The sequence below is a fragment of the Meles meles genome, chromosome 20 (assembly GCF_922984935.1).
Source record: "Meles meles chromosome 20, mMelMel3.1 paternal haplotype, whole genome shotgun sequence".
Classification (NCBI taxonomy): domain Eukaryota; kingdom Metazoa; phylum Chordata; class Mammalia; order Carnivora; family Mustelidae; genus Meles; species Meles meles.
Window position 1 is genome coordinate 7,986,562 of NC_060085.1, and position 109,806 is coordinate 8,096,367.

Below are 109,806 nucleotides of genomic sequence, written 5' to 3' on the forward strand. Positions count from 1 at the left end.
CAAGGCTCTGCCCCTCACTGCTTTCACCTTTTGATTCAAATATCTTCCCATGACACCGTCTCTGGCGGCCCCATTTAAAATTCCCACAACTGTCCATGTTTCCATCTCAACACAATATATTCTACTTATTTCTTCTGCCTCTTGCTTGTTTTCCTAGCAGAGCTCGACAACGGTTAACATGGTTGCTTCGTCTATGCGATGCCACAAGACTTACGTCTTGGGGCTTAGCAGCAAATCAAAAAAATATTTAGCAAACGAACAGCGCTGGGTAAGTGCTAACGAAAAGGCAGCCACGATCGAGGTCCACCTGGCCTTGTTCAACAGACCCCGCCATCCCCCGACCAGAAATGAATAAAAGCTCCCAGACCGGCCTAGTCTCAGCCCCAGTCCAGGCTGCCTGCCCTGCCTGCCTCCCGCCCTAACGCACGGCCTCGGGTCTTCACTTCCGAGTCTCAAGGACCCTCGGCCAACTCTTCCCCGCAGACCCCGCCGCCATTCCGTCCCCTCCCCCAACCTCCCGTCACAGCCGCAAGAAGCACCACCACCACCAACAGCACCATCGCCGCCGCAGTGGCGCCTGCTCTGCGCATGCTCCGCGGCGTGGGGACGCAGCGTGAGGACGAAGACCCCGGTGCGCATGAGCGAGACCTTCCCGGACTGAGTTGGGTGGTACATCAGGAGCGCCAGCTCTTTCTCGTCCCGCCCACCTCCCCGAAGGCCCGAGCGGACGCGCACGCGCACTGGGAGCGGAAGGGCGGACAGGCGCGCGCATGAGGCCGGGCGGGCGGCGGAAGCGAGAGAAGCCGATTGTCGGGGGGGAGGGGAGTTGGCGGGTGCGCGCGCAGCGGGTGCGCGGGCGGCGTGGGGGGGGCGGCCGAGACGGGCGGGCGCGCGCGCGAGACTTACCCTTGCTCGGCGGCGGCGGCGGCGGCTTCTTTGTTTCCTGAGGAGAGGCGAGACGCCCACTCTGCCCCCGGCCCCGCGCGGAGGGGCGGGGGCGGCGCCGGGAAGGCGACGGCGCCGGCGGCTCTCGGTAAGGAACGCGGGCCGCGGGGGGAGCGCGGCGCGGGGCTTGGGAGGACGGTTTGAATGGAGCCGGGGCGCCGAGGGGGGAGGGGGCCGCGGGCGCCCTGAGCGGGGCTGGGGTACGGCGGCGCCGGAGGGTCAAGAAGCCTGTCCGGCACCGCGCGCGCGGGGAAGGCCACAGCGTAGCGAGGCCGCGGCGGCTACAGCATCCGCGGGCCGTGGGGTGGGGGCCCGGGCCGCGTGGAGGCCGCGCGCGCGCTCTCGCCGGGGTCGCCGGACAAAGCTCCCCGCCTCCTCTGCGGGCCGGGGTCCTGGCCCCGGGTCGCTGTGTCGGTCGCTGCAGCAACAATAGCAAGGCGTCGGAGCTTTTCTGGTTACGTTGTAGCGGGTCCGACCCGAATGTTGTCTTTTTGGGGAGGCTGCGGTCGGGGCTCAGTAGGAAAACCCCGCAGATGAGTTCAGTGTCGCCTGGAAACGAGCCTTAGCATTCCCTTTGGGTTAACCTACCTAACATTTTATTTAAAAAAAAACAAAAAATCACGTATTCTAGATTTTTCAAAGAAAAGTAAATAACTCCCCAGTTCTTTCCAAGTGGTGACTTCAAAATGTTTGCCCTGAAGTGGAGAGTCTAGAGCAAGTGGGGGAGGACGGGTAGAACTGTTCGCTGTTGAAAGCATTGTTTTTGTTTTGCATCCTTTCGCCTTCAATTGATTTTCCAGATGAAGGTTTTTATTTAAAACGTGGGCCTTTAGGAGAGTGTTTTGTGCTGGTCTCACGAAGACACCAGTCTTGGTTCCCCCCTACCCCCAGTGAATCCTTGGGGAACCTAGGGAATAAGTGCAAGAGGCAGTTCCTAGGAATTTGAAACAAGTTTTCAGTTGACAGACCGGATGGAGTTTGATTCCCTGGGCTGTCACTCACTTAGCTGTGTGACCTTGGATAAATAGCCTAATCTCTCTGAACTGCTTCGTTTCCTCCTTTGTGAAATGGGGATAATGCCACAAATGGAGTTGGTGAAGACCTGTAAAATGGTTCCTGGCAAATGGGAAGTACTACTGTTACCATCGGGCCCACTCTCCTCCTTTACTGTTGAGCAAATATTTGTTGAGTCCCTACTGGGTGTTAGATGGTCTGGTGGTTGAATGCCCTAGGAGCCTCTCTAGTCTTGTAGGGGAACAGATGGTAAATGTGGGAACAACTCCCGGTGGCCTATCATGTAATCCTCATTACCCTTCCTGTGAGAGGAGCACAGTGGATGCACAGGGGAGCGATGGGATCAGGGAGGCTGATGGAAGAGGGGCCCTTTTCTCAGAATCAGGAAGGATGTCCAGGCTTGCATGTGACCACCTGGACCAGGCATTGCTCTCCACTGCTACACTCACATATCGCCTTGATCCTTTCCGTGCCCAGTGTGTAATTACACATCCATCCTTCTCTGAGGGCCAGCACGGCAGGATCATGTCTGCTTGGTGTCCTGGAGCGTACTCTGGGTCTGGCCCATACTAGGTCCTTAGGGAGCATTTGTGGAATGAATGAAGGAGAGTCCTTGTGGGGGATGGAGTAAGTACATGCATGAAATGCTTGGCACAGGACCGGGCTTGGGTTGTAAGCAATAAATGTTAGTTGCTCGTGTTGGTTTTTTAACTTTCCAGGCCCACGTCCCTGGGAACGAGGGTGTGGGGTGGTGATTAGTATGGGTGGTGGCAAGGACTGCTAATTCTGGAATTAGACCCCCTGAATTCACACCCAGCCTTCGAAATCCTAGCTTGACCTCCAGCAAGGCATTCCCCAGTAGGTCCCCCCACTTGTGAAACAGGTATGGCAGCAATGCTTGCCACAGTTGTCAGGGTTGAAAACACAACATGGGAAGTTGTTTAACACACTGCAGTGCCCGGCGTATAGTGAGCGCTCGATTTATTGCAGTAGTTAATGTTGTTCTCTCTGTGTTTGTCTGTGTCAATTATTTAAAGAATGCAAAACAAAATTTGGAGTCATCCTGTATCCCAGGAAGTTCAGATTTGATGTGCTCGTTATATATATTCTAATTTCTTTAAAATCAGTTCCTATATGATGATGACAATAATAAATGCTCCTTCATGTGCCACATACCCTTATCATTCCTTTTGGACCCTCAGAACACTGGGAGGTAGTAGCCCTAGACCTGCTCCTTGTCTTAGCTGTTTAAGGGATGTGGGAGGGATTAGGTGTGTTGGGTGAGAACAACATTCTGCTGATGAAGAAACTGACATTCAGGGATATTTCTTCACCAAGGGCTCTCTTCAGCCTTCTGGGTTTGAATCCTGGCTTTACCACTTTCCCTCTTGGTGCCTTAGAGAAATGGGCATGACAGTTCCTGGCATTTAGTGAGTCTTCAGATGTGTCAGCCGGTTTTGGCCTCCATCATTAAGGCTGCCATGGCACCGAGGGACCCGTTCTCACCCACCGTAGACAGAACACTACATGAGTGGCGCCCCCCACCGTTGTGCAAGAAATGGCCCAGCCTCACATTCCTCGTTTGAACAAGTGGGCATTGAGCACCTACCATGAGCCAGGCCCTGATGGGGGCTGGGGATTCAGCGGGGAACAGGCCCTGTTCTCATTCGATCATAGCCATCTCCTTAGTTGCAAAGGGGGACAGTTCAGTAATGGTACCCAACTATGAGGATTGCTGCAAGGTCTAAACAACAGTGACAACTGTAAAGTGCTTAGAACGGTGCCTGGCACACAGCACTGAATGTTGGTAGCTGGTGTCATTTGTTAGGATTCCTACAACGTCCTGGCCGGTTGAGATACAGAATATATTTTTGCTCTGCTGTGATAATAGTTCTGTATGTTTTCAAAGTTGTAGCAAAGGAATCAACTCTTATGTTTTGTTTCTCCTAATTTAAAAATTGTAAACTTGCACTTTGACCATAATACACTGGAAAGAAAGAAGTGTTTGGTGGCATGGGTTTTGGAAAACATCAAATGTTTGTTTTCCATCTCACGTATTTCCTTGTAACTTGTAACATTGATTGGAATACTTAAGAGGGAATTGGAGTTTAAAAAAGACTACAGGCGCCTGGGTGGCTTAGTCGGTTATGTCTCCCCTTGGTTTTAGCTCAGGTCATGATCCCAGGGTTGTAATATCGAGCTTGGGGCTCTGTGCTCGGCAAGGGGTTGGCCTGAGATCCTCTCTCTCTCCCAACCCTCCTGCCCCCTCCCCCAAACAAACAAAAACCTTTACGAGTAAATAAAAAATTAGGGGGATATGCAAAATTACTTCCCTACTGTAAAACGGGAAGTGACAGCTGCTAGGATATTGGGGGGGAAATGTCTGAGAGGAACACATCAGAGTCAAGTCTGAGGCTAAATGGACCTGCCATTGCTGTCAGCCTTAAGGAGATCAAACATTAAGGCTCCTTGAGAGATGCATTGGGAGTTTTCTGTTAACTGCATGCTAATGATACTGCCTTTTCAGGACGCGGATTTGATGGGCTCGAGAAATTTGGCCGCAGATCACCTTCATGTAAGGGAAAGGCTCTTGAGGGTAGTGTCAGATGTAGCTGCGTTTGCTGGGCGGTTGGATTTCGTAGGGCAGAGAGAAAGGAGGGGAGGCATCGATTTCCCTCTCAATTCCCTTAGAGAAGGGGCTTTCTTTAGAACACAGGTTAACTGTTTGAGGGGCATAAACTAGCCCGGGCCCCTTGGAAGCCTTCGGAACTAGACTGGTCCCCAGTGTTTCCCTCTGGGACTGTTAACTTTGTTATAAAGGGGGCATGTCTTTATTTTGGCACATGGATACTTGTTCCTGGGGATAGTCTGGGCTTTGATCAGCTGTGTGTGAGATGGAAGGAGGCCGGACCCCAGATTTAGTAGCAGTGGGCTTTCAAATGGCTCCTTGGGATGGTTCAAGTTCTCTTTTCTGCTGGTAGGTCATGCCCCGCTGGCTCAGGAAGCAGGTGGCTGTGCGGCAGTTGCAGCCTCACCTGTTACAGGAGGGGATGGGGTTTGATGTGGGTCACCCTGACTTGCACCAAAAGTCCCAGTGAAGCAGAACGGTGGGTGCTCTTGTTGCCTGAATGATGATGCTGAAGCCCGGGAGTCCACTTGCTGTGCGCAGCCAAGCCCGCCTCCTGGGAATGCAGCCGGGATACCCCTGCCTGTCAGAGTGCTCTGCTCTGCCCGCACTTGGCACCCTTTCAGGCTTTCCTCTGCCTTTTGATCCTCAGCCTAAATCAGTTCCTCAAGCCTGGAGTCAGGCAGACTCGAGGCAGGACTCTTACTTCCTCAGTGATGTTGGACGAGTGACTTAACCTTCCTGAGCAGAAAACCCCGTTCCCCTCTGTTCCTCCCTCCAACCCCCTCTTACCCCATAGTTTCCCCGGTTGGCACCTCCAGTCACCAATACTGAACCAAGGGATGCAAGTTGGAGCTGAAATCCAGCCTTGCTGGGCTTTGCCAAATCTGGCTCCAAGGTCAGTCAGCCCCGAGGAAGGACCACCTTTCATATTTCAAAGGGCATGTGCTTGCTGAAGCCCTGTTGGTTACCTTGGTCACCACTGACCCTTGTCTTTTTCTTTCTTTCTTTCTTTTTTTTTTTTTTTTCCAAGATGTTATTTATTTATTTGACAGAGAGACAGAGAGAGAGGGAATACAAGCAGGGGGAGTGAGAGAGGGAGAAGCAGGCTTCCTGCCAAGCAGGGAGCCCGATGCGGGGCTCTGGGATCATGACCTGAGTGCAGGTGTGCCTGACTCCTTTCTTCCTTTAAACCTTTCATCTATTCATCAGCATCTCCAGAGAAATCTTCTAAAACCATCATCAGACCATGTCACCGCCCTGTCCAGAACATTCCAGCGGTTTCCCCTTGTACCTAGAGTAGACTCCTGCCCTCCAGGCTTGTGATCTGCCCTCCCCAGCCATCTCTGAGTTCACCTGCTGCCACATCCCCCTTTCCTGCTCCAGTCCAGCACAGTCCCACTTCGAGCCCTTGTACTTGCTGCTCCGCCCGTGCCATGGCTCCCATGGCTCCCGTTCCACGTCAGGTCTCTGCTCAGGTGTATCCCCTCCCTGAGACCATCCCTGGCCACCATGGTTGGTCCTGTCAGCTTGTTACCCCTGCTGACTTTTTCATGGTACAAGTTCGTGGCATCTCTCCCCTCCCCGCACGAGGAATACCATGTCATCTTTATTTGTGTGCTTGCCTCTGTCACTCAGTTGTCAGTTCCACGAGACAGGGCTTTTATTAGCTGCTGCATTCCTGATACCTGGTACTCTGCTCAGCACGGAGCTGGTTTTCAGTCCATATTTGAGGTGGCTGGGAGGGCCTGTCACAAGTGACAGTGGGCGGTATAGGCACCACCCACCCTGTCCGCAGGTTAGGTGTCGTTCTCAGTGTTGAACAGGTGGCAGGTACTTCAGCAGACCCCGCAGTCGTAGACCTGATATCCATCCGGTGGGGCTTCCCCAGCCTTAAAAAGAAGAGAGCCTCTCTGTATTAAACGGGGGGCGTGGTCAGTATAGATTTGTAAAGCCGGTTGGATTTACTTGATGTGTGTTTGCTGCGTCACATCGGGACTCCTGGTCATGGTCAGAAGAGTTTGGAAAACGCCCATGTAGTGGACAGGTGGGTCAGTGTTTGAATTCTCTCAGTGGAGACCCTGTCCCCTTCTGGGTTAGAGCTTGAACTCCCCAAGGGCAGAAAACAAGCTTGGTCGTTGTGATGGGTCCACATCTTGTGGTGTGTTGTAGATGAGGAGGTCCTCTTCAGTAGGTTTCAAGTGAAAGAAAAAAATTTTTTAAGCGGGCAGGAGGTATGGATTCCAGTGAATATAATGATATGTAATTCCCTGGGCTAAAAATAATATAGTAAGACCCCCTTATCTGTGGGAGATACATTCCAGGACCCCCCAGGGGATGCCTGAAACCATGAATAGTACCGAAGCCTATCTCTACTGTTTTTCCTATACAGACATAGCTGTGGTAAGATTTAATTTATACACGAGGCACAGTAAGAGATGAACAATGTGAAAATTAATCGTAGGCAACCTCATTTAAATGGAATCAGGAGGACAGAAAGAGGAGCTCTCGAGCCCTACCAGTCCTTAGTTCCAGACCGGACAGGAACAGACCTACTTGGAAGTCACCTTGCAGGTCACAGTACTTTACTACCCCCGCTGAGAAAGGTTTTTTCTTCTGCCCCAGCAACCGCACAGCCAGTGAGACGCTACTACAACTTGAACTCCCTGTTTACTCCAGCCGACTTCTTGTTTATAACAGCCCTCCTAATTTCCCCCTTTCCTTCCATAAAGGAGCATTCTTTGTTCTCTGGACTTGCCTTTGGTTTTGCCATAGTTTGCTTATCCCAGATTATAGTTCTCTGTTACTCCTGAATGCATACATTTTTGTAGGTGAATTAACTGACAGGTTTTGTTTTTTTTAAAGATTTTATTTATTGATTTGACAGAGAGAGACACAGCGAGAGAGGGAATACAAGTGGGGGGAGTGTAGGAGAGGGAGAAGCAGGCTTCTTGCCAAGCAGGACTCCTGCCTGATGTGGGAGTGGATGTGGGACTTGATCCCAGGACACTGGGATCATGCCCTGAGCCAAAGACAGATCCTTAACGACTGAGCCACCCAGGCGCCCCAGTGTTTTTGCTTTTGGTTTTTTTGAAGATTTTATTTATTGATTTGATAGAAAGTGCATGCACACACACATGGGCCAGGGAAGGAGCAGAGGGAGAAGCGGACTCCTTGCTCAGGACCGTGAGATCATGACCTGAGCCAAAGGCAGATGCTTAACTGACTCGAGCCACACAGCTGCCCCTGAAATTTTATTGTATTTTTTATTTTTTAAAGATTTTATTTATGTCTTGGAGAGAACAGAGTGACCATGAGAGACCCAGAACACAAGCAGGGGGAGAGGCAGAGGGAGAGGGAGAAGCAGGCTCCCACTGAGCAGGGAACCCAATGCGGGGCTTGATCCGAGAACCCTGGGATTATGACCTGAGCTGAGCCAGTCGACTGGCCACCCAGGTGCCCCCTGACAATTTTATTTTTAAGGTTAACAACGACTGATAATAAATGGAACATTTATGACAATAGCAGTGTAATACAAGTTGCATGGATGTTCTCTTTCTCTCTGAGAATACCTTATTGTACTGTACTTGCCCTTCTTGTGAGGATGTGAGATGATAAAATGCCAGTGAGATGAGATGAGATGAAGTGAGTGATGTAGGTGTTGTGACGTAGAGTTAAGCTACTATTGATTTTCTGGCGAAATTCAGCAGGAGGATCGTCTGCTCGAGGACCAGGGCTGCGTAACTGAAACTGGAAAGCGAAACCTGCATGGGCGGGCTGGTGGGAGGAGGAACTACTGTACTTGGTAACGGACAGACTTGGCATGTCTGCATTTTAGGTAGAACCGATAAGACGTTGTAATTAATTATCGTGACATGAGTTTTTTGTTTCTGAAGGGTATTCCTTTTTTAAATGTAGGGCAAGCTTTTGCCGCTTAATTATATCGCAAGGAAAATGCTTGGCAGCCGGCTTGAGCAGCCAGTGTTGGGGAAACACTGTGTCAGGAATAAGCTATTTCCGTATGTTCCCTAAGACGGCAGGTGCCTCATCTCATACGTCCTTCCGGGTTCACGGGCCAATGTGCCAGGTCTGGTCAGGTATGGACAGTTTTCCTAGTAGAGTATTGGGGGGAAACCTCGTTTTGTAGTTTTCGTGTAACAAATAAGACTGGTTTTGCTGAAGGCATCCCTGGCCAGCTCCTTGACCGATGTGAGTACCCTGGCGGGGCAGGACCACAGTGTGTCTGCTGATGAAACTTGGAGGGGAACAAATTCCTCCATGCCCAAAGAGCGAAGTTGCAGCTTTCCTGGGGCCAAGCTCAAGTATAATGCTGGTTTTCAGGCAAGACAAGAAAAAAACCCAAAATCAAAAACATAGTCTTAGCAAGCACATTTTAGAAGGTCCCGATTTCCTATTAGCTGTCTGTCCTGCTTCAGTGGCTGGCCACCACCGTTCGTTTTATTTTAACTTTACTTATTTTGTTTTGTTTTGTTTTTAATTTTAATTCTGGTATAGTTAACAAGCAGTGTTGTATTAGTTTCAGGTGTCCAGTATAGTAATATAACAGTTACTCCTCCCTTACCTCTGTGCTCAGCATGGTAAGTGCGGGCCGGGATCCCCAGCTCCTATCTCCCGCCCCACTGATTGTTCCCCATAGTTAATGAGTCTGGGTTTTTTTGGTTTGTCCCTTTTTTTTCTTTGTTCATTTGTTTTGTTTCTTAAATTCTCTTTTTTCCCCCTTGGCTCATTTGTTTCTTAAATTCCTCATTATGAGTGAGATCATATGGTTTTTGTCTTTCTCTGACTGACTTATTTCACTCAGCATAATACTCTAGATCCATCCATCTTGTTGTGACCGCTGTTCTTTTTTATAAGCGAAAAGCAAGGGGTGGTGTGAAAGAAGAAACTAGACCTACTCCTCAAGCAGTCTGGTTCCGCATTTGAACGTCAGTAGATGTTTCTATTTTAAATGATAATTTTGATGAAGTTGAAAGCAGAAAATAATGCAGTCCTCACATCCTTTCATCTTTTTAATTTCCATAAAGGTACTTCTAGACATCTTTTCTGGGTATTTTATTTCCCAGGTATTTTTCTGATCTAGGTTGGTTGGTTGGTTTTAGCATTTTTAAAAAAAATTTATTTATTTATTTGACAGACAGAGATCACAGATAGGCAGAGAGGCGGGTAGAGAGAGAGAAGAGGAAGCAGGCTCTCCGAAGAGTCTGATGTGGGGCTTGATCCCAAGACCCTGGGATCATGACCTGAGCTGAAGGCAGAGGCTTAACCAACTGAGCCACTCAGGAGCCCCGATTTTAGCATTTTTTAAAAAAAAGATTTGATTTTATTTATTTGACAGAGAGATCACAAGTAGGCAGAGAGGCAGGCAGAGGGAGAGGGGGATGCAGGCTCCCTGCTGAGCAGAGTCCAGTGTGGGACTTGATCCCAGGACCCTGAAGCCATGACCTGAGCCGAAGGCAGAGGCTTAACCCACCGAGCCACCCACGCACCCCTATTTTAGCATTTTTAAAAAATATGATTACAAAAGTAATAGAAGATTATCATAAAAAAATAAATACACACAGAAAACACCAGAGCTCCGTGATGTGGAAAGTGTCAGTTCCCCCTCATACACCTCCTGAGAGAGCTGCTGGCCGCTGCCAACCACGGTTCGGCGAGCTTTCTTTGAGCTGGCTTCTACGATCGGATGAACTTGCACCTGTTCTTACGGTTAGCATAGTGGGGCTTGGGTCAGGCACACCTTGCATCGATGCTCCCTTCTTTCCTCTGCTGCTTCTTGGACCTTCCTCCACATCCGTGTGCATGAAGCTGCCTCACGGGGCATGGATTGTGTGGGGGTTCTGATTGTTCAGCGATTGGGGTGCTTCTCAGAGAAGTCAAGGTGATGTGGCCACGTCACCTCCAGACCCCTTGGCCCTGGGAACCGGTTCTCATCTTGCAGCTTACTGAATGTCTTAGATCTCAGGTTTTTGATTCTCGCCCCAGAGTAGTTTTACTTCCCATCACAGTCCTTTAGGCTGTCTACCTGCATTCCCAGGCTCCATTCCTTCCTTGTGGAGCCCCCAAACACCCCCGACGCGCAGGCTCCACACTCCTCAATCAGGCTCCCACATACACGTGCTAGTGGTTTCACTATTTTGTCTCCTCTGTCCCCTCGTCCTTCACTTTTCTCATCTGCTTAGGTGTGGCTCTCTGGTCTGGGATGGATTTCAGTTTTGTGTTCAATGACCTTCTTTCTCCCAGCCCAGACACCAAGTGACTTGTCATAGGGGGACTTGTTGTCAAGTCTGGTCTGAACAATGGAAGCCTCTGAAGCCCTCAAGACCAGAGGATGACCTTGGGGACCCTAGGAATTTGCCAACAATGCCAGATCCTTAGTTTACTGTGTAGGAAAGGTAGAAGTGTTCCGTGATGAGTGAAGAAGGGGGTAGGGAGAGGGCCGTCATTTGCCCTCAGATCCCACCTCACTTCTGAAATTTCTGTCCAAGCTTGGCAGGCTCTCCTGAGTAGGCATGTTGCTGGAGCACCATAGTGCCCTGTTCCAGACCCTCCCCACCTCTCAAGAGGGGCAGGCCCACCCCTGCCCTATAAGAAGGTTGTCTGGCCGGGGCACCCGGGTGGCTCAGTGGGTTAAAGCCTCTGCCTTTGGCTCAGGTCATGATCCCAGGGCCCTGGGATCGAGCCCCGCATCGGGCTCTCTGCTCAGCGGGGAACCTGCTTCCTCCTCTCTCTCTCTCTGCCTGCCTCTGCCTACTTGTGATCTCTGTCTGTCAAATAAATAAATAAAATCTTTAAAAAAAAAAAAAAAAGGTTGACTGGCCAAAAGGAGCTTGATGATGGATACGAACACCGCGTTTGTGGCAGTGGGATCCAAGAGGGCAAAGGATAGTTTGTAGCTCAGATCCTGCCCGCTGATCGCCAGGGTGGATCTCATCACTTGTGACAGCTGGTCTTTGCAGTGGGCCTTTGTGGCCTTCAGGCAACCTCTGTTCCTTCCCCAGTCTGGGAAAGCCGCCTTGTGCAGCCTTTACTTCCCGAGTTTGTTCTGAATGCTTTGGGACAGGAGCATCACTTGAGGTTTGTCCTGTGGGGTAGGCTAAGTTAGGAAGCAAAATCTCCCAACTGGCTTATTTACTACTGTGTCTCTTTAAGAGAAGAGGGGCGCCTGGGGGGCTCAGTCAGTTAAGCGTCTGCCTTTGATTCAGGTTGTGATCCCAGGGTCCTAGGATCGAGTCCCGCATTGGGTTCCCCGCTCCTCAGGGAGCCTGCTTCTCCCTCTGCTTCTGCCTGCCACTGTCTCTCTCAAATAAGTAAATAAATAAATCTTAAAAAAAAAAAAAGAGGAGGGTGGAAGGACTTAATCTGCATATTGCTTCTGGGTCAGTAGTGACAAGCAGTAAGCAACTGCTCAGTCAATGTGGGGGCCCTTGGCTTTGCCAGCAGGGTGGTGTTACTTCCTGCCTGTACATGCCTTGCCTGCGTTAGCTCAGGTGATGCTGGTGACCAAGGGAGGGATTGGTCTCATCTCCAGCCTACAGAGGAGGGGACAGGCTGGGGAAGGTTAAGTCACTCATCTAGTATCATGCGGTTGGCCAGTAGGAGAGTCCGAACTCGGTCCAGGCTATACTTCCATGAGTTGCACGGTGGCTTTGGCCTTGTGACTCTAGCAACTTCCCTGAGGTGCTGGGGGGCCTGTGAGCCTTAGGGACCCCTCTGTCAGCAGGACCCATGATAGTCCTCCTGGGAGGTGTGGGGGTGGGGGCTCAGTGAGTAAATCTCAGTCCTTGCCCCCAAATAGGCCCTGCTTCCCTTCTGGCTGGGTCATCTTCCCTGTTATTTCTATCACTGATTGTATCCTCAGCAGTTGTAAATCTCTAGGAGGAGGGAGCAAGTCACACTCCCTCTGGATTTTAAAATATCTCTTTCCTTCCTCTTATCTCATGACCCTGAGATAGTAAAGGAAAACTGGTTTCCTCCGCTGACACCAAATGTGTGGGTTTTCCACAGGGAGCAAGTTTCTGCAGATACCTGCTGGGTGTCCTACACGTCATTTCTGATGCTAATTACCTAGAGTTAGTGCAGACCCCAGAGGCTCAGTCCCACAAGACTGCTCCCCCCTTAAGATGCCAGTCCCAAGTAGTGGGCTCCCATGTTACCCACACTTCTGTCCAGCTTGGTTACAGATGGGGTTCTCATGAACTGCTCGTCAGGTTTATTTGATATCACAGCTCACGAAACTCAAGGAGTTACATATGTTTACCTGTTTATTATAGAGGATACAGATGAACAGCCATATGAAGAGGTAAAGAAAGTGAGGTCTAGAAGGATCCTGTGCCTGGGAGCTTTTGTCCCCCATGGAGTTGGGGTACACCACCCTCCTAGCATGTGGATGTGTTCCCCACCCCAGAAGCTCTCCTGGCCTCTTAGCTGAGAGATTTTATGGGTGCTTCATCTTGTGGGCGTGATTTTCAATTCCTCTCCCCTCCTTTGGAGGATGGGGCCAAACGTTCCAAGCCTCTAATCATAGCTTGGTCTTTCTGGCAGCTGGCCCCTGATCCTGAAGCTGTCCCGGAGCCTACCACGAGTCACTTCATTGGAACAAAAGACACCCCTACCACTTAGGAAATTCTAGGGGTTTTAGCCTAAAACTGAAGCAGAGACCAAATACCAAATCTCGGCCAGCAAGAGAGAACCTGCTATGGACAATGTCACTTGGCCGACATGGGCACCCATTTTCCTTGGGTATCCAGGAGAGGAATCATTTGTCATAGGAAGGCATAAATTTAGCTTTGGCATTATCTCAGGTAGACAAGATTTTCTTTCTTTCTTTTTTTTAAGATTTGATTTATTGTGGGGAGGGGGAGAGAGAGAAAGTGTACACATGAGTGCGGGGAGGGGCAGAGGGAGAGGGAGAAGCAACCCCCCACTGAGCAGGACTGAGGTAGGGCTCGATCCCAGGACCCCAAGATCACGACCTGAGATGAAGACAGAGGCTTAACTGACGGAGCCACCCAGGTGCCCTGATAGACAACGTGTTCTTAAACAGGATTCTAAAACCATTAACCATGTGAGAACAAACTTGATAGATCCGATGCCATGAAAATAACTTCTCTGCATCCAGACACCATTAGGAGACTACAAAGGTGAGCCCCAACCTGGGAGAGGAGCCACATATCCCCAAGTCAAACTCTAGTGAAAGCAAGGCCTTGCGGAAGTGGGCATGTCAGTGGCCAGCGTGCAGAAAGATGCGCAGCACCATTAGTCGCAAGGGAAATACAAATTAAAATGTACGGTTGTACACTCACCGGAATGGTTCCAAGTTAGACAGACAGCACCACGTGTCAGTGTTGATGTAGAGGAACTGGAATGCTCTCCTCTCTGCTGTGGGGTGGCGGTCATGTGGGACTGTAGTCCTAATTCGGAAAGCTTGCAATATTTGCCAAAGCTAAATTTATGCCTTCCTATGACAAATGATTCCTCTCCTGGATACCCAAGGAAAATGGGTGCCCATGTCGGCCAAGTGACATTGTCCATAGCAGGTTCTCTCTCGCTGGCCGAAACCCGGCAGCACAGAGCACGCTAACAGGAGAGCGGACCCGAAACGAAGAATGAATGCCCCTCGTCCCTCCAACAGGGATGCCGCTCACGGAGGAGCAGAAGGACACTACTGTATGTTTCTTTTCTTCAGATGCAGTTCAGTAACAAATGAACCCACCAAAGAGTGACAGAGTCAAAGCAGTGTTTGCCCCTGGGAGGGTGGCCCCCGTGGGAAGGGGCAGGGGTGCCCTGCAGGAGTGTTGCTCATCCAGCCGTACCCCTACAATCAGGGCACTTGAGATAGGATAAAACCTAGTACAAGTAAATAAAACGTTCCCCCTTCCGTGCCATGCTGAGGACCAGAGTGCTGCTTCCGGTTCCATCCCCCCTGCCCACCCCCCACCCCCACCCCAACTGGACACCACTGTGCTGCTCAGGATGGTTTTGCATGGTGCCTGTACTGTTTGGGTCCCTTTACTGTCACGTGTCTTTCACGTGCCTTTCAGTCCAGAAATGAGTCTGCTCCTGCTGGTGGACCTGTCCACTTACCTGCTTCCTCGCAGCCTGACGCTGCAGAGGTGACTGCTTCTGAAACATGTGCCTTTTTTAAAAGCCTCCTGGGGGCCTGGGGGGCTCAGTTGTTAAGCATCTGTCTTTGGCTCAGGTCATGATCCCAGGGTCCTGGGATCAAGCCCTACATCAGGCTCCCTGCTCAGCAGGGAGTCTGCTTCTCCCTCTCCCACTTCCCCTGCTTGTGTTTCCTCTCTCACTGTCTTTCTTTCTATGTCAAATAAATAAAATCTTTATAAATAAATAAGTAAATAAATAAATGTTTTCTTGTGAAACTCCATGCTTCTCAAAGGTAGATGTTGCCATGTTTTGGCCTAAGAGTATTTTTTTAAAATTAATTAACATATAGTGTGTTACTAGTTTCAGGGGTAGAGTTCAGTGATTGATCATCACGTATAACCCCCAGTGCTCATCACATCGTGTGCCCTCCTTAATGCCAATCACCCAGTTATTCCCCCTCCCCTCCTCCCCTCTAGCAACCCTCAGTTTGTGTCCTATCATCAGAAATCTCTCTTTTTTTTTTAAATATTTTATTTATTTATTTCACAGACAGAGATCACAAGTAGGCAAAGAGGCGGGCAGAGAGAGAGGACGGAAGTAGGCTCCCTGTTGAGCAGAAAGTCTGATGTGGGGCTTGATCCCAGGATGCTGGGATCATGACCTGAACCGAAGGCAGAGGCTTTAACCCACTGAGCCACCCAGGTGCCCCTGGTCAGGAATCTCTTATGGTTAGTCTCCCTCTCTGATTTCGTCTTGTTTTCTTTTTCCCTCCCTTCCCCTCTGCTCTTTTTTTTTTTTTTTTTTAATTTGGCAGAGATCACAAGTAGGCAGAGAAGCAGGCAAAGAGAGAGGAGGAAGCAGGGTCCCTGCTGAGTAGAGAGCCCGATGCAGGGCTTGATCCCAGGACCCTGGGATCATGGCCTGAGCCGTAGGCAGAGGCCTTAATCCACTGAGCCACCAAGGCGCCCCTGCTCCTCTGTTTTGTTTCTTAAATTCCACATAGGAGTGAAGTCCTATGATAGTTCTCTTTCTCTGATTGACTTATTTTGGTTAGCGTAATGCCCTCTGGTTGCATCCACATCATTGCAGATGGCAAGATTCCATTTTCTGATGGCTGAGTGATAATACACTGTTGCATATACACACTCCACATCTTCATCCATGCATCTGTCCACAGACATCTGGGCTCTTTCCACAGTTTGGCTATTGTGGTCATTGCTGCTGTAAACATTGGGGTGCAGGTGCCCCTTTGGATCACTGCATTTGTATCTTTGGGGTAAATATCTAGGAGGGCGGTTGCTGGGTCATAGGGTAGCTCTGTTTGCCACTGAAGTGTTTCTTGATGTTATCCAGGATCTTCAGTGAGCTCTGTGTGTCATTGATGAAGTTAGTCCTGCTGTGAGTGGAGGGAGTATATTTCTAGAGGTACCATGCATTTTCTTTAAAGGTTTTATTTATTTATTTAATAGATGGAGAAAGAGATAGCAACAGAGAGCAGGAGCGGGAGGAGGGAGAGAAGCAGGCTCCCCTCTGAGCAGAGCGCCTGATGCAGGACTGAGTCCCAGGACCCTGGGATCATACCTGAGCCGAAGGCAGATGCTTAACCAACTGAGCCCCCCAGGTGCCCCGGTACCACGCGTTTTGATGGGAACATCTGATACGAAGTATAAATTACCTTAAGAGCCATGATTCCAAAGACACTTCCAATGCTTGCTTTTTGGCATGTCTGCCTTCAGATAAGGAGAAGGTGTTCCCCGGGTGGGGATTTTATTTTGCTGTCAGTTTCAGTTGGTATGACTTTGAATGGAGACCTTCAGATGAGAAAGCACCCACGAGCTCCTGGATGCCACAGGATTCCTTGAGTATCTTCTGGGCCATTTTCCCTCTTACCACGTCACTGTAGTCTCTCTGGGCCTCTGTGAGAGGGTCTGTGGACGTGAAGAGCCCCGAGGGCGCCCTGAGGAGCCATCTTCCTTGACCCAGCCATGGCTGTGTTCCTGTCACTCAGCTCTCCACCCGTGAAGTAGGACTGTAGGTGCGTCTGCCCTAGACAAACACTGGGCTACGGGTTTCAGACTCCACCTTCTGCATTTTAGAGAAGGAGATTGGGACACAGATCACTGTCACATGGCAGAAACGGGAGTGGCATCTGAGGTCACAGGATCCTTTTCTCTAGCAGGTGTGACCATTCACGTGTATCTGAATCAGGTCTGATTTTGTTTCTAAATGAATTGGTCTCAAAGTTATTTTTTAAAAGTTTGATTCCTCTACCCACCTCGGGCTTACTGGGTTTTGCATTTATGGGGAAGACATGGTGAGTAGACACGAAATCCTCCGGCACTCCTGTCAGTTTTTTTAAGGTGCAGCATTGAGGCTTCTTGCACTTCGGAGGAAATCCAGGAGGCCCAGAGGACATGGAGCGCTTTCTTGCACAGTTGGGTCTGTTCCTAGTCAGGCCGATGCGTCTGTCACTGGTCCGTGCTCTGCCGAGGGGTCTGGTTGTCTCTGCTCTATCACTTAGCCAAGAAACCAGAACAGAGAAGTTTGGGCTTTTGATCTATTGTCCAGGAAAATATGCCAGCCTTCCAAATTAAAACTTTTGTTCTGATTTTTTTTAAAGATTTTATTTATTTATTTGCCAGAGAGAGAAATCACAAACAGGCAGAGAGGCAGGCAGTGGCGGGGCAGGGGGAGCAGGCTCCTTGCTGACCAGAGAGCCCGACGCAGGGCTCGATCCCAGGACCCTGAGACCCATAACCTGAGCCAAAGGCAGAGGCTTAACCACTGAGCCACACAGGAGCCCCAAACTTTTGTTCTGATTAGGAGATTTTAAAATGTTCTTATACTTCTTAACAGAATTTATTCTTAGAACCAGAAGTGCCCAGTAAAGTTTAGGGACAGAACGAGTCACTCCAAATCCAAAAAAATCCACAGAACAAAACCCACATTTGTGCCAACAAGAGAGGGTTGTTTTTTTTTTTTTATAAGATTTTTATTTATTTATTTGACAGAGAAAAGATCACAAGTAGGCAGAGAGGCAGGCAGAGAGAGAGGAGGAAGCAGGTTCCCCGCTGAGCAGAGAGCCCCATGCAGGGCTCGATCCCAGGACCCTGAGATCATGACCTGAGCTGAAGGCAGAGGCTTTAACCCACTGAGCCACCCAGGCACCCCAAGAGAGGGGCTTTTAAATAACGCATATGTGGCAGGGCGAGGGAACTCAGTGGAGCCACCGGAATCCACCTTTTGAGGACTACTGCGTGATAAAAATGATAAAAAAGATAAAAACAGTCCTGCGTATAATTCTGTGGAGGAAAGCTTGCCTATAGTGTGCAATGACTAATGAATAATGAGTAATACTGTTTAATGTGTGTGTGTGCCTGTGGGTGGAACAATCTAGAAGGGAGGCAGGGAGATGTGATGGGGTCCCAGCAGCAACATGAGGGCCGCTCTCCCCACCCTGAGTGGTTCCACCCTGCATGCCTCAGCTCCATCCTTGTGGTTCTGGTGGTGTCCCACGTCTCTGAGGAAACCCCCAGCCCCTTCTTTGTACTCCTCACCTCCCCCTGCCCTGCTGGGAAGGGGTAAGGAGGGCAGGGTGGCTTGTTGCTCTCTGCGGGACTGGTAAGAGCTTCTCTATGTCTGGTGGGATGCCAGGTGACTTTAAGTTTCTGTGTTCTTTCCGTGTTTTCCGCATTTCAGCGCTGCAGATATATTAATTACTCTGTCCTCACGAAAGAAATTAGGAGATTGAAGGGAATCATATTTAAGGCAATGTATACATAAGTACACAACTGATAAAGGGTTACCTGAACATTGAGCTCTTATTATAAAAAGCATATATAAAATTTATCAGCTCATGGCCCTGTGGTGGCAAGGAGAATTTACCATCATCATTAGATAGATTGATTTATTTATTTATTTATTTATTTATTTATTTATTTTTTGTAGCATAGTTTTGGATCTCGTAGAGGCTTTGGGTTATGGTTCCTGAGTATCAGTTTTTAGTTTTCGGCAGCATTCGGCAACATTCATTTAACCTCAGACACTTGAATATTGCTGTAGAACTGCTTCAGATAATCAGAGTGCTATTACTTATGTAATACTTCTCTCTAAATGAACCTGCATTTCAGACTTCCATTCGTTTATTTTAAAGGAAACTTGGTCTCACTGCCCCAAGTGGAAAGCCAGCATCGCTTGCCGGGAATATTTGTATTTGCTGAACTTCCGGAGGCCCAGTTGGATACTGTTGCTGGCAATGACTTTGAACCTTAGTCTTGCTATCCCTTGTTGTTAGGAAGGTGGCAGGTATTAGGTGTGAGGGGTGTATGCCCTGAGGCCTTGTCTTGGTTGTGAGCAGAATAGCAAGGGCAGTGAGACCCCAGGTGGGGCCGTGGCTGTGGACCTCCACCTCCTGAGTCCTATCCGTCTCTTGGGGGATTTTGGTCTGAGTTTATATGCCTGATGTGTTCTCATTTGTGAGAAGAATGGAGGAGAAAGGTCTGGGTGTCGGGGGTTGCATGTCAAAGGTGCCTGCTACTTGTCAAATGGTTGCTTCTCATAATACTGCCTGGGGTCCCCCCTTGCCAGCTCTGAGGCCCTGGTGATAGCCATGACCCCCAGACTGACCAGGACTTCTCTCCATCAGGAGACCACTGTCTGCAGCTCCTGTGAAGATGTCCACTCCAGACCCACCCCTGGGTGGAACTCCTCGGCCAGGCCCTTCCCCGGGTCCCGGCCCCTCCCCTGGAGCCATGTTGGGCCCTAGCCCGGGTCCCTCACCGGGCTCTGCGCACAGCATGATGGGGCCCAGTCCGGGACCTCCCTCGGCAGGACACCCCATCCCGACCCAGGGACCTGGAGGGTACCCTCAGGACAACATGCACCAGATGCACAAGGTAGGGAGCCTGTGCCCACTGCCCTGATTGACTGGGTCCCCGTGATCGGAGGTGGGAGGATGGACAGTGCATCCGGCCTTCTGCTCCGAGCCAGCAGCCTTGTGTCTCCCGTTACCCATCATCCCACACGGGAGTTGTGGTCCCACTGCTCCACAGTTGCCTTTTGTTAACAAATAAAAATGTCCAAATCCCTAAAAGGTGGCTTATGTCACATGGTTTCCTGCACTCAGGCGGCTCTGCTCACCTGTGCTCTGTGTCCTCACTCTGTCCTGCACTTGGGTGCCATGCACTCACTGTCCTGACGACGTTTGAAATTGATCAGATGCTTTTGCCAGTGAGGTGAGGAAAACAAACCTCTTAACACAAATAGTGTTCCTTTCTCACTGTGTTCCTGGATGATGGTTGGGGAAAACAAGGAAACATCCTCCTATCTGTGTCTGCGTCTAAAGGAAAAAGTGCCATGTTCAAGCCTCAGAGACCACAAGAGATCCTCGTGGAAGATGGACATGGTGCGGCCTAGAGGTGAGGGGTCTCTGCTGACCCCTCTAGTCTCGCTCCCGGGGCTGTCCATGTGTTCATATCCATTCCGCTTAGCTCTCCCCTTGCCCAGCAGGTGTAGGCTATTGTGCCCATTTTACAGATGAGGAAGTAGGGTCTCAAGAGATGATCAGTTACCGGGTCAGTGGTGGAGCCATCTCATCCCTCTTGCCCTCCTTGCCTTCCCCATCCCCGCACATTTCTGTCAACAGTATCTTGTCGCTTCCTTTTTGGGAAGCTGTTGGTGACCTGACCACCTCCCCACGCCCCCCCCCCCCCCCACCCCGGCCAACTGATTGAGTCTGGCTTCTCCAGCACAGCCTCTTTCCCTCTCTGCCCATTTTGTTTCTTCCTCTTGGAATCGCTTGCACATACTCCACATGTCTGCCAGACACCTGGCGTTTGTCCTGCACCGTGTTAGGAGCCCAGGGGCCAGAGGCCGTGGCAGTGGGACACCCCTCACCTGCAGAGGCGTCAGCTTCCTGAGGACCCCCCCTTCCTGCATTTGAAGCTGCTCCTGTGGTCCCCGCCAAGCGCCCTCTCCTCCTCCTCTCTTGCTTCTCTCATGGCACACACTGAGCTGTAGCTGACTTTCCTGGGCCCCCCATTAGACTGAGTTCCCAGAGACCAGGATACTCGTGCCTACCAGGGCCTACCAGAGTGCCCTGGAAGGGTCCCGGAAAATGGCCCCTTTACCAGCCATTCCAGTCTGGGAAGTACTTAGTGCTGAGCCTTTGGAAGGAAATTAGGTGTCATTGTTGTGCAGAGGTCCAATGTGCCTCTTAGGAGGAACAGAGCTATGCCACGGACACCTTTCCTCCCATCTAATAGGCTAGAGGCGGATCTCAGATCAGTGAGGACACTGAACGTAGTGTAATCATACCTACAGGCAGAAATTTCTGTCTGTTCCTCTCATTTACAGTCTCCCAAGGAAGAGGGTTTCTGATCCAAAGATCGGTGGTGACCAGGTCTCCTTGTGACGATTAATCGGGAGCTTGGTGTCCCAACCAAAACAGCTCCTCTCCAGGAGCTCATGTCTTTTCTGTGCGGTATTTTGGCCATCTGAAACTGTCTTCTGGCGCCCTGATCCGTCTGTCCCTTCCAGACCTCCAGGCTCCTAGGTGGTCACCCCACTGTCGAGTGACATTGTTTCCTGCATCTCCTTGACACTTCAGTCAGTACCAGGGCCACGGCTTGGACCTAAGCTGCTTGGTCACATCGGTGATTGCGTACATACCGGGGCGACCTTGGGTGGACATTTCCACTTGCCGTGAACTCTCAGGCGGCACTTTGCATGCTATTCCTGTTCCCCCTTGTTGAGCTTGCCTTGTCCTTGTCCCCTCTTGTAGCCAATGGAGTCCATGCATGAGAAGGGCATGTCGGATGACCCCCGCTATAACCAGATGAAGGGAATGGGGATGCGGTCGGGGGCCCACGCAGGGATGGGGCCGCCGCCAAGCCCCATGGATCAGCACTCTCAAGGTACTGCTTCATTACTCTTCTTTCCTTGTGTCCGTTGCCTGCTCCCTCCCGCCCCAACCCTACCCCAGGTGTCCTGAGGTCATTTTCCTAGCTGAGTCTCCCGGTTTCCCACAGGCAGATTCAGGGTAAACCTAGGTGGTTCGGCCCTGTGGGAGACTCTGCCACGGGGGGCTGGGGAGCTTGGGCTTGCCCGGGGCCTGTTTTGGGCTGGCTTGTCTTAGAGCCGCCTCCGAAGAGGGAACCCTGGCGGGATGTGTCTGTATGCAGCCCTGGAGTTTGGACAGGGGCCGAGCAGGGTGGGCTTCTCGGGCCAGCAGCTCCCATGCCATCCAGAAATGTACTAGCAATGTGGATTCCTGGGCCCCACTTCAGACGGCTGGGAGAGAATCTTGGGGTCGGGGCTCTTCTTTAACAAGCCTTCCCTGTAGTTTTTCTGAACCGGGGCAGCTGGAGAAGGGGTGGAGTAGATGACTCCAGTCATTGGGGTGGGGAGCTCCTTGCCTCCAAGGGGCTCCACATTGAGTGGACGTAGGGGTGTGGTCTGTCCAAGTTGAGGGGCAGGAGGGCAGGCCTGAGGGAGGCCTGGATCTGTGTAACAGCTCAACATGGACCGTCGGCAGGCAGCTTGCTGAAAGCTGAGCCAAACCAAACCGGTCATGCCGGCCACTGTGTCTCCTCTCTCTGGGTGCTGCTCCTTTGAATCATGGGATTAACGTCATTTGGCCGCCCCCTGTCTCGGGATAGGAGCCGGTCTAAGCACAGTTGGAATGTTACCATCTCTGCCTTAGAAATCAGAGGATGTGTGTTGCCGAGTGACCACCTGGATCCACGTTGCTTCACAGGTTACCCCTCCCCCCTGGGCGGCTCCGAGCACGCCTCCAGTCCGGTTCCAGCCAGCGGCCCGTCCTCAGGCCCTCAGATGTCCTCTGGGCCAGGAGGGACCCCCCTGGATGGTGCCGATCCCCAGGCTTTGGGACAGCAGAACCGGGGCCCGACTCCGTTTAACCAGAACCAGCTGCATCAGCTCCGAGCCCAGATCATGGCGTACAAGATGCTGGCCAGGGGGCAGCCCCTCCCCGACCACCTGCAAATGGCGGTGCAGGGGAAGCGGCCGATGCCCGGGATGCAGCAACAGATGCCAACACTACCTCCGCCCTCTGTGTCCGCCACGGGACCCGGCCCCGGGCCTGGCCCTGGCCCTGGCCCGGGTCCGGGACCAGCACCTCCAAATTACAGCCGGCCTCACGGTAGGACCCACGCTCCCCTGTGCTCGGGGTTGGGAGGGGGACGCAGAACGAACTGACCAGGATGTGGGCGGCGATGTCCGCAGACCCGGGCCTCCTGCCCGCGGCATGCCACCCGGAGCCCGCATGGCGTCGGCAGCGCTCAGGGTGCTCGGGCGGCAGGGCTGTCTTCGTGCTCCGTGTTGCCTCTCCCGCTGCCTCCCTGGCCCCCACCCCCACCATCTTACCCACGCCGAGGGGCTTGCTGCCGGCTGTGTCCCCTGGAGCCAGGCCTGCCTGTGGGGGTGGGTGCAGGCGTAAACACGGGATGCTTTCGATCGTCTTATTTGTTTCTCCCGATGTGTAGGTATGGGAGGGCCCAACATGCCCCCCCCAGGACCCTCAGGCGTGCCCCCTGGGATGCCAGGTCAGCCCCCCGGAGGGCCTCCCAAGCCTTGGCCTGAAGGTAAGTCCCCTCTGTCTTGGTGACATGGTCTCTTCCCTGGCTCCCATCATGGGCTTGTGCCATGGAGCCCCTGAGAGGAGCCTGCTGAGAGAGAGGTGGCCAAGAACAAGTCCTCCCTTCTTTGGGTCTTTTTTTTTTTTTTTCTTTAAGATTTTATTTATTTGACAGAGAGACATACAGTGAGAGAGGGAACACACGGGAGTGGCAGAGGGAGAAGCAGCTTCCCCGGTGAGCAGGGAGCCCAGGGCGGGGCTCGATCCCAGGACCCTGCGATCATGACCTGAGCTGAAGGCAGATGCTTAACGACTAAGCCACCCAGGCGCCCCTGCCTTCTTTGGGTCTTATGTGTCCCTGGTCAGTTCCCAGAGGCTTAGGTTTGGTTCCACTACATGATTCCTGCCCCACCTTGTCCTATGGGTCGTGGTGATCCTGGGGTCTCCCCACCAAGGAGAGGAGGAGCCTAGTGACCGAGTCCACCGGACGCCTCCAGTGAGAGGCTGTGGGGAGGTGCTGCTGCAGCCACAGACCCCGTCCTTCAGGGCCCAGAGGCCATGTTGACCCCCTTCCCTCCTGAGAACGCCCCCCCCACCCCCCACCCCCATGCTGTGAGAGGCAGGGGGAGTGACACGGTGGCCCAGCGTTCCATTTCTGCTGACTGGGTGCAGCCTCTGTGTTCTGTGTAAGATGTGGTCATCGGAGGTGTTGGAGGGTGACCTCCGTGGGGAGGAAGTATGGACAAATGGCCTCATTCCTTGTCCGCTTGGAGCCTGAGGTTTAGTGATGGGCGCCGCGTAGCTCATGGCTTAAGTAGGACTCCTTGGGCACCGGATGAAAGTCCGGAAACTGCTGCTCCCACGAGGCCTCCCACAGCAGGACCGAACCTGGGAGCGGTGCTTAAGCGGGCGGGGCTTCGGGAAGGGGAACGTCAGCTGAGATCCGGAGGGGGCAGGAGGGAGGAGGACCCCCGAGGGACCCCTGAGTGAGACGCTGCTTGGGCCTCGTCAGCCTTGGGGATGAGTTTGTCCCCGGGGCCATAAGCGCCCAGAGGGCTTTTCGTTTACCTCCGGAATCACGCCAGAATTCAAAGCTGTGCCTCTCCCGCCTGACTCCTCTCCCCCTACCCCTGCCAGGACCCATGGCGAATGCTGCTGCCCCCACGAGCACACCTCAGAAGCTGATCCCCCCACAGCCAACGGGCCGCCCCTCACCTGCGCCCCCAGCCGTCCCTCCCGCTGCCTCCCCGGTGATGCCGCCCCAGACGCAGTCGCCGGGGCAGCCTGCCCAGCCCGCCCCCATGGTGCCATTGCACCAGAAGCAGAGCCGCATCACCCCCATCCAGAAGCCGCGGGGCCTGGACCCTGTGGAGATCCTGCAGGAGCGCGAGTACAGGTAAGGGCGCTGCTCCCCGGGGGCACTTGGGGTTGCTGCCCCCGCCTCGGTCAGTCCCGGCACGGGTCGGTTTGACTCTCAGTTCCGAAGGCCGGTGGGGTATGGGATCGGAAATCTGTCACCAGTTGCCTAGTTCTCTCTTGCTGTGTATCCTTCCAGAGAAATCCTGTGCGTGTATAGGCAGACAGGGGCCGGTGTTTCCGGAGGGACACGCGGTTCCTCCCACGGCAACAGACTTAGATCTTGCCCTGTCTGTGCCAGACGAGCTTTTCTCCTTGTTGGACGCACAGTATTCTGTCCGGTGGCTTTACCATAATTGATTTAGCCCGGACCCTGTGACGGAAGGGATGGCAGGTTGTTTCAGTTTTTTTTTTCCCTGATCTTTTGTTAAAACAACGTTGTATTCAACACACTTACGTCTCTCTCTCTTCCCATGTGTGCACACGTGTCTGAGTAACTCCCTGAAAGTGCCACGGCTTGGCTACAGGGGACCTAGGCAGGGAATGTTCCCAGATTCTGCAAAACTGCCCTCCTGAGAGGTCGTACAAAGAGATGTTGAACGCAAGTGCTTTATTCTCCTCGCTCACTTTCGGCTCACGAGCACTCAGCGACCTGGCCGAGCCTTGTGGCGGGCCGTCACAAACGTCACTAGTTGCTGGCTGCTTTGCCAAGGCCTTCTGGGTGCCCGGCGTGGGGGTAGACAGCGGGCACACAGGGCGCCTGTGTCACACCGTGCCGTGCGGCTGGGACACCTCAGGTTCGCCCCCGAACACCTTGCCCTCCCCCGTTTCCCCATTGCATTGACCGCTTGTTTAGGACTGGCCTCCCTTGGTAAACGTAAACCGCCTGCGGGAGGGGCTGTGCTTGTTGACCATAATCCCCAGAAGTACCAGTAAATCTTTGTCTAAGGAGGGGCTCCAGAGGGCTTCACAAGAGGTGCTCTGGAGCTCCAGCCCTTGCACCCAGGTGCCTCCTCTCCAGTTCCATGTAGGTAGCTTAAACGTGACCTTTCCAGATACGTCCTTGCGTCCCCCACGTTTCCCTCCTGTTTCTGTCCCCATGCACCTGACTGCAGCTCATTGGGCCAGACGCTGCCTCCCCTTCGCTGTTGCTCCCCCTCCCCCATCCCGTGTCCTCATCTCAGCTCCCCCCCCCATCCCGGGAACTGGTGGCCTTTTCCACGCTGTGGACCCCACCACCCGGTCTACATCTCCTTGCTGGCTTCCCTGTTCTTCCCCTTGCTTGTGCAGTTTGTTTTCCACATAGCAGTTTGACGTTTCTTTTTATAATTTACTCCATTAGACCTGTTCCCCAGGTTCAAACCTGCCACTGGTGTCCCTGGGCCCGTCCAATAAGCACCTTTTTGTTTAGCCCCTGCCCAAGGCTCTGTCCGTGCCTACACCACTGTCCCTATTCCTCTTTTTCTGTGGAACAAGTGAGACTCATTTCTACCCCTGGCCCTTTGCATAAGCTGCACACGATTCCTTGGCTAATTGAGGCCTATTTGCTGAGGTCACCTGATCATAGAGGCCTTGCCTAACCCCCTCACTTCTAGCCCCTTTCTCAGAGTATTTGGTACTCTCTGCAATTAGCGTAGATATTTAATTTTTTAATTCCTTTACGGCCTGTCTGGCTGGTAAGCCTGAGAGCTCTACGAGAACAGCACATTAGTCTTGTTTAGTCTTATTTAGTGCTAAGGCCTAATGTCTGGATCAGTCCTTGGCACATAGCAGGCGTTTCATAAATATGGGTGAAACAATGAGAAGGGGGATTACCTCATTTGAACTGTAGACCAAGCCTGGAGGGTTGCTCTGCGGGGTGGTCCCTGCACTGGGGTGGAGACGCTGGTCCGCCTGGCCCCCTAGCTGGCTCTCGCTGCTGGAATGTCATAAAGCAGCTGTGCCCTGTCAGGTTCGGGTTTGCTGGGCCTGCCCCCCTCTTTCCGTTGTTCTGTGTTTCGGCTGGCTTCCTTTTCTGAGCCACTGCCCATCTTGTGACCAGGACATGCCTTCCTCGAGGGGTGGAGTCTCCTGAGGTCCCACCTTTAAATGGAGCAAACAGGTGGGCTCCCGTGAAGACACAAGAGCTCCCCTCACCTCTCCTTCCTTCTGTCTTTGCCACCCAGGCTGCAGGCTCGAATCGCACACCGAATTCAGGAACTTGAAAACCTTCCCGGGTCCCTGGCCGGGGATTTGCGAACCAAAGCGACCATTGAGCTCAAGGCCCTCAGGCTGCTGAACTTCCAGAGGCAGGTGGGCACAGGCGCAGGCCCGTTGCTTGAGGGAAAAGAGCCTCTTCTGCCTGCATTGATGCTTCGATTCAAAGAGCTACTTTCAGGCAGTTCTTAAATGTGCTTTGATCGTTAAGAGCAGCAGTGGCCTTGCACCCCCTTTGGCTGGCTGTCCCCCTCTCCTGTCCACGTCCTGCTCGGTGGTGGGACGTTAGCCGCTCTCGGGATGCAGAGCTGTGGGTCCTTCCTAAAGCAATAGTTGCCGGCGGGAAGCAGGAGACTTAAGTGGGTCTGTTTCTGGGGGCGCTCTACCTTTGAATGACCCATAAGGAATATCTTGCATGTGGTTGACGGGAGGCAGCGCTGGAGACCTGAAGGTTTGAGAGAACCTTCTGCTGGATGTCCTGAAGCAGTCATCTTCTGAGCTTTGCTTGCACTGTCTATGGGCACCCACCAGAAGGCATTTAGAACGGATCCCTCTGGAAAGAGCCGCAGTGTATCTAGCTTGAGATAATGTAATTATGTGTGGATTTGACAACGTTGTGCGCATCGTTTCTTCCTTCCTCAAGCTACGACAGGAAGTGGTGGTGTGCATGAGGAGGGACACGGCCCTCGAGACGGCCCTCAACGCCAAGGCCTATAAGCGCAGCAAGCGGCAGTCCCTGCGTGAGGCCCGCATCACCGAGAAGCTGGAGAAGCAACAGAAGATCGAGCAGGAGCGCAAGCGCCGGCAGAAGCACCAGGTGCGTCTCTGCCCTGCCGCGAGGCTTGGCCTCGGCCTCGGCCGGGGCTCCCGTGCTGCCGAGTCTTGTTTGGTTTGTGTTGAGCATGCTGTCTGTCTGTCTTTTCTGCTCATCACAACCATATTCTAGCCGCCGAGAATATGTTAGTGGGTAAAACCACATGGCAGCGGGTGGACAGGCCATAGTCACATATGCCGTGTTTGGGAGGCGATGAGGGTATGAAGAGATGTAAAGCAGGGGTGGGGAGGGACGGAGGGGCTGCTGACACAGCACGGTTGGGGGAGTTCTCTGAGAAGGCAGGACCTGAGGGAGGGAACCACAAACACATGTGGGCCAGGAGCTTTGCAGATTGAGGGGAAGGTGCAAAGGCCCTGGGGCTGGAATGTGCCATGTGTTCTGTGACCAGCAGGGATCCCAGTGTGGCTAGAATGGAGTGAGCAAGGGAGAGAGTGAGGGGAGGACAGAGAGGTGGAGGGGACAGAGAGGGGAGGCAGAGCGTCTGGGCTGAGGAGACCACTTGGGCCTTTACTCTAAGTGAGGTAGGAGCCATGGAGGGTCCCGAGCAGACGAGGGCGTGATCTGACTTAGCTTCTATGCAATCTGTCGGGAAGACCCCATCTCTGCCAGAGTAGGACGTGGGATGATTTGGTTTGTTGGCTCACTGACTTTTTCTAAAGCTCTACTGTGGTCGCTGTCTGGTACAGGTGTAGTTTAGAATTTTAAAAGTCAATACTCAGCATTAACTACTGTTAACGTTTTGGTGTATCCTTCAGGTAGGTTTTCTGTCGGCGCAGAGTATTCAGAAGTTAAATAGCCTCCTTTAAACAAACATATACACACGTGGACTTGTTTTTAAGTATTGTGGAAGCATTTTTAATGTCTACATCACATTCCTTCTCTGCTTTGGTATCTGCTAATTTATGTGACCATTTCTCTGTTGGGGCACATGTAGCCTGTTCTCAACCTTGCAGTGTTAGAAATAATACTAGAAGAGGCCTGCTTGACCTTGAATTTTTTTGGCCAATGTCTGCTGTTTTCCTCCAAGGGACTTCCAGGCAGTGGAATGACTTGTTTGGAGGGTGAGGGTGTTTTGAAGTGCTTAGTGTTCAATGCCAGTTCGGGCAAGGTGGATGGCCCTGCCTGTTACCTACGAGGGAGGGCGCCTCTCCCCACAGTCCCCCGCGCGAGGCCTTCCTTACACAGGGAACTCCGAACCTCAGAGGCCGACGCTCATTGTACCGTTTCGATTACGTCCTCTGGGTTTTAAACAAGCTGCCTTTAAAGTTTTGTCTCCTTTTCAGCAACATTACAGCGGCTCTGGGGAGTAGCCAGTCCTCTCTTCTGTGTCTGTCCCTGCAGGAGTACCTCAACAGCATTCTGCAGCATGCCAAGGATTTCAAAGAATATCACAGATCGGTCACAGGCAAAATCCAGAAGCTCACAAAGGCGGTGGCCACCTACCACGCCAACACGGAGAGGGAACAGAAGAAGGAAAACGAAAGAATTGAGAAAGAGAGAATGCGGAGACTCATGGTAAAATTCTGCCTTCGTGACATCGTGTCCCTTCATGTCCCTTCGTGGCTGCTTTGGGTGTGGCAGGTACCAGGGATCGATTGCCTGGTGTTACGCCAAGGGCGACTGCTGCTCAGAGTTAGAGGTGGGACAGAGAGAAAGAAAGGGTGCGGGTTTGGGAGTCCAGACCTGGCCTGTTCATTCTGTCAGTGTTTGCAAGACCTTAGGCTGGTTAGCTGGCTGCTCTGTGATCTCTCCAGAAAGGGGAGGGGCACGCACTGTAGGTTGGGAGAGTGACCGATGATGTGATCGCTGGCCTGTTCCTCCACCCTTTGTGTTTGGCTGTTTGGGGTGATTCAGGCGGATGCTGACAGGCACTGCTGTGTGCATGCGGCCCTAGCAGTAAGGAAAAGCATGCAGGCCCTACCCTCCTGGCCGCTCCTGCTGGCCCTAGAGAGAAGGAGGCCCAGGTCGAACAAATGAGCGTTTGGGGCGGTGTGAAGTAGCCCGAAGAGAAGGAAGCCAGATGAGGGAGTAGGGGTTGGTGGGGTGTTATGGGAAGGGTGGGCGTGACTCCCTTAATGAAGTGCCTCCCAGGGATAAAGGAACCAAGGGCAGGCCCCTGAGGTGGCAGAAAGCCAGGTGCGAGGCACAGCAGAAGGCCCCTAGAAGAGCATGCTGAGGGCACGAGCGAGAGTCCCTAAGGCAGTCATGGGGGGCTTTGTAGACCATAAGAAAGGCTTTAGATTGAATTCTGTGTATGATGGGAGCCACAGGAGGCTCTAAGCTGGGGTGATGTCTGTCTCATTGATTATTAGAAAGCCAGGAGGGGCTTGCTGCACGGGTCCGTGAGCGTATCGGGCCTGGACTGGAGAGAAGTGTTTGTATTTGGGGGGCGTTTGTGGACAGAGGGGCTAGGACTTGCTGTTGGCCTTTTCAGGTGGCTTCTGGCAAAAGCATATCTGTCCAGCAGGCTCCCTCGGGGTCTTCCCTGGGTATGGGTAGGAGATGCTGAAGACGGGGTCGATAGCCCCGTGAAGGTGTACGTACAGCACGGGTCTGGTGTCCGCTGAGCATTCCTTTGGGGAGGGTCTGGTTGCTGGTTAACAACAACCCTCAGTGGGCTTCTTGGCTTTGGATTACCTGCCCTGGGCCCTAATGGACGAGTGCGTGTTCTTGCCAACACGACCATAACCTCACCCTTCCGCAGGCGGAAGATGAGGAGGGCTACCGCAAGCTCATCGACCAGAAGAAGGACAAGCGCTTGGCCTACCTCTTGCAGCAGACAGACGAGTACGTGGCTAACCTCACGGAGCTGGTGCGGCAGCACAAGGCTGCCCAGGTCGCCAAGGAGAAAAAGAAGAAAAAGAAAAAGAAGGTGCGCTGGGCCTGGCCGTGCGCCTGCCCCTGGGTGGGACTGGAGCAGCCATCTGGGCACATGTGCCTCGGCCTCCCTGGTGACCATGTCTCTCTTCACTTGCAGAAGGCAGAAAATGCAGAAGGACAGACGCCTGCTATCGGACCTGATGGCGAGGTAAGGGATCAGGAGCTTTTTGTCATGGAAACGCCAGCCCAGTCCTGGGAGCTTAGCTCTGTCGCATCCTTTAAATTTCTTTTTTCTTTTAAAATCACCAGAGCTATCTACGGTGAATGGAAGAATCCACATGGGTCCCCTGCCACATCGCACCCCCTCCTCATTCCCACTCCCCAGGAAGTACAGTCAGCTCCCGGGGTGTTTCCTTCCGGACTTCTTTTGTTGTCCGTCCTGTTATTTTGTTAGTTTCGCTCTGACATGATTAAAGGACAGAATTCCAGCATCTTCCTCACGTGGGTTCTCCGTTTTCCCAAACATTTTTTCCTAAACCATCGGAGAGTCAGGTGTAGACATGAAGACCCCTTACCTCTGTATACTTCAGTGCGTTTCCTAGAAAAAAGCTCCTTCTTTTCCGTGACTGTACAGTGATCAACAAGCAGAAACAAGCCTGCCTGCAGTGACACCATGATGTTGTCCGTGGCGCTTGTTAAGGCTTAGTCAGCTGTCACAGCTGTTCTCTGGTGGCCTTCATAGCAAGTCTGTGGCCACGCGTTGCCTTCAGTGGCGATCCTTCTAGTCCTTTGATCCTGAACAGCTCCTCACTTCGTCTAAGCCTTTTCTGACCTTGGCATTTCTGAAGAACACAAGCCAAGTATTTCCCACAGGGGCCTTTCACTTGGGTTTGACTTGCCCTTTCCTTGTGGTTAGATTCCAGTTATGTGTTCTTGGCAGGAAGACGCCAGAGTGACACTGTGTTCTTCTCCGTGCGTCACAGCAGGTGTCATGGTGTGGATGGCTTTGGTCACTGGCGATGTTGACCAGGATCCCTTGGTGTCTGCCGAGGCATCTGTGATGAAAAGTTACTATTTTTTCCTTTTGTAATTATTAAGTACCTTGTACTTGATGGTTACAGAATGGTGATGCCCCCTCTCTTCACCCTGACCTTCCTCTCCCCTCCCCCATGATTTCTTCTGCATTTTTTAGATGACTTTCTACAGGAAGGAAGAGTTTTTCTCTTCTTTCCTCTTTGGCCCATGGTACACAATTTGCCAGCCCCGGTACCAACTTACAGGATTCTCATTGAGTTTAATCCTTTACGGTCATTATTTTGATATTCAAAGTATTCCAGTCTGGGCCAGTAAGAGCCCCTTCCAGTTGGCCCATGTGTCCCTTGAGAGCTGTCTTACTTCCTTGCACACCGTAATGGCCCAAGCTCATCTTCTGCTTTCACAGCCAATATTTAGAAACCAAGATCTCTCTCTCTCTCTTTTTCTTTATCTCTAAAGACGTTACGTAAGTAAGTAAGTAAGCCAAGTTCTATACCCAGAGTGGGGCTTGAACTCATGACCCCAAGATCAAGAGTCGCATGCTCTACTCACTGAGCCAGCCAAATGGCCAAGATACCTCGTTAGATGTGATTGTTGATGTGGGCGTCATTGCTTCTAGGCCCTCCTGGCAGTCAGATCTAGGGAACAGGAATACGGCCACATGCATCTGTGCATTGCTGGTCTGTATGTTCCAAACCTTACATTCATATGGGTATGTCTGCATCGAATCTAATACCGTAGGGCTATTTCGGTTTTCTCTTTCCTTAAAACAGCCCAGAGCTTGGCTCCCATTAGCCATGGTATATTTCTTTATTTGCCTAATCCTGGAAAATACATTCTGGGAAATACATTCAGAGTTGTTAACTTATACTCCTGTGCAAAAGAGGCCTCCTAGCTGGAAATTAGTTGGTGTTTGGAGTTACTCAGCCTGAAATTAATGTGCTCCAAATACTACATTTAAACGTTACTTGGATTAGTTCTCTCCTGTGCCCTGATAGGTGCGGCTTCCCCTTTCCTTGTTGGTTTTATTTATTTACTCATTATTTATGTATGTATTTTAATACATTTTTTAAAAAGGTTTTATTTATGTATTTGACAGAGATCACAAGGAGGCAGAAAAGAAGGCAGGGGGGTGAGCAGAAAACAGGCTCCCTACTGAGCGAGAGCCTAGTATAGGGCTATGTCCCAGGACCCTGAGAGCATGACCTGAGCTGAAGGCAGAGGCTTAACCCACTGAGCCACCCAGGCGCCTTATTTTAGTACATTTTTTAAAAGATTTTATTTATTTGAGATAGTGAGAGAGAGAGCCCAAGCTGGGGGACAGAGGGAGAGGGAGAAGCAGGCTCCCCACTGAGCTGGGAGCTTGATGTGGGACTCGATCCCAGGATCCTGGGATCATGACCTGAGCCGAAGGCTGACACTTAACTGACTTGAGCCAACCAGGCATCCCTTTCATTTCTGTATTTAGTATGTGAAATTTTACTAGTCTGATTCTAAAAGTCAGCACCGTACAAAGTGGCGCACTCGGAGCGGGCTTGCTGTCTCCACTCACTGTTTTTTCCCTACCACATCCCTACCAGCCTCCTGAAAGCCACTGTTCTCCCTCAGTACACTCATTTGGAGGGAAGATGTCTAGAAGGGGGAGGTGTAAATGAGTAGTGTTTCCTTTGCCGCCTTCCCCGCCCCCTCCTCACTCCCACCTTCCAGAGGAAAACTGTGGGTAACCGTCGTGGAAAACCATGTTTGCTCTGGGGCCTTTTCTGTGTATGGGCCGCCAGATGGTTTTCTTTTTCCAGCCTCTCATTGTGTCTCTGACATCTTCCCACGTTAGCTCACATACCTTATTCTTTCAGTGCCACCGAAACATAGTATTTCTTACAGAAAATATTTAAACAGTATGATAAAAAGCAAAAGTCCCCACGGCACCTGCTTTCCCGAGAGCGAGCATGCGGGTTGAACATGCATCCAGGAATCGTTTTGCCTACATCCCTTCGGTTTGTTTTAAGGCCATTTGGGGTGATCTAGACATAGCTAGACTCCATTCAGCAGGATATCTTGGGCCACTTTCCAACTCAGGCCATTAATTCTGTTCTGATTTTGTGGTGTGGACGCGTTGGCCTCTCATTCAGCAGGCGGACGGGTAGTCATACAGTTGCTTTGCATTTGCAGCCGCAGTGACGATCCTGCACTTCTCGTCTCTGATGCGCCACCGCGTGCCCCTCCCTTCCCGGAGCCTGTTGCCCTGTTCCCTTCCTCCCGTTGCACTCGTTGTTGTCACGAGCCTCCCTGACATTATGTTTTCATGCTCTCTCCCAGTCAGCGTGGCCTGCCATAACAAAGCACCATGCCTGGGGTGGTTTCAATACCAAAAAAACAGTATGTTCTCACCGCTCTAGAAGCTGTAATTCCAAGATCGAAGTGCAGCAAGGTCGGTTCCTGGGGAGGGCTCTCTTCCTGGCTTGTGGGTGGCTGCCTTCTTGCTGTGTCCCCATATGACGGGAGAGACAGCAAGCTTTGCTGTCTCTTACAGGGGGCACTGTTCCGTCCCGAGGGCCCCACCTTGTAACCTCAACTAACCCTCATTACCCCCCATCCAAGGCCCCATTTCCATATATAGCCACATTGGCAAGTTGGGGCTTCAGCATTGAATTTGCTGGGGGTGGGACACAATTCAGGCCATAGCAGACTCACACTTTCTCCTGGAGGCCAGATTCCTAAAGTGAATGACCAGTGATTAACTCAAATATGTATTTATTTCATGAGATTTTATTTTCTCTTATTACTTATTTATCTTTTAAGTGGGCTCCGTGCCCAGTGTGGGGCTTGAACTCATAACCCTGAGACTGAGAGTTGCCTGCTCTGCCCACTGAGCCAGCCAGGCGTCCCATGAGGTTTTATTTTAAATGTTATATTGAATTTTTAAGAATGCAGGCTGGCGTTTTGCCACAATAGAAAGCCTTTGTAAGGGTGTTTGGGGCTTTCAGGGGAAAAGTCCTCTGGTGGCCAAGTGCAGTTCAGGGAATTCTTTTGGGTAGTCACTGGCTGCTCCTCCTGCTGGGCACCAGAAGCCTCGCTTTGGTGGTTGTGAAGTGTGCTTCATCTCAGCCTGCGCTTCGCAGCCTCTGAATGGCCTGGGAGCTTTTCTGAAAGCCCCAGAGCAATTGAATCAGAATTTGGGGGTGGGGGGAAGGGCAGGCCTCAGCACCATCAGCCACTCTCAGGGCGCACTCGGTGGTGAAAGTCCACGATGGGGCCCGTGGAGGCTGTGCGTGCGGCAGGTAGTTGCCGTCACCTTCCGTGGTGGGCAGGTTTGAGGGCCAGGTGGTCTGGTGGCACGGGATGGGCTATGTTGATGGTGAGTGTGGCCCCTGAAGGGGACGAGAGGGTGGGAGAAGTTTCTGGAAGGTGTGAACGAAGGTTTAAACCAAGAACTTCATCCTTATCCTGGAGGTTTTCTCCAGGAAATTTGAGGGCACTAACGGAGGGGATGTTCTTCAGCGTCGGCGTCTCAGAACGAGAAATGGAGGAGTTTCATACATGCTAAGAGGAGATTAGTTGTTTTGCTTTCCAAATATTCTGTTTAGCTCTTTCACGGAAAAGAATGAGGACCTTTGAGGAAGTCTCCAAATGTACTATTAATGGGGGGAAAAGGGGGCCAAACGAATGTGAATAGTATAGTCATTTGTGTATAAACGGGGAGAGCGCAGTCCTTGTTTCTTACGCGTGGAGTAGGTCTGTGAGGCTGCGTGAGAGACAGCTACTGGTGGACGCATATGGAGAGAAACCATCCGATGGGGTCAGCAGAGGTTCCCCACTGTGCTCTTATGAGGTTGGAGCCATGTTAACCGGTTTGAAAATGAAATACCTCGAAGAAACAGCTGTCATCAATGGATCATATATTATTACTGGATTATTAATATGTCATTAACCCCTTTTTTAAAAATGTTATTAACCCATTTTCACAACCACTGGCCATGTTTTTTGCCATTTTCTGGGCATGGAGTTGGGAGAGCACTTCCCAAGGTGGCTGTAGTTAGCAGAAGCCCGAGGTATGGAAACTCCAGAACCTCAGGTTACACATGTGACCCTTTTTCAGCCTCTGGATGAGACCAGCCAAATGAGTGACCTGCCGGTGAAAGTGATCCACGTGGAGAGCGGGAAGATCCTCACGGGCACCGACGCCCCCAAAGCAGGGCAGCTAGAAGCCTGGCTTGAGATGAACCCCGGGTGAGTTGGCCTCGTTCCAGAGGGTGATATTGCTTTCATTTAGAAGCAGGCCAGTTCACTAAGGAAAGTGAATCCTGTGCGCTCTGGCAAAGTGTGTATTAAAACACTAATATTTTTTCTAGATATGAAGTAGCTCCGAGATCTGATAGTGAAGAAAGTGGCTCAGAAGAAGAGGAGGAGGTAAGAGTCCATTTCCTGGCTGCTGCGGCTCTCAGTGTGGTAACTTCCACTCCTGGGGCCCCCGTCACCCCTTTGCACTGTGATCCTCTCCTGTTCTGGGCGGGTGTTGTGTGGGGCAGGAAACAGGCACAGGGCAGCCAAGGGCCCCAGTCCTGGGTGAAATTTGGTGCCTTAGAGCTGCACTCTCAACTCTGTAACCTCTAGCCAATGTGACTCCTCAGTCTTACATTAGTCAAATTAAATAGAATTTAAAACGGACCATCCTCAGCTCTACTAGCTGTCTTTCAAGTGCTCAAAATCTGAAGCCCTTCCCTCCAGAAAGATCAGTGTGAATTTGGGATCATTGGATCATGTACATGTTTACCCATTATAATCTAACTCTTGGAAACATAAATAGTTGGATTTGTTGTGTAAACTCTAAATCATTTAACTATGTCACGTTACAGTTGGCAAAGCTGTACTGAAGAGCCATGTTCCCCTCTCTGTCCTCGAGCGCCTCCTGGGAGCACACATTTTTTACCTTATTACCACTTCAGCTCATCTGGAAATTTATTTGGGGTAGGCCATGGGGCAGAGCTCTGCCTTGTTTTCCCTCCGAGGAGTACTAAGTGAACTGACATTCAGTTTAGTTCTCCCATTCCACTGGCCTGTGACATTTTTTTAAATGTGTTCAGTTTTTATACCCAGTGGGGTCGTTCTAGGGCGGCCTGTTCAGGTTCATTTAACGTTGATTGTAATGATTCTCCAGTAAAATTCTGTTGTAATTTTTTGATAGCTCTGTAGAGAGATAATTTAAATACCATAAAATGCACCCATAGGAAGTGTATAATTCAGTGATTTTTTTTACTGAATTTATAGACTTGTACGGTCTTTACCACACACCAATTTTAGAATGTTCTGTAATCCCAGAATTTTCCCTCCTGCTGGTTTGCAGATTATTCTGACCCCTTCCTCCAGCTCCAGGAAACCAGGGATCTGCTTTCTGTCTCTGTAGATTTGCCTTTTCTGGGTATTTCCTATAAACAGAGTCCTATAACGTGTAGTATTTTGTGTCCAGCTTCTTTCAGATAGCTGTTGATGTTCATCCCTGTTGTATGCGTACCAAGAGATCATGGCTATTTATGCCCGCGTCCTGTCCTGCTGTGTGATGTGGCACGCTTGCTTATCCTTTCCCGGTTGATGAGCTGTTTGTGTTGTTTCCGTTTTTGCTGTTACGAATGATGTTGCTGTGAACATTCCCATACACATCTTTGTGCGGACATATGTTTTCATTTCTCTTGGGGAGATACCTAGGAGTGGAATGGCTGGGTCACGTGGTAAGTTCATGTTTGCCTTTTTTTAAGAAACTGCCAAACCGTTTTCTAAAGTGGTTGTACCATTTCACAGGTTCCAGTTTCTCCATATCCTTGTCCATACTTGGTGTTATCTGTCCTCTCAATTGAATCCATCCTAGTGGATGCATAGTAATATCTCATCATGCCTTTATTTATTTGACAGACAGAGATCACAAGTAGTCAGAGAGGCAGGCAGAGAGAGAGAGAGAGGAGGAGGAAGCAGGCTCCCCGCTGAGCAGAGAGTCTGATGTGGGGCTCGATCCCAGGCCCCCGGGATCATGTCCTGAGCTGAAGGCAGAGGCTTTAACCCACTGAGCCACCCAGGTGCCCCTCATCATGCCTTTAGTTTGCATTTTCTTATAACTAAATAATGTTGAGCGTTTCTTCATGTGTTCGTGCACCATTTGTGTATCTTCTTTGGTGAATGTCTACTCCTGTTTTTTGCCTGTTATGAACTAGGTTGTCATCTCATGACTGAGTTGTAAGTTTTTTTATATATTCTTGGGATATGTCCCTGATCAAATACAGAGCTTGCAGTATCTTCTCCTAGTCACTCTGCCTTTTGCTTTTTCCCTCAGCAGTGTAATGCAAAATGTTTGAAATGCAAAATGTTTTTAATTTTAAGGAAATCCAGTTTATCATAATTTTTTTTGTACCTGCGTTGTGCTTTTGGAGTTATATCTAAAAACTCTTCGAAGTCACTTGAATTTTTCTTTTGTGTTTTCTTCTAGATGTTTTGTAACTGAAGCTCTTACAGTAAAGGTCATAGTTGAGTCAATGACTGTGGTCTGAGATACAGGTGTAAGATTTTTTTCTTGCCATGGATAGCCACTGTTTCCGCACCATGTGATGGAAAGATCTCTCTTTCTTCCTTCAGATAGTCTTGGCACTTCTGTTGGAAACCGGTTGACCAGAAATGTAAGGTTGTTTCTGCGTCTCCTTTATGTTCTGTTAATCTTTATGTCTGTGGTTGTGCCACAGCCACTTTATCTTGGTTGTTGTAATTTTATAAGAAATTTCAAAGTTAGATGGTGTTACTCCTCCAGTTTTGCGGCTTTCACTGTCTATTCTAGATCCTTTCTGTTCCTTTGTAAATTTTAGGGTCAGCTCATCAGTTACTATAAAAATTCCTGCTGGAATTTGTATTGGAGTTGCATGTAGTCTGTGGATTGATTTGGGGAGAATCACACCTCAACAATATTTGGTCTTATAATTCATGCTCATGGAACGTCTCTCCATTTTTATCGTCATTGATTTCTTTTAGCACTGCTTTGAGGGTTGTCAGTACACAGTTTTTATACTTTATTTGCTAAATTTATTTTTAAATATTTCTTTTGATGCTATTATGAATAGAATTAATTTTTTTTTTTTTTTAAGATTTTCCTCATTTGAGAGAGAGACAGAGTATAAGTAGGCAAAAGGAGAGGGAGAAGCAGGCTCCCCATTGAGCCAGGAGCACGATTTGGGGCTCAATCCCAGGACCTGGAGATCATGACCTGGGTCGAAGGCAAATACTTAACCATCTGAGCCACCCAGGCACCCCTAGAATTGATTACTTAATTGTATTTTTTGGATACTTTATTGCTGTTACATGAAAATACAACTTCTTATATTAGTTTTGAAAAATATGGGTCTTGTATGTAGGTATGAACTTGCTGAACTCATACTATTTGTTCCGATAGTTTGGTTTTGATTTTTGATTTTTGTAGATTCTTTAGGATTTTCACATGCAGGATCATGTCATGTTTAGTAAATAATGGCAGGTTTACTTTTCCTTTCCCATTTGTGTGCCTTTAACTTCTTTTTTCTTGCTGTATTCCATTGGCCGGATTCTCTACTACAGCGTTGAGTAGTATTAAGAGCAGACATCCTTGCCTTGTTCTCACTCACTGTTCTGTGTTTATTCTGTCACTGCTGTTTGGTGTCAGCTGTAGGTTTTTCATAGAGGCTCTTTATCAAGTTCAGTAAATTCTCTTCTATTTTGTCTATTAAGCTGGTGGTCTGGTTTCGTCTTTTATCTGTTAATACAATTTATTATGTAAACCAATTTTGGATATGACCACAAAACTTGCACTCCTGGGATAAGTCCTACTTTGTCCTACTGTATAATCTTTTCTGTATATTGCGGCATTGGTGATATTTTGTTGATGACTTTTGGGTCTATATTCATGAGATATTAGTCTATAGTTTTCTTGTGACATCCTTGTCTGGTTTTGCTGTGGTTAACATTGACCTCACAGAATGGACTGGAAAATATTCCCTTCTCCTGTACTTCCTGGAAGAGTTTGTGAAGGGTTGGTATTAATCCTAATATATTTGAGGGGGTACCTGGATGGCTTAGTTGGTTGAGTGTTTGCCTTTGACTCAGGTCATGATCTCAGGATCCTGGGATTGAGCCTTGTGTTGTGCTCTCTGCTCAATGGGGGGGTCTGCTTCTTCCTCTCCCTCGAGTATGCTCTCTCTTTCAAGTAAATAAATAAAATTTTTAAAAAAAGAAATCTTAATATATTTGGTAGAATTCACTACTGAAGCCATCTGGGCCTGGTCGTTTCATTGTAATAAGATTTTTATTTACTAATTGAGTTAACCGTTAAAGGTCCCTCCCCCCAATTTTTCCATTTCTTCTTGATTCATGTTTAGTAATTTGTATCTTTCTTGGAGTTTGTCTGTTTCATCTTAGTTATTTGTTAGCATAAAGTTATTTATAGTATTTTCTTATCTTTTTGTGGGTCTGGCAGTGATGCCTATTTAATTGCTCGTTTTGGGAATTCAATAATTTGTCTTTCATTTTTTGGAAGGCAGTCTAAGTTTAGGTTATTCATTTAAGACCTTTTTTTTCTGATATACTTGTTTAGAGCTATAAATTTCCCTCTAAGCACTGCTTAAACTGCAAGCCTGTAATTTGTTTTGTTTTGTTTTGTTTTTTTTGAGAGAGAGAGAAGTAGGGGTGTGAGGGCGGGGGGAGCAGAAGGAGAGGGATGCAGAGCTCAGTCCCATCACCCTGAGATCATGACCTGAGCCAAAATCAAGAGTGGGATGCCTACCCGACTGAGCCACCCAGCGCCCTGTGCCTGTAAATTTTGATTTGTTGTTTCTGTTTTCATTCAGTTCAAAATATTTTCTAATATTTTTTATGTTTTGGGTTTTGTTTTGTGTTTTGTGTTTTTTTAGTTTTTTTTTTTAAATTCCCTAGGTTTTTTCTGGTCTTGATTTCTAATTTAATTTTCTCGTGGTATGAGAAGAGTACTGTGTATGATTTTAATTCTTTTTAATTTATCGAGACTCATATTCTGGCTCGGATCCTGGGGAATGTTTCACGTTCACATCTTCTGCATTCTTTGGGTGTAGTGTTCTGTATATGTAGTTCTGTTGAGTTGGTGGATAGTATTGTTCAGGTCATGTATATCCTTTATGATTTTGTTCAGTTCTGTTGTTGAGAAGGGAGTAGTAAAATCTCCAACTACTTTTGTTGAATTGTCTGTTTCTCCTTTAAATTCTATCAGATTTTGCTTCATGTATTTTCATGTTCTGTCGATACGTGTATTTTAGTTGTTTCGTCTTCCTGATGTATTTGATATTTTATCATTATTAAGTATCTGTCCCTGTCTCTAGTAATTTTTTTTGAATATGAAAGAACCAGGGTTCTTTGTTTTTTTTTTTAAGATTTTATTTATTTATTTGACAGAGAGAGATACACTGAGAGAGGGAACACAAGCAGAAGCAGGGTGAGTGGGAGAGGAAGAAGCAGGCTCCCTGCTGAGCAAGGAGTCTGATGCAGGGCTCGATCCCAGGACCCTGGGATCATGACCTGAGCCGAAGGCAGCTGCTTAACGACTGAGCCACCCAGGCACCCCTCTAGTAATTTTTTTTTTTTAAGATTTCATTTATTTATAAGAGAACGAGCTGGAGGAGAGGCAGAGGGAGTGGGAAAAGCAGGTTCCCCATTGAGCAGGGAGCCCCATTCAGAACTTGATTCTAGGATCCTGGGATCTGACCTGAGCCAAAGGCAGAAGCTTAACTGACTGAGCTACCCTGGTGCCCCTGGTAATTTTTGTTTTAAAGTCTCTTTTGTTTGGTGTTCTTTTTTTTTTTTTTTTTTTTTTTAAATTTCATTTATTTATTTGACAGAGAGAGATCACAAGTAGGCAGAGAGGCAGGCAGAGAGAGAGAAAGGGAAGCAGGCTCCCTGCTGAGCAGAGAGACCAATGCGGGACTCGATCCCAGGACCCTGAGATCATGACCTGAGTCGAAGGCAGCGGCTTAACCCACTGAGCCACCCAGGCGCCCTGTCTGGTGTTCTAATAGTCCCTCCAAGCTTTCTTCCAGTTACGGTTTCTTTGCATGGTATGTATATTTCCGTTCTTTTACTTGAAACCTATCTGTTCATTTGAGTCTGGAAGAGCAGATAGCTAGATGTTGCTTTTTAAATCTAGTATGATAGTGCCTGCCTTTTGATTGCGTTTTACACTGCTTGCATTTAATATAATTATTGATATAACTTTGTTTACATTTGCCATTTGCTGTTTCTTTCGTCTCATGTCTTTTTTTGTTCCTCTGTTCCTTCTTTACTGCTTCTGTGTTAACTACTTCTTACTGTACCATTGTATTCTGTACGTTTTAATTGTTATAGTACCTTTCTAGTTGCGTGCCTTGTAGTTGCTCTGAGGATTACAGTATGCATTTTAATTGATCACAGTGTACTTCAGATTGATACTAACTCCATTCTGGGAAAATACAGAAATTATGCTTTATTCTAGGTCTATTTGCTGCCTTTCCTTTGTGTTGTCTGTTATGTAGCTGTGTATTACTTACCTGTATATCGAACCTGTATACGCTGTAAACCCTGCAGAGCCGTCTTCTGATTCATACCTCCTGCCATCTCTCGATTTGGTCTGAATACGTCAGTAGAGGACAAGTAAGGGAAGATGGGTTTATCGAGTCTTCTGTGTCGATCGGTGCAGTTGCCATTCCTAATGCTATTGGCGTTTGAGTTCCTATCTGTTAGCAACAAATTCTCTCAGGCTTGGTAAACCCGCGACTGTATTTCTGTAGCTTTGACTTTGCAAGGACAGTTTAGTTGACACAGAGGTCTTTGGTGGCAGCCTTTTTCCTTGTGAATGTGTTATTCCACTGCTGCATGGTCTCCGTCTCAAATGAGAATTTAGCCGCTGATTGTATTGATGCTCCTCCGTACTTGATAATTCATTGTTCTCTTTCTTGCTTTCAGGATTTTGTTGTCTTTGGCCTTTTCTGGCGGATTGTGAACCCTATTTATTCCCTTTAGTTTTTGTTCAGCTTCTTGGCTGGGTAGTTTCTTGCTTTTCATCAAACTGGGGAAGTTTATCCTTGGTCTCTAACATTGAGATTCTGTATTTGTTGATTTACTGCACTTAAAGAGAATTTTCCTTGGTTCTTTGAGCATATTTATAATAATAGTTGCTTCGAAGATTATATGCTGAGTTCAGCATCTGGGAGCAGAGACAGATTCGTTTGCTTTTTCCCTGAACACACATCACACTGTCCCTTTTTGCCCATCTTGTAATGTTTAGTGGAAACCCGTTTCTGACCATGCTGGATTCTGACTCCCACTCGCGGCTGGTTGTTTCGGTGGTGGTGTCTGTCCGGGAGCGCACTCCATGAATCTGTGGAAATCTTTCCCCAGTGGTGTCTCTGCTCAGTCTATTTTTTGGTTTTATTCTCGTTTTTATTTTTAATCCTGGCTTCTAGGAAGAGGCCATGTTTCCTTGTAACTTAGTAGCCGTCCAGTGACTGGCCGGTGATTGTGCTCAGATATCTTGAGCGAGTAAAGCTGCTCCCTCTGGCAGGTCAGTGCGTGTGAAGGTGTGCTTTCCAAGTTCAGGCCATTTTCAGGTCCGCCCTGCTTTCACTTTCTGTGAGGCCCCGTCTCATTTTTCTCTGCATGGTCACAGGCTTAGCTGGTCATTTGCTTTCGTAACCAAAGTAAAACTGGGAGAACCTCACTTACACAACAGCAGTGCCGCTGGCTGGCACGGGCCTTGCCCCCTGCCCCGCCGTGACTGAGTCCCCATCAGCCTCGGCTGCCAGTGCTTCCGGCCTGGCTGTCCTGGGAGAACCTTCAGGATGGAGCCGGGGGCAGAGAGGGTTGGAAGCGGTCCCCAGAAGAATGCTACCAGCTCCCATTCTTCTCACCCAAGGTTCAGCAGATTTTCAAGCATCAGTGCTTCTCGGGCTCCTGGAGCTCTCAGAAGGTTGTGCTTTTGCCAGTTTTGTCCCGCTTCAAAAAGACATGTGTGTGTGTGTGTGTGTGTGTGTGTGTGTGTGTGCGCGCGCGCGCGAGTGTGTGAGTTTGTGGACTTCCTCACTCAGACTTAGCCAGGAGTCCTACCCCTATTTTAATTCCAGATACGGTGATACCAGCTAGGATAAGTTTGTACCGGTTACGTTTTTTTTTTTCTTTTTGCCCAAAATGTGCTATTATCACCTGTTCATTATTCCAGATGACTTGTAAAATCATTTTGCATGCTCCAAGGGACATCCCACGGGATTTTGACTGGAATCATTCAGTAGATTAATTACAGATACCTTTTAGTTTTATAGCAATCCTGTCATACATAAAGATAACCTGTTGGGACCTTGTATGATTTACCCAGGAATACAAGAATGGTTTAACATTGAGAAATGTATTTGTGTGCATTTCAGCAGTTTGCCACACAGAATCCCTTTATCATCCGCTCAGTAAAGGCTGAAAATTCCCTTTAACGAAGAACAACACTTAAATCTAATTTACAAGTTGATGGGAAACGTCACAGTAAACTAGGGTGGCTGTTCTCACCAGTGTTACTTGACGTAGCATAAATGTTTTAACCTTGTTGATAAAGCCAGAAGTCAATCGAGAGGAACAAGTACCGAAAATTGGCTATAAAATGTTTAATACTTAGAAGATTTAAGAGAATCAAATGAAAAACTGCTTTGAGCTGGTCAGGCCAGGAGTAAGCATGGTCGTATGCATTTTGTGGTGGAGGGTGGCACGGTGCGCAAGGCATGTACTGTTAGTAAGAGGACGACAGTCCCCTGAGGTAGCTTTAAAAAGAAGTCTCTGCGTTCCGTGCTAGGAAACCTAAAAATCGGAAACTAAGCTGTTATGAGAAGAGGCCAAGAAGAGGCATGACACATTCCGGGATAGTGAGAGGGCCTAGAAGCAGCACTGGATTCCAAAAGTGTGTTCTGCCCCTGGGGAACCTGTGCCTGTCCCTGAGGGGAGGTGACCTGAGGTGGCCTGAGGTGACGCAGGCTTGTGTCTCGGTAGGAGGAGGAGGAGGAGCAGCCGCAGCCAGCACAGCCTCCCAACCTGCCTGTTGAGGAGAAGAAGAAGATTCCAGACCCAGACAGCGACGACGTCTCGGAGGTGGACGCCCGGCACATCATCGAGTAAGGCATCCCTCCCCGGCCTCTTGGTCTGTCAGCTTCCTTGGGGGCGGCACCACCGGGCCTGTGGAGATCCAGGCCTCTCTCTCTGGACGGCGCACACCCTGTCCAGCCGGCAGACATTGTGGGGCTGCGGACAGAATGAATCGACTTCCTTCAGATTTCACTGATTTTCACAGGCGTCGAATATTCCATCCATTCATGTGGTTGAGAGCGGATTGGGTTGTGCAACGGCAGCCACCTCACTCCTGCTCCCTGGGCCCCACGACCCCAGCCCCTCCCTAGAGCACCGCGTGTCTTCAGAGATAGCCCATGTCCAGAGATAGAAGCAGAATGTGTATATGTTTTTCTTTCTACTTGTACACGTGTATCCAGGCACACCTTCCTGCCCCTGGCTTTTTTCCCTGCAAGTTCTCTCAGAGATGATGCTGTCTCCACGCGGAGCGTTAACCACGTGGCATCGTGGGTTCCGCTGTCCCGTCTGCGCCCGTCCCTAGTGGCGGGCGTTCCCCTTACTTCCGGCTTTTGCTCTTGTAAGCGCTAGTGCAGCTAACGTACTGATTTCGTCGCTACTTACGGCACGAGTTAATGGGGTAGTAGAGGACTGAGAGTTGCGCATGCGGCGGGTAGGAAACAGCCCTAGAGCAAGCTCGTGGTGCCCTGAGATCCGAGAAATAGGCCAAACCCCTCAAACTCACTGGAAGATTCTTAAGACATAAATCCACCAAAATCACAGCACAGCATGAGACATACAGGATCACCTGTTTGTCACATTAGTAAAACAAACATAGGGGGTTTTTCCTTAATTTTTAAAATTTTATTTCTTTGAGAGAGGGAGATAATGAGAGTGAAAGCATGCATGGGGAGAGGGAGAAGCAGAGTCCCCGCTGAGCAGGAAGCCCAAAGCATGGCTCGATCCCGGGACCCCGGGATCAAGACCCAAGCCGTAAGTGGACACCCGACGGACTGAGCCACCCACGTGCCCCAAAAATGTAGTTTAAAGTCACTTTTTAAAATAATTCCAGGGGCGCCTGGGTGGCTCTGCCTTCATTCAGTGTCTGCCTTCGGCTCAGGTCATGAGCCCAGGGCCCTGGGATCAAGCCCCACGTTGGACTCCTTGCTCAGCAAGGAGTCTGCTTCTCCCTCTGCCACTCCCCTTGCTTGTGTTCCCTCTCTTGCTGTCTCCCTCTCTCTGTCAGATAAATAGATAAAGTCTTGAAAAAAAAAATTGTGATAAAATAATTCCAGGTAGGATCATGGAACAGCCACAATATACAGGATTCTGGTTTTGTGTGGGGCTGCGCCACGTGCCTTTTCCCTTTATGCCCAGGAATGTGCGGTAGAAAGTGTGGGCTATAGGACCAGCCTCTGGTGGAAAGAAACAGTTTTCTTACAATGTGGCAGCGACCTGATTCCTGTTCTGGGCCGGTGGGGTCGGACCCACGCACCCAGTCTCAGATTAGTAGTTGTGGCCTGGCTCACCCTCGGACTCTCCGGCTGCACGGGAGCTTATATGGTCACCGGGCAGAAGGGTTACTCGCAGAGGCTTGTATCAGAAGCATGTGGTCACAGATCGGAGTGGGTGTCGTCACACGGTGCTTTCCTCTCCCAGGAATGCCAAGCAAGACGTGGATGATGAGTACGGCGTGTCCCAGGCCCTCGCTCGGGGCCTGCAGTCCTACTACGCGGTGGCGCACGCAGTCACTGAGCGAGTGGATAAGCAGTCGGCGCTTATGGTCAATGGTGTCCTCAAGCAGTACCAGGTAAGGCTGGTGGGGACGCGGCTGCAGGCGGTGTCGAGGTTCCCCTCTGTGGTGGCTGCTGAAGCCACATTCCAGTCTCTCTGTCTGAACACTGGCTCTTCCCCTCTGAACCTCCAGTTCCCCATTGGGGAAGCTGGGGCCCGATCGGTTAGCTTCGCCTCCAGGAGATGAAATTGTGCGGTCGATCAGCATCTGCTGGGTGCTTAATGTATGCAGGCCAGACAGGAGGCTGCTGCCCGTTGACTTCTCATCCCTCAGAGACCCTAGTTAGCAGTTGCTTCCATCTCTGAGTTTGAGTGGGGCCGAGGACGATGAGGAACAGGGAGGTGCAGCGATTCCCCAAATGACACCACTCAGGAGTGGCCGAGCCAGGATGGGGCCTAGCCGGGGTGCACAGTGCATGGTCCCTGGAGCCCTGCCGTGTGTAGCACTGAGACTGGGAAGTGAGATGTCCAGAGCCCTGCTTCCTAGTGGCCTTTCCAGGCAGAAACTTAGCTGTTTGGATGTGTCCGAGAGAAAGAGATCGGATCCTCTGTCACCGGCCCAGCAGCCCGGCGGTTCCGTAGGAGTGATTCCACAGGGTGAGGCCAAGAAGCCAAGGAGTGGGCTGCTGGAGAGCAAGATGCCAGCGCTGCTGACGGCCGCAGGTGGTTCGTGGCTGGGCCGACCGCGCGCCTGGCCGCGCTGGTCTCTGCAGTGTGGACCGTGCTCTCAAGCCCAACTGGGGCTTCAGTCCTGGCCACTTGCCTCTCTCCTTGTAGATCAAGGGCTTGGAGTGGCTGGTGTCCCTGTACAACAACAACCTGAATGGCATCCTGGCCGACGAGATGGGCCTGGGCAAGACCATCCAGACCATCGCTCTCATCACGTACCTCATGGAGCACAAGCGGATCAACGGACCCTTTCTCATCATTGTACCTCTCTCGTAAGTGCTCTCGCCCCGGGGGATCTGGGAGTGTCCAGTGGGGAGGCCCTGTTGCTCGGGTTCACCTCATTAGCTCTTTAAAGACCCCCATCTCCAAATACAGTCCCATTCTGTGGTGGCTTGCGGTTACGCGACTCAACCCCTGGCGTCCTGCCTCTGGTCTCAGGCGGCGGGACAGGAGAAGGGCGGGTGAGGGAGTGCCCACCCATCATCCCTGTTGGGGCAGCTCTCGCAACATGACCTTGAGGTCCCCCTCAAGGACCCCCCCACCAGCACATTCCACACAAGGTGTCTCGGGAGCCAGACAAGCTCCCACGAGCAGGGTGGAACCCGAGTCATTTGAGGAAATACCCGGAACTCTTCCTCTCTGGGGCACTGAGCTGTGTGCTCCCCGTCCCACCCTGCCCCGCAACCCTGACGCTTAGTGTGATGGGAAATGGGGCCTCTAATGAGTCCCGAAGAGGCTCTCTGTCACCACCTCGGGATGCTGCTGGCTACCTCCTTCGGACAGGCAGCTCCCAGGGGGCCAAGATGGACCAGCCAAGCTGGGCATCTCTTTTCCCAGTGAGCATTGCCACAATATGGTTCACCTGCCTCAGAGTTATTCTAGAAGTCCTGGGGCTGGCTCATGGGCCCAGCTCAGGTTTCACGTCATGCATGAAACCAGTCAGAGGCCTGGGGTATGGTCTGCCCTGATGTGGCCAGGCCTCTGTAGTCTGCACTTGGCCTGGTCCTGGAGGGACTCTCAACCCCTGCCTTCAGCCAGCACTCATCAGCGACTGCTTCATCCTCGAATCAGCTGTCCAGGTGAGAAACGGGAAGCTGAGTGCTTATACCCCGATCCCACAGGAAATAAGACGGCCAGGGCCTCAGAGACCATACAGCCATGCTGGAGGGTCCCAGAACTCTCCCAGAACTTACTTGGAGAAGTTGATTTCTTCCTTCTGCCTTCTCCTCCTCGTGGTCCTGTGAATTTGGCTGCCCTGCTAGGAACAGATCCGCATGAAGAGAGATCTGTTTACACAGTGTGACAGAAGGTTCCAGCCTGAGGACAGATGGCCTTGCCGCCTCCTCCCTCGTAGTCAGACCTAGCTTCCCAGCTTTCTGCTGTGCTTCCCTGTGCACTCTCCACGAGCCCACCAGTGACTAACGTCCCCCCTTAGCTCTGGCACCCCCTCCCGAAGCGTGAAGTCTGGCTTCCAGAACAGTTCACTCCATGCTGTCCTACAGTATGGGTGTTTTGTTTGTAACTTCTTGTTTTGAAATTATTTCGCTGAGAAGCAATTACAAAAATAGAATAAAAATTTCCTACATTCCTTTTTATCAGGTTCCCCAGTCGGTCCTAATTCCAGGATCATTATAAAGACAACTGGTCTCTTAGTGGTACGCCTGTCAGTTTCCCCATGTTATCTTAGGAGTTTTCCTTTGTAATTCATACGTTCCGGCTGGCAAGGCACTTTAGAGTTCCATTAAGGTCCCATTTCTCATCATACTTTCTCCAGAGATTTCCACATCTGTCAGATGAGTCTGGCTTGAGACCCTCTTCCCCTGTGGGAAGGGCCAGCGGTAGCTTTCTTTCCATCACTCCTCCCACATGTGTGGGAGACCCACTCAAAGGAAGAACTGGGCCTTCTCCGGGTATTAATTTAATTTATGTAACTTTCTCTGAAGTGGCAGAATGGACACATTCATAATTTTGTTGCTTATCCCAGATCCGGCCCGGGGACACTCTTCAGGTTGGTTTCCTGGTTCCACGTCCCAGTCACTGTATCGTGGCAGTTTGCTTTAGAATAGTTTAGCTTTACTGGAAAGCTGCAGAGGTACTCCCAAGGGCTCTATGTGCACTCCCCCATCTCACATGACTGTGGCACATTTGTCACAACTCAGGAACCAGCGGGCACTTTACTGTTAAGTAAGCTCCAGACTTGAATCAGTGTTCACTGCTTTTCTCCCGACATGCCTTTGCCGTGCCAGGATCCCGTATGGCGTTCAGTCTTCTTGTAGCTGTCGCCCTCTGTGGTCTGCGAGTGCTCCTTGCTTTCTATGTTTTTGTTGACCTTGGTGGCTTTGAGGAAGATGAGTCTGGTGTTTTGTAGATGTGCCTCAGTCTGGGTCCATCCGGTGATTTTCTCCTGCTTGGACAGGATGGTGGGCATGGGGGCCAAAGAGCACAGGGGTGAAGGGCCCGTGTCGTGTCATCATTTCCGGGGCCGTTACTGTCCATGTGCCTTATCCCTGGTGATGTTGACCTTGACCATGTGGTTGAGGTCTGTCCTGTGCCGTTATTCTTTCTCCCCCTTTCATACACCGTGTTGAGGAGCCGCCCCCAAGCTCAGCACCCACGTGAGCGGGCAGTTGAGCTCCACCTCCTGGAGGGGCAAATAGCTGTATAAATCCTTTAGGATTCTTCTGTACAGAAGACAGATTTCTTTCCCCATATGTTCATTTAGTCATTTATGTCCGTGTTGACTCACGGGTACTTATTTTATACTCTGGTCTGTATACTAGTATTAGTTCATCCTGTTCTTGAATCATTCCAGCGTTCGCCATGGAGAGCTTTTAGGTGGCTACTCTAGCCCTTTGACATGGCCCCATTGTTGTGGGGTTTTGAGACACGCCATTGTGTTTTGGCACCCAAAGATGCTGCCAGCTCCACTTGTACACCTGTCTGAGGCCCAGAATCAGGCATTTCTCTGAGAAGCTGTGGTCTCTGTTCCGAACAGTATCAGAAACCAAGAGCTGGGTGCTAGGGGTGCCCCTTGCTTCTGATCGTCCTTACTGGTAGGCCCTGTCCGCGGATGGCACTAGGAAATAAACATACGTTTTTACCTAATGGGATTTGTGTCTAGTCGTGCCGACAGCTGTCTCTGACTCAGCTAGAACCAGAGAGCTCCTTCTAGCTTCTCTTCTTCTTTGTTCATGCACAGTGTTTGTGTTCGGCTGCGTGTACATATGCAGCGCTTTCCACACAGTTAATCCGTGCAAAACAACTTTACCAATTAGAGTACGGTGTTTGAATCCAGTTTGCTTTGTCTTTTGGCACAGTTTGCAGTCAAAATACCTTTTCCCCAGATTATTTGAATTGGCTTCAGGGTGTTGATTTTCAGGCCTTTTTACACCCATGTTCCACCTGGACAAGGGTCTGGTCCATCAAATGACACCCCTTCCAGGCCAGAAGAGCTCCTTTTGCCCAAGCGAGCAGTTTCAGACATCGAGGATTCAGCTGTCCCATCCATCTGTTGAGACGATCTCTTGTCCACCATGAGTTTGCTTGTCCTGCCTCCCACTAGACTCTGTCTCCCAGCCTAGCTCCTCAGTCTCTCCTGCCCCTGACTCTCTTGGCTCCTTTCCCCTTCTACTGCAGATGTTCCTCATGCTTCACATTTTGGCCCTCAGCCTCTTTCTTGGTGCACTGTCTGCCATTGCTCTGTACAGTAGAATCCAGACTTCACTGACTGTACCAGGGCAATTTTTCTGACACTTGGTAATACCTTATCTGAGGCACACCCAGTGGCTCCAAGATCCCAGGACCCAGGCTTCTAGAGATTTCTGCTCAGCCACCCTTAATGTATGACTTGTGCCTTTCGCCTTCTTACCTTATGGTTGCAAGATGGCTGCACTGCCTCCATTCATCTAGGTTCCCAGGTTGGTAGGCAAGGCAAAGAGCAGCTGGTTCTCCCTTCTTTCCACCCTCCTTTGAGAGCTCTCCCTGCCCCCACTTTCACTCCAGCAACTTGAGCTTTATCTCATTGGCTCCAGTGACGTCCAGCTTGTTGCCCCAGCTTCTGAAGAGCCTGAGAGCTAGGGGCTTAAGGTGAAGACAGAACCACCCTCAGTGGAACTTCTAGCAGCGGGGAGCTGGGTGAGCCACGAGCAGTCTCTGCCGCTAGGCCTTTGAGTCCTGGGTACAAACTACCCAGACTAGACTTTTTGAGTAAGATCCCTTACTTACCGAAAACTGAATATCCCAGTTTTTCTCAGGGAACTCACTCTCTGGGAGGTTGGCCTTGTTGTCGTCACCCTCACCCCTCACCCAAGGCTCTGTCTCTTGTCCAGGTGAATTGTTTCTCATCTACCTTCCACCTGCCACATGCCTGCCGGTTTCTCTCTGTCCCTGCTCCTCCTGGCCTTGCTTGTCCCATGGAGGCGCAGATGAGAGTCCGTGCTCCCGCCCTGCACGCAGTCCTCCGGCCCTCCACCTGAGCCCAGCGTGCCCTCGCCGTCCCCATTGTCTCTCACCGGGCAAGAGCCTACAGTGGCTGGCCATTTTCATTCCCAGGTGGCACAGAGAAACTGCGGTGTCCGTGTTCCCCGATATCCCCAGCAGACCCTCTAGCACGGCTCTGATCCTAAAGTGAGGCACTGTGAGTCCGCAGGTTTCCCGGCAGCAGGTCCGCAGCGCACGGCGTGTTCTCAGAGGGGCCTGGGACCCTTCAGCAGTGACAGGGCTGGTCGTCCAGGTTCAGCATCTGGGTCTGGCCTTCTGCAGCCACCTGGCTCCTGCCTCCCTAGCAGCAGCTGCCCCTGTACCTGCTGCCACATCTCTGTGTCCCTGGTCCTCTCACCCAGGGCGTGACAGCCCCCCTTCCCCGAGACGGTCAGTTACTCAGCCAGCTCTGAGCGTCACAGCCACGTCGGCCTCGTGCCCCAGTGGACGTTGGCGTAGGCAGGAGCTGTTGATGAAGGAGTTAGAACCTGACTATCCCTTCCTTGTTTCCGTCAGCACGCTGTCAAACTGGGCATACGAATTTGACAAGTGGGCCCCCTCTGTGGTGAAGGTGTCCTACAAGGTAGGTCACAGCCTGAAGGGATGGACGTGCGTGAGGGCGGGGTGGGAGTGGGAGGTACAGATGAGCCAGGAGGGAAGTCCACTTGCAGGAGTGGTGGGACGCACATGCACACGTTTTCCTGTGTTGTACTCATGGGGTCGTGCTGTTCACGCGGGGTTTGGATCATTCATTTATTTCCGAGTAATGTGTTTGTAAATGGGGCCACGCAGTCCATTGGGGGAATCTGGTGACATCGGTGCTTTCACTAGACGTTTTCATTTTTGTCACTGGAGCTTCGTTAAAACTCACTCCTGTAGGATGCCTACCTGTATTCTGTAGGACAGGGGACTTGTGGGCCATACCTAGGTTGATTGACTCTATGAGGTAGAGACTAATTGTGCCTCTTACCTTAGGGAAACTGAGGCAGAAGGAGCAGCCCTCATGCAGTCAGGTTGTGTCCCTGCCTTCCAGGCTCCTGGGTGCAGGCTTTTCACCCTTTGCTGTGAGGCTGTCCGCCACATGATGGGGAGGAGGGGGTCCCAACATCGGGAACGGTGTGTGCAGGGAGAACTGGGTGCATTCAAGGAGCCAAGGAGAGTTCTGCCGGCAAGAGCTTTATGGGACACACTGAAATTCAGGCAGCCTGGAATGTGAGCCTGGAGAAAACATTGGGTTTATAGAGCCTGGGGCCCTGGTCACGTGGGTCAGGAGTTTGGAGCTGGGGAGGGTCGGGCAGGTTTGCTAACTGGGGAGAAGCTGGAGCTACATCAGGGACTGGTCTGCCGGGCTGCGCTCGCATGGGAAGCCGGGGAGGCAGTAGTGTCCGGCTAGGAGGCCTGGGAAGAGGAGGAAGCTGATTGGTCTCAGAGACCAGGGCAGCTGTGGAGCAGACAGCAAGCTTCCCCGGGGCCCTGGGCTGCCTGTGGCCCACATGCCTTTCTCCTCTCCCTGCTGTTGCCACTCTGTATGGTGGGCCTGGAGGACAGGCCCGGCAGCCTTGCCTAGCACCTTGCCACGGCAGCCACCATGGCCCCGGGAGGCTGAACGTCTTGCATTCTCTCCCTCACAGGGTTCTCCGGCAGCCAGACGTGCTTTCGTCCCCCAGCTCCGAAGTGGCAAGTTCAACGTCTTGCTGACGACTTACGAGTACATCATTAAGGATAAGCACATCCTTGCGAAGGTAGCGTGTCCCTGTGTAAAGCACAGCAGGTCCCCCGAGCTCCCATGCTGTCAGTGAACACGTGAGCCAGAGTTAGCCTGCGTGTGTCACGCGGACCAGCTCCTCAGAGCTTCTGTCCAGACTGCTTCGTCACATTCAGTGTCTCCCGACCTGTCAGCCCTACCGTTGTTGTTCCTGGCAGGGTTACGGTGAGGCCAAGGTGGTCTCTGCCTGACCCTAGTGACTTTGGGCCTCCGTCCCTGCTAGCCGTGCCACCCCCACCCCAGCCCTCGGGAGACCAGCCTGCCAAGCAGGTGTGATTTCGGCTTTCAGAGCTGAGACTCTGAGGCCTTTTGTGTTCTGTCGGCCTTGAGCTCCTGGGCTGGCACGCATTTGGTGGGGCTTATGCAGGCCTAGGAACCTGCTAACGGGCATAGGTGTGGAGTCAGACCATCAGTGAATCACTGAGACCATGCCTTGACCCAGGTAAGCTTCCTGGCCTGCAGAAAGGCTGAAGATGACGCATCTGTGTGGCCACTAAGCATCCGGTAGAGAGAAGGTCAAGGGGTCATTTTTTGACCCGGGGCTGGATGTGTTCATAAGTCATCTCTAGGGGCTTGGTCGCCGTGATGATTTGGGGTCCTTCGTCTCGATCTCCATGCTTACAGATAGGGAAGCGGAGGTCCAGGTTGCTGGGGTCTACTGAGCAGGCCCTTGCCCTCGGGCTTGTGGTGTGGGTACACCCCTCTGACTTGGGCAAGGCCTGGCCCATCCTGAGCCCAAGAACGAGGCTCTGAAAATCCTTATCTGACAACGTCATTAGTGAATGTCAAGGCCAAGAGACAAAGAGTCCTTGTGGGAGATGGCTGTCTTGCTCTTGGCCCGGTCAGCTCAGCCCTTTTCACTCTGGGCGTCTGACACACGCACCACCTCACTCAGGCCTCATTGTGCCGTGGGGTTCTACAGACCTAAACTATGCTTCAGGCCTGGGCTTCCCACCTGCACGCTCCCCCTCCCTGTGAGGCTCGACCTTGAGCCCCGTGTCTATCCGTCCTGTAGCCACCAGCAGGCTATGGGCATGGCCCCCACCCTTGGGGCTCACAGCCCGGATTTACCAGTGCCACTCCTCTCTTTGGAGGCACAGCCTGATGCTTGGAAAATGTACCCGCTCTGAGCCATATTCCCTGTAGATCCCCCCTGCCACACACCCAGGGCCCTGTCTAATCCGTGGAGCAGGGGGTTACTTGGAGGACTTTTCTGTGCTACGTATAAACACAGAGAATGTGGGAGGAAAGCAGAGTGCGGTTCTGCAGCTTGCAGTGTTCACCCGACAGCAGGTCAAGGGCGTGTCTCCCGTGTGTCCGTCTGCACCCCACGCTTCATAGAGGTGGTGTCGTATAGCTGTCACCTGGTGAGCCAGTCCCTTTTGTCAGGGGACCTCGTCAGGCTCTAGTTTCACCTGAATATGCCATTCCATCTGGAGACTTACCTGGCAGGGAGGAGGGATTCCAGCCACGGTGGGGGCCACCCCACCCCCCTGACCGCTTGCTCTTGGCCCCGCAGATCCGTTGGAAGTACATGATCGTTGACGAAGGCCACCGAATGAAAAACCACCACTGCAAGCTGACACAGGTCCTCAACACGCACTACGTGGCCCCTCGCCGCCTGCTGCTGACGGGCACACCGCTGCAAAACAAGCTCCCCGAGCTCTGGGCGCTCCTCAACTTCCTGCTGCCCACCATCTTCAAGAGCTGCAGCACCTTCGAGCAGTGGTTCAACGCGCCCTTCGCCATGACCGGAGAAAAGGTGCGTGTGCGGCGGGCCACGTGTGGGCATTCGGGTGGGGACGGGGCGCCGTGGCGGGGGCCATGCGGAGAGGAACTTCCCGCGGGCACGGGGCCAGGCTCAGCAGCTGCTCGCAGGTGTCCGCTGAGGGCCTGGGGCCGAAGGCTGTGTCTTCGTGGAGCAAGGCCGCCTTTGCCCCGAGACTGATGGGCACAGATCAAGCGAGTGGACTCTGGGGAGTCTTTCGGGGCTTCCCTGACCCGGTGCCTCAGGCCCAGGGAGGGCACAGCCGGGAATCTGGCCCTGAGGTAGCTGTGGGGCTGGCAGGGCACAACCGGGGTCCCCAGGGTCTTGTGGGTCCTTCTAGAGAGTTCACATTTCACACTAAGGGCAGCAGGAGGCTCAGAAAGTTATCAGGAGAGCAACGTGGTCAGCTTCCGTAGATTTTGTTTTTCAAAAGCGCTGTGACCAGTGTCTCTTGATGTCTCTCTGGCCGCGGGTGGATCGTCAGCCTGAAAACTGGACTACGGTGCATGGGCTATTGGGGGCCCGGTCTTTGTCCGTTGAGGAGGGCCCCAAGCCGGCTCCCATTGTGAGCCTCCCGTGCTGCTGCTGGGGTTTGAGGGGGGTTTGTGGGCAGCTCGTGTTTTCCCTGGAAGGAGGCTAAGGGGCTGGAGCCTGTGGCTGAGGAACTGGGCACATTTGCCGAGGTTGGGGATGGCCAAGGAGTGCCACTGCCCACGGCTGCTAGGTTCCCTGGGGCTGCTGCTCCCTGGCCCAGGCAGCTGGTTCCTGACTGTCAGGTCCCCTGCAGGCAGGTCCAGGCCAGCTGGAGCCACCTTACCGTCATCTAAGAGGTACCCATTCCTTGGCCCCCGTGGAGACAGGAGCCCTTCTGAAGGAGAAAGCGTGGCTTTTCCAAGAGTCTCCAAAGAGGCACTCCCAGTGTTCCGTCTTCCAGGAGCCTCGACAGAGGAAATGTTCTTATTTTGTTTACTTTCAAGTTCAGGAAAAGTTCTAAAGCTCCACTGAGAAATGATCAGGGGACCCAGGAAGGATAAGTTCAAGTGTGTCTGACTCTTTAAGTTTTAAAAGTTTAACTTCATGACAGAGTATCCGATATCTTGGGAGAGCAGAGTTTCTTGCCCTCTGTCCCTGCCAGGCTGGAAGGAGAGGATTTGGGCTCCCAGTGACAGCCCTCCGCGAAGACCACCCATTTCACACAGTGGTTCTTTTTTTTTATTTTTTAAGATTTTATTTATGTATTTGACAGAGAGATAGCACAAATAGGCAGAGCAGCAGGCAGAGAGAGAGGGGGAAGCAGGCTCTCTGCTCAGCAGAGAGCCTGATGCGGGGCTCGACCCCAGGACCCTGGGATCATGACCTAAGCCGAAGGCAGAGGCTTAACCAACTGAGCCCCCGAGGCGCCCCACACCCAGTGGTTCTGTAAACGTGGTGGTCTCCACCTTCCAATTGGATGTGTTGGCAGGTTTCCAGACTCATGAGATTATATTACTCTTGGGGAAACAACCAAGTATCTTGTGTATTTCTTTTCATGGGGTCTGTGGGGCCTGGTTCCCTGGAGCCTTGGTTTCTATCCCCTAAGAATTCTGTGGAAGGTCCCAGGTGCCTGCAGTTGTCCCAAGGAAGAGGGCGCCCCACCAAGGCTGTAAAGGGTAAGGCAGTCTCAAACGGAGGCGCTGAGGGCAGGACTCCAGATGACCCTTCTTCACGTCCCCGGCTCCTTCCTTTGGAGGTAACCTTGGTTTGCTTGTCTCATGGGCGTGCCAGGTGGACCTGAACGAGGAGGAGACGATTCTCATCATCCGTCGTCTCCACAAAGTGCTGCGGCCCTTCCTGCTCCGGCGGCTCAAGAAGGAAGTTGAAGCCCAGTTGCCTGAGAAGGTAATGGACTGTTCCGAGCGGACAGAGCCGCGGTGCGGTGTCGTGCCTGGGGCTTTCCCGGGGTGGGCCCTGTCCAGTGGCGCTTCAGCAGTCCAGGGCATGTTCTCTCGTGGCCCTGGTCTTGCTTCACTTGGTTGTGTTCATGTGACATGAGGATGGCCACTCTTGCCCTGGCTCTGTAACGTGGAGACAGGTGTGGCTGAGAGCAGGGAAGCCCGCTGTGGGCCCAATGCCTGTGGGGGCTCCTGTCCCACTGCACTTGGCAGTGCTTAGCGGCTGTGGGCTGCTTCTGGGCCCGCTCACACCACAGGATGGCTCTGGCTGCTTGCTCTGGGTCCCAGTGCCCTGGCTGTCCCACCAGGGCACCCTTTCCTCTCCCCTGACTCGGGCATGCAGTACTTGCCCTTGGTTCCCAGCGGGCTGTAGAGTTTTGGGAAGGTAGCCAGGTTGCCCCTTTGGGACCAGGACATCCCGTCCACGTTTCTCTGTCCCAGTGCACCTACCGTAGCCCGCCTCCCCTTGTTCCCCGGCGGTGGGGACTCCTCACTGTCCTCCCTGATGCCCTCATCGAAGTCCCATCCTGGGGTCCCAGGTGCCTCTGAGAGGCTCAGAGACCAGACATGGGCACAGGCTGGGCATTCGGCTCAAGGAGTCTCTGGTCTCACTGGTGACGCGTGTCCCCTGCAGGTGGAATATGTCATCAAGTGTGACATGTCTGCGCTCCAGCGCGTGCTCTACCGGCACATGCAGGCCAAGGGGGTGCTGCTCACCGACGGCTCCGAGAAGGACAAGAAGGTTAGCCGTGGGCCCCTCCCCTTCCCTGTCCAGATGTCCAAGGCCGCTGGGGCTGAGGCTCGAGCACCCTGTCACCAGCAAGGCCTTCCACCTCCTTGGAATTGGCTCTGGAGCTCAGGGCCCGATCTGGTTGTGATCACAAGGGCCTCAGCTGTAGTTACATCACAGCTGGGGGGAACAGCCTCGTTCAGTAAGGCTGACAGGTCAGGGCCTGGTGGCTCATCTCCAGGGAGTCCCCCAAAACCCTCCTAGTCTGTTATGCTCTGGTGTCCTCTGCTTATGAAATGCTGGCCTCCCGCAGATGCGTCCGTCCGTAGGGCAGAGGCCAGCATGACCCCCAGCAGAATTAGAATGTTCTCCGGAGCCTCACCTTCCCGACTGGAACACAGCCGGCTCAACAGCCGTGCCTCTAAGCCCCTTCGCCTTGTTACTAAGTGAGCTTGAGGTGATGTGCGGTGAGGACTGGGTGGGCTCTCGTCTCCTGGGACCGCTCTGAGGTCGCAGACCCTTCCCGCCCCAGCTCACCTCCTCGAGACAGAGATGTCCTCCCAGGTCCCTCGACTCTGCATCCCATCTTCAGGCTCGGCCCCGCCTCCCCATGTCTTCCTCTCCCTGTGTTCTTCGGGCCCTTTCTCACCTGAGCGGGTGCAGCAGCATGTTTCCTGGGTTACTTCTCAGCCGGTAGCCAGAACCCACCCCTGCATCCTTCCTTCTCTCTGTAGCCAGAAATCATACTAACTCGTCATGGCTCATCTGGCTGCGGCCCCCCAGGGACTCCCCACAATGCCCGCCACCAAGGCAGATGCTGGTCCTTCCCTTCGGTCCTGCCAGACCCTCCCAGCCACCCCCTCCCGCGTGCCAGACGGTCTCTGCTCCCCGCAGAGCCGGCCTCGAGTTCTCTGTGCCGCCACAGCAGCCAGCCCCTTGCTCCCAGCTACCTGCCCTGGAGTGACCCCGTTCTGCACCCCCCACCGCACCCCCAGCCCCGGCCCGGGGCCGGGACCCAGTGCAGAGCCTGTCTTCTGCCTCCGCAGGGCAAGGGCGGCACCAAGACCCTGATGAACACCATCATGCAGCTGCGCAAGATCTGCAACCACCCGTACATGTTCCAGCACATCGAGGTGAGGCCCGGCCGGCGCCGCAGGCGTCTGTCCCTGCGGAGCGCGTGGGCAGAGCTAGGGGCTCTCTCTCTGAGGGCTTTTTAAAAAATGCTGTTTGAGTACTTTAAATAGGTAATGCCTAGTTATTGTTTCACTGTTGATTTTCTGTTTGTAAGTGCTCTTTGTAAAGAACCCGAACATAGTAGGGAAATACACAGTAGACATGAAAGCTCCAGAAAGTCTGCCCTCAGAGAGCCACGGACAGCACTCAGAGACCCTTCTTTGGGGTTTTTTGTCCCCACCCGAGAAGGTCCCACTGTCTCTGCTGCGTGGCGTGCTGGCTCTTCCCGCTCAGGGCCGTGGGGGGCTATTCCTGGTTTGAAGCTCGAGAGCAGTCTTCTGTGTCAGGCAGTCTCTGGGTCCGAACTTTTTTGGGCCACGATACCCTTTGAGAGTCTGGATTCTTACTTCTGAACTGCACACGGATGTCTGTACCTTCTGGCGTGACATCTCGGGATCTCTGCAAATCCCCTGACGTCCCTGGGATGCCATCCTTCCACAGCCAAGATGGTTTCAGGCCCACACTGCCCCCGTGTGCTCATTGGGGTGGTTACTGGTGTTCTGTTGTCACTGACTTTCCTTGGCGGGTGAAGCCTCAGAGAAGGGAGGTGGGCGGGATGGAAAAGCAGTGTGCAGCGCCTGTGTGGGGCCTCTGAGCCACGTCAGAGCCGCTGTGGGTCACTGAGCACCAGCGTGGGGGCTCACAGGTGTGGGGCGAGGTGGCCTCTTCCCGCGCTGACTGATCTCTCATTCTGTTGCAGGAGTCCTTCTCCGAGCACTTGGGGTTTACTGGTGGCATTGTGCAAGGGTGAGAAGCTTCCCCGTGAAGGGGGTGGGCACGCTGTCCATGTGAAGGTCTTTTTCACTTCTTTTCTTTTTGTTCTTTTTTTTTTTTAGATTTTATTTATTTATTTGACAGACAGAGATCACAAGTAGGCAGAGAGGCAGGCAGAGAGAGAGGGGAGGAAGCAGACTCCCTGCTGAGCAGAGAGTATGATGCGGGGCTCGATCCCAGGACCCTGAGATCATGACCTGAGCCGAAGGCAGAGGCTTAACCCACTGAGCTACCCAGGCATCCCTCTTTTTCACTTCTTGAGTGGCTTTATTGTTCTCATGACATTTGTCCAATCTCAGAGACTATATTCATGGCAGAAAATTTAGGAAATAGAGACATACCCAAAGAAGGGACTAGAATAGAAATCCTCCATTAATCTTGAGAGCCAGCTGGCTTCCAGGCCCCATGGAGCCACATCCGGGCTCTATGATCCACGACAGCCTTTTTATTTTATTTTTTATTTTCTTTAAAGATTTTATATATTTATTTGACAAGTAGAGATCACAAGTAGACAGAAAGGTAGGCGCGGGGCGGGAAGCAGGCTCCCTGCTGAGCAGAGTGATGTGGGGCTCAATCCCAGGACCCTGAGACCATGACCTGAGCTGAAGGCAGAGGCTTAATCCACTGAGCCACCCAGTTGCCCATGACAGCCTTTTTAACCGCTCGGGACCTCAACTCTGTCTGCTAAGAGAGATGCTATTCAATCCACCTTGTCATTGGGGGTTTTTTTCCCCAGCATTTTATTTTTTTTTTAAGATTTTATTTGGTTGAGAGAGAGAGCGAGTGTGCTCGAGCAGGGGGAGGGGCAGAGGGAGAAGGGTTCTGGGATCATGACTTAACCAAAGGCAGGCACTTAACTAACTGAGCCACCCAGCATTGATGACACGACCCATGCTTCACTTGGCCCTGGTGCCGGACTAGGGTACCCTAAGTTTCATCAATGCAGTCTTGCTCTAGAGCTGAGGCCAGCAGCAGTTCTCTGAGCTAGTATATGGTTTTGAAGAACAGACACACCAAATAAAAGATCACAAAAGTTCTTTTGCTCTGTATTTTTTTTCTTTTTTTAAAAAATATTTTATTTATTTATTTAACAGAGAGAGATGACAAGTAGGCAGAGAGGCAGGCAGAGAGAGAGAAGGGGGGAAGCAGGCTCCCCACTGAGCAGAGAGCCAGATAGGGGACTCGATCCCAGAACCCTGAGATCATGACCTGAGTTGAAGGCAGAGGCTTAACCCACTGAGCCACCCAGGCGCCCCAGCTCTGTATTTTTCATACCAAGTTGCATGATGGGGGCTTCTGGACCTGAGTTCGAGTCCCGACCCTGGCACATTGGCAGCCATGTCACACGATCCCCCCCAGCCTGTCTGCTAGGCTGTCAGCTGGGGGTTGTTGACCAGAAGGAATGAGAGAAGCTGCAATGGTCCTTAACCCTGCGTGGGGCGCGGTGTGGGCCCTCCAGCGTGAGCCTCTGCTCCTGGAGTTCCTCCCGTGGGCTAGGGAGGAGGCCCCACTTCCTGTTGTCCCAGCATGCTTCCTGATGGCATCTCTTCTCATTCTTTGAAGAATCTGAGTTAGATGACTATCATATGCTCACCCTTGACCGAGAATGGCCTTGAGCGAATTTGAGTTGGGTTGACATGGCTTTGCTGGAACTTCATGGAGGTCGGAGGGTCAGCCTGGGAAGACTGCGCCGTTGACCTCCATGATAGCCTGGAGAGGGGAGATGCGCTTCGGTCTCTGCCTGTCTGCCAAGGGCTGGCACTAACGTGTTCTTCCTCCGCCCCCTGCTTCCCAGGCTGGACCTGTACCGAGCCTCGGGGAAGTTTGAGCTGCTCGATAGGATCCTTCCCAAACTCCGTGCCACCAGCCACAAAGTGCTGCTCTTCTGTCAGATGACCTCCCTCATGACCATCATGGAAGATTATTTTGCGTATCGCGGCTTTAAATACCTCAGGCTCGATGGTGAGTCTGAGCAGGAGCGATGTTTGTGGAGGGACCTGTCTGTCCTCAGCTGCCAACGCTGCTGGCCAGTGGCACCTCCTTCGCGAGGCCGTGCAAGGCCCGGAGACTGGGTGGAGCATCCGGAGTGAGCCTCGCACGTCCAGTGGCACAGGCTTGCAGGACTGGGAGGGAGGGCTCGGCAAGCGTCGTGGCAGGATCCGAGCCTGGAGCCTAGGAGAGCGGCCAGCCCGGATCCGACACCCTGGTCTCCTAAACATGAGGCTGACGGTGTTTGTACTACAGCTCTGGGTCCAGTGGTTGTGGTGAACAGTCCTCTTTTGGTCCGAAGTGGCAGAAGTCCCCATCCTGTGGGCGTCAGGGACAAGTATAGTGAGCCCCCGGGTTATTCTTGCTTCAGGTACAGCTGGACCCAGGTGTCTCGAGGACAGTGCTGCGGGTTTTCTGGGCTCCACTGTCCGCCGTCTTGGCTTCTCAGGCAAGCTGTCCAGGCTCCCCTTCTGCCTTTTCCGTGTTCCCAACTTCTCAGTTCCCAACCACAACCCACCTTCCCCCGCAGAGGTCCAGGGGCTGGCTCTCTCTAGGTCAATGGGAGCCACATGCTCTTCTTTCCACTGCCAGATGGTTGTAGAGCTGTCACTGGCCAGGCCTGGAGCTGGAATCGGGTTCGTCCATGGCCGAATCGTGTGCACTGAGGGTAGTGGGTCGGGGGAGAGGGGAGCTGGTGATGCAGGATGATAGCAGGTTCTCCTGGGAACAGTGCTTAGCTGCAACTCCCATGCTCTCCTGGGAAGTTGTGTGTCTTTGGCTTTATCCCAGCATGCGGGAGCCCCAGGGAGGAGGTTGCTGAGTGAGATGGTGACAGCATGTGGGATGCGTGCTGTGACACATGTCGACTGGCCAGGGAGGCCCTGGAGGAAGTCCATGCTCTGTCCAACTACAAGAGTGCCCGGATTTCCCAGGAGCGAGCTTGGGAGCTTCTGGCTCAAACACAGTTCAGTTGGTAGCTCCTTTCTTACCGCTCCTCCGAGCTTTTTTTTTCCTAAAGATTTTATTTATTTATTTGACAGACAGAGATCATAAGTAGGCAGAGAGGCAGGCAGAGGGGGTGGGGGAAGCAGGCACCCTGCTGAGCAGAGAGCCTGATGCGGGGCTCGATCCCAGGACCCTGGGATCATGACCGGAGCCGAAGGCAGAGGCTTTAACCCACTGAGCCACCTCGGCGCCCCATCTCCGAGCTTTTATTGAAGCTCATCACCAAGTGCATTTCCCTGGCAGGCTGCCCCAAACCTCTGCACCCCTTATTGATCTTGCTGTGCATCTGGTGGAACTATGGTTTCACAGACTACAGACCTGTGGTTGCTGGGCTGATCGCCTGTCGGTCTCTGGCCTCCCTACCCTCACCCGCAGCCAGCCCTTTGTGTCGGTCTTGCCATCCATCCTCCTGGTCTTGGAGTTCCATCTGGGGCAACTTTTACAAGCACAAATGACAATGTGTGTCTTACTGTGTCCCTACCTCCTTCTGGGGCCTCCTTCCCAAAGCTTGGAGACTGAAAACTGCCCCCCGCCAGTGGGGTGGCCGGACCTCTCCAGCCGCCTCGCCCAGTCTTCAGGGGCCAGGCCGTGTGCACACTGGGCCTTGTCTGTCACCATGTCAGCCCTCAGGAGAGGCTGTAGGTGGAGAGCGTGTTCCCCCCCAGCAGGGGTTCATTTGCTTCTCTTTCCTTGTCCTCCATGGCGAGAAGACTTTTGTCCACTCAGCCACAGCTACAGCGTATGCACGTGGGCACAGACCAGCTCTGGCAAAGAATAGACAGGGTAGGGGCTTAGCAGCATGTTGTGAGATGGAACCTTCCAGTGTCAGAGCGGTGAGAGTGAGGGTGTGGGCTGGTCCCGGGGGCAGCAGGCCCTCCGCCATGGGCCTGCCCCTTCCCTGCCCCAGCCAGGCCCCTGTGGCGTCGGGCCTCCGTGCTGTGCAGCGTGATGGTTGGGCAGGTGGCTGGAAGCATTTAATCTTCATTTCGTCACCAAAAATGACTCCTGATTTTGCCAAAGGCACCTTTGCTCTGAGCTGGCAGCCACCCAAGGGGCTTATGTGGCTCCATGAAGAGGGGAAGCCGCTGCTGCTCGCAGGGAAGAGTCCGTCTGGTGAGGCACCTGTGTGCTCGCCTGCAGAAGCCTCTGGGGATGGAGAAAGCCCCTGCAGTGGGATGGAGGCTGGCGCCAGCGCCCTGGCCAGTCCCTCAATCCAGGCCCTGTGCCCCGGCACCCATCCTGTGGCATGCCCAAATCGGACCCTTTTGACTCCAAGGTGACGCGGTGGCGTGTAGGGGCTGCTTTCCACCTCCCAGGGTGGGAGGAGTGGCGTCCACTCGTTTGCACCGTCAACCTGAACAGCGAGCGTAGAGTTGGGCCAGGAGGCCTCCGCGGGACGTGTGCACGCGCTGTCGCCACTCTGTGGAGCCACTGTTCCTCTGTGCCTCCTCGCCATCGCCCCCCACCCCACACTGCATGGTCCCCCCACTCACAGCCTTGTCCCCGCACCTCTTAGGAACGACGAAAGCGGAGGACCGGGGCATGCTGCTGAAAACCTTCAATGAGCCGGGCTCCGAGTACTTCATCTTCCTGCTCAGCACCCGCGCTGGGGGGCTCGGGCTCAACCTCCAGTCGGCCGACACTGTGATCATCTTCGACAGCGACTGGAACCCCCACCAGGTGAGGCTGGGCTGGCCCCCAGGTGAGGCAGGGACTCGAGGCTCCCCGGAGACCCTCTCCCATCCCGGGTGCCTGGCGGCACCCACGCGCCTGAGGCCTTTGTAGAAAGGCCCTGAGAGTATCCATTTTTCTTTATTTTTTAAAACACCGCTTTTTGCTTTGATTATGAAAAATACATACTCCGTTCCTGTTTAAAACAAAAGTCCTCATTTTATGTAAAGTGGAAAATGCCTTTATTTTATCAGCTGTCAGTAATTTTCAGTATTTTCGTGATCCAAGCATTCCGGGTCGCATCCTGTGTGAGCTCTCACACACTTAGGCTTTTAGAAACAACCGGGGCATGTGGGTATACTGCTGCCCTGATTTTGTATCCGTGTGTCCTCTCCGGGGTCCATGCCAGTAGCTTCAGAGAAACGGTATTTGGTGGGTACAGGAATTTTTTAAAAAGATTTTATTTATTTATTTGATAGATCACAAGTAGGCAGAGAAGCAGGCACAGAGAGAGCGGGAAGCAGGCTCCCCAATGAGCAGAGAGCCCGATGCAGGGCTCGATCCCAGAACCCTGAGATCATGACCTGAGCCAAAGGCAGAGGCTTAACCCACTGAGCCACCCACATGGTGCAGCAGTTTTTAAGGGAGTTTTTAACTTTTCCTGATGTGTCATTATATAAGTAATAGTCTTTTTTAATGCAAATATCAGTAACTCAAAATAACGTAAACTGAAGAGTCCACGTTCCCCCTCCCACCAATCCTGCTCTTTCTGACCACGTGCCATTGCGTACCTGTACACACACACGTGTGTTCTGGTTTTGACAGAAACATGGCAGTTTCTAGCACGTGTTCTTCCCTCCAGCAGCTGCTGTGTTTCTCCTCTCGGGGCAAGCACGCTGCAACTCCACACGGCCATGTCCTCAGCTGCTAGGTGTCTGGGCATATGGTGGCCTTGAGACTTGACTCTGACCGCACTTGGTAGGCGTCTGGGTTTTGTTGCTCAGCGTGATCACTTAGGGAGCCCTTGTCCCCCTTTTGGAGTGTTGGGACAGGACTCACTGACCAGTCAGCCCCGAGAGGTGGGGGTTGCTTGGCCCATGGGCATGTCCTCTGCACATTCAGGTCATCTCTGCCTAAGTGGCTTCCAGAAGGCTGCCCCAGGTTTCTCTCCCACCACGGGGTATAAGCCCGTCTTTCCCTGCCACCTGGAGGCCCTAGTACACGGTGTGAACTGTAGCCCGTCTGCTGGGTGGAGGCTCAGGCTGGTTACTAGTGTCCTTTCTGTTACCAGCCTGGGGCGCAGTTCTCACCAAGACCTCTGCGACCAGCCAGTTTCCTGAGATGGGATCGTGGTGTGCTGTCCCCAGTGGCCGGCAGACATTGGGCAGGGGTTCCCTGAAGCCCGATAGCCCGTGCTTGGAAGCACCGCCAGGAAGCGTGCCTGCTGAACTCGTAGCTCAGCGGTAATCACAAGACACTCCTGGCCCTCCACCGGGTGTAAATCTTGACTGTAGGCCCCCACTTCTCCTGGCCCAGGTGCGGGGTTTCGTGCGAGCCCTCCTGACTCGGAGCTGGGGTGATGATGCAGGCGGTGTCGGCAGCCACGGCTACCGGGTGATCGGGGCTTGTTCTGCGGCACACTCTGGGCTGAGTATCCCGTGCCATTTAGTTCTTCGTCCCTCACAATCACCAGAAGGGTCTGTGTCAACAGAGTGAGTCCTAAGTCTCATAGAGGCTGGACCTCGTCCTGGGCCACACAGCAGGGAAGGAGCAGGGCCTACAACCAAACCAGGCATTGCCAAGATGCTGCCCGGCTTCTTAACTGTCCCATAAACGATGCCCTTAACCACGATATGGCCTCCCCAAGCGTGGGGCCTCCTGGAGTAGGTGAGAGGTCCCGTGTAGCTGTGATGCAAGCTCCTTGGGAACAAAGCGGCCCAGGGCTTGCCCTCCAAATTGCACCGTGCCCTGGAGTACCTAGAGAATCCCAGTAAGACGGGAAGGGACGATCCTTGGGGATCGTCATTGTGGCACAGGCTGCAGGTTGTGTTCCTGGGCTCCCCGCTTGAGAAGCTGCTGGTCGGGGCAGGCAGAAGGGCCCGGCAGGAGAAAGCAGGCACACAAGAACAGGAAGGCCTTTCCAGATAGCACCGCGAGGTTGGCTGCCTCTTAGACCTCCCCAGAGCCGGATCGGGACTGACCTGCATCTCTCCCTCTAGGACCTGCAAGCCCAGGACCGCGCCCACCGCATCGGGCAGCAGAACGAGGTGCGGGTGCTCCGTCTCTGCACGGTCAACAGCGTAGAGGAGAAGATTCTGGCCGCGGCCAAGTACAAGCTCAATGTTGACCAGAAGGTGATCCAGGCTGGCATGTTCGACCAGAAGTCCTCCAGCCACGAGAGGCGCGCCTTCCTGCAGGCCATCCTCGAGCACGAGGAGCAGGACGAGGTGAGGGCAGCGCCGGCCCCGACCCCCTCCCCGGCGTGAGTGGTGGACGCATGAGCGGCTTTTCATTTTTGTTTTTTTACCTTTTTTGCACTCTTATTTTTTTTGCATCCCTTTGGAGTAAAGGGAGTGTGGGCTGAAAGGAAAGAGGATGAGTACTTGCTTTTTCTTTGAAGTGGTTTTTTTTTTCTAAACTGCTGGTGAAAGACGCCGGATTGACAGCGCTGGAGACTGAAGTCCTCTATTTATCCACAGAGCAGACACTGCAGCACGGGCAGCGGCAGTGCCAGCTTCGCCCACACTGCCCCTCCGCCAGCGGGCGTCAACCCCGACTTGGAGGAGCCACCTCTAAAGGTGAGAGGGGTAGTTCAGTCTCCACGCCCATTCAATCCTCGGCTTCTCGGCTGAGACGGCCAGCAAGGGCCCTGATCCCACGGAGCGTGCGTGTGCGTGTGCGTGTGTGCCTCTCGCTGCCGTGTGGGTCCCCATCCACCGCAGCCGGACTGGGACCGCCAGCTCATCTCCCACGGACCGCCGCCGCTCGCCTCCGAGCCCGGCCGCCGCCCACCCCGGCCTCTCCGCACTCGGACTAACTGTGTGAACCCTTCTAGGAAGAAGACGAAGTGCCCGACGACGAGACAGTGAACCAAATGATTGCCCGGCACGAGGAGGAGTTTGACCTGTTCATGGTAGGTACCGCGGGCGGAGGGGGGCGCCCCACACACCTCTGGGGACGCTTTGCGGGCGTTGCACGCTCCGCCCTACCAACATCAAGTAGAATAAGACAGCTCAGTGCAGACAGAACAAAACTTCTTGGAGATGGCAGTGTCTCTGGCGGGTCATGGAGCTGGGGCCTCTCTCGGGCGTCCCCACGCTGCCTCCTAACTAACCCGTCCTCCTCCCATGGTCCCTGAAGAGGATTGCCACAATGGTGGGACACGCACGTGCACATACGCACGCGCACACACACACGCACACCCATCCTGTGTGTGACTCTCAGGCTTGCCACATGGAGGACTTGTCTGTTCTCCTGATTGTTTTGTCCTTGTGATTCCCTTTCAGAGGGAGGTCGTGCTGTCCCCGGCCTGTGGTCAGTCAGAGTGTGGGCCCTTGGCCCCTCTTCTGCGACCCTCCCATTTTTTCTGGAATTCTCTGCCCCTGAGGCCGAGCCCCTAGCGAGGGTCTGCTCTCAGAGCCAGAAACCTCAGAGGTGCCGTTGAGCAGGCTCGAGGCCTCCCCTCACCACATGCCCCTTGTGTGCCCCCAGCTCTCCCCGTGCTCACACCTCTCTCCCTCTGTCCCCTGCCCTGCGCCCCGCAGCGCATGGACCTGGACCGCAGGCGCGAGGAGGCCCGAAACCCCAAGCGGAAGCCACGCCTGATGGAGGAGGACGAGCTCCCCTCGTGGATCATCAAGGACGACGCTGAGGTGGAGCGGCTGACCTGCGAGGAGGAGGAGGAGAAGATGTTCGGCCGCGGCTCCCGACACCGCAAGGAGGTGGACTACAGCGACTCGCTGACCGAGAAGCAGTGGCTCAAGGTACATGCTGGAGAGGGCCGGCCGGGCCGGGAGAGCAGATTGGACAGCCACGCTGGGGCTCATCCAGAACCCAAGCGGGCTCCCTTTGGCCGTACTTGGTTTCCGTTAGCCACGGCGACACCTTTGACTGACATGGGACCCGCTCGCTCCGGTCCTCCTGACCAGCACGGGAGGTTTACGAGAGGTTCGTGGGAAGTCTTGCCGCTCTCCGCTTGCTGTGCTCTCCCAGGGCCTGGCGGGGGAAAGCAGTGGCGGGTCAGAGGGTGACCTGCCCCCCAACATGGGTGGGAGCGCCAGCGGGGGTCCGACAGCCTCACGTGGGGCACGTTGACCCCAGAGCCAGGTCCCTGGCAGCAACAGGTATAGGTGGCTGAGTCAGGGCTGCGGGCGCCTGGTGAGCCCGCTGGGATTGTGGTGACACGTCAGGCCCTTCCCCACGCAGCCCTCCCCAGACGCCAGGTGGTGGCGTTCAGCTGGGCCCGGCTGACGGGCGCACCCCAGAACAAACCATGGGGCCTGCCTAGGCCTCTGGTCACGCTCCCTGGGGTTCATCTTGACTGACCGTGGCCCCACTGCCTCCTCAGTCAGAACTGCCCTGGCAGCTCAGAATCACCCAGACTAGTGAACCCGTCCGCTCAGGGGCTCGCGAGGGGGCCGCTGACACGTGCCGGGAGCCCGTGACCCTCGGGTGGGGCCCCAGCTTGTCCAGCTCCTCAGCCATCAGCCCCGAGCTCCGGGGACAAGACGATAGCCCCTGGCAATGGAACGTAGGCCCCAATGCAGACGTGTAGAGCTCCCGTGGCTCTGGGCTTTTGAGACACGATCCTTTTTTTTTTTTCTTTTTTGTATTTCTGTAATTAAAAAAAAATTTTTTTATTAATGTATAATGTATTATTAGCCCCAGAGGTCCAGGTCTGTGAATCGCCAGATTTACACACTTCACAGCACTCACCATAGCACATACCTTCCCCAAGAGACACGATTCCTTTTAAAAACAGTTGTCCATATGCTAATGCTGTTTTGAGCACATTTTGCTTTTTTTTTTTTAAGGTAATACATATACAACTGAATTCACTCATTTAAGTTGTACAATTCTGTAGATTTTAGCGTATCCAGTGTTGTGCCGTAATCACCACAAAGTAGCTTTAGAATATTCTCTTCACCTCAGAAAAAAGCCCTGTCCTCTTCAGCTTTCTTCCTGTCCCTTTATCCCCCCTCGCTTTTGTTCTGGAGATTTCATACGAATAGAGGGATGTGTCCTCCCTTTGGCGACTGGCTTCTGGCAGTAGGCCGTGTATTTTCAAGGTTTATCCGTGTGGCTGCAAGGGGCCCTCCTTGTCAAGGCCGAGTAATGGCCTGTTGTGCAGCTAGACCGCACGGTGGTAACGTCTTTGTTCGTTGGCAGATGGTTGGCCTGTTTTCCACCTCTGGCCTGCTGTGAACATCGGAGAACAAGATTTTGGCAGGATAGATGTTGTGATTTCTATCCCATGAACACCCAGAAATAGAATTTCTGAATCAAATGGTAATTTGCTTGTTTAGTCTTCTGAGGAACTTCCAGACTGTTCTCCACAGCAGCCACACCATTTTACCGTTCCCACCAGCAGTGTGGGACAGTTCCAGTTTCTCCATCATCCCAGCTGGGTTTGTCACTGTCCTTTTTTTTTTTTTTTTTTTTTAAAGATTTTATTTATTTATTTATTTGACAGAGAGATCACAAGTAGATAGAGAGTCAGGCAGAGAGAGAGAGAGGGAAGCAGGCTCTGCTCAGCAGAGAGCCCGATGCGGGACTCGATCCCAGGACCCCGAGATCATGACCCGAGCCGAAGGCAGCGGCTCAACCCACTGAGCCACCCAGGCGCCCTGTCACTGTCCTTTTGACGCTAGTCTTTCCAGTGAGTACGCCCCGGTAACCTCTTGTGGTTTTTAATGGCGTTTTCTTGGTGGCTGACGGGGCCGGGCATCTCCGGAGGTGCTTGTCGGCCATTTGCGTGTCTTCTTCAAAACTCTCTTAATCGGATGTGTGATTTACAAACGTTTTCTCCTGTGCTGTGGGGTACTGGTTCACTTTTTTAAATGGTGTCCTTCGAAGCACAAGTTTTTTGTAATTTTGGCGAAGGCCAGTGTATCTGTTTTCTTTCCTTTTGCTCATGCTGCGGTATCACATCAGAGAATCCATGGAGAAATTTAGGAGCACAAAGGTTTACCCCTTCCTTTCAAGAGTTGCAGCTTTTATGTTTGGGCCCGTGATCCTTTCTGAGCAGTTTCTGTTTATGGCAGGAGGTCAGGGCCCAGCTCCTGCACAAGCGGGTGTCCAGTTTTCCCAGCCCCTTGTGTTGAAACGACTTTCTTCCCCCCGCGGGGCATGTGCTTTTTGTACATGTACTCAGAGTTTGCATTAATTAAAACAAAAACAAAAACACGTTTACCCAAAACAGACACTCTCTTCTGTCAGTGGCGGCCACTCTGGTGCCGTGTGTACCCACACTCTTGAGAATGGTGCTGCCTCTTGCCCTGCTGGGCTGCCCTGTGTGCCTGGGCCTCAGGGCCGGAGACCCTAGAATTGCGTTCCTAGGGGAGCTGCAACAAGGACCCCGAACCGGGAGACTTCGAACCATAGCGGTTTATTTCTGAAAGTCCTGGAGGCCTGCAGTCTGGTGTCAAAGTGTCAGCAAGGTCCTTTCTCCTCCGAAGGTTCCAAGAAGGACCCTTCCTCGCCTCTTCCAGCTTGTGGGGGGGCCTCGGCATTCCTCAGCCTGAGGCCACATCACCCCCATCTACTCCCGGCTTGCATGGCCTGTCCACCCTGTGTCTTTGTAGCCTTTCCTGTCTCTCATGGGGACATTCCCATTGGAGTCGGGGCTCACCCTGACTCAGGATGACTTCATTTTTGCTCTTCAAGTAATTAAATCAGTAAAGATCCTGTTTTGAAAAAAGATCACATTCGGAAGTTCCAGGTGGACGTGAACTTCAGGGGACACTGTTCAGCCCCCAGTACCCACCTGGGCTCGCAGTGCACACCCTCCCCCATGCTGGCCTTACAGTCCCTCCTGCCTGCCACACGCCCTTCGTGTTGTTCCTTTGGCCTGGATGCCTTGCCCACCCCCACCCTTCAGCTCTCAGCTTAAGTGCCACCGCCCCTGAGATGCTCCCCTGTCCCCCCGCCAGCGCACGTCTGCTCCGCCATCAGAGCACCGCTCACCCTCCTCCCTGGCAGTCGACACGCTTGTCACCATGTTCGCGAGACGTTTGTCTGCTTACTCTCTTCCCTCCGTGAGGGACACGCGCTGAGGCTGTCCTCGACACCTGGCCCTGTGTCGTGCTCCCAGTCACAGCTGATAAATGTGAGACTGACAACCAGACATCCCTTGGAGTCCTGCCCCCACGCCCTGTCCTGATTGCAGGCTCCCCTGGCTTCTCATCTCTTTATCTGCGGGGATAAAAACATGCAGATGAGTCCTTATCATTGAGAATGAATCAGTTAGTGTCGTTTAGAAATTAATCTTGTTCACAGAAACTTGCTTGGCAGTTTCGCTGTCAGAGGTCTGTGTACAGGGGCACCTGGGTGACTCAGTCATTTCTTTCCGCTCAGGTCATGATCCTCAGGTCATGATCCCAGGGTCCTGGGATGGAACCCTGCATCGGGCTCCTTGCTCCGCAGGAGGCCTGCTTCTTCCTCTCCCACTCCCTTTGCTTCTGTCGCTTCTCTCACTGTGTCTCTCTCTGTCAAATAAATACAATCTTTAAAAAAAAAAAAAAGAAAGAAATGTTTGTGTACAAATAACACGGCTGTCGGTCGTGGCCTTCCTCACACTGGGGCCCCTCCCCCACGTGGAGAGAGCTGAAATGCCCAAGGACAGGGCCAGTCTAAATGAGGCTGTGTTTTATAATGAAATACTAAACAGACATCAAAAATTACGTTGCAGAAAAGCGACAGGAAGTACATCCAGGACATAGTAAGCAAAATCCTGAGTCCCGGTGTGGTGTGTGGATAGAGGCCAGCGCTGTCCTCGGTGCTGGCACGTCCGTGGGAGGGGCCGGGTGAGTCCTGGCTTGGGATGGTGGTGATGGCGCGCACAGCGTGAGTGTACCTCACGCCACCCGAGCGCACTATCGAAGGTGTTTGAGGGGTCAGTTTTGTATCATGTACGTTTTGTCACAATTTTTAAGAAAAATGGTGAGGATCTAGAGCAGAAGGACTCGTAGTATACTACCTCTTGGTGGAGGGATCCCAGGGTCCAAGTCTTCGGGGACCTTTGGTGGGTCTGTGCCTCTTTCATTAGTAACGAAATGCAGCTGTGGATTTGTTCAGGCCGGGCGTGGGCGGGGAGCACCTGGGGAGGCAGAGGCTGGGGACTGTGGGTTCGCGTCACGACGTTTGCTTGTCGACCTCGGTGCTGGCTGTCCTATTTTACCACTATTGACCCTGAAGGCCATTGAGGAGGGCACGCTGGAGGAGATCGAAGAGGAGGTCCGGCAGAAGAAGTCGTCTCGGAAGCGCAAGCGGGACAGTGACGCCGGCTCCTCCACCCCGACCACTAGCACCCGCAGCCGTGACAAGGATGACGAGAGCAAGAAGCAGAAGAAGCGCGGCCGGCCACCCGCCGAGAAGCTGTCCCCAAACCCTCCCAACCTCACCAAGAAGATGAAGAAGATCGTGGATGCTGTGATCAAGTACAAGGACAGGTAAGCCAAGGACCGCAGCGGGTGGGCGCTGGGGGTCCTCAGAGGTGCCCCGCCCGGCCTTCTGTGTGCCTGTGAGCCGGTTGTTGGGACAGTCACTGCACAAACGTCAGTGGCCTTTGTCTCAGTACGCCTGCCCTCATGGAATGCGCGTTCTGCAAGAGGAAAGCACGCTCTCAGCTGCGGTGAGACGGAAGAGAAAACTTCGTGAGGAGGTGGAGGCAGGGGGCCGTTTTCAGGGATTGTGACGTTTGAGAGGGAGCCCGGGGGAGTGGAGGTCTGGGGCCGAGTGCTCCAGCAGAGGCAGGAGCTTGTGGAGAGGCCTCAGGGGGCCAGTGATGGGCGAGGTGGAAAGGGAGGGACCCGTGCCGTGATGGGTGCCGAGCGCACAGCCAGTGGGCTGTGGTGCGAGGGCCGGTGTTTCTAGAGCCAAGACCGAGCAGCTTCCATTCTCTAGAGTTTCCACCCTCTCCCCACACGTGGGTGACATGCCAGCCCATTTCTCACCCCGGGCCATCGCGGGTGGGCCACATGTGGCAAAGACTGACCAGGCTCCGCTCTGGGATTTAGGGTCCCTGCTCTCGCAGACACACGGAGTAGGAGACTGCGGCCGATCCGTGTGTGGTTCACAAGTACCATTTAAGTAAGAAAACAGCGGTTCTCTGAGGCCCTCCACAGGAGCGTGTGCGCGCGGTCCACCAGCTCGGGCGTGAGGCCTGGATCTTGCTCAGGGCTCGGCTCGTACTACTCCCCAGTGTCTTAGTCCACTTTCTGGTACATACTCGCCATGCAGCTGTCACAATAACCAGGCGGCTGTTCAGCTTGATTTTATAGTACTATGTGGCAGTCATTAAGTAAAGTAAGGGCAAATTGTCATCCGTAGGAGGGAAAAGTGTCGAGGTGTATGTAAGCTCGCAGTGCATCATTTGGAGAGGCTCACAGGTGTGAAATTTGGGGGGGATGGTGATTGTACCCAAATAAAGGGTACAGATTGCACTAAAAAAAGAATCTTATTATTAGAAGAGAAACAAATGACTAAGTGAGAAAGGCTTGTTTCAGCTCAGGCATCCACCCTAAAAATATAGCATCAGCCTTAGAGAAGAAAGTATTTAGCTGATACGCAAACTTCACCTTTGAGAAAACTTCCACAATTCCACAAATATGGAATGTGCAAAAATCCAATGAAAACAAAATATCCCAATGATTTTTTTGCAAGGGAGTCTCAAAGTTATCAAAATGAAGAAGACCCTTAAAGATTACGGGGCAAGGATGGCCTTTTCAAAAGTCACGCTGGTCTTTGGGATATCCAAATGGAGATGAACCTTGAGCTTACCTAACACCTTACAAATGTGTTAAGTTGAAATCTTTGGTCAGGGTGAAAGGTTAAGCAAAGTTGTGGAGGAAAGCATCGATGAAAATCTTCACGGCCTCAATGTAGATAGGCGTTGGCTTCTGAACAGGACACAAGCACCACTAACCAGAAAAGACCTATAAAGTAGACGTCACCAAGATTAAGAACATCTGTTCATCCAAGGACACCTTCATGAAGCCAGTGAATATTTGCACCGACTGAAATTTTAAAACGGACAAAAGCCACAAACAGGAAGGAGATCTGGAAGGAGATATCCCAGTGACCAATCAGCATGTGAAAAGGTGCTTGGGCTCATTGGCACGACGTTGATGTTAACATCGAGGTAAGGCGCCATAAAACCAGAGGTGCCTCCATACACCCACCAGAATGGCTAAAACTCCTTGAAGTATTGGCAAGCACATGGACTTCACCTCCTGCTTATGGGAGAGGTCTGCTCTTTGGGACTAAACCTTCTGACCCACAGACTCCAATCCTGGTTGTAAACCAGAGATTGCTGAGTGCCTGTGTCCACCCAAGGACAGGTTCAAGCACGTGCATAGCAGCCTTGATTGTAACTGCCCTAAACGAAACAGCCCAGTGTCCAGCCGTTGGAAAATGTATCAGTGGTGGATGCTACCAACCACCGGAACAGGCACCCCTTCACTCCCTGGGAGAATCTTGTAGTCGTTTTGTTGAGTTAAAAAAGCCAGACACTAACAGGTACCTACTGGATGCTTCCAGTTAAAGGAAGTTGAAAAGCTGATCATGATGATTGGGTGTAGAACAGTGGTTACCTCAAGACACGAGATGTTTGGGGCGCCGCAGTGGCTCAGTTGGTTTAGCATCTGCCTTCAGCTCAGGTCATGGTCTCAGGGTCCTGGGATCGAGCCCCGCATCGGGCTCTCTGCTCAGCGGGGAACCTGCTTACCCCTCTCTCTCTGCTTGCCTCTCTGCCTGCTTGTGATCTCTGTCAAACAAATAAATAAAATCTTTTTAAAAAAAAGCAGCAGCTTTAAAAAATATAATTTTTTTTAAAAGAAATGGAAACGTCATCAGGATAAACATTTGATATGCGTGCTTTCCTGCAGTGGTACACCTCAGTTTAAAAAAAGACAAAACACAGGATGCTTGGAAACAGCCTCCTGAACTTGTTGCTAAGGGCTTGGCTATTTTCAAATTAAAAGATATCCCTTTTTTTTGATCATCTCGTGACTTACTGCGGATGCCCCCTGAGCATCAGCCTTAGCCCTGGATCACATGAGAAGAGAGGAACTGACTCCCCCAGCTGCTGCCTTCAGTTCTTCCAGCGCGTGCAAGATGGGGTGAGAAGTCAGGCATGAAACTCACACTGACCCCTTCTGGAGACTGTTCTGCAGGAGGCCGAGATCCAGTTTGACGAAAGCCCCAGCCCTGGGGTCACAGAGCTGCACTCCCAGCTGGCGTGAGACCCACATGGCGAGACACCTCAGTGGAGAGTTTGACACGTGGTTGACAGCTAACCCCCGTCCTCCTGGAATGGGTGACATCACAGGACTGGGAGTTCTCCGTTACAGTGGAAAGAAATGTAGAGAAGTTACAAGTGGAACTTGTATACATGGTCATTAAAGGAAGCCTCCCGCATGCTGACGTCGAGAAGTGATTGGAGCGGGTCCGTCCGCCTGCTGCTTTGCTGGTGATCCCCTAGGAAAAGATCAAGCAGGACCCATAGAGACTTGGAAAAATTATCCTGTTTTCCTGCTTGAAAAGTTTCCTCATAGCAAATACTTTCAAAGATGATGTTTGGGTAAAAGGCTGACCTATTTAATGGATATTTTTGACATTCCTTAACATCCTGAATTTGAAACCACAGGGAGAAACAATAGTACCATTCGTCCTGTTGTGAGATTGGGTGAGAAGTGAGACCACCATCACTCTTGACACCAATTGCAGAGTTCCGGGAACCCAGACCACACTCAGGCTTGCTAATTCTCTAGAAGGACTGTCTGGACTTTCTGAAAGCTGCTCTACTTACGGTTATGGTTTGTTCCAGTGCAAGGACACAGATGGGCATCAGGGCAGCGTCCTGGAGAGGCGTGTGTGTGGAGCTCCCAGGCGTCCTCTCCCCAGGGAGTCGCTGGCAGCGCTGACTTCCTGACACATTAGGAGGCAAGATTCACAGAGCACCTGCCACCAAGGAAGCCTCAGTGTCTAGAGTTTTCACTGGAGCTTGGTCACAGAGACACGACTAACCGCCCACGTGGCTGACCTCAGTCTGTAGCTCCTCTGTGGGTTGAACTGATGCCATGTGACCCATCACCCCTGCCTTAAGTCGCAGTCAGAGACTCTCTGGGCCGAAGGCCCCCAGGTAAACAAAGGCAGCCCAGAAGGCAGGACATTTCAAGGGCTGAGAGATTACCACCCAGGAGCCTGGCACAAAGGCCAGACCTCTCTTTGGACCAGGTTAAACTCTCACAGCACACCCGTCAGGCACCTGGAAGGTTCTGAGGGACCAGACACCACACCACACCAAAGAGAACCAAAGCAAAATAAATTTGGAAGTGTCCTATCACACACTTTCTTGTCCCAGACTTCCTATATAGCTCATTTCTGGAAGAGGAAGTGAAGCATCTATAATTTTTTAAAAAATTTTTTTACTTGCCAGAACATTTTAATTAGCTAAAATCTATACTTGAGTTAAACACAGAGCCTGAGGAGAGAAGGAACTATTACAGCTTAGTGGCTCCTCGATGCCAGTAAATGATTACAGGACGTTGTCAGCATTTGGATTCGATACTCTCAAGTCTGCCTTGCCGAGCGAAAGAGGCAGGTGCCGCGGATTCCACTCCCAGTGCTCATGGGAGCCGCGGTTGGGGTCTCCGTGCAGGGACTTGAGGGAGCGCTTCTGCTGGGTCCCTGCTGCCGTGTGTGGGCAGGGCCACCGCACTGTCAGCGGGCATCACTCGAGATGTTGCTTTTGATTACAAATTTCAAGATCGCCAGTTGTATTCCAATACCAGTGAGATCACATTTGATACTACCTTTGTACTTAGGTCCGTGTCCACATACAGGTGATGTCTTCCTCTAGAAGCTTTTGCTGCAGACCTGCTCAGGCCCAGGATTGCCATGCCCCTCCCTACCCAGGCCCCTGTGTCAAGTGTGGCCTGAAGTTGTGCTGCACCAACAGAGCCTGGGTGTAAGCAGGGCCCCCGCCAGGGGAGGAGGAAGAAAGGAGTGTCAGAGGCAAAGGGGACACATATGCAGAGGCCCCGAGGCCGAGGGTACCGGCGTCCTGTGTGCAGAGGAAGCCGGCTAAGGCCAGGGGATGTCACGGCCGAGCCCGCACTGCTGAACCTCACAGGGCTCCTCCTCCTCAGGGCTTGGAAATCTCGATCTGCATAAGGGATCAGGGAGCCCTATGGTTCACAGGCAGAGTTGGAACTGGAATAAAGTAAGTAAGTTGGAAGGTAGGGATTTGGGCTTTAAAATCTTAACACGAAAATAAGTCAGGCACAGGTTCCGGGTCAGGTTGGGACCGTGTCCCGGGGCTGTGTGTCCTGCCAGCGGCAGGTAGCGAAGGCGCGGTCTGCAAATGCTGGTCCGTGGGCGTGCGCTCTGGAGCTCACACCTGGGAGCTTCGGGTGGAGTTTGAGAGAAGGGTGTCTGCTGGGAGGAGCCACTGAAGCAGGCCGGCGCCAGAGGACCCTCCACAGTACTTGTGCTGGACTTTTGAGCTCGACCGTGACCCGCTATAGGGCAGAGTCATGGCTGTTGGGCAGTGGAGGGGCGGCGCCAGGTTTCCTGAATTTGATCCTACCGATGTGACGGGCAGGAACACTTGTTCTGGGAGGTCCTCGCAGGTTACTCTCGATGGCTCAGAAAGCCGATGGATGTGTTCAGGCTGCCCAGGCTAAGCCCCACTGAGCAGACCCTCTCGGTCCCCTTTCCCCTTCCCCTTCCCAGCCATTTTAAAAGGGCTTGGATGGCTTGAGTGTCACAGACATCTGGGTTCACCATCCGTCTCCCTGCCTCAGTTTCCAGCACAGAAGTAGAACCCCCCAAATGGGATTCTGGAGACCCCAAATGTGAGATACCGCGGGCCAGGCACGCCGCCTAGACACCAGCCCTGAATCCATTGTGGACCGTGAAGGGCTCTGGCCTCATCTGTGGTGGCGGCTTCAGCTGGCCTGAACCTGGCAGCTGCTGCCTAATTCAAACCTGTTACCTCTTGCCCTTTGCCCTTGGGGGGAGCCCTGTGCCTCCCTGTTGAGAATCAAAGAGCAGATGGTTCTTGGGAGTTGAAAAGAGTTGTACAGTGATTTGCAAGAAAAACAGGCGCTGTAGCAAGCCTCGGGGCAGGTTGTCTGGCTGACCAGTTCCCCGGGAGAGATACGTACAGGGGGCTCCAGGCCCCTCAGGACAGTCTGCTTTCGGGGAGAGAGTAGAGAGAGGGTGGACAGGCTGGGGAGCTGTTTCGTGAGGAGACGAGAGGCCTCAGGTTCCCTGGCCTCAGCCATCCAAGGCCATGCTGCCCTTCGTCTGGAGCCCAGGCTCAGGCTGGGTGCGCTCCAGCAGGAGAAGCTAGCCCTGTGCCTGGGGGTTCCGGTCTTGGCTCAGCACTTCCTAGCCTGGCGCCCATCCGGGAGCCCGCCCTGAGAAATGCCCTGGTGAGCTGTCTTGAGCAAACTGCTGATCCGCATCAGCCAGGCCTTGGCCAGCCTGGATGCGGGTGCAGGGCCGGGCCGGGCTGAGGGCCCAGTGGGGCTCTAGGCCACAGGAGGGTTAGTCCCTGCAGCCTTGCCGAGTCATGCTGCGGTTCTGAAGCTGCCACAGAATTTGCTGGATGCAGTTGAACCTGCCCTGTTTGTCATCCTGCCAGCTCCACCCCTACCCCGGGCTTCCCTCCCTGCTGGTGGTTGGTCTCCACAGTAGAAGAAAACAGGGCAGCTGTGTTAGAAGGAGCTTAAAACTAGTTACATATAAGCTCCAAACAGGACAGGGACAGACCCTGGGCCCCAGAAATAAGTAGTTTTGGGTGAACAAGTCACACCCTCTGCCTCCCGCAGAGTTCCGTGTACTGGTGCATTCCAACAAGTGTGGGCTCCTTTTGCACTCAGGGAAAGCAGTAAGGAAACGGTCATGAAAATAATCAACAGGTAGGACAAGAAGTGTGAAAGGAAGATTCAGAATCCTTGGGGAAGCGGGGGGTGGACAAGAGGATGAATCAAAGGTTCAAGGTCAAGTAAATGAAAAATCATGAAACAATAGATTTTAAAATGAAGCTAAAAGAATTGAAAGGTTAAGGTTTGAAGGTGAAACTAGTTAAAAATGTTAAGTTAACTAAGCTTAAAAGTTCGGAGGGAAGGGAAGGGAAGGTGTGGAGGTGGGTCTGTCTGCTCCAGCTGGACCAGAGGGAACCCTGGCATCCTGAGTCCCAGGGTAGGCATCTGGCGGTCTCTTCCATTTCAAAGGGGGCTTTGCGGCCTCCGCCGCTGCTCAGCTGCTCATCCCACTAGAGGATCATTGTTGTTCATAGTACCTGCAGCCATGAACTCTGACTCATTCCAGCCCAGATCACCCAGCCCCGCTGAAGGTGGCCTTGCCCCCCAGCCCACCCCCCCACCCCCGCCGTGCTCGCGCTACTGGCTCCACGGGCCTCTGGCGGCAGCTCCCGAGAGAGCTGGGCTGGCTTTGCCTCTCGTCTTCCCCTTCTCTCTCGTCCTGAGACATGTTCTTTGCAGTGCCTCAAATAGGTCCTGGGCTTCTGCTCTTTGTCCTTGTCGCCCACAGCAAATGTCTTTTGAGCTACTGCCACCATAGAGCGTGGTGCGAGGCCAGCCCCCGCGGCGTTCACGGCCTGCCGGGCGAAGCTGCCTGGGCACGCAGGGTGCGTGCTGGCAGCTGGGAGCCTGGCTGGGTTATGATCTGGCTTTTGCTTCCTGTGTAATCCCAGGCTCTGCATCTTTTTTCACACCTCAGGGTCTCGCCTCCAAATCCAAATGGATTTGACGAAAATGTTAAATCCAGGTGCTTCCTTAGCTCAGGTTACTTTTTTTTCTTTCCTTTTCTTTTCATATTTTATTATTAGTTAACATAGAGTTTATCGGTTTCAAACGTAGAGTTCAGTTATCCCGAAGACAAGGAAAACAAAAGCAAAAATGAACTATTGGGATTTCATCAAGATAAAAAGCTTTTGCACAACATCAGGGTCTCTTTAAAATGACGCCTGGATTGCAGTGGTCAACTGTATTGAGAAACAGCGTGCCCCCCAGATGTGTCCTTGGCTCATTTGAAACTGCGAGCTCATTAGACACTTAACCAGCGTCATAACCTATAGCTAGTCTTGGCCTTGGCACCCGTACCCTGAAATAAAGCTTCCCCACCCTACCGGGAGAGTGCTGATTGCACAGGGCCAGCAGCCCGCAGACCATTATCCTCAGCGGGCTCGCTGGTGAACACCCTTTCCTCTCCCTCGTGTGGGAGTCAGAATTGTTTCTCTACCTTGCAGCCCTAAGTCCAACAGAACTGGCCCTTTCAGCGGGTGAAGGCTCTTCATAAAAAGACCTTGTAACTAAGTAGATCAGATTTCTGTGTGTGTGATGCTCCAGCTCTCCTTGATTTTTGTAACGCGTCAGAAAGCTGAACCTAGAAAGTAATTGTATACTAACAAAGTAAACAAATAGGTTTCGTTATTTCACTTTCAAATTTTGTTTCTGGAAACCCTTCTGAGATGCTGTTTCAGATGGTCTGCAGCTAAGTCAGTTTTGAAATTGCTGAGCTGCTCTATCCCGGGGCCTTGCAGGCTCAGTTTGCCGATCAGGGGTCAAAAGAGAACACGGTCCAGGGCTTGAAGATGTCACTGAGTGATGTCATGGGAAGATGGACTGAACTGGACTCTAGGAAGGAGAGCAGGACTGAGGGACTGAGAGGGAGTCGTTCCTGGCAGTATGGGACCACCTCCGTACTTGGCTAGCAGGGTCTGTCTGGGGCACCATCTTCACTTGATTGCTTGTGCCTGCCTGAGGGCAAAGGGATAGTGCTCTGATCTACTTGCAATGTCTGCACTGATCAGAGGATGAGACAGTGAGGACACCAGGCACTATGTTGCCATCCCTGAGATGGACAGCCATTCTCTCTGTTGTTTTTAGGATTCCCACCAGTGGCCAGCAAAAAAATAAATCTGCCCCACCAGCTGTGTATGTATCACCTGTGAATTTAAGAATGGTTTTTTAGAGGATCTTAGAAAAGTGAAACAAACAATATAATATTGCAAGACATGAAATTATAGGAAATTCACATTTTGTTGTTCATAGGAGAAGTTTTATGGAAACACAGCCAGAGCTCATTTTTCTGCGTCTTGTCTGTGGCCACTTTGTGCAGCAGTGGCAGAGTTGAGCGTCATGATAGAGATGGGATAGCCCGCGAAGCCTGATAGAGTTACACCAGTGGTTGACAGGAAAAGGTTATTGACCCTTGACTTAGAGCAGCATATGGGAATGGGTGGGAGAAGTCCCGACTCGGTCGTGGCGGGTGACCTGTGCGGAAGCCCTGCCTGCCACCAGCTCTCATTGACTCTCTGGTTTCCATCTGTCGGAAAGGCTGACGGGGGGATGACCTCTTCGATGCAGAGAGTTCGTGGTTCGGTCCTGTTGTTCTTCCTCCCCATGTTGTAATTTTGCTTTAAGGACACAGTGAAGGGACATTTGGACTTCTGGGCTCTGTGTATCAGGAAGCTAGTTCTGAGACATTCATGTCCAGGGACTCCTTTGGCTGGAAGGCTGTAAAGGAGTTAGCAAAGACTAGCTTTTGGGACCCAGAGCTGTCCACCATCTCTCCCCTTACCCCATACAGTGACCTGTGGCTGCCACAGCTCTGGGCTCCCTCCGTCCTGAAGACTTCACATCCCAAGAGGAAAGCAACCTTTGCTTCCTCAACTCCACAGGGTGGGCTCTGACTGGCCAGCTTGTGTCCCAGGCCTTTGCCTGGACCCATCGCTGAGACTGGAAGTGTGAGGTACAGCACTTGGCCCAAGTCTTGGGCGAGAGGTTGGAACTCAGCATTGGGCAACGCCACCAGAATCCTGACTTGGCATGGGGAGGGTCCACTTCCTGAGGGAGGCAGCCGCCATCTGGGCGGGTTGAGTAATAAAGGCCCTTATCAGGGCTCTTCAGGATCCAGGATTCAGCCAAGAAAGGCGTGTACAACTAGACAGAGCCCTGCCCGGACAGAGAATTAGGCAACAGAAAATTAGACTCGTTACCAAACCTCATTCAGCGAGAAGCACCCACTGGCCTAGACTGGGGAGGAATTGGCAGCTTCGGGCAAGGGGCCTGACTGCGTCCCATGTCCTGTTGTAATGGGGACAGGGCAGTGAAAGAGGGAGAAGGAAATCCCTGCTCTGGGAGCTGGTGTCAGGAGGCATGAGGGGAGCGCCCTCGTAGTCCTCACGGCCACGGGCAGCAGTAACGATGGCTGCTGCTGCTCGTGTTGCCGAACGGGGTGAGCGCCCAGGTGGTGTCTGAGTGGAAGTCACAGGTCTGGTCCTCACAGCCTCAGGATTTTCCCAAGCTCCTTTACTCCCAGATTGCTCTGCCTGCAGAAGCTTCTGGAGAGCAAGGCTCATAACACAGGAGGCTAACAGGCACACAGCAGTGCCCTCTCAGGGCAGGGGGTGCTTTCTGGTAGTTGCTGCCGGTCTTTTCTAGAATGGGGTGGTGTATAGATGACCATGCAGTGTGGGGGGCGATGAGGCACCCTTGTTCAGAGATGACCTTTGTGACACCCAAGTTTGAACCTTGCTCCATGACCCCTGAGACTCTCACCCTGAGCTGTTTCTTCAGCAAATGTTTGTTGAGCACGGGCTTTGTACCAGGCTTTGTTCTAGGTGACAGAGATAGAGCGGGAAATTGAACCGGCGAGGCCTCTACCCTCATGGCTGCTGTCCCGTCTAGCGAGGACACAGACACCCAGGATTTGGTTGGGAGAAATGACGCTGATCCGGGTGGCTGGCTTCATATCTAATAACGTAAAGAGGTTGAATTGCCAACATTTCTAGAACGAAATGCAGTACCTCTGTGACAGGGCAGTACTGGTAAATCGGAATTTGATTCAAACTAAGATCCATTCATCAAAAGATATCATCAAAAAGTAAGAAGACACGACATAGGATGGAAAAGGGGTTTGCCCAAAGGACTCTCTGGAGGAGGGTAAAGACGTGAACGGATACTGGCCGGAAAGAGGTCGTCGGGGGACCCTCCCAGCTGCGAAGCGGAGCCGGGTTCACTGCTTGTCCAGGAATCGGGGATTAAAAGCACAGAGAGATAGCAGTTCGCACCCCGCGTGTGGAACAGCCGCACCGATCAGGAGTGACGGCGCGTTGAGCTGACCAGATGAGAGCCACCCGGCCCTGCTCTCCGGCGCTTCCCGCACCCCAGTGTATCCCAGAAGCGCGGGCCGGCCACTCGGACATGAGTGTCCCCAGCCACGTGCTTCCAGATACCCGGAACCGGCACAGCCCAGGTGCCCACCTGGGGCATGGGGTGGCTCCCGAGACGTGGGAGCTGCCACTGCGTGTGCCCGCAGAGACAGTTGTCACAGCAGTGAGGGAGGCAGCCAGGCCTGGGAGCTGACCACGCCGGACCCCATGTCATCAAGTTCAAGAAGAGGCCAAGCCCACCCAGGTCCCAGCGGTCAGGCGTGCTCTCGGGAGGCTGGTGCACCTCGGCTTGCTGAGCGCTGAAGATCTTACATCTCAGCCGTTCTTGTTTCTTACGCTCTGTAAGAGGCACTGAGGGGCCCCAGAACCTCGGGGGAGCAGGCACTTGCTCTGAGGTGACGTGAAGGCAGCAGCTGGGCTTCCCGGGGAGCAGTGGCTTTGATGATCCTGAGGAGGGGGAGAGAGGGGTGCTGAGGTCAGAGTCCTAGAGGGCCAGGCCGCCACCACAAGGACTTTGGGCTTTGTTGCCCAGTGAGGTCGACAGCTGTGACTTGTCCGCCGCTAATGCAGAGGGGAGGAGGGCTGGCGAGGGAGCCTGGAAGGCCCATTTTCCAGGCTCTTGGCCCCAAGCCGGCCTCAGCAGTGCCTAATGGCGGGGTGGGGGTCTCCAGAGGACTTCCAAGGATTAAAAATGACATCTCAGCACTTTGGCAACTGAAATTTAATGGCAGTGATTTGCTGTCTGAGAGAGGATACCTTTCAAAGTCCCCCATCGTCCTGGGGCCCTGTCCCTGTGTCACGCACGCCCAGTTCCAGGCCCTCTGTCCTCCGAGCTCACTGCACCAGCGAAGCATCAGGCGCAGGTGGCCACCTGGGCCTTCATTCCTCAGTGACACCCTTTTTCCAAAGGTTTGTAAGAGGAGCCCCAGTGCTCCCGGTTCTTTCCTGTCTCCGCCAATTTCTTAGCCCGATGGAGGTGAGAGGGTGTTATTACAAAACTCTCCACTGTATCCCAGCTCCAGAGTCTTACTTCGTGAGCTCCCTCGAGGGCCGCACACATCCCGGGCCCAGCCTCCTTCACAGATGCCGCAGATGAGCGCGGGGGCGTGTAGCCTAGAGAGCCTGGCCTCAGCGCTGGGCACAGCACACTCCACACCCACCAGTGAGCAGCAGAATGAATGTAGCAGGTCACCTGGCGTTTCTAAAATGTGAAAGAGTGGAGGAAACATCAGAGTTCAGCTCACTTGGCAAAGGCAACCCCGTGCAGGGAAACCCCGGGTATTTTACGGCTGCAGGTGCGTGTCCTGAATCAGAGTGTAAGCTGTGACTCCCGCCGTGTGTCCTGGTCAAAACTGTGATGAGAATGCTGTCAGGGTGAGAAGGGGGAGCTCTCAGAAGGTCGGGGGGGACGGCAGGACGCGTGCAGCTGGGTGAGTGGTGGTTTGCAGCTCGGGTCTCCCTCTCCCCGGCCGAGCACCCAGTGCCTTCTGATTCCAGTTCTCCTCTTCAGAGATATGCAAACAAGCCCCAGCTGCCTGTGGCCGAGCCACCCCCAGCCTGTTCCCGCAGAGAAGGGAAGCCTGCCACTCCGGGGGGCATTTCAGGGTTCCCCTGCCGGATGCCCCAGATGTCATGATTGCCTAAAGGAACAGTTTTGCCAGGACCGCGGGATCCCAGAAACTTTGCTCTTTCGGGGTTTCTGGCACAAACACGGAGGCCCCTGGTCCTCCTCCCACAGCTGGGGTCTCCTGAGCTGCCGGCTGCACATACAGGAGCTGGAATCTGGTCCCCGCACCTTGCTGGCTTTGGACAGCCATCAGCATTCAGTCCTTGCCCTGGGCTGGACGCTTGACCCACGTGTTCCCAGCAAGCCTTGCCCAGACGCAGCCTGCCTTGGGCTTCTGCCTTCCAATCTGTCATCCCAGTGTGAAGTGCGGTGCCCATGCTCAGCGAGGGCCAGCCTCCCCCTGCCTTCCAGGTTGTGTTTTTAGCCACATCCTGCCACGTTGGGTCCAGCTGGTCACAGATAAGGTTAGGGCAGGCCTTGGAACAGAGCCTCAACCAGGTCACCGGCCCCCCAGGGTGGGGTCCGTGGCTCCAGGCTGATGGAACAGAGAGGGAGACTGAGCTCATAAGAGTTGTCTGCTCTCGTCCTGCCATCCTTGAAGCGCCTGCTCCCTCCTTTCTCAGGCAGGCCCAGGAGTGATGTCCCCTCTGAGCTCCTGTCCCTGGACATAACCAGGTCTGGGTGTGGCACAGCCTGGCGCCCAAGTGCATGGCTTGTTCGAAAGTGAGGCCTGGGAGACAGCGCCTGACACCCTGCCATGTCTCAGGGTCACTCACAGAACACCTTCCCTCTGCTTCCTTGTGCTTTCCCAATGGCAAGGACTAGAAAACTGCTCGGGTCTTCCATTCGGGTCTCTCTAGGGAGCATTTCTCCACTGGTTTTAGCCAAATTCTCTGAAGTTCACGGCTCCTGAGTGCTACCTGTAAGAGACATGTGCAGAAACTGGTCTCTCTCTGAGAACTCGCACTTTCTGCTCCTGACATAAGCAAACTGACTTTTGCATCGTACATAAATACAGTCGTGATTCTGCCTCTTTCAAGTGCTGAGGCTTTGGCTGCTCAGCATCTGGTGATATTCCCTCCAGGAGCTGGAGGGCTTAAGTCAGGGCAGAGCCTGGATTCAGATGCATCCCCGGCCCCTCTGGGCTTGTTTCCCTCTCAAGAATGTTCCAGAACTCACAGGACAGTACACGTACAGGAGATCACTCCTGAGCGCTTCGAATTTCTCATTCCTCAAGCAGCGGGTGGTGGCCGGGGGCTGGAGGGGGGGGGCTCCCCCAGCAGGCAGGACCCGTGAGTGACGCCCACTGTGTCCCGCCTTGCAGTAGTAGTGGACGTCAGCTCAGCGAGGTTTTCATCCAGCTGCCTTCCCGCAAGGAGCTGCCCGAGTATTACGAGCTCATCCGCAAGCCTGTGGACTTCAAGAAGATAAAGGTAAGCCTGGCATGGGGTGTGGGAAGTGTGCCCACATCAGTGTCTGGGGATCTGACCCAGTATCTTCAGTGTCTGGGGATCTGACCCAGTATCTTCCGCGTCTGGGTGCTACTGGGGTGTATGGGACAGATGAGCCTGGAGCAGACTGGGCAGAGCCTGGGCTGTTGGACCCAGTCTCAGGCTCTTGGGGTTCCTCGTGGCCTCAAGAGCCCCAGCAGCCCAGTTTGTGGGAGAGGGTCCTAAAGCTCTGTTGACGGGCGGCCAGCGTTCGGGGTTCCTTCAAGGTTACCCATGACCTAGGCTTCAGCCGCGCAGCTCTGTTCAGTGGGCCTGGGCTTCCAAGTGTGTACAGAGGTCCCCAGAAGACAGCCAGGACCTAGTTAGGCAGAGGGACTCCCGGCCCTGGGGTCCCCCGGCACAGGGCAGAGTCCTGAGGTAAGGCCACCTCTCCCTCTACCCACAGGAGCGCATCCGCAACCACAAGTACCGCAGCCTCAACGACCTGGAGAAGGACGTCATGCTGCTGTGCCAGAACGCTCAGACCTTCAACCTGGAGGGCTCCCTGGTGAGGAGGCCCTGGGGGGCAGTCGTGGGCAGAGCACCCACTCCTGGCTTTTGCCACCTTCGCAGCTAGGCCCCAGTTCAGCAAGCTGCTTGCTCTGTCTTAAATTGACTGATTAAGGGGCACCCGGGTGGCTCAGTTGGTTGAGTGTCCCGACTCCTGATCTCAGCTCGGGTTTTTTTAAGATTTTATTTATTAATTTGAGAGCACAAGCAGGGGAGAGGGAGAAACAGACTCCTCACTGAACTGGGAGTCTGATGCAGGGCTTGATCGCAGGGTCATGAGTTCAAGCCCCACTCTGGGCTTCACAGTGGCATGGATCCTACTTTAAAAAACAAACAAAGGGGCCCCTGGGTGGCTCAGTCAGTTAAGCGTCTGCCTTTGGCTCAGGTCATGATCCCAGCATCCTGGAGTCGGGTCCCACTTGGGGCTCCCTGCTCAGCAGAGAGCCTGCTCCTCCTTCTGCCTGCCCCTTCCCCTGCTTCGGCATGCTCGCTCGTGCCGTCTCTCTCTCTCTGTCTGACAAATAAAACCAACCAAAAACAACAGGTTGATAAAAAAAATTTTCAGCCACTGGGAATATTTTGTCAATTGTGAAAGCAATGTATTCCTTACTAAAAGAAGCAGAAAGAACAACAAGCAGCTTAGAGGAAATAAACTCAGTCTGATCCTTCCAGGATGACCCTGTGAGCTATCCAGTGTACATGCTGGAATTTTATTTTGAATTCACTAGTGACGCCTTGAATCGTGTGGATGTGTCCTTTCCTGCAGTGAAATTAACATACACAACCTCAACTCAGCAAACTTTCCTAAGTGTGCTATGGATAGATGGTTCGTTGGAAAAGAGATTTTACAGTCTTAAATTTGGGGAAATGCTACTTTAAGCGAGGGATATGTGGTTCCAGCATTGCTGCAGACCTTCTCAGAGCTTTTAAAAGCATATCCTCACTGGGATTCTTCAGAGGGAGGGAGGAACTTGTAGTTCTTCCTAAACTAACACATCCACACTTTTCTCCACGTCTCATGTTCTCTTAGGCCCTGATTGGGAAAGGGTTACGGAGGGCTCTCTGTCCTACACAGGCTATCCTGGCCAGAGGGTAGGGCCAGTGGCCCCCATGAGTCCCCAGCCCACTGAAATCCCACGTGTCTCTTTTTAGATCTATGAAGACTCCATCGTCCTGCAGTCGGTTTTCACCAGCGTGCGGCAGAAAATAGAGAAAGAAGATGACAGCGAGGGCGAGGAGAGCGAGGAAGAGGAGGAGGGCGAGGAAGAAGGCTCTGAGTCTGAGTGTGAGTCCCAGCAGCGGGTGGTTGCGCAGACCAGCGTCATAGCCAGGCCGTTCCCTGCCACCCCAACTCAGCTTGCCGTGCTCTCCCAAGCTCACGTCTTTATTCCTTCCCCCCGCCCCCGCCACTCTTTCTGGCCCCTACCCCAGCCCGCTCCGTCAAAGTGAAGATCAAGCTGGGCCGGAAGGAGAAGGCACAGGATCGGCTGAAGGGGAGCCGGCGGCGACCGAGCCGCGGTTCGCGGGCCAAGCCGGTGGTGAGCGACGACGACAGTGAAGAGGAGCAGGAGGAGGTGAGTCCCCAGGGCACTGGTGGCAGGAGCCGGTGGCCGTGGCAGGCCAGTCTTTGGAGCTCTGTCCCCTTGCCAGGTCTGGGACCCTTCTGTCGCGGCTTTGGGAGGGACCGTGCTCTAACACCCCACTCCACAGATAGGGAAACTGAGGCTCGGGGTTGGACACGGCACATAACTCCAGACCAGGTCCGTGTGACCCTGGTGAACCAGTGCTCCGAGGCCGGTGGGCGCAGTCGCCTCTCCCAGCACACTGGTCCACCACGCTGAGGCCAGTGGTGGGGCTGGGTCTCTATCGAGGGTGGGGTCAGGAGACCCTGGGACGAAAGATGCCATCAGACAGGCCCCTATCTGTCACCCCTGAGCAGACACAGCCCCCTCTGTAGCTGAAGCTTTCATGATGCCCTGGCCCTGGGTGACACACGTGCTTCGCCACCGGGTCTCTGCTCGTGGCTCTGTTCTGGCCTCTGTCTGAGGATTTCCAGTCAGTGGTGGTGGGTAAAAACAAAAACCAAAATCCCGCAATCTAAAATTACCAAAACGGTGTGAAACAGGCCCCGTGAACGGTGCCATGAGCGGTGTCTGGGTGTTGCCTCTGCCCCGGAGCAGGCTGCATTCCTTACACGCCAGGGAGAAGCGGCGGAGCATCGAGCCCACAGTGGCCAGCGTTGTGGGTATGGGGGCTGGTGGCAGACCCGTCTGAGCAGACTCTTGGCCTCCTGGCTGGGGCCTCAGTGCCCAGCCCTTCCCTGCTGCGGGAGACCGGCTGTTCACTTCACTTCGGAGCCTCAGTTTCCACTTCTAGAAAACAGGGAGGCCACGTGGCTTTCCTGGGGTCTGGATCCCAGCAGAACTCGTCGAGTGCTGTCCCAGGGTTGCTGATTTTCTCATGCAGCCATTTGTAGTAATTGCAAAATCTGGTGGCTCAGAACAGACGTGACCATGTCACGATAACCTGGTGAGGACATTAACGATGTCCTGGCCATGGAACGCTGGCCTGTGTTTCTGGAGAGGAGAGTCTGGGCTGTGAAGCTTCCCATCTGCCCAGTCCTGGTGCAGCAGAGCATTTCGTGGCCCTTGCCAAGCTTTTCGAAACGTTTGTGCGGAGGAACAAACATCCTACATAGAAATAACCATGGTGGTCTTGAAGCCGCAGGTCAGGGGCACAGGGACAGGCACACTGCGGTGGGAGGAAGCAGAGAGGGCCCAACGAGTCTTCCAAATCTGAGGAGAGTCCGTGTGGGCGCAGGGGCCAGTCCCCGGGAGATCAGCGACACCGGGATTTGGACATGGCGCCAGGGGCAAAGCCAAGGGCTGCCACACCTTTGGCCTCATGGTGCCCCTCAGCTGCCCCCCCCCCGTCCCGCCCCCAGCGAAGGCAGTCAACGAACGTACTTAGCGCCTGGGTAGGCCCCAGTGGGGGAGCCCTCAACGGTGGGGCTGACCATGCTCTCTCCTCCTGTCCCCCTCCAGGACCGCTCAGGAAGTGGCAGCGAGGAAGACTGAGTCCCAACATTCCAGAGTCTCGACCCCGGGCCCCTGGTTCCAGAGCCGAGGCAGCGTAGCCCTTAGCAGTAACGGGTAGCAGCAGACGTAGTTTCATACTGAGGGTAAACTGTATAAACGAAAATCTTCCATATTTATACGGCAGAGAAGATGTAGGACTGTTTGTGTCTGGCCCTGTCCTGGCATCAGTAGCGTTTGTAACAGCATTAACTGTTGAAGACGAGAATCATGACTCGGGGAACACGCGACACCCGCTCGTCTTTCCTCTCCCGGCAGTACTGTTGCGGCCGCAGTTGGGAGTCACTGTAGTTTCCGCCGTGGATGCACGTGTGTGGCCATCCACCCCTCGTACTGTATTCTGTGGGACAGGTCAGACTCGCTGGGGCCAGGGGCCGCAGGCCCGGCGGGGTATGTCGGTGTCACTGGATGTCAAACAGTAATAAATTAAACAGACAAAACTCGCCGCCTTGCCTTCCGTGGTAGACTCATTCCAGGCTCCCTGCGGCGTCGCCGATGCCTTGGGGGCCCCGTCCTCCCGTCACAGCATCCCATGGGTGTTTGTTTCACAGGGGAGGACACTGAGGCCCAGGCAGAGGAAGAGACCTGCCCAGTCCTCACACCGTCTGATCTCCAGCTCAGGTTCTTAACCCTGCCGGTACCCCGGCCGTGCAGGTAGCAAGCAGCTCGGGCCCTTCCCTGCCTGCAGCCGAGGGTGACAGGCACAGAGATGGGGCCACACAGGTCAGTGTCGTGGAGCTCTCTGTACTGACATGAAAGTCTCTAAGATCCGTGTTTTTTTTTTTTTTTTTTTGTTTTTTTTTTAAGATTTTTATTTTTTAGTTGTGAGAGAAAGAGCACACAGGCGGAGGGTAGCAGCAGGCAGAGGGAGAAGGAGACGCCCCACTGAGCAGGGAACCCAGTGCAGGGCTTGATCCCAAGACCCTGAGATCATGACCTGAGCCGAAGACACTTAACCAACTGAGCCACCCAGGCATCCCAAGATATGTGTATTTTTAAAATATATATTATTTAAGTTGTATAAAGACGTGGGCCCCTGGGTGGCTCAGTCAGTTAAGCATCTGCCTTCGGCTGTGGGTCATGATCCCAGAGTCCTGGGATCGAGTCCCGCATCACTTGCTTCTACCTCTCCCACTCACCCTGCCTGTGCTCTCCCTTTCTCTCCATGTCAAATAAATAAAAAGTCTTTAAAAAAGGGGCGGGGGGTGGGAGGTTGGGGGAACCAGGTGGTGGGTAATAGGAAGGGCACGTACTGCATGGAGCACTGGGTGTGGTGCAAAAACAATAAATACTGTTACGCTGAAAAAATTTAAAAATTTAATCAAAAAAAAAAAGTCTTTAAAAAATGTATGAAGATGTGCTGATACACATAACAAAGAGACTTTCTGATCCAACTCTGTAGGCCCGCCTCCCCCACAGCCTGTAGCTGCTGACGGTGCTGCTCGGACTTGGGGTTTTGTCTTTAGGCGTCTTCCTTGAGGAGTGCCCCCTAGCCGGCCTGGCTTCCGGGTCAGCCGGTGACGGCTCGGTCTTTGTGCTCAGACACCTGACTCGCTGAGGCTCCGCGCCAGTGGCCCCGTGCTTAGGCCACTTGCACTTAGGCAGCTTGCGAGTTGGCCCTGCCTCGGCTTCCCACCACCCTCTCTCACGTTTTCTCAGCGCACACGCACGGCCTCCCCTTGGGCAGGCAGCGCAGAACTGCGGGTGGACGGGCCTCTCTCCACCTCTCCCAAGCAGGCGCGTAGCCTTGCGGGTGCACCCAGCTTTCTGGCCCCTTGCTGATCCGTGGGGCCAGCTGTGGTTCTGTCGTTCTCCGGGCCTTTCGACCGCTGACTAGTTCACCAGGCTGTTGCAACCAGGATCCCAACCTTGGCCTTCACCATTCATCCCACCCTGAGAATCCCTCCTGTTCCCACATGCTGCTGCTCTGTTCCAGAGAAAGTACACGCCCTCAGGCAGTGACCTTCAGATACTTCCCTGTCTGGGCGGCCTCAGGCAGAAGACCCCACAGTCTCTCAGGGCTCTTACCTGCCATCCCAATTTTCCTGATAAACACTGTTCAATTTGTTGACCTCCCTGGATCAGTCTCAAGGATCCTGAAATGGTTGTTTTTGAGAACTCTGTCTGGTTTTTATCTTTGCTTTTAGGGAATGCATTTGCCAAGATGGTCATTCCCATCAGTTTGGAAATTCACATTTTTTTTGTTTTAGTGGCTTTGACTTTATTTTAACAGATGGGAATTTGTTTTAATGTTTGCAGAAAAATCAGCTCACCGAACCCTTGATTTCGGGATATTCAGGATGAGGCCAGTTTAAAAACGAGTTCCTTGAGGGGAAAAAAATATAACCCTGGAATATGTGTATGACAGATGACAGGATGTCATATACATGTATTTGTGTGATCTAGTTCATTGACGAATGGCAGAAAGATACAAAATAATATTCAGTTATTGGACACGAGTTAATATATTTCATGCAGAATCTAGAGTTGACGCCTCACAGTGTTGGAAAAGAGCTCCTTCTGTGTTGTTGCTTTGTACGTGCAATCCCTATGTCCAAGGTCACCTCATGGCCCAAGATGGCTGCTGGTGCGCCATCTATCCATTCCACCTTCCAGCCATTAACAAGGAGGCATGGGAGGAAGAGAAAGGCCCACACCACCCCTTAGAGACCCAGTCTGGAAACTGATACATCACTCTTGTGCTTCTCGGCCGCAACAGCAAAATGGCCACACATAGCTACACTGTAAGCCCAAACGTGCAGCCTTGCTTTTGGTGCCTGTGTGCCCAGCTGAAGTTACAGCCACACAATTCACTCACTGCCTGCTTGATGGTGGTTGTCCCCAGTTTGCAGATGAGAAAACCTGCATGGAGAAGGGAAGCATTTGCCCCAAGGCTGCACTGCCAGTCCCAGAGCCACTATTAATTTATAAAGCGTTGCTCACCTTCCTTCCAGGTCGGGTGGTTGTGGGTTCCGCTCCTGACCCAACCACTTCCAGGCTGTGTGACCTTGGGCTGCATTCTGCACCTCTCTGAGCCCACTGGGAGATGGGAAACCAAAAGATACTGGGAGCATTGTACTTCCTTCTTCAGGCATTTCTGTATTTTCCATGGTAACAGTAAAAAGGAAGATAATTTCGGTGGCTTGGTTGGTTGAGTGGCGGACTTGGCTCGATCTTGGCTCAGGTCATGATCCTCAGGGTTGTGAGTTCAAGCCCTAGGTTGGGCTCCGCACTGAGCTCAGACTCTGCTTGAGATTCCCGTGCTTTTCCTCTGCCCTCCCCACACTTGTTCTCTCTTTTTCTCTCAAATAAATCTTCAAAAAGAAAAGGGGGGAAATAATTTTTATTTGGGGGTAATTTTTCAGGAAAAAAAAAAAGTGAAGGTAATCAGTAGGAGCTGGTGTTTGGCAGAACATCCACACATGGGGACCTGGGGACACATTGACCGAGATGAGGTGAGAGGTCAGGGTTGTAGGCCCTCTGGCCTGGCTCCCGTATTGACCTTAGCCTAAGGTCCCATAGAACCAAAACCAGGCACCTCCACCAGCCCGAACTCCTGCTGTTCTGGGTTACAGATCCTGCCTGCTCCCTCCCCATGCCCCAACCGGCCTTTGCTCTCAGCACCCATCTGTCTGGGTAGTGCTTTCCCCTCCAACTCTGCCCTCTGGCCAATGTCTTCCTCACCCACTTCTCCCAGCATCCCCAGGGGCGTGGGGGACTTCGTGCTTCGTTCCTATTTCACAGATGACGTAGGTGGGGCTCAGAGAGGTGAGGCACTTGCTCAACACCACAAATCTGAGCCCAGGTTTGGGAAACACAAGAGTCCTCGGGGGCCAGGACCGGCCCTGGGTCTAGAGGAAAGGCCCCAGATCTAGAAGGTGAACCGACCCATGGAAAAGGTGGGGAGTTGAGCAATGGGGGCAGACCTCTGCCTCCCCAGGGAGGCGCAAGAGGCCTCAGGAAGACGTGGTTGAGGATGTGCACAGGATGCAATGTCACGTGGTCAGTGCGTGATGGGAAGCCACGAAATGGCCCGACGCGGCTGGGACTGGGAGGGGGGCAGTCACGAAGAGCATAGACCCAGGGCTCCTGGCTGGCTCAGTGGGTGGAACATGTGGCTCTTGATGTCCAGGTCGTGAGTCCAAGCCCCACATTGGGCATAGTTTACTTTTAAAAAAATGAATAAAATTTCATGAATAAAAAGATAACAGACCCTCCTGTGTGACAGATGGGCACAATAATATCTCCCATCCCAAGGTTCACTTCTAGAACCTTGCGGCTCCCCCATTAGATCCCACTGGATTTGTTCAATACTCCTTCCCGGGAGTTTGGCTTGGGACCTGCTGGTAACCAGTAGAATCCAGCGGAGGCGACGCGGTGACTTCCAATGGCGGGTCATACAAGCCATCACAGCTCCTACCTTGCTCGCTGGAAGACTCACGCGAAGGCACCAGCTGCCAGGAGGCTGCCATGTCATGAGGAAGCCAACACAAGCCCGTGCTGAGAGACCACCAAGACCACAGGAGAAGAAAGAACTGGCGGGCCAACCCACCCTCCCAGCTGAGCCCTTCCCGTACTCCTGGCACATCGAAACCACATCAGGGAACAAAAATGAGTGTGTTTATTAAGCCCATCAACGGTGGGGTGACTTCTTATGTACCAACAGGAACTGGAATATCCTAAAACAATTTTTCAGACGACATGGGTATAATCGACACAGAAAGATCTTTAGAACGTTGTTAAAGAGAGAAGAGCCCGCCACACAGGGAAGTGTCCGGCAAGGTGCTGTATTGGACACACGTAGGATCCTAACCGTTGCCTCTGGACCATGTTGCTGCCACATGGATGTTTAGAGAAAGGTCTCTCAGGATACGCTCAGAACATGCTGCATCTCAAATGGCTGTCACCCCTGGGGGCAGGCGACAAGAGGATGGACTTGGGAGCTTCTCCAAGCTGGTGAGGTCCCAGACACCTGTCCATTTTAAGAATCATTTCTTTTTTTTTTTTTTTAAGATTTTATTTATTTGACAGAGAGAAAGACCACAAGTAGACAGAGAGGCAGGCAGAGGGGGAGGGGGAAGCAGGCTCCCGGCTGAGCTGAGAGCCTGACATGGGGCTCAATCTCAGGACCCTGGGATCATGACCAGAGCCGAAGGCAGCAGCTTAACCCACTGAGCCACCCAGGTGCCCTAATTTAAGAACCATTTCTTAATGCTTCATTTCTTTTTTTAAATTTTTTTTTTATTAGTTTATTTATTTGACAGAGAGAGATCACAAGTAGGCGGAGAGGCAGGCAGAGAGAGAGGAGGAAGCAGACTCCCCACTGAGCAGAGAGCCCGATGCGGGGCTCGATCCCAGGACCCTGAGACCATGACCTGAGCCAAACGCAGAGGCTTTAACCCACTGAGCCACCCAGGCGCCCCAATGCTTCATTTCTTAATGTCGTGATCTCAAAGACTTCAACCACAATGAGGCCATTCATTTCATCTGGAGCATTGTTATTTACGAGGTGCCCAAGACCCAAATCTTCATGTTCCTGCCACCCGGGACTGTTCTTGTGGCCCTCAGCGGTCCAACTCAGCTGCCCTCGCTTTCCCTGAGGCTCCATTATCCTGTCTCAACCCCTCCCATTCTCCCAAGTTAACTCTTTAATCCATCCACCTCTCCATCCGCCCGTGGCCCCCACATCGTCCAGCCGCTACCACGGTCCCTGATGCGATTTGCTCCTCGTTGATTCCGCGGCTCCCACCCCGACTCCCTGCCAGGCTGTCCCTTCCACAGGGCCAGAGACATCGGAACTCTCAGCTTCTCAGTGCACGTGCGGCGGGTGTTGCCAGCTCTCCAGCCGTGATCACTCTCAGCCTAAGCCCCACTGAAACTTTCCACCAAACACATTCACAGGCCTCCCTCCTCCTGTAATGGTCAATCAAGTCTCCTTCAATATCAGTATCAATGGTCAATCAAGCCTCCTTCCTCTGAGCCTCCTCTCCAATGTCGCTTTCCTGCCCCTTCTCGCCTTCGTTCACACTCGAGGGCCACAGGCAGGTAGGCCCTCCTTAAGAGAATCCTAAAAAATGTTTCTTTCCAAAGCGTGGTCCCATGACACCCATGAAGGCTTGATGATGAGCGACAAGCAGGAAAGGATGTGATAAAGATGAAGATGATGAACTGGAAAAGAAAGGCTGGCTTGTGGGGCACCTCGCTGGCTCAGTGGGTAGAGCATATGCCTCTCAGTATCAGGGTCGTGAGTTCGAGCCCCACATGGGGCATGGAGCCTACTTAGTGGGGGGAAAAAAAAAGAAAGCCTAACTTGTTTGCTGAAAAACACTTTGGGAAACTAACAGAAGTTTTTGTTTCTTATTTATCTTTAGAAGCTTCATGGAGAAACTGCAAAGAAATACGTGTGCATACGTGGAAATAAAGAATTTAATCCTATGAACCTCCACATAAATGCAAATTAAAACAGTGATGAAACACTTCATTATTTTTGTTTTATTCGTTGGTTTAGCAAACTGGCAAAGATGTGGTAAATGAGAACACACCATGTTGGCAAGATGGGGAGACCCGCTGTCGTGATACCTACTACACCCGGACATGACTTACTGAAAAGCAATTTGACAAGATACTTTAAAAATATGTATATCCCAGGGGCACCTGGGTGGCTCAGTGGGTTAAAGCCTCTGCCTTCAGCTCAGGTCATGATCCTGGAGTCCTGGGATCAAGTCCCACTTCGGGCTCTCTGCTCAGTGGGGAGCCTGCCTCCTCCTCTCTCTCTCTCTGCCTGCCTCTCTGCCTACTTGTGATCGCTGTCTGTCAAATAAATAAATAAAATCTTTTAAAAAAAATATGTATACCCTGGGGCACCTGGGTGACTCACTGGGTTAAGTGTCTGCCTTTGGCTCAGGTCATGATCTCAAGGTCCTGGGATCAAGCTCCATGTTGGGCTCCTTGCTCAGCGAGGAGCCTGTTTCTCCTCTGTCTCTGCCTCCCCCCAGCTCAGGCTCTCTCTCTCTTTCTCAAATAAATAAATAAAATTAAAAATATCTATATGCATACCCTTGGGGCTCCTGGGTGGCTCGGTCGGTGAGGCATCTAACTCTTGATGGCTCTTGATCTCAGATCGGGTCTTGATCTCAGGGTGGGTCGTGAGTTTGCGTCCATGTAGGCATGGAGACTACAATAAATAAACACACACACATATCTTCAGGAATTTCTTTTAAGGAAATTATTAGAGATACAGTCAGAGAACAAGTACCATTTCCATTGTTTGGATGGGAAAGCTCTACACAACACAATGGCAACACCCCATTAAGGTTCATCCAGAAGACACTGAATAGCCATTAAACAGCATATCAGAGGCATGAGAAAGGGATTAGATACGACACGAAGAGGGGGAAATGGGCTACAAATGGTATTGATCAGTGAAATTCAAATTACATCTATAATCTCATTAATCATATTGTACTAATGTCCGAATGTTAATTTCCAGGTCCAGTAAAGCACTGTGATTATAGAAGATACGTAATTTTACCTACCATTGGGAGAAGCTGGGGGAAGCGTTGATGGGACCACTCTATACTGTTTTTGTAACTTTTTTTTTAAAAGATTTTATTTATTTACTTGACAGAGAGAGACACAGCGAGACAGACAACAGAAGCAGGAGGAGTAGGAGAGGGAGAAGCAGGTTTCCTGCCAAGCAGGGAGCTGGATACAGGGGCTCGATCCCAGGACTCTGGGATCAATGACCTGAGCCAAAGGCAGACACCTAACAACTGAGCCACCCAGGCGCCCCTGTTTTTGTAACTTTTTTGAGTCTATAATTATTTCAAATTAAGTGTTTAAAAAATTGTATCAGTGGGGCGCCTAGGTGGCTCAGCTGTTGGGTGTCTGCCATCAGCTCGGGTCGAGGGCCCGGGGTCCTGGGTTCGAGCCCTGTGTCTGGTCTCTCTGCTCGGCAGGGAGCCCACTTCCCCCCACCCCCGTCTGTCTCTCTGCTTACTTGTGATCTCTGTCTGTCAAACAAATAAATAAAATTTTTTAAAAAATTGTATCAGTTAGGACAGTCTGCTGTAGCAAACATCCCCATTGTCTAAAGGGGTTTATATCAACAAAGGGTGATTTCTCTTCTTCACACCCTACCAGGTTGTGTTACCCAGGGACCCAGGGATATGTTGGTTCCAACATACCATGATCCTCTATAGTTGCCAAGCCAGGAAAATTGCACTTAGAGCATCTCCCTGAACGTAACACGTGTGCCTAGTGTCCTTGGCCCAATCAAGTCATATGGCCACTACTAGCTTTAATTGGGGACAAAGAGAGTAATCCTTTCGGGGCCTAGAACAAGTTTAGTGAGTACCACACTGTGCATAGGAATAATCCCATTTCATAATGATTTACATTCTATTTATATATATGTCAATCAATCAATTGATCAATCAATACACAGTAGATGACTGGATTAAATAAATATATATTAAATAAATAATATATATATTAAGTAAATAATATATATAACATGTAAATAAAAATATATATACTGGATAAAATAAATAATATATAAATTAATATATAAATAATAATATATACTGGATTAAATAAATAATATAAATAATAATAATATATAATAAATAAATACTATATATGTAGTGATGATATTGAGTAGACTGTGGATGTCTCCTCTTGGCAATTTCTAAGTCTTTCTAAGTTTTCTACTTTCCTCAAGTTTTTACGTTTAAGCATGTGCTGTAATCCAAGACAATGACCAAATAGTTGGAATTTAGATCAACCTCAGAAGAATAGTCTTAAGTAGGGGATGATAAGGATGAAACTTTGAGGAAGTAACAGCAGTATTTTTCTAGCCCCAGACACTTGTGATTTCAGTTTTAATCTCAGAGACATTCTATCAAGCGGGATTCTTGTTTCCAAATGACATCAACCAGCCTGGGTGGTTTCTGCATCCAAAGAACAATGGGTGTTGGATTCCTAGCCTGGCTCTGGAGTCAAAGTCCTGGGTGTGAGAATGCGATTGGCCAATTCCAGGTCACATGCTCACATTCTTGTGCAAGGGATGCTGGGAAAGCTAATATCTAGCCTTTAGAATTTCAAAAATTGGAGGTGGGAGAGAGATCCACAAATGCAAGAACTAGGTTCAGATGCTGAGTAGACAAGATAAACTTTGGGGGCAGGGGGGTCATAGCTTGAGAAAAGGGAGATCAGCTCTACCACCAACTTGCTACGTGACCTTAGGCAAACCTCTTTCCTTCTCTGAGCCTCTGTCTCTTTGTTAAAGGGGGCCTGAGTGATTTTGCATATATTTGCCTATGAAATATGCTGTCTTTTTTAAAAGATTTTATTTACTGGGATGCCTGGGTGGCTCAGATGGTTAAGTGTCTGCCTTCAGCTCAGGTCATGATCCCAGGGTCCTGGGACGGAACCCCATGTCCCAGCTCTCTGCTCGGCAGGGAGCCTGCCTCTCCCTCTCCCTCTGCCTGCTTCTCTGCCTGCTTGCACACTTTCTCTCTCTCTCTCCCCCTCTGTCAAATAAATAAATAAAATCTTGAAAAAGTAAAATTAAGGGGTGCTTGGGTGGCTCAGTCGTTAAGCGTCTGCCTTCGGTTCAGGTTAGGACCCCAGGGTCCTGGGATCAAGGCCAACCGGGAAGCCTGCTTCTCCCTCTCCCACTCCCCCTGCTTGTGTTCCCTCTCTCCCTGTGTCTCTCTCTGTCAAATAAATAAAATCTTTTTAAAAACTTAAATTAGGGACGCCTGGGTGGCTCAGTTGGTTAAGCGGCTGCCTTCGGCTCAGGTCATGATCCCAGCGTCCTGGGATCGAGTCCCACATCGGGCTCCTTGCTCGGCAGGGAGCCTGCTTCTCCCTCTGCTTCTGCCTGCCACTCTGTCTGCCTCTCTCTCTCTCTCTCTGACAAATAAATAAATAAAATCTAAAAAAAAAAAAAACTTAAATTAAATTAAAAAATTAAATTAAATGAATGAGAGGCGCCTGAGTTGCTCAGTTGGCTAAGCTGCCAACTCTTGATTTCGGCTCGGGTCATGATCTCAAGGTCATGTGATTGAGCCCCAGCCTGCTCTGCACTCGGGGCAGAGTCTGGTTCTCCCTCTCCCTCTACCCCTCCCCCCACTCATTCTCTCTCCCCCCTCTCTCTAATAAATAAATAAAATCTTTAAAAAATAAAAATAAGGGATGCCTGGGTGGCTCAGTTGGTTTAACTGCTGCCTTCGGCTCGGGTCATGATCCCAGGGTCCCGGGATCGAGTCCCACACTGGGCTCCTTGCTCGACAAGGAGCCTGCTTCTCTCTCTGCCTCTGTCTGCCACTCTGCCTGCTTGTGCGCTGGCTCTCTGTCTCTCTGACAAATAAATAAATAAAATCTTTAAAACTAAAAAATAAAATGTTAAATGATGCAGCTGCTGCGGAAAACAATATGGCGGTTCTTCAAACAATTAAAAATAGAATTACCCTCGACTGGCCGGCTGAGTCAGAAGTGCCTGAGACCCTTGCCCTTGAGGTTGTGAGTTCGACCACAGGCTGGGTGTAGAGACGACTTAAATAAAACTTAAAAAAAAAGAATGAGAAAGAGAGTGCTGTAATCGCAGGCAGCTAGCAGTACCCAGCACCTCTGTAGACAGGTACCATGTCTACCTGCCATCCACCCTCTACAACCCAGGACCAAGACTTGGAGTCCATACAGGAGGGAGCGCAGAGCCTGGGTTCCAGGTGGGGCGCTGGAGTCACCGAGCATCCTAACATGCAGAATGGGACAATCAGACAGGTCTGTGCCCCCCCGCCATCCCCCCCCCCCCCGCCACGGGGATTCTGATGACCTTTCTCTCCCTGGATGCCCATGGGTTCCTGGCAGCCGGGTCATGGGCAGCCTGAAAGAGGGCTGGGAGGCCGTGCAGCCCTTGACCTCCATCCCGAGGCCAAGGCTCACCAAGGCTGACGCAAGAAGCCGTGGGAGCCAAGGTCGCACATGTGGCTTGGAGGAGATTGTCACAATATTTGGGGTTTGAGTCCCCTTCTTGTTTATTTATTTCCCTTCCCTCCCTTCATTCTCTCTTTCCTTCCTTCCTAGATATTCTTTCTTTTCCTCTCTTTCTTTTTTATTCTTGATCATGGCAAATACACATCACATAAAATTTACCATCTTCACCATTTCAAGTGCACAGTGCAGTGGCCCTAAGGACATTCACATTGTTGTGCAACCGTCACTACCTCGGCCTTCAGAACATTTCCATCTTCCCAAACCGAACCTGTCCTCATTAAACACTAACTCCCCCTCCCCCTGGTACCCGCCATTTTCCTTCTGTCTCCATAAATCTGACTCCTCTAGAGACCACCCGTAAATGGAATTTGTCCTTTTGTGAATGGTTTTACTTTTTAAATTTTTTCTTCTTTAAGATTTTATTTTATTTTTATTTTTTAAGATTTTACTTATTGGGGTGCCTGGGTGGCTCAGTGGGTTAAGCCTCTGCCTTCAGCTCAGATCATGATCTCAGGGGCCGGGATCAAGCCCCTCATCGGGCTCTCTGCTCAGCTCTCTGCTCTCTGATCTGCTTCCCCTCTCCCTCTGTCTGCCTCTCTGCCTACTTGTGATCTCTCTCTGTCAAATAAATTAATAAAATCTTAAAAAAAAAAGATCTGATTTATTTATATGACAGAGAGACATGGCGAGAAAGGGAACACAAGCAGAAGTGAGAGACCGAGAAGCAGGCTTCCGGCCGAGCAGGAAGCCTGATGCGGGACTCGATCCCAGGACCATGGGATCATGCCTGAGCCAAAGGCAGATGCTTAACATGGAGCCACCCAGGCGCCCCAAGATTTTATTTATTTTAGAGACAGAGCCGGGCAGGGAGGACAGGCGGAGGGGGATGGAGAGGGAATCTCAAGCAGACTCCTCGCTGAGTGCAGAGGTCAATGTGTGGCTCAATTTCAGGACCCTGAGATCACAACCTGTAAACCAAGAGCCAGATGTTCAACCAACTGAGTCACCTCAGCGCTCCTTGTTTCACTTTTTTCTGAATCACATGAATAGGACACATCCCATAAGGCGTCAAACATCATAGGACACAGCGAAAGACACTTTCCCACTTGACTCCTGAGACTGGAACCCAGGGCTATTTGTGTCCCTGGATGTAACCACGGACTTTGGAGCAGTCTGGACAGGAGTCCTCTCCTCCATCCATCTTCGCTCCGGCCCACAACTGTCCATCAATCTCGGTTCTTCAGGAGTCCTAGAAATCCACGGACACAGTCTGCTCTTAGCAATACAGCCCACGTGACCACCTGCGGGGGCGGGGGGTGGGGAGATTCGAGCCCAGCTCCGCCCTCCAGGGGCTCGTGGCTGGGAGGTCGCATACACCCAGCCTTTTACACCAAGAGTGGGCTGCTGCTGAAGGAAAGCCTGACCTTGATCTTTGGGTCAAGACCCCATGGCCTCTCCGTGGCACCTCAAGTACCTCGCACAGGCTCTTCCTTCTGCCTGCATTGCCCTTCCTTCAGCCAAGTCCTTCTCGTTATCCAGCCCTTAGCTCCAATGCTCCCACACTCAGAGAAGCCTCCTTCCTTCTCCAGCTCAGCTCAGCCCAGTGGTGTGAGACATGCGGCTAATATTATCTATCTTGCTCCAGGTGGTGGCTACACAGATAAGTAGATATAAAATAAACCTATGCCGGGACCCCTGGGTGGCTCAGTCAGTTAAGCATCTGCCTTTGGCTCAGGCCGTGATTCCAGGGTCTTGGGATCGAGCCCCACATCACGCTCCTTGCTCAGTGGGGAGCCTGCTTCTCCCTCTCCCTGCCACTCCACACTGCTTGCATTCTCTCACTCTCGCTTGCTCTCAAATAAATAAATAAAATCTTAAAAAAAAAAAAGTCATAAAAAGAGGCACCTCCCACACTAGCCACTCTTTTTTTGTGTTATCACAAATTTGGTTATGAACAACCGCCTGGCTGATTTGTTTCATGCTGTCTCCGCCCACTGGAACCTCAGCTCCTGGGGCGGTGGGATCTTTGTGTTGTTCCTCTGGTGGCCTCAGCACCTAGAACGTTCCTGAGAGAGAGCAGACGCTCGGGAAAACCTTTTTGAATGAGGAATAACTACAAGGGCACGGAGACCCAGAAAGAAGTGGTTTGTCCAGAGTCCCAGAATTGACGTAATGGAGACACAGAGCTTACTTCCCACTTCTGGCCAGATTTCAAATACCTGTGAAGCTTCCCAGAATCTTCCAGATCATTCCACATAGTCCAAAACCATTCCGAAAACTCCCCATGTGTGGACAGGCAGGCTGTAAGCAATGTGCCTCTTGTGGCTATGTTGTAGAAACCATGACAGGGCAGGGACTGTTCATGACCGAACTTTCCATTTCAGGAATCACGAGGATTGATAACCGGGGGGTGAGTTAAATGTAAAATATAACAGAAGAGGTGCCTGCTCTCCCAGCCCATGCCTCAACTCTTGCCCAGGCCTCTCCCTCCCATCCCCATCCCATGACCTGTTTAATGAGTCATCTGCCCAAATTACCCCTTGGATCTAGCCGCTCTCAGCTCCCAGGGCCTCAGATGCTTCAGACTGCCCTGGAAATAGTTTCCTTCATTCGAAGGGCATGCCACGGCCTCGAGTGTCTATCCTGATTTCACGTCACGCTCCCGGCCTTCCACACGTGTGCCCCACCCTTCCACCACGCTCTCTCCGTCTCCATCTCACCGCCTGGCCTGCCATTATTAGGCAGTTTGGGGTTGACGGAAAAATGGAGTGGAACATGCAGAGATTTCCCATCTACTACTGCCCCCCACACAGGCACAGCCTCCCCACTATCAACAGCCCCACCAGACGGGTGCATTTGTCACGACGGATGAACCCACATTGACACGCCCTTGTCACCCAGAGCCCATGGTAGACACGGCAGTTCATTCTCCATGTGGTGTAATCTGTGAATTCGGACATGTCTTCTATAATATAGAATAGATCCACTGGCCTACACAACCTGTGTGCCCCGTGTATTCATCTCCCCCGCCCCCTGCCGCCATGACACTTGGCAACCAGTCGTGGGTTGGCCATCTTCATAGTTTCGCCTTTTCCCGAATGTCATATGCATAGTTGGAAGTGTACAGTACGTCCTTTCATCGGACCAGCTTCTTTCACTTGTCGGGAGGCCTTTATGGCTCCTGCATGTCTTTTCATGGCGGGATAGCACATTTCTTTTTAGTACGAGCATTCCATCGGCTGGGCGTGTCATGGTTTATTTAGTCATTTACCTGCTAAAGGACATCTTGGTTGTCTCCCAAGTTTGGAGCCATTATGCATAAAGCTGCTATTAACATCCGCCTGCAGTTTTTTGTGTGGACTTAAATTCTCATCTCATGTGGGAAGTATCAAGGACCATGAGGCCTGGGCCATTTGGTACGAGTGTTTTTACTTTCGGAAGAAACTACCAAACCATCTTCCAAAGTGGCAGCACCATTTTGCATTCCTACGAGCAATGAATGAGGGTTCCAGTTCTCTACCTCTTCACCAGCACTTGTGAATTTCTGGTTTTGGCTTTTTTAAGATTTTTATAATAGCCATCCTGATGGGTGTGAGGTACATGGCATCTTGCTGTCATTTTGATTTGCATTTCCCTAATGATTAGTGATGAGTATCTTTTCATGCCCTTACTGGCCATTTAAAAAAATTGGGGTGGGGGCACCTGGGTGGCCCAGTGGATTAAATCCTCTGTCTTCAGCTCAGGTCATGATCTCAGGGTCCTGGGATTGAGTCCCACATCAGGCTCTCTGCTTGGCAGGGAGCCTGCTTCTCCCCCTGCCCCCGCCTGCCTCTCTGCCTGCTTGTGATCTCTCTCTCTGTCAAATAAATAAATAAAAACTTAAAAAAAGTTTTTTTAAGATTTTATTTCTTTGACATGGAGAAAGAGAGAGAGATAGCACAAGTTGGGGAGTGGCAGGCAGAGGGAGAAAGAGAAGCAGGCTCCCTACAGAGCAGGGGGAGCCCGGTGTGGAACTTGATCCCAGGACCCCGGGATCATGACCTGAGTCAAAGGCGGTTGCTTAACCCAATGAGCCACCCAGGTGCCCCCCCCCAATTATTTTAAGATTTTATTTATTTGACAGAAAGAGAGAGAGAGGTCATGAGCAGGGGCAGCAGCAGGCAGGGAAAGAGGGAGAGGCAAGCTCCTGCAGAGAAAGGAGCCTGATACAGGGCTCAACCCCGGGATCATGACCTGAGCCAAAGACATTCAACCAATTCCACCACCCAGGTGCCCCTTACTGGTCATTTTTATGTCTTCTTTGGAGAAATGAGTATTCAAGTCTTTTCTTCATTTTTAAAATTGGAATGTCTGTTTTATTGTTGAGTTGTAGGGATTCTTTACGTATATTGGATGCTAGACCCTTACCAGATATAGGATATGCAATTATCTGGTCTGATTCCAGATAATCTGATTCCAGATAATGTTGCCTTTTCATTCTGTTGAGAGGGTCCTCTGATGCATGATCGTTTTTAACTTTTCTGAAATCCCCCTTACCTATTTTTTCTTTCATTGCCTGCACTTTGGGTGTCACATCCAAGAAATGATCCCGAAATCCAGAGTCATGAAGACATATTCCTATTTTTTTCTTCTAATAGTTTTATAATTTTTGTTCTTACTTTTATGTCTTTGTAACAGTTTGAGTTAATTTTTGTACCTGTTGAAAGTAAGACTTGTCCAACTACATCACTGTGTATGTGAATACCCAGTTTTCCCAACACCATTTGTTAAAAAGACCGCCCTGACCTCACTGAATGATCTTGGCGCCTTTATAAAAACTCATTGGACCAGATATGCATGGTTAATTTCTGGGCTATCTATCCTAGTCCTTTGGTCTATTTGTCTGTCTTTATGCCAGTACCATAATGTTTTGTTTTTTAAGATTTTTAAGATTTTATTTATTTATTTGACAGAGAGAGAGAGAGATCACAAGTAGGCAGAGAAGAAGTCAGAGAGAGAAGGGGAAGCAGGCTTCCTACTGAGCAGAGATCCCGATGCAGGGCTCGATCCCAGGACCCTGAGACCACGACCTGAGCTGAAGGTAGAGGCTTAACACACTGAGCCACCCAGGCACCTCATCTGACTTTGTTCTTAAGATCATTTTGTTTATTTGAGGTCTCTTGAGATTCTATATGAATTTTAGGGTGAATTTTTCTATTTCTGCTAATCACATCATGGGACATTTGATAAGGATTACACTGAATCTGGAGAGTGCTTTGGGTCGTGGTGATACTAACAATATGAAGTCTTCCGATCAATGAAACTGTGATGTCTTTCCATTTATTTGTTTTTTTAAATTTTTTAAAAGATTCTATTTATTTGACAGAGGGAGAGAGTGTGTGAGAGCACAAGCAGGGGGAGCAGTAGGCAGAGGGAAAAGCAGGCTCCCCAGCTGAGCAGGGAGACCAATGCAGGGCTCGATCCCAGGACCCCAGGATCATGACCTTGAGCCAAAGGCAGGCACTTAACCGACTCAGCCAGCTAGGCGCCCCTGAATTTCACTCAGTAACGTTTTTTAGCTTTCAGTGTGGAAGTCTTTTTTTTTACATTATATTTTGTTTATGTATTCATTGACTTATTTATTCATTTATTTATTTACTCTTTTAGCGAGCCCCTAAAGGCAGAGGTAAGGGGCAGAGGGAGAGAGAATCCCAAGCAGACTCTGCTCTGGGCACAGAGCCCAACATGGGGCTTGATCTCACAACCTGAGCAGAAGGCAGGTGCTTAATGGACTGATCCACCCAGGCATCCCCATCTGTTATGTTTGAAAGGAAAGACCATCGGCTGGGGATCAAAGTTCAGTTCTGCATTATCAAAATCCTAACCAAAGTGGAATTCAGAAACAGTGCATCTCAGATACGGCAGCCTTGCCAATGATAGATAATTCCTTTATTTTCCCTTATTTTCTTTACCTTACCAGAGCCAGGCGCTGGAGATGGAAGCCAGGGCCTCGGCTCTCACGTGGCTAAGGGGTGTCTGATGGAGATAACTGAGGGCCCAATAGAGTCAGGTCCTTGATCACACCTATAGGAACACGCCAAGGTCCCCATGAATACTTACCTCTCTGCAGACTTCTGGGCCAAAGGGTAGGCTGCAGCTGGCATGGCTCACTTCTGCCAAAAGGCCACGTGCCTCTGGGCAGAAGTTCATTCTGTTCTGAGCCTCCCCATGAATTAGAGGTAAAAACCAGGACAAGGCAGGGTGTCCATTGGAATGAGGATTATGCAAGCCCGGTCACTTTCAAATGAAATGGATTCTGTGGAAGGATTTTTGTTTGTTTGTTTAGAAAACTAATATTTAAAAAAAACAACTAGGGGCGCCTGGGTGGCTCAGTGGTTTAGGCCTCTGCCTTCGGCTCGGGTCATGATCTCGGGGTCCTGGGATCGAGCCCCGCGTCGGGCTCTCTGCTCGGTGAGGAGCCTGTTTCTCCCTCTCTCTCTCTGCCTGCCTCTCTGCCTGCTTGTGACCTCTCTCTCTGTCAAATAAATTAATAAAATATTAAAAAGAAAACAACTAATATTAGATTGAAGGTACAATACAGGTTTCCAAAAATGTGGCAGTGTTGGGGCGCCTGGGCGGCTCAGAGGGTTAAAACCTCTGCCTTTGGCTCAGGTCATGATCTCAGGGTCCTGGGATCGAGCCCTGCATTGGGATCTCTGATCAGTCAGAGATCTGATCTCTGCCTATCTATCTAATAGGCATATTAGATAGATATCTATCTATCGCCTGCCTATCTAATTGTGATCTCCCTCTGTCAAATAAATTAAATTAAAAAAAAAAGTGGCAGTGGGGCGCCTGGGTGGCTCAGTGGGTTAAAGCCTCTGCCTTCAGCTCAGGTCATGATCTCGGGGTTCTGGGATCGAGCCCCGCATCGGGCTCTCTGCATGGCGCAGAGCCTGCTTCCTCCTCTCTCTCTGCCTGCCTCTGCCTACTTGTAATCTCTCTCTGTCGAATAAATAAATGAAATCTTTAAAAAAAAAAAGTGGCAGTGAGAATACCAGCATAAAAACGAGAAATTTGGAGTGTTTCTTGGGCTATCAACACAGCATGTGACTCTTGATCTTGGGTTTGTAAATTTGAGCCTCACATTGGACGTAGAAATGACTTAAAAATAAAATCCTCAGGGCACCTGCGTGGCTCAGTGGGTTAAAGCCTCTGCCTTCGGCTCCGATCGTGATCCCAGGATCCTAGGATCGAGCCCCATATCGGGCTCTCTGCTTGGCGGGGAGCCTGCTTCCTCCTCTCTCTCTGCCTACTTGTGATCTCTGTCTGTCAAATAAATAAAACAAAAAAATCTAAAAAAAATAAAATAAAATCCTCAAGAAAAGGGGCGCTTCATGTTTCCGTCATTTAGGTGTCTGCCTTCAGCCCAGGTCATGATCCCAGGGTCCCGGGATTGAGCCCCGAATTGGGTTCCAGCCCGAAGTTGGGTTCCGTGCTCAGTGGGGAGCCTGCTTCTCCCTCTCCCTGCAGCTCTCCCTGCTTGTGCACTGTCAAATAAATAAGTAAAAATCTTAAAAAAACAAAACAAAAAACCCCACAACTTTTCCTAGGTAATTGCTAATTATCTCATTTGACCCCCTCACAGAACCTGCTGAGTAAAGGAAACAAGCATTATTTCCTCCCCTTTCCACCTTGGAAAAGCTCATTTACTCACCCAGGGTCTGCCTGATTCTGAAGCTGGGGCTCTTAACTGCTCTTTCTTACTCTGGATTAATCACCCTTTTTTTTTTTCCCTCTGAGGGTTCAGTTGTCCCCTTTCTACCTCTTTTTTTGCCTCCTCTCGGGGCGGGGGGGGGGGGTGTTCCCCAAAAGCCTGCTGAGAGATTAGTACATTCAGCCAAGCTCAGTCTGTAAAACTTCAGAGGACTTTGCTCATTCCTGGGGGACCCACCCAAGATTTGCCAGACCCTTTATGGGGTTCAGGCAAGATTCGCACAGGTGCCTTTTTGGCAAGGGGTCTTGGAAACTTCATGAATCCCAAAGGAGACTGATTTTTTTTTTTTAAGGCTTTGGTTTTTTTAAGATTTTATTTATTTATTTACGAGAGACAGAGAGAGAGAGAGGCAGAGGGAGAAGCAGGCTTCCCCCTGAGCAGGGAGCCAGGTGTGGTACTCAATCTCAGGACCCCGGGATCATGACCCAAGCAGAAGGCAGAGGCTTAACCATCTGAGCCACCCAAGCGCCCAAGACTTTATTTATTTATTTGACGGAGACA

At 51.8% G+C, this 109,806-nt stretch overlaps 1 protein-coding gene across 7 annotated transcripts; it reads left to right on the top strand.

The window, feature by feature from the left end:
• Positions 1-731: 731 nt before the first annotated feature.
• Positions 732-91,009, top strand: SMARCA4 (SWI/SNF related, matrix associated, actin dependent regulator of chromatin, subfamily a, member 4). Of its 7 annotated transcripts, none has more exons than XM_045989981.1 (35): positions 732-1,033; positions 19,356-19,605; positions 21,492-21,624; positions 22,467-22,871; positions 23,215-23,313; positions 24,444-24,702; positions 26,828-26,954; positions 27,502-27,675; positions 29,035-29,208; positions 30,398-30,565; positions 30,671-30,721; positions 35,645-35,775; positions 35,898-35,955; positions 44,578-44,699; positions 46,309-46,459; positions 47,221-47,384; positions 52,108-52,174; positions 53,223-53,333; positions 54,876-55,118; positions 56,889-57,002; positions 57,690-57,797; positions 58,832-58,918; positions 59,719-59,765; positions 61,588-61,754; positions 64,303-64,466; positions 66,677-66,904; positions 67,157-67,255; positions 67,513-67,590; positions 68,222-68,440; positions 72,864-73,126; positions 86,781-86,886; positions 87,350-87,451; positions 88,606-88,738; positions 88,885-89,027; positions 90,498-91,009. In XM_045989981.1, the coding sequence occupies exons 2-35, from the start codon at positions 19,384-19,386 to the stop codon at positions 90,528-90,530; spliced, it is 4,950 nt and encodes a 1,649-aa protein (XP_045845937.1). In that variant the 5' UTR covers positions 732-1,033; positions 19,356-19,383; the 3' UTR covers positions 90,531-91,009. The 7 variants fall into 7 exon arrangements, with proteins under 7 accessions (XP_045845937.1, XP_045845938.1, XP_045845936.1 ...); XM_045989982.1 differs by having other exon boundaries at positions 733-1,033; positions 44,581-44,699; positions 86,778-86,886; XM_045989980.1 differs by having other exon boundaries at positions 735-1,033; positions 86,778-86,886.
• Positions 91,010-109,806: the final 18,797 nt, after the last annotated feature.

Bases quoted from the DNA above. Each gene is read 5' to 3' on its own strand.
- SMARCA4 (XM_045989980.1), top strand. From the start codon at position 19,384: ATGTCCACTCCAGACCCACCCCTGGGTGGAACTCCTCGGCCAGGCCCT. The intron at 22,872-23,214 runs GTAGGACCCACG...CCCGATGTGTAG, and splicing joins AAATTACAGCCGGCCTCACG to GTATGGGAGGGCCCAACATG. The intron at 87,452-88,605 runs GTGAGGAGGCCC...GTCTCTTTTTAG, and splicing joins TCAACCTGGAGGGCTCCCTG to ATCTATGAAGACTCCATCGT.